The sequence below is a fragment of the Xenopus laevis genome, chromosome 6L (assembly GCF_017654675.1).
Source record: "Xenopus laevis strain J_2021 chromosome 6L, Xenopus_laevis_v10.1, whole genome shotgun sequence".
NCBI classification, from domain to species: Eukaryota; Metazoa; Chordata; class Amphibia; order Anura; family Pipidae; genus Xenopus; species Xenopus laevis.
In genome coordinates this window covers 135,075,703-135,215,778 of record NC_054381.1, presented here as the reverse complement: position 1 = coordinate 135,215,778, position 140,076 = coordinate 135,075,703, and the positions used below count along the sequence as shown (strand labels likewise).

Genomic DNA, 140,076 nt, shown 5'->3' with positions numbered 1-140,076 from the left:
CTCCTCCTCCCCTGTGGATAACACAGCACCCCCAGAACATGATTAAACACCTTAGGGGCCCCTAACAATAATTTTCTAATGCTAACAAACCCCCCCATAACAAATACCAGGCTTATGTTGCACAGGCAGAGCAAAGCACACCCAAGTACCATACAGCATGCAGACTATGACAAACACAGGGAGCATAAGGCAGGCAGAGTATGGGGAGCATAAGGCAGACAGAGTATGACACACACAGGGAGCATATGACAGGCAGAGTATGGCACACACAGGGAGCATAGGGCAGAGTATGGCACACACAGGGAGCATAGGGCAGGCAGAGTATGACACACACAGGGAGCATAGGGCAGGCAGAGTATGGCACACACAGGGAGCATAGTGCAGGCAGAGTATGGCGCACACACAGGGAGCATAGGACAGGCAGAGTATGACACACACAGGGAGCATAGGGCAGGCAGAGTATGACACACACAGGGAGCATAGGGCAGGCAGAGTATGACACACAGGGAGCATAGGGCAGAACAGAGTAGGAGACAATTAGGACCACTCTAATATGAACTACATACAGTGACACAGTGCTAGTGCCCCTCGTATGAGTGTGAACAGGTGAACTATGTGGACACTTTAAATCTGGTCCCAGGTGTGAACAGTACAGGGCTTTAGGGATGAGAACAATAGAGGTGTCACAGGTGTGAACAATACAGGGGATTACAGTGTGAATTTGAGGTTTAAACAATGCAGGGGCCACTTAATCTCTGTAGTGATAACTTTTATAGTTTACACATGGTAAGCAGACACAACAGGCAGACTTCCATGTGGGGCCACACAAGGGGGGGGGGGGTTCGCGAGCCCTGCTCTACATCATACTAAAAATTATTGCATAAAACAGCTCATATGTAAAATCCTGCTTCATGTAAACAAACCATTTTCATAATAATATACTTTTTTAGTAGTAAGTGCCATTGGGTAATCATGAATAGAAAATTGCCATTTTAAAAAATTAAGGGCCGTCCCCTGGGATCCTAGGATTCACTGTGCACACAAACATACCAGCAAACCATACTTGTTAGGTCACATGAGCCAATTAACAGACAGAGTTGTGTCTTTTGCTTCATCATTTCTTCCTGTTACAGTTAGAGTTGAAGTATTTCTGGTCAGGTGATCTCTGAGGCAGCACACAGACTATCACAAAATGGTGGTTCAAAGCAAGAGATGTAAAAGGACAATAGTTACTTAAATATATATTGCAGTTTGGTAAGATTCTTTAGTATGCCACTTAATTTGATATAAACTATCTGTTGCTTAAATATTCATTTTGGGGGTAGAGGAGAACTACACGTTTAGGATGTAGGTCACTTTACAGAAATAAAACAAAGAGAAAGTATTTTTAAAGGAATATAGTATTTATATACAGTGGATATATACAGAAAGCAAGCACAGAATTAGAGTTCAGCTGTGGAATTTACTTTGTGAAGTTTTTATTATAACCTGGTGGTTGTGTAGACAGAGAGAGGTTGGACATGGAATTACAGTTACATGGTAGGATTAGCCCTGTGAAAGTTCCTTTATTTTGCAGCAGGGTCATTGGGTGGTTTAAGCTTGAACGTACTGAAGTAGGAAACAACCTGCTGGGGAACTTCAGCCAACACGCTCTGAGCCAGGGCTTCTTTTGGAGCCTACGGATAACAAGTAAAGAGACAATTATCAGCTTAACCCAAAAGGAGAGAAAGCAAAGAAGTGCTGCACAGTTAGAACCTTTTGTACAGAGATCTAGAAAGGATTCCATGCTGTGCTTCATTTTCACATACGTGCTGGTCTTTTTTTAACCATGTTGCACAGTCACCGGCAGGTCAGTATATCTTGTAACGTACAGCTCAGAGGAGGGTCAGGCTGCTTTTTATTCTACACTGTTCTACCAGGTCAAGGCAAAAGTGTGTGATTTTCCCACCAACTTGCAGTACCCTTGATTACATCAGTCCTAACTAATCTATCTCTGATCCAAATTAAAATGGTGATAAAATCAAATAACCCATAACTATAAACAAACAGTGCCAAGTGCTTAAAGGATAAGTACACCTTTAGGGTAAGGGCACACGGGCACGTTTGGGGAGATTAGTCGCCACGGCGACAAATCGCCTCTTCTATGGGGGGGACAATCTCCACGAATTGCCTTCCGGGCAGCTATATTGAAAGATCGCCAGCGGGATGGCACTCGCTGCGCTTCGCTTTCCAAAGTCGCACAAAGTTGTCTCACGAGGAAACTTCGGAAAACGAAACGCCGCGAGTGCCATCCCGCTGGCGATTTTTTATTATAGCTGCCCGTGTGCCCTTAAAATAAGTTTATGTAAAATCGAAGTACTTTTCTTAGCACTTTTGCAATTTTTTTTTATTAATTCCAAGATATTAAGGGATACCTGTACTGTAAATATAAATGAATCTTGTTACAATAGTGACACCTGCTGGTCATTTTCTGATGACCAAGTTGTCAAGAAAGTTGTCAGGTGAAATAAAGAGGGCTGCTCTGATGTTCTTCTGGTTAGGAAAAACATTAGAAACCTCAGATAACTTTTCTCACAACAGAAGAATATCAGACCAGCCCTCTTTCTCTCTCCTGATAACTTCACAGAATGATGGGAAACTGACCAGCAAGGGTTCATTCATATAAACTGTACATGTATCCCTTACTATCTTAAAATTATAAAAGAAAATAATAATCAATGTAAATTGCAAAAGCACTTAGAATTGCACTCTCATCAATTTTACATTCACTTATTTTAAAGGTTTCTATCCTTTAAAGGAGAAGGAAAGTTGTTAACACTTGGGGGTGCCAAATGTTAGGCACCCCCAAGTGATTGTATTGACTTACCTGAAACCCCGGGCCGGTGCTCCTATCAGCAGAAAACTGCACTGACCCAGAGTTATTCCATTGAGCACCACGGAGCGTTTCACTTCCGGCTTCTTCTTTCTTCTCGCGGCTGTGCATGTACATTAGCGTGAAAAGCCAAACTTTAACTAAAAAGTCTGCTTTTTTTTTTTCTACTGCGCATGCGTCTCCGGAAATTTTGAAGAAAGAAGAAGCCAGAAGAGAAGCGATCCGTGGTGCTCACTCAGGTAAGTAAATACAATCACTTGGGGTGCCTAACATTTGGTACCCCCAAGTGGTAAACGACTTTCCTTCTCCTTTAACAGAAGTGTATACTGTATGCCTAAAGTAAAGGTTCCCAAACTGACTGTGCAGCACCCCCCAGACTGCTAACCATGTTTAGGTGTTTGTGCTTTTTGCTTTCTTAAAGGGATCCTGTTATTGGAAAACGCATCAGTTAATAGTGCTGCTCCAGCAGAATTCTGCACTGAAATCCGTTTCTCAAAAGACCAAACAGGTTTTTTTTATGTTATAGAATGGTCAATTCTAATTGGCCTTCATTATTTATCTTTTATCATTTTTAATTATTTGCTTTTTTTGTGATTCTTTCCAGCTTTCAAATGGGGGTGACCGACCCCATCTAAAAAATAGATGCTCTGTAAGGCTACACATTTATTGTTATTGCTACTTTTCATTGCTAATTGGTAATTTGGACCCTAGCAACCAGATTGCTAAACTTGAATACTGAAGAGCTGCTGAATAAAAAGTGAAATAACTAAAAAAAACACAAATAAGAATAAAAGAAAACCAATTACATATTGTCTCAGAATATCCCTCTCTACATCATACTAAAAATTCATTAAAAGGTGAACAACCCCTTTAAACTTTTGTGGGTCTGCCCAAGATTTGGATAGAGTCAGACTTCAACTTGACTGAAAAGCTTTTGCATGCAGCATCAAATTAAAGGACCAGTAACATCAAATTTTTTTTTTTTTTTTTTTTAAAAATGTTAGTATACCTTGAAAAAAAAAAAACACCAAGACAACTTCAACTTTAAAATCGCAAAGCCTTTATTAAGAAATAACTTACGGGAACTTAGCTTCTCTTCCGAAAAGGCAACATGTCGATGATCCAACATGCGCGTTCGATTTCTCCTCCCTGGCTATCTCCTATAAGGAAGGCAGGGAGGAGAAATCGAGCACTGCACGATGGATCGCCCGAACGCTTTCTAAAGAGGAGCGCAAGCGGAGTTTCGTTAAGTTATTTCTTAATAAAGACTTTGCGATTTTAAAGTTTAATTTATCTTGGTGTTTTGTTTTTTTTTATGTATACTAATGAATTTTTAAAAAAATGTTTTGATGTTACTGGTTCCCAAATCAAAACAGCACATTTATAAAACAACTGCACCTAAACACAAACGTAGGAGAAAAAAGAAAACACTCTGCAGATCCGAGGGCCAGAAAGCAAACACCACTGACCTGTGCAAACTGTCTGAAAGGGACAAACTGTACAATGTCTCTGATAGCTGCCTCCCCAGTGGGAGATCTGAGCGCTCCATTGTCACTATCCAGAAATTCCATGGCGCTGAAGTCGGCCGCCCCCACACCGATGATTATGATGGACATGGGAAGCTTTGCTGCATTGACAATGGCCTGTCTGGTCTGATCAAGATCTGTTATGACTCCGTCAGTGATGATCAGAAGCACAAAGTATTGCTGTGGAACAAGCACAACAACAGAACAAACATATTAGTTGTCTTTGCACAGACAAGGAAACAAAAGTGCATTCTAGAGGGGAGAATGACTGACAATACTTTACTTTCCTGTGTCCCTATTTTGTGGTAACATGTTGTGCTTCAAAATAGTGAATGACAAAACATTATTATTGTTTTAAGGGATACTAATAGCATTTTAATAATTCTGCACAAGACCTGCTGTACTTGAGGCAGCAAATGTCTCACACTATTTACATATTATCCTACCTCTGGGCAGGCCCGGACTGGCAATCTGTGGGTTCTGGCAAATGCCAGAGTGGCTGCTGTAAGGTCCCATAGAAAGTCAGTATTTATTGGGCTGGTGGAGGACTATTATGGCCTCTGTGTACTTGGAATGCCAGGGCCTATTTTGACTCCTAGTCCAGACATGCCTCTGGTGATATTTTAAAATATCCCGACTGCCAAAAGGGAAGCAGTCTGAATAGAACTTAAAATCCAGGTTATGACACAGAAAGCTGATACTTAAAGGGATGCTATCATTATTTTTATGGTGTTGTTTTTTTTGATTCATTTCTAAATTACACTGTTTACACTGCAAATAATTCATTCTACAATAGAAAATTTTATTCCTGAACCAGCAAGTGTATTTTTTTGTTGTTGTAATATTGGTGTGTAGGCCAGGGCCAGAACTAGGGGTAGGCATAAGGGCGCAACGATTGGGGGGCGCTGGGCAGCTACTACTGATGTGTGGGCTTGCCCGATTTTACCTGCAGGTCGGGCGGGCTCGCACTCTCGCCAGCTTCCGACTTCTGGGTTAGTCTTTTATAGACGCTGCGCCTGCTTTCCCAGCCCCTTTTTTGACATCATCGGCAGGGTGGGTCAGCGCGGGTCTATAAAAGCAACGCGGAAGCCGGATAAGGGTCTGGGAAATCCCGACCTGCACTAGCAGCTACCTCTTCTGCCTACCCCTTGACTGGACCGCACTCCTCTACCAGCACTTTTGCGCACACAAGTGTCATGTCAGCAATCTATAGGGGAAGGAGGGAGGCGAGCTGGCTGGCTAGGTTGCCTAGGGTAGCCATCTCAGCTCATTTTGCTTGGTCATGCGTTTTCAGAAAGAGGCAGCACTTTAGGATGGAACTGCTCTCTGGCAGGCTGTTGGTAACTGAATGCGTCGCAATAGGACATGGATTTTACTACTGGGTGCTGTTCTTAGATCTACCAGGCAGTTGTTATCTTGGGTTATGGAGCTTCTATCTGGTTACCTTCCCATTGTTCTGTTGTTAGGCTTCTGGGGGGGGGGATATCACTCCATCTTGCAGTACAGCAGTAAAGAGTGACTGAAGTTTATCAGAGCACAAGTCACATGACTGGGGGCAGCTGGGAAACTGACAATATGTCTACCCCATGTCAGATTTCAAAATTAAATATAACAAAATCTGTTTGCTCTTTAGATAAACGGATTTCAGTGCAGAATTCTGCTGGAGCAGCACTATTAACTGATGTGTTTTGAAAAAAACTATTTTTCTACGAAAGTATCCCTTTAAAAAAAATACAGTTTCCTCTGCTGGAATGATTTCCCTTGGCCATAATTAGCAGATAAAATGCTAAATTAATAACTTTGCTCCTAACTGTAAGTGAAACCAATGGCCTTATAGGGATGCTCTCAGGAATGCTGATGGCAGAAGAGCACAGCAAGGGGACAAATTAGAAGAAGACAGATGGTGGAAAAAGGACAGAGAGGAAAGATGGCACCTTCATGAAGTACAGTATGAGAGTGGGCATGCTGGTGGGGAAGTATCAATGAGGACCAATGTTACTGCAGGAATACTAACAATAATATCAAGAAAGGAAAGGCAGAAAAAAGCAAGAAAGATAAAGAAGGCCACGTGGTTGCAGGATTATCACAAGGCACGTACTGAAGCGGTCTTTTGTTGTGTGGCTGCCGATGCAAATTGAGCAACGTGATGGATTATTGGAGAGAAATTGGTGGGCCCATAAAGTGTAACCTGAGGAAGGCAATTTCTGTAGGCATCAATTATTCCCTGGATTCCTGCAAAGGAAAGCAACGAGAAATGTAAACCCCCCCGCACTGAAAGAGACTATCAGACACCCAATGCTACATGGCATAAAACGGCCATTTATCCAATGCAGTACAGAAAAATCTCAGATTACAGGGAGAGATGTCTGGAACTGCCAAAACGAATGATGAGGTCCCATTAACCATCAGGGATGTCATCAACTGGGTGGCATCACTCATTAACACCAAATTAGATAAGGTTATCAGGTTAAAGCAGAGTCGGACTGGGCCGGCTCTTGTGGGCCCTGCCGGCCCAGACCTGCTCCCTGGATAATCTTCTGCCATCCTGCCGCAACCTCCCTTCTGTGCCGCGGCAAAAAAAACAAAAACTGAGTGTCAAAAACGTGCATTTGCGTTAAAAAACGCACACGGTTGGCCGGACCCTGGGATAGCAGCACCGGTGTGCCCCGGGCCCCCCAGTCCGAACCTGGGTTAAAGAATCAGTAAAAGCAGTGACATCTAGGAAGTGCTGAATGGAAAGTGAAAGTAATTGACTATGCCTAAGGCATAGAGGAGGGGCAGGCAATATTCATTTGACAGCTGAGATTTCTAAATGAGCTTACAACAGCTATGAACGCTTTAATAAAAAAATTATTTGGATTTCATGTTTAATTTGAAAAGGACTTTTTGGTTACAGATTTTTATGTCTGAATGACAGGTCCCCTTTAATCATAATTATCCTGCACTGGTCAAAAAGCTGTTTGTATCAGAAGTTTTATTATACTCACTTCTAAGATACTTTTGGGCTAACAGGGCTACTATTCAAGCTCCACTAGTGCTGTAGGGCTCATATTTGTACACTAGATGATAAATAGGCTATTAAGCATATGCTTTAGCAAGTTGAAAGCAGCCCATTTAGCACCAAGAAATATTCTTTAGGTGTCAAAGCCTAAAAATTTAAAAATAAAATTTGAATGAATACGCTTAGTAACTGCAAATTCTCTGTTTATCTGGCTGCATCACTTACCCGAACATAAAGGATTTGAAGGGTTAAAATTGATTGGGAACTGATGTGAAACCTGAAAAATAGCATTTACGTGAGACAAAGACACATTTCTTGGTGTATTCATTATACAGTTGTCTGCACAAAGGAAAATACAATAGATCAGGCAATCTTGTGAAAATATATACTGTAACATTGTGTGAGCACGATACGCTGTGAAATACAGGAGAAGAGATAAAATGTGCCATTTATTGCTGATATAACTAAACTAACATAACTAAAATGATACGTAGCAACTACAGCAATTTATTGAGACTATTCTGCGAGTTGGGGAATATCTGGTTTTGTCATGGGACCTTAGATTGTGAGCTCCATAGGGCAGGGTAAATGGTGAACAATCTCTGTCAGCACTATGTGACATGCTTGTGACGTATAAATAAAGGATAAAGTTTAACAATGTTCCATAGCCATTAGGCTTTCACATTCCTAGGGGTCAATGTAATAAAAGTTGTACACAACTTAACTTGGCACCAATAAGAAATATATATTATAGGCCAATGCTACTTACTTGTCCTGTGGGGGGAATCTGAGCTCCGAAACCAAATGCAGGAAACATTTTATCGCTAGATGCAAATAAGATACATTAGATTCATTAAAAGCTGCCAAATATACATGGGAACGGTATGCTATAATACAGAAAATAACACATATCAAATAATACACAACACCATACCTTAGTTGGAGAATGGCCGCAGCAGAATTTATTAGTAGATTTTTAAACATACCATGTAATTTCAAAATACATAAACTAGCCAGCCCAATTCCTTCATTGGGTAGCCTATCCCAAATAGTTCTGCCTTTTGATTCTTCCGGCCAGGAAACTACTTATATAACAAAATTAAATTTTTCCTCCAGCTGCGACAATAGTTTTTTTTTTTTTATAAGCTTTATTAACAACATATACTCAATATATTACACAACCGGGTGGGCGGGTGGCTGCAAATCTGGACAGCATGTTGACGATGCTCCTCCTTCACCGATCTTTGCCGACTGACAGGTAAGCTAGCCGCGAACCGGCTTTTATACCCCTTCTTTTAGGTCACGTGATCGCTAACCACCAATCACCTTTCTTTTCTACCCAGCTGTCGTCCGGGACCTTCAATCAAGCCAGGGACTTCGCTGACTGTAATTTTCTACCTCAGGTAAGCATATAAAATTAACCTTTTCTTTACAGCAACCTTCCCATGCCTGCTATTAAGTGTTAGGCACACTTAAGCCTACATACAAAATCACACCCATTCTGCACATGTTAAAATGCCATTTGCAAAGTGGTTTAAAATTTCCATTCACAAATATACAAAGGAGCCCTGTACTTGCACATATTCCATCCACATAATGCCCAGAATAGCTTGACTACAGCTTGCATGCCTTTACAAAAAGGGATTCAGGCAGGTGTGATTCTTGGGGGAAAATGCCACACTGTGGTAAAGCGAGCAGCAGAAATTTATCCCAATGAAAACGGTTTGTAAAATGCTAGAATGGAGCGTAGAACTGGCCCAACCCTTAGGGTAGAACTACATGGACAATTTTAGCTGCGATACCTTCCATTCCGACCTGCTGAGATGAATCGCAGGTGTCACGTCGGATGCGCCAAATCTAAGGTAAGTAATAGGAAGGTCGGACGTTGTCGCTGCGTGCACCAGACATGACACAACTGTCCGATGGGAACGCTGCATGTTGCGTCTTCATCCGACAGTCGTATCGTATGTACGACATTCCTATTACTTACCTTAAATTCGGCGCATCCAACATAACAGCTGTGATTCATCTCAGTGCGTTCCGAACGGAAGGTTTCCCACCTAAAATTGTTCGTTTAGTTCTACCCTTAATTAATTTGATGTAATTGGACACGGTAAAATTATTTGGTACATTTTTACTCCCCATTGTTTACCTGGCATAACCCCCATTCGCTCCAATTGTAGCCAGCTCTCCCTGATCCAATAGGCCTAGCCCTGATCCACCCAATTCCTGACGTTGACCCGTCACCTACACATTCAGGTGGGTAAAAGACTTTAGGAAAGGTGCAAAATCCTAGTTGCAATTTTGTGACAAAGGAGCTGCACACACAAAAAAATGCATTAACTGTATTTAACCAATTTATTCCAGCCACTGATTGTGACAAAATGCAATTAACGTTTTGGGGGACAGGCTTTGTCAGACAAACGGGGGCTTGTCCCCTGAAAATGTCAATTACCTAATTTTACACAAAATTGTGACAAATCTGATGCCCATGCCAGGAATCTATGCACCACTGACCAATCAGGATAGTCGTGCTGGACCTTACTAAATCTCAACTGCAAACCCTAGTTGGCCAGCTGAAATATACAGTGTCGGACTGGCCCGGCGGGAAACCGGGAAAAAACCCGGTGGGCCCCGACCCTTAATGGGCCCCCGCCGGGCCAGACCCCTCTCCCGACCATTTTGTTAAAAAAAAAAAAGATTTCTTTAGGCGCCGCGCTGCGCCATCTGCGCATGCGCGCAGCAACATACAGAGCTCTGAGCGGCGTCTTTCAAGAAGGAGCGTCGAGCCATGCTGTCACGAAGGTGTGCAGTGCGCATCACGGTAGGGGGTCGAGGGGGTCGGGGGGGCCCTGGACAGTAGTCCCGGTGGGCCCCGGGCCCCCCAGTCCGACCCTGGAAATATATTGCAAAACATGAATTAATGTTTGTGCAAAAAATGTCTTACACATGGCAGTTTTTGCCTGCGCTCCTCTGAGTTGCGATTTCTTCAGTTTTGCTGCAGGGGAGCGCAGGAGTAGACGCAGTCAATTATTTAGAAAGGAGCTGTACTCACACAGATGCGTGTAAGCGGGAAACGCAGGTGGGACACAGCATGTTGCATTTCACCTGCGCTCAGTGCATACATGCGTCTGTGCCCCCTTTAGAATAATTGAGTGGGTCTACAAATGTCATTTAAATAAAACAATTGTCTGTTCCAATGGACAGTTATTTCTCTTTGAATTTTAACTATAAATAGCACATTTTTAAGAACTGCTAAAAGGTGCCGTATTGCTAAAATAATGGTGTAGACTGTAACACTCACAAACTTTTTTTTCCTACTGGCAGATTGGCTTGCTAAATGTTTTACAGTTTTGCTAAAGTTAGATTAAATGTTCAGACAAACAAATAAATAATGTATAGCTACTTTATTACCTTCCCCTTACTGTCCTTTAGTATAAGGGTGTGAGTGAGTGCAGAAGATCTATTTTGTTGTCTGTATGTGCTTTGCAGTCGCACTCTCATTGCAACCCCACAATTTAATTATAAAATATTTTGCAGGGAGCACAGCTTTCTCTTTTGCATCGTGGGACAAAAACAAGGCAAACTGGTTGTACATTTATCTGTGCCAGCATTACACATTAATATTCACTTACCTATCATAGTCCTGAATAACACACCCAACAGACCAGATTGCTGTGAGATATTCATTAACGCCGTTGGGGCTAATGTAGTGCAGAGAGTCTGGAGAGCGGGGGTCGCCATTTGATCCCGTAAAGTCAATTCCAACCTGTGAAATGCAGAATGAAATGACTGAAGATTCAGTTTTCCTCTTACATACAAGTGAAGCAAATGGGCTAAATGAGTTACACACAGCAAAAGCCATCACTTTAGGTCAGAATTATTAAAATGTATGTTTAGAGATTAATACATTTAGGGGAAGATTTACTAAAGTGCAAAGTGGCCAACGCTAGCGACTTTTCACCATCGTTGACACCCGCAGGGACATCGCAAATTCACTAACAGGTGCAGGCGCCAATTCGCTAGTGAACCGGGGCTTGCTAGAGTTCATTCGTACTCGATTGCCAGGCGACTTTTCACTCTGGCGAACGATCGTTACTCTGCAAATTCACTAAAGTGTGGATTTTACTGAACTCTTTCGCCAGAGTTGACTTCTCCACCTCAGACCAGGCAAAGTGCTTAAAAGCAGCTAGATCTTCCTCAATCTTCTGTCACTTACATCATATCCCGTGTGCCAAAAATGCATTAAAGTTCCAAAAACGCTGGCGACTTTTCCTTTTTTGAAGCGGAATTGCCTGCAAAAGTCGTGACTTTAACTTTTATTGGTTGACACTTTTTTTGGGTAACCGGTTTTCTCCAGCTATTTCATAACATATGGAACATTCATTTTACAGTGGGCTCATGTGTAGGGCATTATATTAACTCTCTTGTCTTTATTGAGGTTCCCTGGACATGTATTTGAAAAAGTGGCAACTTCAAGCATTTGCACCAACATTTATAATAAAGACGTCCATGCAAGATCACTAGCGAATTTTCGCTAGGCACAAACGAACGAAGTTGTGCAAGGTATGGTGAAGCGGTTGCTGGCGACAATTCGCCCTTTAGTGAATCTACCCCATAAACTCACCCAAGACCTATTCATTCCTATGGTCAGCTCTAACTTTCACCCATTGATAAATATGCTTCAAAAAAATCCCATAGGAATGAATAGAACTTGGGTGAGATTTATCAAAGGGTGAGATTAGAACTCACCACAGAAAAACTCACTCACTTTTTTCATTCTATTCTATGGGATTTTTAGAATCGTATTTATCAATGGAGTTTACTTTTTGATAAATATGCTTTTAAACATCCCATAGAAAGTGAGTGAGTTTTTCTGCGGCGAGTTCCAATCCCACACTTTGATAAATCTGCCCCTTTATGTATTGAGCTCTAAAGTGACATTTTGATAATGTAAAAGTATGCACAGGGAATCCACCAGCTGTTGATAATCTACACCTAGCAGAATCCTATTACTACTGAAGGACATTGGCATTAATTCAGTATTTAGCAGTTTTGCTATCACAGGCTTCCTGTGATAGTGTACCACAAATCAATGAAGCATATTAAGCATGGTTTTAATTTTATTTTTGCATCATTCAAGCAAGGCTGGACAGAGACATTGCAAATAAGGACATACTTACAACAAAGTTCATCTGACACCCTCCCATGATGTAGTCAAGAAAAGAGTATTCCTTTGTGATCTAAAAGCAGAAGCACGCAGAATATGGATCAGATTATTCAGGCCTGTCCAACAAAAGGCCCAAGGGCTGGCTGTGACCCTCCAAAGATTTTATGCCCCTTGGTTTAGCAGGCTCAGTTAGTTCTGTTTGACAGCATAATTGTATACCAATTTTACATCCTCCAGGGCAGGTCTGGACTGAGAATCAAAATAGGCCCTGACATTTCAGGTACCCAGAAGCCCCAACAGGTCACACAGAGGCCCAAACAGCCTCACACCAGCCCACTAAATAGTGTCTATGGCATCTTACAGCAGCCCCTCTGGCATTTGCCAGAACCCACAGATTGCCAGTCCGGGCCTGCGCCAGGGGATGAAATAAAAACAGTGTAATTTCTAGGAAAAGATAAACACAGTTTGCTTGTGTGGGACAGTGAAAAAAACAAAAGTAAAACGTGAAAATCCTGGGATGTAAAATTGTGGTTCTACTGTATTTGGCCCTTGAATGTGCAGTATATTCAATTAGCAGGCCACTGCTCTGGAAAATTGGACAGCATTAAACTAAATACATTGACATATATTCATATCTGCTTTCCTCACACCATAGTAATATGGATGATTGTGGCATTCACACGGTCATTTTCTAATAGTATGTGCCATTGGATAATTCTGTATTGAAACATTCCCTTCCTCTGGGTTCACACACAAGCTTAAGTGCAGAGACACACGGTCAGATGTGGGGAGAATCTCCTCTTCTTTGGGGCGACTAATCTCCCCGAACTGCCTTCCCACCGGCTAGAATGTAAATCGCCAGCAGGATGGCACTCGGAGTGCTTCGTTTCCCGAAGTTTCCTTGTGAGACAACTTCGGGCAACTTCGGAAAACGAAATTGCTCCAAGTGCCATCCCGCCGGTGATTTACATTCTAGCCGGCGGGAAGGCAGAGATAAGTCACCCCAAAGAAGAGTAGATTTGTAGCCGGGTGACTAATCTCCCCGACACTGACTGTGTGTCTCTGCCCTTAGGCACACAAACATGCTAGGTTACGGCAGGCAATGAATAAGCAGAGCTGCGTCTTGTACTCCAACACTTCTTCCTGTTGCTGCATTATTTCCTTGTCAGATGATCTCTGAGGCAGCACACAAAACTGGCGGCTCAAGGCAAAAGATGTAAAATGTAATATATACAGATATTTGTCTATAAATGTACAAACCTCACAGTGCTTCACGCTCACTATGCCGGAATTCTTGTAGCTTTTCTTTTTTTTCTTTTTCTTCTCATTTATGCACTCATACTCCATCTGCAGAAATAAATGAGTGCTGTAATGATTACATGCCCTCCCTGCATGGTGCAGCAGCACTTTATACCCCATTGTCAGAGCCACAATAATCCATCAGTTACCTCATACTTTCCAATAACCTTTGCACTAATCCTTAACTAAAAAGTGGAACTAGGTCTAGTATATAGATATATATATATATATATATAGATATATTTATATATAACCAAAGGAATGGTGCACTCAAAATTAATACCTGGGTGCCAACATGGGAAATAAGCAGTGAAAAAGGATTGCGGCCCGAGGGGAGTTGTGGGTGCAGGATGTTTGTTTGTTTTTGCTCCTGACGAAGATCCCTGTGGGGGGTCGAAACGTTGAGGCTTAATAATAAAAATTTTTTTTGTTTTTTCACTAAAACCCTGTGAGTGCCGCAATCCTTTTTCACTATATATATATATATATATATATATATATACACATACACAAGCACTTTGGAACATGTGTGCATGTTACAGGACAAACCTTTTGTATATTGTGGAACAAGCCACAGGCACAAAAAAAATGGCATGCACAGTTATGGGATCGACAGTAGGGCTTATTTACAATGTCACACAGAGTGTGCAAAGTGCAAAAGAATGGCCACGTCTGGTCATTTTATTGCACTTAGCACATTGCTTGGTGCATTGTACAAATAGCTTGTCACTAATACAGCGCTGGCACATAGGCTTCCCCCCCGCCAACCCCCTAACTTACGTGTCACTCAGAGATGCAAAGTAGCGAGTGGCAGGAGGAACAGCCCATATTGGGGCCCTGATGCTGCTCTCTGTATAGCACCAGATTTTTGATCTGTTCCTCAGTGCAGAGAGCAGCAACCTGGGGGGCACAATTGCTATGTAAGTTCACTAAGGGGCGCACTGTTGCACGGGTTCATAAATCACCCCTAATACCTAGAATTAGATGGAAACTAAGCTGGAATAAATTCACATTGATGGTACTATCCTAGTGGGTTTATTTTAACTTTACCAGTTCATATTAGATCTCAGGGATGGTGCTTTACAGAATGAAAAGACTCCTTATAAGGAAAACCCCTGGTCCCAAGAATTCCAGATAAAAATTCCCATACTGGTAGTGCTTCTATACCAGGGATTGCAAAAACTGCAGCCCCCCATCTCGCGGGTACCTGGCTGGGCATCAGATTGGTAATCAAAATAGGTCCCAGTATTTTAAGCCCAGAGAGGCCCAAACATCCCCCCTCCAACCAAATAAATAGTGTCTGTCTATGGAATCTTACAGCAGCACCTTTGGCACTTGCCATACAGATTGCCAGTCCGGGCCTGCTGAAAGTCAAAAAATTGGAGCGCTCACCTCTCAATCGAACACCATTGAGGTGCCAGGTGCTGAACTACAAGGCCCGATCCTGTCCTCGGGTCACATCAATCCATGTGACCATGTGCTGGGCATACTTGGTCATTACAATACAATCCTAAAATATATTAATATGGTATGCCTATTATACCTAGCCAAACCTCATTGCTGCCAACTGCTCCCACTACATACTTTGCCAAATTACATTGCTTCCAACCCTCCCAATGAAATTGCCTCAACACACAAATCCCAGACCTTGGTTTTTATTCCTGGTGCTTCACAATCAGTCTTCTTTAATCTATTCGACCTATTCATAATAATGACTGAAAATGCTGAAAATTACTTTCATAACTAGCCCCCATTACATCATTTTGATGATCTCTAAAGAGGAGCGGTCACTTACCGGTGAGGAGCGAGAAGCTTGCTGGAGTTTAGACATGGTTGTGTCAAAGATCCCAATGAGGTCATGAGACCCATCATTATCATAGTCGTAACATTCAACCTAAAATACAGGGAATACCTTATCAGTCCAGGCATTAAGAACAGTCAGTGTGTATATGGCAGATTTTTCCCATGCATTAAATGTGTTCTGAAAGGTATGAAAACAGATGGAGAATGTATCCACAAAGCCACTCTGAACAGTAAAACTTCAAACAAATTCAATTCAAATTCAAGAAAAATGTATGAGGCTGGAGTTAAAAGAAGTGCCAAAGATCTTTAACCATCCCAGAAATCCCCCCTGAGGTTGTTCAATTGCGCTCAATGGGCACAATCTGAGGTGGTGTAAATTATGTGGCCTTAGTTTGGCTTTACAGAAAATGCAACGTTTATGGCAATTAGCTGTAATGGATTATATCCACAATCCCCATGCATGGTGTTAACTGGCCTCTACACTGCAGCTTTTTCAAAACATTGTTTATATACTCATATATTATCATATATTAAAAGAAATGTGTTTATACCAGTAAAAAAAAACCAAAACACTGTTTTGCATAATATTACAGTCAGGTAAATACTTTAAATACTTTTAATTTAGACCTTCTACTTCATTAAAGCGAGGGGTCTGGTAATTCTGTGAGAGATTCTGTTCATAAGTTAATCCATTTCTACTACCAACAGTTTATGAGCTACTGAGATATGGCTATGGAACTGTACTTCTGCATCTCTATGGAAATAAATGCACTTAGGCTCGAGGGGTGTTATGCCCATAATGGGGGGTCCAACTAGAAACCACCTGGGATTATATTGGTGGTGAATGTATACTTACTGACCTGGATTTCCCCTAGAACGTTTGCAGGGCGAGTGTTATGCATATAAACTAAAGAGGGCTTGACTCAATGAAGTCTCTACCCAAGGCCATGACTGACTTTTAACTTCCCATAATTCACAGACCCCTAATTTCTATCAGCAGAATGTGCAGTATTAAAACAAAAGGGTATTGTTTTTGGTAATGATGAACGAGATTCTGAAGAATGTAGAGATACATCAAATCCACCATTTTATGGTTTCAGAGGAAAGATTTGGCCCAATACAGAGCCAGATAGATAAGCAACAGCATGAATAAATTGTTGCATTCAGATGTCCAGAGCCTAAGGCTAGGGCTACACATGGCTGAAATCAGCCTGCTGAGATATGCAGGCTGATTTCAGTGGGCAGTAGCCGCCTTCTTCTGTTCGCATTCAGAACCATTGTGTTGGAGTGAAATGCAAAGTCTTGTGTTTCTTCACCAACATCTGCAGACTGCATTCATGCAGGAGCCAACACAATAGTTCCAGATGCGGACAGAAGAAGACAACTAAACCCTAAAAATGAATATGGCTAAAACTGCCATGTTTTATATACCCAACTTATTGCACCAGCCTAAAGTTTCAGCATGTCAATAGCAGCAATGATCCAGGACTTCAAACTTGTCACAGGGGGTCACCATCTTGGAAAGTGCCTGTGACACTCACATGCTCAGTGGGCTCTGAGCAGCTGTTGAGAAGCTAAGCTTAGGGCTCGTCACTAATTATCCAGCAGAAAATGAAGTTGGCCTGAAATACAAGCTGATGCTACAGGGCTGATTATTAAATTCTGATGCTAGTTGCACTGGTTTCTGTGCTGCCATGAAGTAATTATCTGTATTAATTACTAATCAGCCTTATATTATGACAATATATGTTTACTGTATATTGTGAGTGGGTCCCTAAGCTACTGGGGCATCTTTGGAGACACAGATCTTTACTACTAAAGGGCTGTGGTTGCCTTGGGCTGGTACAGAAGCCCAAAAAATAATGTACAACATTTCTAGCTACTTCTTTAGTTTAACTTTCCTTGTCCTTTAAAGTGTTTCCCCAAATTAACTCAATGCCTTTGTTTGGATAATGAACTAAACGCTGGATTTGATGCATCCCAAGAAAAACGTTGAGAGACTGGAAATAAGGAACATAAAAATTGTTCTACTTACATAGACGCTCCCCATTAAGCATGCCACTGAATATATAAATGTAACATTACTTAGCTTTCCTTATCATCATCATATTATTTTAAAGGAATAAAAGAGAGATTATACAGATATCCATGTTATTGGAATCAGAGGGAACAGTAAAAGAGTTGTTTACATTTGCCGTGCAGTGTCCAAAGAACAATTTTTGGATGCAAATTGCCATGTTTTTAACAAATAAGTAATGTTTTTTCACAGCATAATTGCAGCCATGTTCTTGCATCTGCAAAGTTGTGTCTGATGTATCAAAATGAATGCACTTTTTAGTAGACCTCAACATTCCTTTTAATTTCTTTCTGGTCATGTGGATTAAATGATTGTTTGTGTGAGAGGGGGTAAATAAGTGCTACATTGTTTGTTTTCACAGAAAATTCTTTGTGGGCGCCACAATATCTTGTGCACTGGCCTCACGTTTATATACTTTTTAATATGACATCATATCACATTTACTGTTTCTGCTGGTTTATATTATTTGCACTACAGGTTCTGGCTACTAACTGTTCTCTGCTACATTGTTTCAACATTTAAAACCAGAGAACACAAAGGGATAAAAAACCCTTCTTTTGGCTGCAAATTTACAAATAACGTTAATGAGAAAAATTACATGCAAAAACATATTTGGGGTGGAGATCTACTGGTAATGTAGTTAATTTGTTCAATTAAGCTATTAGTTAAGATAAGAAGACATACTTCTGCACAGCAGACATTTCTGTCCTTAGCTGAAGCTGTATAGTAAATGCTTGGCACTCACCCGGATTGGCTTTTCCAAGTCGCCATTGCAGAGAGATTGAAGGGGGATCGTGAATGGTCTCCAGACAGGATTCAGATTTTTTTTAATCACCTTAAAAATAAAACACGTGCATAAGAATAATCAGACAGATTACTCAGTACTTGCGATAATGCATGCATGCCCTAATGGTCTGACTGATTTTGCCTGACCAGCGTACAAATATTGCAGTAGAGCACTCGGATTGGGATCTAATGTTCTGGCTACAAGTTATTTCTATAATTGCCCATGTCAGTGTTGGTTGCACATGGATATGCAAGTCATTTGTGGTGGCATCATTCCAGTATGAATCCAATAATGTTGACATCTTGCAGCCAATCAGACAGACTAATGGACGTAGCTTCTTATAAGATGCTGTCTACACACACACAGCTTGCTGTGATTGAAGTAACAATTACTACTGATTACTGTGTCCCTTCCAGTTGCCTTTATTATCAAAAATAATACGTCCAGTTATTAAGAATATCTATTTAGGTGGATGGTTTTGTAGCACAATGTCTGTGCAAAGGTGTGATATTCTGTATCACACCTAGGAACTGCCCTGTCAGTGGTGGAAATGCAGAAAGACAGGCCATGCTCCTTACTTCTGTTCTATGAACCATCTGCCACCGCCCACCATCCAGCTGCTTGTGGAACTCCAGGTAAGGGTCAGACTTGCCAAAAAAGTCCTGCAAGATTTACATTAAAGCCAATGTTATTATTTCACAGTCACAAGTGTACAAAAGGCATACAATAAAATAGCGCCGTCCGATTCTCCATGTAGTGGGTAACATATATATATGTTATATATGTGTATATACACATATATAAAGAAAGGTCCTAGCAGGGACCAAAACGTTGGATACTGATGCAACAGAAATAAAAGAAAATTGTTTTATATATGGGAGTGCTGGTTCTCTTGAAAATTATGTTATATATGTGTATATATATATATATGTGTATATATATATATATATATATATATATATATATATACGTAAATGCTACATACACACACTAGACTTTAACGTTTAGTGTAAAATATGATGGCGAGTAATTATTAATTATTATTATTAATATAATGGATATCCCTATAACTACAGGAGAGTGACACATCCAACAATGATTTCATATATCTATGACCTTGATATGAGCTGGGGGGCCCCCAAACAAAATATGTGACCAGAAGGGGGACTGAACCGATAAGTATAAAACTGCAGGATAGTCTGTCAAAACTGCCCTGCTGAGGGTATATCAATGCCTAGGCAGCAAAAAAGATTCCTTATTTCCCCTAGGTCTCTCCTGATGGTGGTTGCCTAGTGCTGGCTGGAGGGGTCGGCACCTCTCCCAACAGTATCTGCACAAAAATTTGCCAAACACTGAAGGCTAGTGTAGCGGGGGTATCCCCTGCACGTTTATTTCGTCAAGTGATGTAACGTTTCGGGGGCGTGCCCCTTCATCAGACATGTCTGATCCAGTGTAGTTACACTTGAAGTCTGCATTACAATATTAACCACATCTGCCTGCTAAGAAGGCATTCCAGCAATTCAAATCTCTGTTCAGACTAATCAACTGTGGATCTGCCTCCCAAGAAACCATGCATGCCCTAATGGTCTGACTGATTTTGCCTGACCAAATCTGTGCATATATTGCAGTAGAGCACTAGGATTGTGGACTAATGTTCTGGCTACAAGTTATTTCTATATTTGCCCATGCCAGTGTTGGTTGCACATGGATATACAAGGGAAAAAAAAACAATCACTTGGATACGTTCGAGGACATTTTATATTCATACCTTTTTGTCTAATTTTCTTCCTTGAGCTTCAAACTGAACCACTCTGTTATCCTTCACTTCCTCTGCCAATATCTATATGAAATTAAAAGAGATGAAACAAGTCACTTTGGCCACTTGAAATTGACAAAGTTAATATTATTGTTATCAATACTTATAAATAAATATCACACTTCATTGTCTTGCCTTTCTGAGAGTAACACACTCCACTAAATATCTTTTCTACTACATCTAAGACATTTATGAAAAGTGTGCTTACAGAAACAACAAAAACAGAACGCAGAAACCTGTAAAAAAATTGTCCATTTAAAGAGATCTACGTAACAGCATACCGTGATGGATCCTTTTCCGGCTGGCCTGCCATTTTTCAGTACAAGGGGCTTGGTTAGGTTCTTCGAGGCAACAATCTTTAAAAGATTTGAAAAAAAAATTATTTTGATAAAGTTTACATTCTGTTCTGCAAGAAATTTATTGTAACTTCCCCTTTTAAATGGCATTTAGAGGTTTAGGCCACAACAAAAAGACTACGGTAGGAAATAACGTAGGCTGTGGCCAGCCAGCCTAAGAACAATGGAGGTTTAGATTCAGTCAGTAACAATTTCATAAGAATTAGGGAAAAGGGAAATACTTACACACTTAGGGGCCCATTCACTAAGTTCGAGTGAAGGAATAGAAGAAAAAAAACCTTTGAATTTCAAAGTGTTTTTTTTTTGGCTACTTCGACCTTCGACTACGACTTTGAATAGAACGATTCGAACTAAAAATCATTTGACTATTCGACCATTCGATAGTCGAAGTACTGTCTCTTTAAGAAAAAACTTCGACCCCCTAGTTCGCCACCTAAAAGCTACCGAAGTCAATGTTAGCCTATGGGGAAGGTCCCCATAGGCTTGGCTATCTTTTTTTGGTCGAAGGATAATCCTTCGATCGATGGATTAAAATCCTTCGAATCGTTCAATTCGAAGGATTTAATCCTTCGATCGAACGATTATTCCTTTGATCGTTCGATCAAACGAATTGCGCAAAATCCTTCGACTTCGATATTCGAAGGATTTTAATTTGCCAGTTGAATATCGAGGGTTAATTAACCCTCGATATTCGAACCTTAATACATCTGCCCCTTAACATACAGGCACAAAGAACTGTAAGACCCTATGGGGGTTATTTACTAAACTCTGAGATGCAAAAATCATGAAAAATTAAAAAAAATCACAAATTTTTTGGAATTTATTAAACCCCGAGGATAGAAAAGTCCGAATCAGAAAATCCGGCGTCTCAGACCTGTTGAGGTTGCATATAAGTCAATGGGAGAAGTCCCAATGATGTTTTGATATGCGCTGGGTTTCGAGCAATACCCCCTGAAGTTTTCGGGTGAAAATTCCGAAAAAATCATGAAAATCAGATAAAAAATCTAATTTTTTTCCTGCAAATCTAATTTTCGGGAAAACTTTAATTGGACTTTAATAAATAACCCCCTATGTATCAGTTCCATTAGTACATACAATAGAACTTCTTCTCTCTATGGTTTCCCAACTAATATGAAAGCCATTGCTTAGGAATAAAACCTCAGACCTGGGGAAGGACAACCTAAAAGACCTTTGATTTCTGTATGATTTGTCAGTGGCCTCTACCTACCTGTCCCAATGTACAATCAAATTCTCCCAAGAAATCATCGTCACCCAGGTCAACGGTTTTGTTGTCAATGTCATAAATTCCAAACTTCAGCTTCTGAACCACTTCAAAGTAGTAATCAACTAGGAACTTCTGGGAGAACTTCGGGTTCAGGCAGTTCTTAATCTTTTCAGTCCTGCCAATCTAGCAAACAAACAATGGCACATACAGTAGAATTCTCAGAAGTCCTATATGCAAAGGCAATCCCTCATTAAAACCCAGAAGCATTTTAACATTTCAAGACTTTTATGAGTGAAGGGCATAGCAGCTTTCACAAAAATAAAAATACAATACAAGTTTTATAAAAAAAATCTTCTCTTTTGATAAACATTCAGCACAACATATTGGAAAAAGTTTTGGTATAGAGATCATTCAAGAATAGACTATATCCAAATGTTTTCCAGTACAGGTATGGGATCCTTATCCAGAAACACATTATCCAGAGAGCTCCGAATTACAGGGCAGTCATCTCTCATATATGCAATTTTAAACAATTAATCCACATTTTAAATAATTATTTCCTTTTTCTTTGTAATAATAAAACAGTACCACGTACTTGATCCCAACTAAAATATAATTCATTCTTATTGAAGGCAGAACAATCCTTTTGAGTTTAATTTAAAGTTTACATTTTGTTTTAGTAGATTTAATGTATGGAGATCCAAATTATGGAAAGCCCCCTTATCCAGAAAACACCAGGTTCCAAGCAATCTGGATTACAGGTCCCATACTTGTACAATGTTTCATGTTCCACCCTCTGGATGTCAAACCTGTAGCTAAGAGAGCTTATAGACAGTTCCCAGTCTGGATTTTGTTGGAGGTGTTGTAGTTCAGCTTGAGCGGAGGGTTAGGCTAGTCTTCCCAGTACTGAAAGTAAATAAAACCCTCTGGGGATGGAAATCAGTGTATAGTAATGCTTGATCCAGCAAGATCTCAATAGCTTTAGATATTATCCAAGAAATCTCATAAGCCCTTTAACAGGCATTAACAGACTCAGCCATCACATCTCCACTCAGCAGTGCATTCCACAACCTCACTGTCCTCACTGCGAAGAACCACCTACGTTGCTTCAAATGAAAGTTCGTTTCTTCTAGTCTGAAGGGATGGCCTCTGGTGCAGTGATCCTCTTTATGGGAAAACCCCCAACCATGACAGTCTACCCTCATAATTTAAATCTTCCATCCCCCTTACCAGTTTAGTTGCACTTAGTCTCTGCACTCTCTCCAGCTCATTTATATCCCTCTTAAGGGTTGGAGCCCAAAACTGCACTGCTTACATCCCACAAGTAAATGCCTTTTTTATGCAAGACAGAACTTTTATTTGCTTTAGTGGCCAGAGAATGACACTGGCTGGAATTAGACAACTTGATATATACAAATCCCCCCAGATTCATTTCAATTAAAGGGATCCTGTCATCGGAAAACATGTTTTTTTCAAAACACATCAGTTAATAGTGCTACTCCAGCAGAATTCTGCACTGAAATCCATTTCTCAAAAGAGCAAACAGATTTTTTCATATTCAATTTTGAAATCTGACATGGGGCTAGACATTTTGTCAATTTCCCAGCTGCCCCATGTCATGTGACTTGTGCCTGCACTTTAGGAGAGAAATGCTTTCTGGCAGGCTGCTGTTTTTCCTTCTCAATGTAACTGAATGTGTCTCAGTGGGACATGGGTTTTTACTATTGAGTGTTGTTCTTAGATCTACCAGGCAGCTGTTATCTTGTTTAGAGAGCTGTTATCTGGTTACCTTCCCATTGTTCTTTTGTTTGGCTGCTGGGGGGAAAAAGGGAGGGGGTGAAATCACTCCAACTTGCAGTACAGCAGTAAAGAGTGATTGAAGTTTATCAGAGCACAAATCACATGACTTGGGGCAGCTGGGAAATTGACAATATGTCTAGCCCCATGTCAGATTTCAAAATTGAATATAAAAAAAAATATGTTTGCTCTTTTGAGAAATGGATTTCAGTGCAGAATTCTGCTGGAGCAGCACTATTAACTGATTAATTTTGAAAAAAAATGTTTTTTCCCATGACAGTATCCCTTTAAGGAAGCATGTTCTAATCTCTTGTGTGAATTATGTATCAGTAGTTGTATTAATAGAATTTGGACTATTAAGGAAACCTTCATCAGCTTGTTGGTCATTTGTGCAGACAGACTAAAAAAAAATGCTCAGAATCTCTGCTTTTTCCTAGTTCTCATCCACCAACTGATCCCCCCCAACCTGATATTAAAGGGGATTTTCAACTTTAAGTTAGCTTTTAGTCTGTTATACAATGGCTAATGCCAAGCAACTTTTAAATTGGTCTTCATTATTTATTTTTTATAGTTTTAAAAAATGATTTGCCTTCTTATTCTGACTTTTTCCAGCTTTCAAATGAGGGTCACTGATCCCATATTAAAACAAATGCTCTGTAAGGCTATAAATATATTGTTATTGCTACTTTTTATACTTTCTATGCAGAGCCTCTCTCTCATACATACATATCATATTACAGTCAAAATTAGTGCATGGTTACTAGAGTAATTTGGACCCTAGCAGCCACATTGCTGAAATTGCAAACTGGAGAGCAGCTGAATAAAAACCGAAATAGCTCAAAAACCACAAATAATAAAAAATCAAAACCAATTGCAAATTGTGTCAGATGATCATTCTCTGTGTTATACTAAAAGTGAATTCAAAGGTGGTTCACCCCTTTAACAGTTCCACTCCTTCCTGCTTCATTTTTTTTTTTACTATTAACATAATTAAAAATAATTTTGCATTCATTTTACTCCTCACTGCAATACCCTTTTCTATCTCAATTTTAGCTTGTCTGTTTTTTTGCATGATACAGAATGTCTTGTGAAAGCTACCAAATGGATAATTGATCAGCATTACCTCAAACCATTGGTTGCCACTGGAGTTCAATAGCAGGACACATAGTGGGTCAGACTTGGAGGTGATATCTCGATCTAGAAGATTGGTGCAGGAGATGCTCAGCTCCACTTTGGTGACACATTTTGCAGCCATCTACAGTTCTTAACTAAGGAGAAATAGAAAAGACATTAAAATATTGAAGATGTATTTTCAGCCAGCAAGACATAAGCCAGACCTTCTGGTCCATCCAGTAAACAGACTTGCTGGGCACGTGTCTCTGGAGAATTGATGTCACACCAGGACATACCCAAGGCATCTTCATGTGATTATAATAATGATACATGGACCATAAGAAAACAACATGTAGGGATACTACTAGAAGGGTTTAGCATCAGTAATCTATTGTTTTATAATAATATGCAGCAGATGAGCCGTGTAAAACACTAGTTAGGACTCAGCAATCAACTGTTCCTGTATCACTTACCAACACCTCCTGACTTTAAACATAATGAATCGCTCACAGTGGAAATGAAACGGCTCAATATTTATTGTGACGTTTCAATGATGACAATGCCATGCTTTGAAAGAGATTATTCAGAGGGGCAGGGACTGATGAAAGTGAATAATCTCTTTAAGGGTAAGGCCAGACGAGGAGATTCGGGGAGATTTTGTCGCCTGGCGACTTATCACCACGTCTTTTGCGCGACTATCTCCCTGAACTGCCTCAGCATCTTTTCCCCATTGGTTACAGCGCAAAATTGCCTGCATCACCGCGTGTGCATTAGCGCAGGCGATTTTGTGCTGTAGCCTATGGGGAAAAGATGCTGAGGCAGTTCGGGGAGATAGTCGCGCAAAAGATGTGGAGATAAGTCGCCAGGCGACAAAATCTCCCCGAATCTCCTCGTCTGGCCTTACCCTAAACGTCTGGACTAGTAATAATCTCTTTAAAAACGTGAATAGCAGGAACTGGATTTTGAGCTGGAAGAAACGACAGCAACTTTCCGGCACGTGACTTCCATTTACATAAGAGCCAATGAGAAGGAGTCCATACTGCGGTGAATAATCACTCACTTATTCTATGACTTCAATGCAAAGTCACTTTCTGTGACACTCACAGCTTAGGGAGCCAGAGGCAATAAATACTCACAGATCATTTACATTCAGTCTCTTGGCTGAGCGGAAAGTGCAGCACAGTCATATAAAATAAGTGACTACTGTTTTGTTTTGGCTTGGTACTTACAGTTGGTTGGGGAGGCTGTTATCATAAATATATTCTATATTGCACATATAAACATGGTATTTATTATAGATCTAGCATTTTTCCATGATAAGTTTATTCCTGTGTTGTATTCATCAGCTGCACCTGTTTAGTTGCTTAAAGGAGAAGGAAAGCTACAGAGGCATTTTATTGCCAATAGATTAGCTGCAATAGTGCAAGCTAGAATGCTATATTTATTCTGTAGAATGTTTTACCTGAGTAAAAATCCTGTTTAGGATAGCAGCTGCAGTATTAGCTTGGTGTGTGACATCACTTCCTGCCTGAGTCTCTCCCTGCTCACCTATAGCTCTGGGCTCAGATTACAGCAGAGAAGGGAGGGGGAGGAAGAGGTGCAACTAAGCATGCTCAGACCCAGGGCAGCTGAGGCAGGAAGTCTGATACACAATAGAAGGAAAGAAATGTTGTGTTTCTTTTGACAGAGAACTCAGAGCAGCATTACTTTGAGGTTTTACTGGTGTATTTATATAGACCTTTCTTATAAGGCTTACTTCATTTTAAACTTTCCTTCTCCTTTAAAGACTTACTGTATATAGATGTGTGTCTCTATATATAAATATATATAGAGACACACACTAAAAATAGACCAGCAATAACGAGAAATCTGTGTTGCTGGTCTTTTTTTAGTACATAAGTTTGGAATATTTACCGTGCAACAAGACTAGTGTTGAAGCCCCTGGTTGGTGTGTGTGTGTGTGTGTGTGTGTGTGTATGTATGTATATATATATATGTATTGCTTAAAATGAAAAAATACTTTTTATTTGAAAGTTGTATTGAAAGTTTATTTCAATGGGCTGATCCACTGGCAGTAGGGCCACCTCTCCCTTTTAAGACCAAACACATATGGAATCCACAGCCTGCATGGCTAATTAGCAATTCATTTAGAAGCATGATGCATGGCTGCACATAAATCAGTTCAGTCTGCAGCATGCATGTAAATGAATTGCTTTTCGACAGGAGATTAAAGGGATCCTGTCATCGGAAAACAAGTTTTTTTCCAAAACGCATCAGTTAATAGTGCTGCTCCAGCACAATTCTGCAGTGAAATCCATTTCTCAAAAGAGCAAACAGATTTTTTTTATATTCAATTTTGAAATCTGACATGGGGCTAGACATTTTGTCAGTTTCCCAGCTGCCCCAGTCATGTGACTTGTGCCTGCACTTTAGGATGGAATTACTCTCTGGCAGGCTGTTATTTCTCCTACTTAATGTAACTGAATCAGTCTCAGCAGGACCGCCATTAGAAATCACGGGGCCCCATACAACAAAAATTTCAGGGGACCCTCGCTCCCGCCCACCCCGGAAGGCCCACCCCAGATCCTGCCCACTCCACAGTTAACAGACCACACCGACATCAGAGCTAAAAAAGGTAACCCCCAACACACCCAAGTTATAAAAAGCTATTGATGGTCAAGGCCCCCTTATAATTAAAAAAAAAACTGTGGCACCAGGGCCCCCCATAAAGGTATTTTTTTTAAAAAAAATGGTCAGGGCCCCCCTACAAGTTAAAAAAAAAAAAAAAACATTGGCACCAGGACCCCCATATAAGTTTTTTAAAAAAACATTGGCCCCTCAAGTAAATTGGGGCCCCAAAGAACATTTAAAAAAAAAAAAAAAAAAAAAAACGCTGGCACCAACATTGGCGCCAGGCCCCCCCCCCTTACAATTTAAAAAAAAAAAGGCGCCCCAGAGAATATTTTTTAAAAAAACATTGGTGACAGGGGCCTATAGACTATAGAGTATTAAAATAATACATTGGTGGCCAGGGGATTAAAAAAAAAAAAAACACACATTCAGGTGTTCAGTAGAATTGAACTCATGTCTTCAGGACTTCAACTTCAGCTGTTTTCGTTACTTAAGGTCTTTTCGCCACTTCAGCTTAACGGGACTTCGGGAGGACGGCGCAGCCTCAGCGCTGTCAAGGGGGGCCCGGCTCGGTACAGTTGTCCCCCATATGCCCCCCCTGATGGCTGCCCAGAGTCTCAGTGGGACTTGGCTTTTACTATTAAGTGCTGTTCTTAGACCTTCCAGGGAGCCGTTATCTTGTGTTAGGGAGCTGCTATTTCTTTACCTTCCCATTGTTCTGTTGTTAGGCTGCTGGGGGGGGGGGGAGGGGGTGATATCACTCCAACTTGCAGTACAGCAGTAAGGGCTATTCCACACGGGGAGATAGCCACGCGTTTGCGGTCGCGGCGTCAAAGCGCCGCGCCAGTCGCCGCGACCGGCGCAGGCGACAGTTTTGTATGGGCGCCTATGTAAAAACGCCTGTGCTAACCACACGAGGCGATGCGCTTTTCAACAGTCGCCTGAAAATGCCTCGCCAGGCTTTTTCAGGCGACTGTTGAAAAGCGCATCGCCTCGTGTGGTTAGCACAGGCGTTTTTACATAGGCGCCCATACAAAACTGTCGCCTGCGCCGGTCGCGGCGCTTTGTCGCCGCGACCGCAAACGCGTGGCTATCTCCCCGTGTGGACTAGCCCTAAAGAGTGATTGAAGTTTATCAGCGCACAAGTCACATGACGGGAGGCAGATGGGAAACTGACAATATGTCAGATTTCAAAATTGAATATAACAAAATCTGTTTTCTCTTTTGAGAAATGGATTTCAGTGCAGAATTCTGCTGGAGCAGCACTATTAACTGATTCATTTTGAAAAAAACATGTTTTCCCATGACAGTATCCCTTTAAGCTTACAGGGGTTGTTCACCTTCCAAACATTTTTTTCAATTCAGTTGTTTTCAGATCGTTCACTTATTTTCCATTATTTATTTTTTAAAATTTTTTCCAAAATCTAAGTTTAAAGTTGAATGTTCCTGTCTGTGGTGTTTCAGTCTGGCAGCTCAGTAATTCAGGTGCAGATGCTGAACTGTTACAATTTGCTACATTTAGTTGATACATTTCTCAGCTACATCTGTGGAGTATTAGCAACTATTGTATTAATTCTAACAGCTGCCTGTAATGAAACCCAGAGATTCTGCTAAGCAGGGACAAAGATAAGAAATGTATCAACTAAATGTATCCATTTAGAACAGTTCACAGGGTCGGCAACCCCCCTCCCAGAGCTGCTTCAGAATACACTTCAATATTAGAAAAACGGTCACACATAGAAAGTAGAAAGTCATTGGAAAAAGGTGTTATTTCTGGTGATCTATCTGAAAACAACTAAATTGAAAAAAGTGTTTGGAAGGTGAACCACCACTTTAAAACCTGTACTGTCTCTTCCAGCGTCAATGAACACATCCCCTGTTATTCTCCACATTTGTTCTGTTCCATAGAGCATTCCTGAAGATATATAATTTCCCTTTAAGCTCCCCATAGACGCGACGATTCTTCTTGCCGAACGACTGATTTTAGGGAAGTCCGACCAATCCTTTGAAATTATCGTGCGGTTAGTGGGATTCGAACGATCGTACATCTTACGATTTTTCGGCAGACATCTGTCAGGAAATTGATCGGCCAGGTCGGTCCCAGCGCAATCTATCTATGTCTGCAGGGCCGAGCAGGCAGCTCCCCTTTGTTTTCCTGGCATATTGGTCTTTTTAGTTGATGAATTCGTACGATCGTTCTGAGAAGATCGTGGTCTCACAATCAGGATCTGATCTTTTAAAAATCTCAACATCTATGACCAGCTTTAGTCTTCCCAGCTATTGCGCCACAAAATGTAATATCTAAATCTCTATGAGTGCATTCCATGTAAAGGTGGCCATACACGGCCCGATAAAAGCTGCCAACAGACCGAGTCGGCAGCTTATTGGCCCGTGTATGGGGCCCCCCGAAGGGCTTCCCCGATCGAGATCTCGATTGGATGGGACAAAAAATCCCGTCCGATCGCGGCCGCATCTGTTCGGTGATGCAGTCCCGTGATCCGACGGCCCGTTACCATTCGTTAGGATCCGATCGTTGGGCCCTAGGGCCTGCGATCGGATCAGCCCGATATTGCCCACCTCAAGGTGGGCGTATCGGGGAGAGATTGGCTCGTTTGGCGACATCGCCAAACGAGCGGATCTCTCTGTGTATGGCCACCTTTAGTCATATAATATGGCAGTGGTGCTACATGAACTGTGAATATCCAGAAATAAATGCACTGCTCAATAGTGAGAAAAACATGTAAAAAGATAATGCAGTACAGGTATCGGATCCGTTATCCGGAAACCTGTTATCCAAAAAGATTTGATTTTATACAAATAATACAAATTTTTCAAAATGATTTCCTTTTCCTCTGCAATAATAAAACAGTGCCTTGTAACTTGATCCAAACTAAGATCTAATTAATCCTTATTGGAAGCAAAACCAGCCTATTGGGTTTATATGATTTTCTATGAAGATTGAAATTACGGAAAGATCCAATATCTGGAAAGCCCCAGGTCCCGAGCATTCTGGATAACAGGTCCCATAGCTGTATATGTTTTTGTCTACTATATGTATCTGCATATTACAGGTGTACCCTTTTTACCAAAGTCATGATTAAAAAAAACAAATGGAGCAGAACTTAACCGAATGAAAGATTGGGGGGAATATTTACTTTTAAAATAACAGTACATAAATTTGACAGTATCAAGAGCGGTTCCGTTAAAAAGAAAACTGTATAAAGAATGAGTCAGGACCCATTGTTTGCATGAGTAAAGAAAGTCAATAAACTAAGATAAGATTAAGTAGGAAATTAAACAGTCAGAACTATTTCGATCACTTCTATGCCCAGAACAAGATGCAAAATTTCCTCTGAAATTTCAAAAACTTTGAGGGCTGAAATGCTCCCCCACACCCCCAATAAAAAGTACCAGTATTTGGCATCTTACTGTGGCATTTCCCAGAATATCCAGGATAACAGTCCTAATTGCTAACGAAATGTATAGTAAATGGCATGGTTGACCCTGTAAGGAGATTATTAACCATTTGCAGGGGTAATGGTCTGCTATTGATCTTACTCTAAACTAACAAAATGCTGCCTTACGCACACAGTTTTGTTATCCAATGATGGCAATGGGAATCACTATAAATTGCTCTGTACCTGAGATTCTCACTCAAAAACAAACACCCACATATTTGTAGTTCATAATAAAAACACTTATTTTTATGAGTTTCTACAATGGAAAATGTTTACCCATACTACAATCTGGGAACAGACTATAGTTGCTTCTTCGCAATGGAAAGTAGTCTGTGGCCTTCAAAGTTGAATTGCTATAGTAGTCAAATACATCAAAATATATATTATTATTTGAAATGATCTTGATAATAAATGGCCATTGACAGGGGTTGGTCACTTTTAAATTCACTTTTAGTATGATGTAGAGTCATATTCTGAGAGCAATTTGTTTTCATCTTTTATCATTTGTGTTTTTTGAGTTATTTAGCTTTTTATTCAGCAGCTCTCCAGTTTGCTGTTTCAGCAGTCCAGTTGTTAGGGTTTAAATTACCCTAGCAACCATGCACTGATTTGAATAAGAGACTGGAATATGACTAGGAGAGGGCCTGAAAATAAAGATGTGTAATAAAAATTAGCAATAACAATAAATGTGTAACCTTACAGAGCATTTAGCATTTATATGGGGTCAGTGACCAAAGTTAGAAAGACCCAGAAGTAGGCAAATAATTATAAAGCTATATAAAAGTTGCTACTAATGGTTAACTTAAAGGAGACATAAAGGATAAATGAAAAAACCCTAATTTTGTAGGCAATTATGATTAATATATGGTGTTGCTTTTACATAGTGCTAAAAATGTATATTATCTTTTAAAATAGTCCCTTTATTGGAGCTCCCTATTGATGTTCTCTGGTCCCTGTGTGTGTTTCAAATGAGGGGTGGGCGTGTCCTAACGGTCCCTGCCAGAAGCACAGTGGGAGGGGGACAGCCAATCACAGCCCTGCAGTTACACATGCACAGACAGGCTTCAGTTCCCTATCAGGTCCTGTTAGCTGCTGATTGGTTCCTGTCCTACAATATAGTGAGCTGTGAGCTGCCAGCTCCCCTGCACAGCCTGGGAGTAGGAAGTGGAAGAGAAGGGAGGGATTATTAGGGTTTTTGCAGAAATATTCAATACATCAGCCTGAAACACTACTTTTTTAAGCACAATTCTTCTATATCTAAATAAGTATAACGCACTGGTACATTCTTATTTTTTACACAAAATGTCTCCTTTAACCCTTTAAGTGCCAGCAGAATTTCACATTTTGGTTACGCGAAATATCAGCCGTTTTTGAAACATTTGTGCTCTCTCATTTTAGTGGCGTTTTCTGAGGGGAAACCTATAGTTTACCTAGGAAAACTATACATTGTTTTTTTCGGGAGAAGCTGAGCTTTCTAAATCTGCCTGAGTTGTCATGTATTTCCACCTCTGCAAACAGATTTATAGCTCTAAATACAAAAAAAAAAAATGAAAAAATCCTATTTTTCACAATATATGCATTTATACCAGAAAAATGTTTCATTTTACGCATGAAAATCCAACTGATTTGGAAAGCCTCGTGTTTCTCGAACGTGCCAATACCAGATATGTATAGTTTTAGCCAGATTTACGACATCTGTAGAGCAAAAACTCCCGGCAGTATATTACCGAATTTTGAAAGCAGAAAACGGCATGCTTTAGATTCCAAGGCCACAAAATCCTGAAACTGTAGGTTTACCCCAGAAAACTATATATTTTTAGAAAGTACACATTCTGCGGATTCCAAAATGGGTAACTATGTCTCTCTACTTCTAACTACCAAACATCAAAGCTTGTCTGAACGTAGCGGTTTTTATAAAAATGTATGTAAAAAATTTTGAAAAATCACTTCAAAGGTTTTATTTTGCTGCTCCGCATATCACACACTATATTAGATACCAAGAAAAAGCACCCTGAATATGATTGCCAGGGGTCCACTGAACAGTTTGATCCCCATTGTGCATAGGATTACCAAAGTACCTGGCATTTAGAGACACCAATATGAAGTTAGCACATCCAAATTTCCAGTACTTTACTTCAGCTACTGAAAAATTAACACATTGACTGCATTTTTTGTGGGGTAAAAACACAGAAAAATAGGTTTACCCCCCAAAAACATATATTTTTGGAAAGGACACATTCTACAGAATCTAAAATGGGTACCCATGCCTTTCTGCTCCAAACTACTGAGTCGCAAGGCTTTCCCAAAATTGACGGTTTTGGTGAAATATCTGAAAATTGCCTCAAACCTTCAACTTCTCAGCACCATATCACCCATGTGTCATTAGGTACCAAGAAAAAGCACCCTTAATATGATTGCCAGGGTTCCTCCAAACAGTTTGGTGGCCATTGTTCATAGGTTTACAAAAGCATCTGGCATTTAGAGGCCCCAAAATGAAGTTAGCGCATACAAACAGTCCAGTGGGTGACTTCAGCTGACTGCTACAATACAAGCACCTGGTATGTGCATTATGCACCATAAGACCCCCTAACAGTATGGAGACCCTAGAAAACCATATATTTTTCGAAAGTACACATTCAGACGAATCTAAAGCAGGTAATTACATCTTTCTACTGCAAACTACCAAACCGCAAAGCAATGCTAAACATAACAGTTTTTACGGAATTTCTGAAAAGTCACAAAGCAAGCATTTTACCTCATTATATACTCCACATTTTGTAACGTACCAGCAAAATCATCCTAAATATGAACGCCAGGGGTGTACTGAACAGTTTGATGCCTGATATGAAAAGATTTACCAAACTATTTTGCACACAGAGACCTCCAAATGGTTATATAGCAGACAAGACTTCCATGGTCAAAATGAAGTAACAAAGAACAAAGCGAAATGGTATAAAATCACTAAAATCCAACAAAACCGCAAAAATCAATGCTTTTTTTTTCCCGCCTACTGTAATCAGCAGTCAGAATCAATGGTTGAATATTTTAGCATGGCCAAATAGGTTTTACAGACAGAAATAGGGGAACAACACCTTCGCAAAGCTGAAAATGTAATAAAATGGCTAAACATGCAATAAAATGGCTAAAAATGCACAAAAAGCACCAAAATTGCAGTATGATCACAAAATAACATACAAAAGGTATTGCCCAGGGCAATTAGCGAATACGCTATTCGCAATGACAATAAAACAGTTGTTTCAGGCAAAAAAAAACAGACGATGCGATAAAAACAAAAAAACAAAGACACAACAAAGTGAAAGTGTGTATGTGTGTAGTAGGGTCCAGATCATCCAGAAGAGCTGCAGGCAGAGATGGCACCGTCCTCTTCTGATGATCCGGTAAAAGGGGCGGAGCTTAGCGGCCAGGAAGTGCAGGCAGCAGCATAGCACGTCCATTGCACGTGCTGCTGTTGCCTTTGAGGCCCCTGGGCTATAGAGCCTCAGGGGCCACTCATTCCCTGCCTAGGCTTGTTGCCTGGGGGCTGGGGAATGAGTCTGAACAGAGCGAGCAGCTTTACAAGCCGCTCCTCTGTTCACAGAGTGCAGGCAGCAGCAGAGCACGTAGATTTCACGTCCCTGCTGCTGCCTAGGGGCCCCTGGGCGATCGCGACCCAGGGGCCCCTTGTTCTTCACCTAGGCTCGTTGCCTAGGGGCTGGGGAACCCGAATATAGCACTAAGAAAGGAGCGAGTGACTTTACAAGTCGCTCCTTCGTTCTGAAAGTGCAGGCAGCAGCAGGGCACATATATTGCACGTGCCTGCTGCTGCCTTGGGGCCCCTGGGCAATCGCGCCTCAGGGGCCACTCGTTCCCAGCCCCTGCTTGTTGCTTGGGAGCTGGGGAACGAAAAGGAACGGAGCAATCGGCTTGAGAAGCCGCTCCTCCGTTCCCTAACCCTGAAATGCTGCAGAAGGTAGAATCTACGTTCTGTGGCATTTCAAGTGTCATTCTACGTGGGGTGGCACTTAAAGGGTTAAAGGTGAAACACCCCTTTAATTACCCAAAAAATGGTCACAATAATACTACACACAATTATTGCCACGTGCTCAGTTGGAAATGCATGAACTAGCTGACCTTACTGCAATATGTGTTGCCACTCCAACTAATGATTCGCATGAAGTTTGTTTTTATGCTTAGGTTCTGTTGCTATGGTGACAACCGAGCACACCAAAACTACTTGGAAATCTGGTGCAAAGCGGATGGTAGCCATAAACAGGAAGTAAATGGAATGTACCAAGTCCTTTTATTATTGACCAGGACAATGTAGACCAAGGGGGCTTAGATATACAGATAGGAACACACCATAAATTGTCACTAAATAAAAGTTAATATATAACAAAAGCTAACAGTATTTCCCTCCCAGTGTTGATTGTACTTGCAACAAACTAGTGATATTGTTACATAGGGCTCAGTTGTTATGTTTCACACCAAGTACCCCAGGGATCTGCTCTCTATGGGCTCAGCTGCACATATAGTACAATTGTTAGTAATGTAGACACAGGTGCAAACAAATCAGGTGAGGTGAGCAGACAGGGCACTGAAATCCTTCCACTGCAACAAAATGGAAATTCAGTTTTCTGTATGGCCGGGCACAGTACCAGGCTACAATTTGACTCTAAGTATGTTATAGAATGGCAAATTCTAAACAACTGTTCAATTGGTCTTCATTTCTCTCGGCCAGATATCAATCGGGAAGGGGTAAAAATCCCGTTGCATCTGTTTGATGATGCAGACCAGCGATTCGACTGCCCGTTATGATCCGATTGTTGGGCCCTAGGGCCCATGATCAGATCAGCCCGATACCACCCACCTCAAGGTTGGCATATCGGAGAGAGATCTGCTCATTTGGCAAAATCTCTATGTGTTGGGCCACCTTAAGTCCTAAGGTACAAAGATTTCCAGTATAAAAACACAAAGCCAAAATGTTCCTACAATCCTGTGAAAACACTTTCAGGTAACTGTGACATATAAATGCTCTAGTACATATCTACCAATCAACCCAAAAGCTCCAGTGCAACTGCCACTGAACATAGACAATGATTTTTAGCATTTGAACCCTTATTTTTAGCTGTTGAAAAACCTGTAGAACTATAGAAAAAGCACTGAGCCCCCTACGCCGCCCCTCCAAGTAATGTCAGTTATCATGCAATACCTGCTGTGTCAGAACTTCTCTCCATAATAATAACCCACTAAGCAACACTATTCTAGCCCATACATAATGTGTCTGGGAATATGATGAAAGGAATCAGCAAAATATAATAACACTCATGCCTCTAGCATCTATTATCTGTTAGGAATGCTTGGGGTTTTCCAGATGTTAAGATTTTAATATACGGGGGAGGTGCATGGATTTAGGCCACTAAAAACATTGAAACATAAAACAAAAACAAAGAAGAGGATTGTTTAACAACAAACATGGGTCATGCCTGCTCTATACGCACCAATGTCTTGAAATGTATTAAAAGATCCGAACTGAAAAAGCGTGAAAAAAAAACCGCGACTTTTGTGACTTGTTGCACAAAAGTCAGCGTCAAAAAACCTGATCCAAAAAAGCCACAATTTAATAAATCGGCCCCTTAGTGTTACCTACAGAAGAATGATTCATGTCAACCCTTCTAAGAGGCCAGCAGCCTTACCTTGCTACACAAGTCCCCAGACCAACAGGTTTTAATACTTGGGGGGGAAAACAACAGTATCAACTGCCTCTTACCCCCCCCCCCATCAATTCTGTACAGCCAATCTCTTCTCCCTGCATAGTCAGTGCACTTTCCTACCCCTCCCAATACAGCAATCATTCCATCTCTCTCAGACACACAACAAGATGCCAAAAACATCTGCTGCAGGCTGCATGAGTTGCGCTGCCTTTCAGGCAAGATTTAATTAATTTTGTATTTTTATTCAATAAGGAGTGTATTAGAACCTCCACATATAGCTGTATTTAGCAAGTCAGGCTGTTGTATTGTCACAATTCACAAACACTGTAATATAAGTATGCGTACAACCAGAAGTATGTGACCCACCACCACTACAGCAAAGGGCCCAAAATTCCTGCATTCTCCCAACCACTACTGTAATGTATATGTCTCCCTCTGCTCTGTCTCACCTGTACAGTACCACTCCCACCACTACAGCATGCGTCCCACATTTTGCACCCCTCTGCTTACTCATACATCCAACTGCAATAGGGTGCTTCCGTCACTACCAGTACTGTATTTGTCGCTCTATTACATATTTCACCAGTACAAAGTGGTCTACACTGCTAGAATATGTATCTGGCCACTCCATTATGTGTCACACAGCTACAGTAGGTACCCAACCACTACACTATCCTGTATATCCAATCACTACAGCATTGGCCCCAGTGCTACAGTGTGTGTGACCTGTGCAATATGTATCCCATCACTACAGTTATATATCCAACCATGAAGCAGAAATGACAATTTTCTTTTGGAATTGTAAACCCCAGCGCCAAGCTATCCCTACAAGGCAACATTTATACTGTTCTGTCTCGGATGTTCGATGTTACATTGCTTGGGAAAGTTCCCAGCAGAACCCCAGTTTTGGTTTTTAGTTAAACCACCAACTGCAGATGTTGGGAATTGTGCAAAATCACACGGTTCCAAAACATGGAAAGGCCGTATATACAGAAACCACTGAGAATAAACTATTTAATAAACAGCACCCTTGTAGAAGACAGGTTTACTAAAAAGAGATAAAAGTGGCACTCTGCTACAGCAGGTATGCATCAGTCATGCGATTCATTAACTGGAAACCGGTAATCCAGAAAGCTCCAAATTACATAAAGGTTGTCTCCTATAGACTGCATTTTATCCAAATCTTTAAAAATTGTTTTCTTTTCCTCCGTGATAATAAAACAGTACCTCGTACTTGATCCAAACTAATATAGAATCAATACTTATTGGAAGCAAAATCAGTCTATTGGGTTTACAGTATTTAATGTTTATTATTTTCTAGTAGAGGTATATAATCCAAATTAAGGAAAAATCTGGAAAAGCGAAGGTCCACAGCATACTGAATAGCAGGTCCCATACCTGTTTATGAATTATGAAGCCATGGAATTTAGTGGCCGGGATGGGATCCATTATCTTGAAACTGGATGCATCAAATCCACTGTTTGGGATTTGGCCGAATCCTTGATGAAAGATTTGGCTGAATACCCAACAGAATCTGAATAAGAAAAGGGGCAGGAAAGGAAAAAGTACCTTGCTTTGTGATGAAAAGTCATGTGTTTTCCCTTCATGCCCGAATTTACATAAGCAAATCAGGATTTAGATTCCGTTCTGCCAGGCACAAGGATTAGGCTGAATCATGCTGAAAAAGGCAGAATCCTGGATTCTGTGCATCCCTACCTGAAACCCATTATTCCGAAAGCTCTGAATTACAGGATGGCCATCTCCCAAAGACTTTTTTTTTTCATCCAAATTTTTAAAAAATGATTTCCTTTTTCTCTGTAATAATAAAACAGTAGCTTGTACTTAATCCAAACTAAGATATAATGTATCCTTATTGGAAGCAAAACCAGCCTATTGGGGTTATTTAATGTTTACATGATTTTCTAGTAGACTAAAGGTGGCCATAGACGCAAAGATCCTATCATACGAATCGAGGATTGGTACGATTTTCGGACCGTGTGTGGAGAGTCCCCACATTTTTCGTCCGGCGGAGATCGGTCGTTTGGTCGATCGGACAGGTTTGATTTTGTCCCAACCGATCCCGCCGGAGCCCAATGAGCTCTCATTGTAACCTGATCATTCGGCCGAACGTTCAGATTACCCCCAATATAGCCATGCCCGTTAGTGGCATATCGGGGAAAGATCGGCTCGTTTGGCGATGTCGCCAAACGAGCGGATCTTTTCATCTATGGCCACCTTTAAGGCTATCCAGAAACCCCCAGCTCCTGAGCATTCTGGATAACAGATCCCATACCTGTACATGTACAACAATATCTGGAAGTTCAGACACTAACTGTCCCTTTATCTGCCGCAACTACCGTGTGCTAACCAGAGAAATCGAATTGAGCAACGTATACGGCTCAACACCACGGGACCAGTGCGGAAACAGTGACATTCCATTAGTAGTGAATGAAGCAATGGAACACTGATGTCACTAGTCCTGTTGTCTCACACTCGACTGAAGTGTCGCCACATGTGCAAACTACAAGCACAGTGTTAAATGAGTGTAGGTACATTAGCAGAATGGAAGCATCACTAGTGTGTGACCAGCTGGCCATCCATCATCCCCCATTACTCTCAGTAGTCACGTCATCTCAGTGTTTCTGGGCTGTTGTCTTGTGACCAGTTCAGCCCCATGTCATCACAAGAAGAAATGTGACGTTATTTAAGGGATTAGGGAGATCCCACCCTTAGCAAATACAAATATCTGCTGTAGGAGAAACGCCTCATGCGCCCCCATTGCAGCATATGTAGTAGTTTGGGCGAAGCCATTCTATGCGGGGGGCGCGTGTGGTGCGGACTGGGCATAGTTCCCAGTGTCAGGCCCATACCAGGGCAGCAGCAGGGTTGTACCTAGCGGGAACATACAGTACAACAGTCTATCCGTGTAAATTCCACGGCTCCTGATCCCGGAACACTATGTCCCCCTACTACCCGTGATTCACTCCCCCACTTACCTCTGCGCTCCCGGACCGACTGAATCTCCCCGTGTGTGAGTGAGTGAGTGAGCCCCTCCACTGCTGCTTGTGTTGCTAAACTGGCCGGGTCCCTCCCTCTGCCCCTCCCGCATTCTTTGCTTGACAAACCAGCCGGGGTTTCCTGAGTGGGAGTTTGTGAGAGTTGTACAGTAGGCGTGGCACTTGGGGTTACCGCTTACGTCTCACATAATATGGGGAATTGCACAACAAGCCTCAGTACAGCGCATATATTGCAATACTGACGTTCAACTCCAGTCTATGAAGACGTATAGGCCAACAAGATTCTTATACAGTTCGGACCCCGCCTGAAGATCCTAACACACACGTGACTCGCCATAAAGGGGCTGGTCACCTTTAAATTCACTTTCACTATGATATATAGAGAGAGATATTCTGAGGCAATTTGCCATTGGCTTTCACTTTTTTGAGTTATCTTTTTATCAGCAGCTCTCCACTTTGTAATTTCAGCAATCTGGTTGCTATAGCCCAAAATACCCCAGCAACCAGGCACTGATTGGAATAAGAGACTGGAATACCAACAGGAGAGGCTGTGAATAGAAGGAGGAGTAATAAAAATGGAGCAGTAACAATAAATGCCTTACGGAGCATTTGTTTTCTAGATGAGGTCAGTGACCCCCATTTGAAAAGCTGGAAAGAGTCAGAAGAAGAAGGCAGATCATTCAAAAACTATAGAAAAGAAAAAATAAAGGCCAATTGAAAAGATGCTTAGAATTAGCCACTCTATAACAAACTAAAATGAACATAAAGGTAAAGCACCTTCACATGCACTTATCTATTCTTATCTATCTCCCCCCACCTTCCCCTTATACACAAACTGCCAATGGCCATGGTATAGACTGACAAGGCGGCATGGTGGGCAAATGACACAACTGTCAGTTTCCAGGGGTTATCTAGCTTTGCACTCCCGTCACTCAGTGCCTAGGCAGGCCCGGCAGTCGCGGCGCCTGCCTGAATTCAAGCGCAAAGAAGCGAGAAAGAAATGCAGAGTCAGGCAGAGAAGGGAACCGGACTTGGGGTAGGCGACAGAGGAGGTACGTGCCTGGCACCCTCCCAGCTTTGGGACGTATATATGCAATTCTCCCCCATTTTTACACTCTTGCCATCTGAGTTAGATTTGCCCATGTGCAGTATACATTCAATAATATCAGAAGGGCCCTTCTAATAGGCCACACCCACATTTACAGCAGCACTGATTGGCCGCAATACCGCTCCTGTAAGCTGGCATCTCTGTTAGCAGGCAAACCCGGCCACCAATGGACCCACCAGGAGTTTTCCTGGTACCTTGGAGGGCCAGTCCAACATTATGCTTGTAAGTAGGGATGGCTGAATTTTACCCATTTCGCCCAAAAATTCGCGGCCGGCGAAATGTCGGCGACGCCCATTAAAGTTTATGGGCGTCAAAAAAAAATTGTTGCGCAGTGAAATTTTATTGACGCGCGTCTTTTTATTTTGACGCACATAGCCATACAAGTCTATGGGCATCATTTTTTTGGCGAAACAAGGCGAAAAAATTCGCCCATCCCTACTTGTAAGATACAACTTAAACTAGTCATGTACTGATAAAACTGCATCACCATCATTGTCATCATTTCTTTATATAGTGCCAGAAAATTAGTGAATCTAGAAAACACTGATCAATAAAAGGTGCCAGCTTAGCCTGGGTTCTACTCCTTCTGACTGTTGGCACAGCCTGTGCATGGGGAGGAGGAAGAGGAGGGAGATGAATAAGCTGACAGCTGAATATACTGACACTTTGCCAGGAATCTAGGGAACAGTTTAGCACCACCACAATACAATAAGGTATACAAATGTAACAAAGACCTGCCAAATACTGCCCTGGACAAACCTCTACAGATAAGCTCCATCCTATATAATTATGGATTGCTGTGTAGAGACAGACATTCCTGTTAAACCGCCTCCCATAATACATGGTTTAGGCTGGATATGCCTTCTGGCTATTTAGAATTGATCTCATAAGTTAGGGAGTTTCTCAGTGATGAATGTTTCTCAGTCCCTGCCTCGGTGCCTCCCTTATTCACAAATCTCCTTCTGCAGTGGTGAGAGACTGGAGACTTAAAGGAGACATATAGGATAAGTTAAATACCCATTAATATTAAAGGGATACTGTCATGGGAAAAACTTTTTTTTTCCAAAATGAATCAGTTAATAGTGCTGCTCCAGCAGAATTCTGTGCTGAAATCCATTTCTCAAAAGAGCAAACAGATTTTTTTTATATTCAATTTTGAAATCTGACATGGCGCTAGACATATTGTCAATTTCCCAGCTGCCCCAAGTCATGTGATTTGTGCTCTGATAAACTTCAATCACTCTTTACTGCTGTACTGCAAGTTGGAGTGATATCACCCCCTCCCTTTTCCCCCCCAGCAGCCAAACAAAAGAACAATGGGAAGGTCACCAGATAGCAGCTCCCTAACACACGATAACAGCTGCCTGGTAGATCTAAGAACAGCACTCAATAGTAAAGACCCAGGTCCCACTGAGACACATTCAGTTACATTGAGAAGGAAAAACAGAAGCCTGTCAGAAAGCATTTCTCTCCTAAAGTGCAGGCACAAGTCACATGACCAGGGGCAGCTGGGAAATTGACAATATGTCTAGCCCCATGTCAGATTTCAAAATAGAATATAAAAAAATCTGTTTGCTCTTTTGAGAAATGGATTTCAGTGCAGAAACAGATTCATTTTGAAAATTTTTTTTTCCCATGACAGTATCTCTTTAAATTCAATAATGAATAGTACGATGCTGATTTTACTTTGTTCTAAAAAAAATATTATCTTTAAAAATTGCCCCTTTGTTAAAGCTACAGTGGCTGTCCATGTTTCAAGTGAGGGGTGGGCATGTCTTAACAGTCCCTGTCAGAAGCACAGTACAAGGGGGTTATCCAATCACAGCCCTGCAGTCACACACACTTCAGTTCCCTATCAGGTCAGCCTAGCTGCTGATTGCTTCCTATCCTACAGTGCAGTGTGCTGAGCAGCACTTCAGTTTGCAATTTTGGCTGGTTGCTAAGGTCCAAAGTACCCTAGCAACCATGCATTTATTTGAATAAGAGACTGGAATATGAATAAGAGATGACTGGAATAGAGAGATGTGTAATAAAATGTAGCAATAACAATAAATGTGTAGCCTTACAGAGCTTTTGGGGTTAGTGACCCCCATTTGAAAGCTGGAACCGTCTGAAAAAAAAGGCAAATAATTGAAATACTATAAAGAAGAAAAAATAAAGGCCAATTGAAAAAATCCTAGCAACCATGCATTGATTTAAATGAGAGACTGAATTATGTATAGGAGAGGCCTGAATAGAAAGATGAGTAATAAAAAGTAGCACTAACAGTATATTTGTAGCCTTTCAGAGCATTTGTTGTTTAAATGGGGTCATTTTAAGCTGGAGAGAGTCAGCAGATTAATTATACAGAAATGAATAATGAAGACCAATAGAAAAATTACTTAGAATTGGCCATTCTACAACATACTATAAGTTAACTTGGAGGTGAACCACCACTTTAAGTGATTAAAGGCCCACATTAGTCCAGTTTGGTTACAGCCCTGCTGCTAGTATGTGAATTAAGTTGTAGTTCAGCATTTGCTGGAAGGCTTCAGTTTGCACACTCGGGAGAAGCAGCTGTGACAATAGGAAGATATAATGCTGCTAAACCTGACAGAGGGGGTTCGGTCAGGAAGAACCAAACCTGCACCCGACCCTAACCCACAAATTGTTGCCATTGAAGGACCTTCAGCCAGTCTGTACCCGTATGTTCTCTCTCTGTACACTACTTCTGTGCAGCTCTGGTTCCAAGACAAGAGGAGTGTGAACTGCAACCAACCATAACCAATGATAGATTCAGTGGATGACAGACTGGAGGGAATATATGATGGAGAAATGACAGATTCAGGAGATGACAGACTGGGAGGAATATGTGATGGAGAAATGAAAGATTCAGGGGATGACAGACTGACAGGAATATAATATATGATGGAGAAATGATAGATTATGGGGATGACAGACTGGGGAATGATATGAAGTTGAAATGAGAGATTCAGGGGATGACAGACTGGGAGGAATATAAAATGGAGAAATGATAGATTCAGTTTCAGGAAAGGGGAGGTTATGTATTGCAGGAGGATGATACACAAGGGTTTATAGTCTGTGGCTTCCCAGCTGTAGCTGAATTATAACTCTCAACTAGTAAATTGGAGAGGTTTTATATGGGGGTTCCCTTTCATCTGACTGAGGGTAGAGAACCTGCGACTTCTAGGCTACGTCACGTCGAGTCAGGTCAGCTCAGCCTCACACAGGGTGTAGCGGAAAATCTCAGCCCCCAGGACGGAAGTACTGATAAAGTGGCGGAAGTGGGATCTTGGCCGCTTTACTAGGGGAGGCGCAATTTACAGCCTGACATGTAGACGTCTGCCTTCTCATCAGTAATAGAGTGGGGGGCTGGTAAAGCAGAAGCAATGTTCGCTCGCTGGCTTCAGAGAATCCTTCGTAGCCCCCTCTTACGGCCGGGGACGAGAAGCGTCCCCCGAACTTAAGGCAAGATCGTCTCTGCTACTACTGTAAATACGGTAAGTACAAGGGCTTCACCTGAGATGTCTCCAGTTTATGCACCAGAAACATTTAATATAGAGTCATCCACATACTTCCCACAATTCTATTGTCCTGGGCTGTGAGACTTGTAGTTTAACACCAACTGTAGGGTTGCATGCAAAGGTCTTTATAAGGACTACAGCTTAAGGAAGGTTCATCTTTGTTATTTTCTAATATTTTAATATAATGGACACATTATTTTCAATTGGTCTTCATTATTTATCTTTTTTATATTTTTTTTTTTATTTTCCTGATTCTTTCCAACTTTAAAATAGGGGTCACTGACCCCATCTAAAAAAACAAATGCTCTGTAAGGCAACAAATGTATTGTTATTTCTTTTTCTTACTGATCCTGATTCAGGCCTCTCCTATTCATATTCCAGTCTCTTATTTAAATCAGTGCATGGTTGCTAGGGGAATGTGAATCATAACAACCAGTTTGCTTATAATGTAAATAATAGAGCTGCTGAATAAAAAGCTAAATAACTCAAAAACCACAAATGCTAGAAAATGAAAACCAATTGTCTCAGAATGTCACTCTCTACATCATACTAAATTCAAAGGTGAACAACCCCATTTTAGCATGACACCCCCAGCCCAAGATTTGCTTTTCCTATTTCTAGAAAAGGAGCTAAGTTCTCCTTTACTTATTAGTATGAATAAAATGTGACCCACAGAAGCAAATGGAAAGTGTTGCTGGTGAACAAATAGCCATGATTTTGGTTATGCCGAGCAGTAATTGTAAACTAAGCAGCTCTGAGCTCCGGATCAGAATGAAAAGGCTACTGGTTCTATAGAATGTGTGCATGGCAATGTAATGTAAAGGGCAAGTAAAGCCAGAACAAAATGGTTAGTTTTATTAGCCTTACATGCACATGCTTCATGATGATGGCAGGGTGCTAAATGCAGATGGGGACCCTTGTACCCACGGTGCTGTGCTGTGTATGAATAACGTCAGTAGGAGGAGGGGGTTGCAACAGGGGCTTTAATTATCAGCAGCACATTCATATCAATAGCAAGAGTTATAAAAAGGAAACATACTTCTTCCAAAAAAGTGGCAGCAGGTGTCGACAGCCAGTGATTTTACTGCTTTTTTTTTTTGGTTTCATACACACGGACCTGTGAAGGAGACTTGTCCAGCTAAGATCACATTTGGCTTTTTTTCTGGCACCAAATAGTTAAAGGGGAACCATCACAAAAATGAAAATTTAATATAAGCTTCCTCACACTTTCTAAATACAATCAATTAAAAATTCTGAAAAAATCAAGTTTATCTTCACTATCCCTCTCTCAGCATCTGTTTCACCTCATTCTGTCTTCATTCAGCAGTTTTGTGACAGTATAGCAGAGCCATTCATTATCTCTGTTCCTGTTGCCATAGGCTTGTAGGAAGATCACCCTGCTGGAGAGAGGAGTTATCCTTTCATCACATGGAAAAGAGGGCAAATAGCTGTACATGCCAGAATTAAAGGTTTAGCCTGCCCTATCCGGATACCCCGGCACACTTAGTAAGGTCTATCTCTTTTACATTTGCTTATTTTTAGTTGATGATATCGTAGAACAGGCGGATTACTTATATGGCAGAGGAGAGACAGCAAAGTACTTCTTAGCCAGTACAGAGACAGGTAAGTACTACCCTTCCATGAGCGCGAAACATGGCGCTCGTTTCTACGACCCCTCGGGATGAGAAGAAGAGGTTTATGAATCCTTCGACTGTGCTTAGAAAGCTCTAGAACTTGATGAGCTGTACTGGGCAGAACACAAGGTTGGCTTCTGAGTTCTCTCTTGTGGGTATTTGAGCAGGAATAGCACATATTCAGGACATCCGGTAACTCCATGATACAAAGGGGATAATGATCCAGGCCTAGCAATTCATTTATTTATTTAAACCTAATTCCTCTTCTGTCTCCAATGGTATATGCAGGATAATAGTAATTCTTTGAGGTTCATGCTGCACAATGCCCTGGTTTCTGTAGACATTGCATGCCAGTAAATAGCTTATGTGTGCAGGACAATTTTACATTAAGGTAGGACTACACGAACGACGCACTGCGACAAAACGCATGCAACAAATCTCATGCGATGGAAATAAGGTAAGAGATAGAAATGTTAGATGAAGTCGCCATCAGACAGTCGTTTGTTGTCGGATCAACGCTGCGACTTCATCCGACATTTCTGTCTCTAACCTTATTCCCGTCGCATGCGTCTTGTCGTATCGTGTCAGAACGCGCTGCAAACGTCCGTGTAGTCCTACCCGTAGGGATGCACCAAATCCAGGATTCGGTTCGGCATTCTGCCGGGAGCTCCCAGTGCAAGCAGCACTAGAAGTTGCTGCTTGCACCGGGAGCTCCCGGCAGCTGCACCCGACATTTCTATGTCTTACCTTATTTCCGTTGCATGCAATTTTTTGCAGCGTGTCGGATTGCGCTGAAAACGTCCATGAAGTCCTACCCGTAGGGATGCACCAAATCCAGGATTCAGTTCGGGATTTTGCCGGGAGCTCCCGGTGCAAGCAGCACCAAGAGTTTCTGCTTGCATTGCACCGGGAGCTCCTGGCAGCTGAACGCTGCGTCTGCATCCGACAGTCATGTCGTGTCGGATCAATGCTGCGACTTCATACGACATTTCTATCTCTTACCTTATTTCCGTTGCATGCGTTTTGTCGCAGCATGTCGGATCGCGCTGAAACCGTCTGTGTGGTCCTACCCTTAGGGATGCAGCAAATCCAGGATTCGGTTGTGGATTCTCCCGAGAGCTCCCAGTGCGAGCAGCCATGTCCGATCACTCGCATGCGCATAATGAAAGTGTGTCAGGAATTGCTCGTTATGTGCATGCGCGTGACGTCACATGCGTGTTATGCGCATGTGAGTGACCAGATGTGGCTGCTCGCATCTAGAGCTCCCTCCCGGTGTGTGTAGCTCAGCGCTGGTGGGGGGCATTTTAAAAAAAAAAAAGACTACTGTTATCCCCAACCAGAATGCAGGCTCTACACCTTTGGTTTGGGATAATATTTTCACCCAACAGGTGCCCTTTAAAGGGATCCTATAGACAAATACAAGAGTCCCCTGCACTCAACCCATTATCAATATATTTAAGAACTCTTGTATTTGTCTATATGTATTTTGTGGTCACAGCCTCATTGCACCCCCGCCTAATGGTTTTAAATATTAGTGGTGAGCACAACTTTCCCTTGTTTGTTATACTTTAAAAGGATCCTGTCATCAGAAAAAATGTTTTTATCAAAACACATCAGTTAATAGTGCTACTCCAGCAGAATTCTGCACTGAAATCCATTTCTCAAAAGATCAGGCAGCTGTTATCTTGTGTTAGGGAGCTGCTATCTGGTTACCTTCCCATTGTTTTTTTGTTTGGCTGCTGGGGGTGAAAGGGAGGGGGTGATATCACTCCAACTTGCAGTACAGCAGTAAAGTGTGACTGAAGTTTATCAGAGCACAAGTCACATGACTTGGGGCAGCTGGGAAATTAACAATATGTCTAGCCCCAGGTCAGATTTCAAAATTGAATATAAAAATATTTGTTTGCTCTTTTGAGAAATGGATTTCAGTGCAGAATTCTGCTGGAGCAGCACTATTAACTGATTCATTTTGAAAAAAAAAAAACATTTTTCCCCATGACAGTATCCCTTTAATGAGAACTTTCTCCTGTACAGCAGCAGCTTGCAATAAACTTGTTACCCTACCAAATAAAGCTTGCTTGTACCATAGTAGGGTAGCAGAGTAGTGAGAAAGTCAGCATGGAGATTGTGGGGAAGATATCCATAAATCAGATTTCCCAAGTACAGGGACATACTGTAATTCCTGTTTTTATAGTTTAAATAGTTCTTTAGCCTTAACATTTCTGTCTTGTGTCTTGTTCAAAAGTCGAGCCACACTTTTACAGTAAAAATCTTCTGTTTTGAGGGAAAACGTATTTGAAGTAAAAGAACAAGAAGTCACTGGCATTAGACCGGCTTAACCAAGGCCAAGGATTTCCCTGCATGGTCAGAAAAAGACATTGAGGTAAGTTAACGTTTTGTAGCCTTTTTGGTCCACAAAAGGGATACTGTCATGGGAAAAGATGTTTTTTTTCCCAAAATGCATCCGTTAATAGTGCTGCTCCAGCAGACTTCTGCACTGAAATCTTTTTTTCAGAAGAGCAAACTGATTTTTTTTTATATTTAATTTTGAAATCTGACATGGGGCTAGACATTTTGTCAGTTTTCCAGGTGTCCCCAGTCATGTGACATGTGCTCTGATAAACTTCAGTCACTCTTTACTGCTGTACTGCAAAATTGAGTGATATCACCCCTCTTCCCCCAGCAGCCCATCGGCAGAACAATAGAAAGGTAACCAGATAACAGCTGCCTGGTAGATCTAAGAACAGCACTCTATAGTAAAATCCAGGTCCCACTGCGACACATTTAGTTACATTGAGTAGGAGAAACAACAACCTGCCAAAAAGCAGTTCCATCCATGTGCTGGCTCTTTCTGAAAGCACATGACCAGGCAAAATAACCTGAGATGGAACCTACACACCACTATTATAACTAAAAAAAATACACTTGTTGGTTCAGGAATGAAAATTTATATTGTAGAATTATTTGCAGTGTAAACTAATGTAATTTAAAAAATAAATCATGGCAGAATCCCTTTAAATATCACAACTCCACCTCAGACCTGATGGGGACATATTTATCAATGGGTGATACGGATGAGAGGTCCCCTGAGAACCCAAAAACCCCTTTGCAGGTGAACAGAGGTGGCGTTGTCATCAGTTGTATTGTCTTCATATATATATATGGCCCAAAATAAACTGTCCACTCAATTCCAGGTCTATGATATACTGCTTTGTGCAGAGCTAATACATCTCCTTTTCACTGACTGCATTAGGCATGACATTTTCAAGTCCTTGAGCCATTCAGCTACAGGGAATATATACGTATACAGTAATCATCTATTTCTCCTTCATTCTTCTAGGTTCAAAAGGACGCTATTGATCTACTAAAGAGCTTGGGTGAAACAATCTGATTAAGATAGCATTCATTTAAATGGATCGGTGTATCTTCTGGATCTTAAACTGCAGTCTCTGCTTCACTGAAAGTAGATAATGACTGATAGTGACTGTGGCATTTTACAGGCATTTGCCAGAATGTACAGATTATCAGTCTGGCCCTGTACAAGTTGGTATATGTTAGGGATGCACCGAATCCAGGGGCATTTTTTCAGCAGGATTCGGCCGAATCCTTCTGTACGGCCGAACCGAATCCTAATTTGCATATGCAAATTAGGGGCAGAGAGGGAAATCACATGACTTTTTGTCACAAAACAAGGAAGTAAAAATTTTTCCCCTTTCCGTCCCTAATTTTCATATGCGGGGGTTTATTTGGACAACTTAGTCCAGAGCTGCACCGTTATAAATTAATGTAAAATTTAAATTTACATATGCAAATTAGGATTCGGTTCGGTGCATCCCAAGTGTATGTCCCCTATAAACATCTGGACACCCCATTATCCCAAGATGCACTGCTCATGCAAATCGCAGAAAAGACTCTGAAACAAGATCTAACAAAAAAAAAAAAATTTATTCATCATCTTATTTTCAAAATTATTCCAGGTAATCCTTGTTGAAACGGCCAGACCGTCATTCACACTGTCTAATGTAAAAGCTAGAGTGGCCCTACAGAGCCCGTCCTCTCCCCACCCTCGTCTATACCGAGCAATAACGGCAACACGCAGAGGAGCGAAGTACTGCTATTATACAGGGCCAGGAAGCAGCGTCTGCAAGTAGGGACCACGCTCGTAGCTTCAGCTACAACATTCAATAGAATCAGCCTATCACACTGAATAAATGAAAGGAACAGAACTGTGCATATTCTGCCATTCACAAAAGCCAGCAGCAATAGTTCTCGCATAATTAACCAAGGTTTTTGGCAGTAGCTCTCAACACCTCTGTTGGCAGCCATGCAATAAACGTCTGTGATAAGGATGTTCTGTGTAAGAACACGACTGTTTGCAAATTATCATTTCATTGAATAAAGCGACCCCCAAGCCTCCTCAAATGGCTGATGTTCTATATACTTACAACTCTATAAAACTAGAGTTCCCAAGTATATACACATTAGATATATATATATATATATATATATATATAAAAATTTTAAAATAAAGTCTTCAGTCAGCATTTAAAATTAAAGTTATTTTTTTTTTCTAACTATTTAGTCATCTGAAGGGGAAATAAATAAAAATAGAAAAGGTTAAAGTATTTTGCATATCTATGTGGAAGAACAAATATCTACGTTTGGGACAGACACCCTTTGCCAAAGATCACTGTACAGACTAAACAGAATATATATATATATATATATATATATATATATATATATATATATATATATATATATATATATATATATATATATATATATATATATATATATATATATATATATATATATATATATATACAATAATTGTGTGCAATTTTACTTGGCTGGACATACAATTCATGTCCATAATAATAATCAGCTGCCGATCATTCTTGGCCAAATCCTTCTGTTTCTTCAATTGCAAAAAGCAGCTTCTCCTTCAGTTGTTCGTAGCTTTTATAGGGCGGCAGATCCAGTCGATTAAAACTGAAAACGAAAAAGGCAGTTGAAGGAAAACTATACCCCCCAAACAATGTAGGTCTCTGTAAAAAGATATTGCATACAACAGCTCATATTTAAAATCCTGCTTCATGTAAATAAACCATTTTCTTAATATACTTTTCTAGTAGTATGTGCCATTGGGTAATCATAAATAGAAAATTGGCATTTTAAAAAATAAGGGCCGCCCCCTGGAATTGTACGATTCACTGTGCACACATACAAACCACATGTAAGGTCACATGAGCCAATTAACAGACAGAGTTCTGTCTTTTTCTTCCACACTTCTTGGTTTTCATGTTTTATTATTTGTACTTTATTTAGCTTTTTATTCAGCAGCTCCCACGTTTGCAATTTGAGCAATCTGCTAGGGTTCAAATTACCCTAGTAACCATGCATTGATATGAATAAGAGACTGGAATATGAACAGGAGAGGCCTGAATAGAAAGATGAGTAATAAAAATTAACAACAGTAAATGTGTAGCCTTAATTACAAAGCACTTGTTTTTTTTAGATGGGGTCAGTGGCCCCCATTTAAAAGCTGGAAAGAGTCAGAAGAAAAAGGCAAATCATTTTAAACAACTATAAAAAAATAAACATTGAAGAACAATTGAAAAGTTGCTTAGAACTAGCCATTCTATAACATACTAAAAGTTAACAAAGGAATTGTTCAGTATAAAAATAAAAACTTGGTAAATAACTAGCCTGTGCAAAATAAAAAATGTTTATAATATGGTAAGCCAAAAATTGAATATATAAAGGCTGGAGTGACTGGATGTCTAACATAATAGCCAGAACACTACTTCCTGCTTTTCAGCTCTCTTTATTTCTACTGTTTGGTTACCAGGTAGTAACCAATCAGTGACTTGAGAGGGGGCACATGGGTCATAACTGTTGCTTTTGAATCTGCCTGCATGATCAATTGCAATAACTCACTGAACAGTTATGTCCCATGTGCCCCCCCCCCTTTAAGTCACTGACTAACTCGGAGTTAGAGAGCTGAAAAGCAGGAAGTTCTCTTCTGTTACTGCCTGGTAACCAATCAGTGGAAACCAAGAGAGCTGTAAAGCAGGACGTAGTGTTCTGGCTATTATGTTAGACATCCAGTCACTCCAGCCTTTATACATTACATTTTTGGCTAACTAACTATATTAAAAACATTTTTTATTTTGCACAGCCTATTTACCTAATTTTTATTTTTACAGGGAACTGTTCCTGTAAAGTTGAAGCACCCCTTTAATAAGAGATGCATACTGTGCATGCTTCGGTGGTGGGATTTTGAAGAAAGAAGGGAGGAAGAGGATTACTCTCTTGCAAGTACTCCAGGCGGTGCAGATCAGGTAAGTGAATATAATCCTTGGGGGTGCCCTAATATTTGGCACCTCCCATCGACTGGATCTTTCTTTCTCCGTTAAAATACTCCCCCCCCGACAATTAAAAAGTTGCATAAAACCTATTAAGAATAATTAAAAAGGTGCATAAAAAGTAAAACCTGAAGATGGAGATATCAAGATATTCTACATGGAGTGATGATGGATGTCTATTTTCCACCAGATGGCAGAAGAGGACAAAAGAGCCCTTGTGCAATCACATTACTTGCCCAACAGCCCTACCTTACTCCAAGTGAAGTCCCACAATCCACTTACAGGCTCTGGGTAATTCTAAAGTGTATAAAAAACACGTGAAATGTGTGCGACTGCAAAGCTACACCCAAATATTGTTTTCTCAGTGTCACCCTATCACTTGAGAGTAGAATTGGCTTCATATGGAACAGATGCCCTTGGACCAAGGAGGAAAAAAAAGCTCAAAATGAAGTGACCTCTGCAAGGCAGGTGCAAACATGGACACACAGCAAGCTAAACATTAGGGTAATGGCACACTGGTAATTCAGGACTGCTTAAAGGAACAGTTCAGTCTAAAAATAAAAACTGGGTAAATAAATAAGCTGTGCAAAATAACAAATGTTTCGAATAAAGTAGTTAGCCAAAAATGTAATGTATAAAGGCTGAAGTGACTGTGGAGGTGTAACATAGCATAACACTACTCCCTGCTTTGCAGCTCTCTAACTCGGAGTTAGTCAGTCACTTGAAGGGGGGCTACATGGGACATAACTGTTCAATGAGTTTGCAATTGATTCTTAGCATTCAGCTCAGATTAAAAAACAACAGTTATGACCCATGTGCCACCCCCCCACTCAAGCCTTAATAAATTACATTTTTGGCTAACTGGGTATATTAGAAACATTTTTTTTATTTTGCACAGCCTATCTATTTACCCAGTTTTTATTTTTATACTGAACAATTCCTTTAACATCATTCATCTTACCATGTATGACTTCGAGGGAGCCATGTTTCTTTCCCAACCTTCTCAATGCAGAATTTCTGGGGACCGTTGCTTCCTGCAATATAAGACAGCAGGATTAGCCTTCATCCAGGACTAGAAAATTAGAGGTCCTATATATTGTGACACTTACCCATGAGCTCTGCAAATCCTCCCAGCGGCAGCCTGCAGGTACCAGTGACAAACTGCATCAACCGCAACCGAACTTCATTGTCCATCTCCTTCACAAACTGAAAAGAGAATAAGATAAAGCCAGACAATTATTTAAGCCCAGCTTAATTCAGCAATACGGCTGGATATTGTATAAAAGCAGGGTTGTCATTTTTCCCTGTAAAATGGATTACCTACTATACCTCATGTTCTGGAATGGATTCTATTAACGTAATGATGTCATACAGTCTATGGAGCCCTGTAAGGTCCATAAACATCTCTTAGAGGGCCGCATCTATTTTGTGGCTTTCTAGCTGAATAGCCCCTTTTTAAGGTATATATATGGGCCTGTTATCTAGTATGCTTGTGACCTGGGGTTTTCTGGATAACAGGTCTTTCAGTAATTTGGATCTCCATACCTTAAGGGGCCGATTCACAAAGGGTCGAATATCGAGGGATAATTAACCCTCGATATTCGACTGGGAATTAAAATCCTTCGACTTCGAATATCGAAGTCGAAGGATTTTAGCGCAAATAGTGCGATCGAAGGATTATTCCTTCGATCGAACGATACAATCCTTCGAATCGAAGGATTTTAATCCAACGATCGAAGGAATATCCTTCAATCAAAAAAAACTTAGGAAAGCCTATGGGGACCTTCCCCATAGGCCAACATTGAGTTTGGTAGCTTTTAGATGGCGAACTAGGGGGTCGAAGTTTTTTCTTAAAGAAACAGTACTTCGACGATCGAATGGTCGAATAGTCGAACGATTTTTAGTTCGAATAGTTCGATTCGAAGTCGAAGGTCGTAGTAGCCCATTCGATGGTCGAAGTAGCCCAAAAAACACTTCGAAATTCGACGTTTTTTTACTTCGAATCCTTCACTCGAAGTTAGTGAATCGGCCCCTAAGCCTACTAAAAATCATTTTAACATTAATAAACCCAAATAAAATTGTTTTGCATCCATTAAGGATTAATTAAATCTTAGTTTGGATCTAGTACATGGTACTGTCTTTTTTTATTACAGACAAAAAGTAAAGAAAACGTTGAATTATTTGATTAAAATGGAGTCTATGGGAGATGGCCTTCCTGTAATTTCAGAGCTTTCTGGATAACAGGTCCCATAGTGTATGAGATGCAAGCCAATGCATATCAAACACGCTACTTTGCATAGCTCCAAAGGGGTTACTTTTATTAAAATGTACTGCACTAAGGCCATCCATTGGGTGACCTTATTTCCATGGATTTTAATTTGTGTGTTAGAATATTCTATTTCTTTGGGGCCCCTTGCAGCTGCAGGGTCTGCTGTCCATTGCTCGGCCCAAGGAAATTTAATGTTTTCACACATGCACATGCAGCAAGCCACAAAATAATCACCTGCCAGAACCAAATGATCTGCTTGCTATTTCTTGTGTAATGCCGATAGACGGTGTTCCGCTGCCAGTCTGATAAATCTACTTCTTGCATGCCACACAGCATAACCTGCAAAGTACAATTTAATAAGTCATTAATATGGAAGCTATTTTCCCAGAGTGTATGAGCTTGAACCTGTCCAAATCGCTATGAAGATGGTGTGATTACAGTGAACCTGACTATCAAGATATTCTTCATTATTATGAAAGACTCCACAAGCTGACTACATGGGGTGATCTTTATATCTGTGGGTGTCTTCAGGTAACCATTTACACCCCTGTAATGAAATCTAACAAAATGATGCTTATATACGAGTGGAAGTGTAGTAAACCATAACTTGGAAGGGTCTAGTGTGTTTAAAGGAGAAGGAAAGGATAAAACTAAGTAAGCTTTATCAGAAAGGTCTATATAAATACACCGGTAAACCCTCAAAGTAACACTGATCTGATTCCTCTGTCAAAAGAAACACCACATTTCTTTCCTTCTATTTTGTACACATGGGCTTCTGTATCAGACTTCAGCTTAAACCTCCTGGGCTTGGGCTTGATCATGCTCAGTTTGCTGCTCTCCCCCTCCCTCCTGTAATCTGAGCTCAGAGCTATGAGCGAGCAGGCAGAGACAGACAGGAAGTGACGTCACAGCAAGCGAATATGGCAGCTGCTACCCTAAACAAACAACAGTTTCTAAAGCTGTTTACTCAGGTATGGAAAAGCATTCTAAAGAATAAAAATGCAATAGCTTGTACTTATCTATTGGCAATAAACTGCCTTGGTAGCTTTCCTTTTACTTTAAAAGCAAGTATTTATAATAGGTTACAGTTCTGGTGGATGTTTGATGCTGTTCAGCCATGCTACTTTTGTGGATTGCTATGCACATACTATAATATGTAACTGTAAATATTACAGTTCCTATGGCAGAATCAGTCAGCAACAGAATACTGAAAAATAAAACAAAAGAAAATAGGGAATGGAAGGTGCGCTGGGGGTACCTGTAGAGAAAGGGAGACAAGCCTATCTAGTGTAGTATCCTTTGTACACTTTAGCGGATATTGAATAATCAGATCTACTCACATTCGTGAAATAATCATATCGCAAAAATGGGATCTGGTCGCATATGTCTTCAGTGTGAGGTTGGTTTGTAGTTGGCGTGTCTGATCGATTCTTTCGCCTGTTAAGCGAGGATGCCGGATAGTGTAGTACAGCTAGCAGAGAGGTGGTTTTAAGCCGATAATGCGCTTACCTTAAGTGTATGTACAAACGGCTTAATCGAACGCTGTCTGGATCGTGTTCAGATCGACCTCCGCAAGGGTTGGATGGACGGCACTTGCTGGGGTTTTCATCCGATCGCGTCCCGATGTCTAAATTCTGGCGATGGTGTGTTCTCCTCCAGTAGACGCTGCTCTGATGTTTTCCGCAGTTGCACAAGTCGGCGTTCTGCTCCACGCGGTCTTCAGTCTCACCTGGGGATACTGTCGGCGCTGCTTTCCACTTCTCTACTGGATATTTTAGCTCAAAGGGGTTTGTTGAAAAATAAGTTTACGGCAATGTCTTTTGCCTTTAAAGAATTTATTATAGTCAAGTGTTTATAACAGTACAATGCCCAACGCGTTTCGTATACAATTATACTTCCTCAGGGGCTGATTGTATACGAAACGCGTTGGGCATTGTACTTATTTTTCAACAAACCCCTTTGAGCTAAAATATCCAGTAGAGAAGTGGAAAGCAGCGCCGACAGTATCCCCAGGTGAGACTGAAGACCGCGTGGAGAAGAACGCCGACTTGTGCAACTGCGGAAAACATCAGAGCAGCGTCTACTGGAGAACACACCATCGCCAGAATTTAGACATCGGGACGCGATCGGATGAAAACCCCAGCAAGTGCCGTCCATCCAACCCTTGCGGAGGTCGATCTGAACACGATCCAGACAGCGTTCGATTAAGCCGTTTGTACATACACTTAAGGTAAGCGCATTATCGGCTTAAAACCACCTCTCTGCTAGCTGTACTACACTATCCGGCATCCTCACTTAACAGGCGAAAGAATCGATCAGACACGCCAACTACAAACCAACCTCACACTGAAGACATATGCGACCAGATCCCATTTTTGCGATATGATTATTTCACGAATGTGAGTAGATCTGATTATTCAATATCCGCTAAAGTGTACAAAGGATACTACACTAGATAGGCTTGTCTCCCTTTCTCTACAGGTACCCCCAGCGCACCTTCCATTCCCTATTTTCTTTTGAATTGTATGTGGACAAGTGGATCCATAGATTGAACTTTGGTGCAGCTCTCTTCCCCACCGTTCTGGACAGAGCGCAGTCTTTACCCCATTGAAAAATAAAACAAACTGGAATGAAGGAAACATGGGCCCTATGCCTCATCTTTCCTTGGACAGTAATTAATTATGGGTGGTGTTAAGGTAGATCAGAACTTTCATCCATGGATATACTAGTACGTATGTTCTGCTTCGCAACCAAATTACCTGTGTGAGAATGTATCTTAGAGACAAAGTGCACAGTTTCGCATTCTTGCCGGCGGGAAGGCTTTGGGGAGATTACTCGCCCGCAGTAGATCTTCGCTACTGCGAGCCATACGTATGCCATCCCGCCAGCGATTTGCATTCTTGACAGCGGGAAAGCATTTCGGGGAGATAAGTCGCCCACAGTAGCCAAGCTTTGTCGCTTGGCAACTAATCTTCCCGTGTGCGCCCACCCTAAAGAGTGACTGAAGTTAACAGAGCACAAGTCACATGACTGGGGGCTTCTGGGAAAATGACAATATGTCTCGCCCCATGACAGATTTCAAAATTAAATATAAAAAAATCAGTTTGCTCGTTTGAAAAAACAGATTTCAGAGCAGAAGTCTGCTGGAGGAGCTCTATTAATGGATGTGTTATATTTAAAAAAAGAAACACGTTTTCTCATGAAAGTTTCCTTTTAACATATGCTGATCACAAAACCCTGCACTATACTGAAAAGCCCTAAGCAACAAGTCTGTAGTTATGACCTGATCAGCAAATGCCCTGGCTCTGCTGTACAAATTACTGAATGAGATTCAGTATTTTAAGAAAATTTTAATTTGAGGAGTAAAACAGTGCTTCCCTTGGCATTGCATACAAATGAGGAAAAGGTTCTCCTCGCTCCAAATATACTTTAAATTTGGCATGACCAACGACATCTATATACTGAGTGTTCTATCCCCAATAAAACAAATATATATATATATTTTTATGTACATTTGTATATGTCGAACCTCTAACTCTTTTTCATCAAAGTACTGAAGCCACTGAAGTGGAACCACTGCATTAAAGCCATCAAGAAACGCTTTGGTTTGTTCCTCAACTCCACGTGAGAATCTCCATTCTGCCATGAGACTAAAAGAAAAAGAATTAAATGGAGATTTGTTATTTTCATCCAGTTATTCAGTTTGAAGCAAAAGCAGCAGCTTGGGACTTTATTACAGCCCACACACAATCTAAGTCATAGATCAACAACTCGGGACTTAAAACGGTTTTATTGCCTTGAACAGCTACAATCATTGACACTATAGTGAAAATTGAGTTTACATCTAGGATGCTAGTCGCCAGCAAAGGGTTGCATTCTACTGAGAACCTACCCAGCATCTCCATGAGATCCCTGCTTAAACAACTTGTAAACATGTTAGTTCCTGCTCATGCCTAAACCCTAAATAAATGAGTGGTGCCGCTATTCAAAAAGGGATCCCGTTCTCAGCCTCAAAACTATAGCCCAGTTAGTCTGACGTCAGTAGTAGGAAAGCTTTTCGCAGGGTTAATAAAGGAAAAGATACTGGACTTCATAGAAAATCATAATACTTTGAGTTTTTGCCAGCATGGTTTTATGCGTAATAGATCTTGCCAGACTAACTTAATTTCTTTTTATGAGAAGGTAAGCAGGGATCTTGATTCTGGGATGGCAGTAGATGTGATTTAGTGAGACTTTGCTAAAGCATTTGTTACAGTGCCACACAGAAGGTTACTGGTTAAATTAAGGAATGTTGGCCTGGAACATAGTATTTGTACCTGGATAGAGAACTGGCTAAAAGACAGACTACAAAGAGTGGTGGTAAATGGAACATTTTCTAATTGGACCAGTGTTGTTAGTGGAGTACCGCAGGGCTCTGTACTAGGTCCCTTGCCTTTCAACTTGTTTATTAATGACCTGGAGGTGGGCATTGAAGTACTATTTCTATTTTTGCAGATGATACTAAATTGTGCAGAACTATAGGGCAACAAACTGGAAAATGAGGTTCAATGTTGATAAATACAAGGTTATGCACTTTGGCAAACATATTATAAATGCAAGTTATACACTAACTATGTTAGGAGTTTCCTTGAATGAGAAGGACCTAGGGGGTTTTGTAGATAAATTGTCTAATTCTGGGCAGTGTCATTCTGTGGCTACTAAAGCAAATAAAGTTCTGTCTTGCATAAAAAAGAGCATTAACTCAAGGGATGAAAACATAATTATGTCTCTTTATAGGTCCCTGGTGAGGGGTCATCTGGAGTATACAGTGCAGTTTTGGACTCCAGTCCTTAAGAGGGATATAAATGAGCTGGAGAGAGTGCAGAGACTAAGTGCAACTAAACTGGTTAGAGGGACGGAAGACTTAAATTATGAGGGTAGACTGTCAAGGTTGGGGTTGTTTTCTGTGGAAAAAAGGCGCTTGCGAGGGGACATGATTACACTTTACAAGTACATTAGAGGACATTATAGACAAATAGCAGGGGACCTTTTTACCCATAAAGTAGATCACCGTACCAGAGGCCTCCCCTTCAGACTAGAAGAAAAGAACTTTCATTTGAAGCAACGTAGGGGGTTCTTCACAGTCAGGACAGTGAGGTTGTGAAATGCACTGCCGGGTGATGTTGTGATGGCTGATTCAGTTAATGCCTTTAAGAATGGCTTGGATGATTTCTAAAATAGACATAATATCAAAGGCTATTGTGATACTAAACTCTATAGTTAGTATAGGTATGGGTATATATCATTTGTGTGGAAGTAGGGAGGGGTGTGTGTATGGATGCTGGGTTTCATGTGGAGGGGTTGAACATGATGGACTTTGTCTTTTTTCAAACCCGATTTAACTATGTGACTATGTAACTATGACTGGAGGCACAAGCAATCCAATTTTGTCTTCTGGACATAGCTAAAGTTGAGAGCCCTTGAAATAATAATCTCATGCCGCCTTGTTTTTGAGGAACAAAACGTATATGGACCGATGGGAAGGACAGAAACAAATTTCCTACCCGATATATTCTTCCTTGTTCTCCTCAGTCACAAGGATGTTGGAACCTTCGGGTTTGAGATCATGTGAGGTGATTTTCCCCAATATTTCCATGTCCACAGAAAAGTACATTTCCAGGTTACATTCTTCAATGTTGTTGTCCCTGCAACATGCAATGGAGAAGAGCATGGTAAGTCACGAAGCAGTTATGCCTCCATATATGTGTCATTGTCTCAGTATTCCTCATACCTATTGGAGGGATTTTAAGTAGTTCAAGGTCAACATCTGGCAAAACTGCAGGCTGCCCAACACTGGTGGAAAGCAAGCTGCAAGCACCAGAAGCCTGTCTTTGTACTAACCGTATCCATATCAGGGAGTTGTAGAATTCAGGATCAATTGATTCCAGGTCTTTAATGGTAAGCTTCTTGCTGAGCATTCGCTTGTAGAATGGAAGAGAGAAGCCGGTGTCAATGAACTTCCCATGGAACAGTGCCTAAAGAGAAGGCATTTTGTTAAGTATGGATATCCCCTGCTCTGTTATACGTGTTCCACCTTCTGCCTTATGTCACAAATGAAATACACTCTCAGTGTTAAATGATGTTTCTCCCCTAAAATGTTATAGTTTCTCCTTTATAGCACACTATAATCTGGGAATGACCCCTCTCAAGAGGCAGGTCGCCTTCCAAAGAATTGAAATGAAGTTTGTATGATGCAGACAGACATTCTAAGAGACAATTACCAATATTTAAAAGCAGTTTGAAATTTAAATATTTATTTTGTTGCTGGAGTCTCACTGTCCAAAGCATCCATGCAAGGGTTTTAAATGATAGGCTATCAGATAGAAAATGAGGAGAGCTGAAATATCAAAGTCTGTCTGATACTAAAAGAAAATATGAACAAGAACTTCCCATTTAAATAGACAGAACACATATGGTGCTGTACTGTCTAGTTTTTCACTGTAGTTGGGGTAACATATTTTCATTCATATTCAGCAAAACTGCTCCAAAACATTCCCAAGAAACTCCTATGAAAGTTACATATAACCTGTAAAATATATAGTGGATACTGTACCCCCCTATTGTAATTTAGATATAATGCTCCAAGGAGTTACGTGACATTGAACATAAAGAAAATACTGTATATTAAGGCATGAGGCCTTAAGAGGTCGATACAGGGTTGGGGCACCAGAAGAGAAGCTTGGCAGATGTTGGATGTCTCTTATATGTAATAAACCATGCATTCTATTGTAGGAATGCACCATTTATAGGTTACAGTTTTGTGCCACAGGGAAATTACCAAATTGTAGATAATATAGCAAATAAAATACCCCCTATTGTAAATTATAAGGATATTATAAGTTACCGAGGAGTTCCATGACCATGAATTTTATACAGGTCATGGAATTCCAAGGTGACTTTTTATATCCTCTTGCAACATGGGGTCATTTATTTATTATAATAAACAAGTTTCAGTGAATCATGTGCACTGAATCCAGGATTTGGGTAGGGATTCTGCCAGGATTTGGCCGAATCCTTGAACCCGGCTGAACCGAATCTGAATCCTAATTTGCATATGCAAATTAGGGGTAGTGAGGAAAGTCGCGTGACTTTTTGTCACAAAATAAGTAAAAAATATTTCCCTCCTCACCCCTAATTTGCATTTGCAAATTAGGATTCGGATTTGGCTGAATCTTTGGCGAAGGATTCAGGGGCTCATCTGAATCCAAAATAGTGGATTTGGTGCATCCCTACATGTGACAGAAATAACATCACTAAGCTCAGATTATAACAGATGACATCACAAAGAAACATTTATAATGATATAATTTACAGTATTTTGTATATTATATCCTTATAATACACAAAAGCCATGAATATCCTGTAAATTATATCCTTATAAACGGGGAGTTCTGATGTCATCAGTTATAAACGGTGTCATGAAACTCCTTGGAAATTATAATATCCTTATAATACACAAGAGCCATGAATATCCTGTAAATTTTATCCTTATAAACGGGGAGTTCTGATGTCATCAGATATAAACGGTGAGTTCTGATGTCATTTCTGTCACATGAATCACTGAAACGTGTGTATTATAATAAATAAAATACCCCCAGTTGCAAAATATGAGGATATTAGAAATTACCTCGGAGTTCCATGACCTGTATAAAAACACTCGGCCTTCGGCCTCGTGTTTTTATATGGTCATGAAACTCCTCGGTAACTTATAATATCCTTATAATTTACAAGAGAGAGTACTTTATTCACTAAATATTTTACAAGAGGGGATACTTTATTCACTATATAAATGGTTCTTAAAAAAAAAATCCGTTACATGACTTGTACTGTAATGAGGATATAAGAGACACATGTATGTATATTATTATTTATCTAATGCTACTTTTGTACACATAAGTTTACTGTTCTCCATACTACATTTCTGACATATGCCTATTTTAAAAAAAAAAAAAAAAATCTTACCATTGCAATAAAGCGCCCAATAAAGCAGAAGTAGGAGAGGTGGTCAGGATTGATGGTGGACGCAGGGTTGATCTGCAAGCAGTAATTGCTCTTGCCCGCATACTCAAACAGGCAGTACATGGGGTTCAGCACCTCATGGGAAAGCAAGAAGAACCACTCTCTGAAAAATAGACAATATTTGAGATTAGCAGCTATTAAGTCAGTAGGCAACTCTAGGGCAAGTCTAGACTGGCAGGGGTGGGTCTATACAAAGCTCATGGCAATGCAACTGTATTAAATTAGAGGAGTTGCCAAACTAGAATAGTTTTGTTATATAATGTTAGACTGGCTAGGGGCCAACAGTTATTCCTGCTGCATAAATACTTTCTTCTGCTATTAACGTTATTATGTTGCAGTCATATACTGAGGCACCCTGTGTTCTGCAATGCTGGTGTCACATTTTCGCAGCATACTCTCATAAACCACAAGTTAGCTGAAATGGCACGAATAGCCAAGTGCATATTTTTCAGCTAATCTTATCGGCCTTATCAAATCCTATAGTGCAAGGCTTTTGCAAGAGATAAGACGGGTCAAAAAACAAAAGTTAAAAAGGTCACTGAGAGAACTCAACAGATATCTGTATTTTAACATTACAATTTACTCATGTAACAGGTTCAGAAATAATTCAGAAAATCCCCCTGATGAGTAAATTGCAAATGTGAAACATTAAAGAGGTTATTCACCGGTGAATTACCTTGTGATATTCTGAGAAAATTTGCAATTGGCTTTAATTTTTTTATTGTTTGTGGTTTTTGAGTTATGTGGCTTTTTATTCAGCAGCTCTCCAGTTTGCAATTTCAGCAATCTGGTTGCTAGGGTCTGAATTACCCTAGCAACCATGCGCTGATTTGAATAAGACACTGGAATATGAATAGGAAAGGCTTGAATAGTAACAAAATGTGGCAATAACAATACAGTCACAAAGAGCATTTGTTTTTAGATGGGATCAGTGACCCCCATTTGAAATCTGGAAGTCAGAAGAAGTATAATTAAAAAAAACTATAAAAAAATAATAATAATGAAGACCAATTGAAAAATTGCATTCTACGACATACTAAAAGTTAACTTGAAGGTGATTAACCCCTTTAACGGAGTGGTTCACCTTTAAGTTAGTTTCTAGTATGTTATAGAATTGCCAAATTTAAGCATATTTTCAATTGTTCTTCCTTATTTTATTTTTTTTTATAGTTTTTGAATTTTTGCCTTATTCTACTGACTTTCCAGCTTTCAATTAAGGGTCATTGACTATATTTAAAAAACAAATGCTCTGTAAGGCAACATGTGTATTGCTATTGCTAAGCTTTATTAGTCATATATTTATTTAGGCCCTCTCCAGTCTCTTATTCAAATCAATGCATGGTTACTAATTTAGTTTGGTCCCTAGCAATCAGATTGCTGAAATTGCAAACTGGAAAGGTGCTGAATAAAAAGCTAAATAACTCAAAAATCACATATAATAAAAAATGAAAACCAATTGCACAGTCTCGGAATACCACTATTTACATCATATGAAATTAACTCAAAAGTTAACAACCTCTTTAAAGGACACTTTTAGGCTATAGAAATGGCTTAAAACATCCACAAGGAATTAGTCCTGATGAGTATTTTTTATTACCTGGCTAAGCCTCCGTAGTCTAAACCTTCTTCCCCTCTGAACATGACATACAATCGCCTTCTCAGATCATATGGTTTTAATGCCATAATCTATATGTTAAAGGGAAATAAAGAAGAAAAGCCTATTTACAATGAAGCTCTATGTTCAACATTTCATTTTCTACAAACCATGTAAAGGAAGATTCTGATAGTACCCCCACAGCAGTGTCATAAACTGGGGCATTTCTGGGTTATTCTATCATAAAATTCGTAATGACCAATACGAACTTAGTAAGCTTTATGCATAAAATACAGTGGGGAAAACAGCATGACACAAAACTGTCTGAAATAATCAGAATCCCATACAAATGCACCAGCATACCTGACCCTCAGAGCTTACCTGTTGGAAAGAGTCTTCAAAGAGCGTCTGCCTGGATACAGTTATCTTCACGTGGCTGGGAAGTGCATTGGACTGCAAACACATTCACACGTCATTTATTATTATAGAGAATTTACCATCACCCAAAATTGTTTTTATTTACTGTTCAGATGCACCAAATTCAGCCAATGAGTGCTTGGATGAACCAAATCCCAACCAATTATGTTACTTTAGCACAAGTTTACATTTATTTTGTTGTTGGTGTTTTTTCTGTGACTTTGCTGGTTTGCATATGTAAATGAAGGTTTGGATTCTGACATCTTTTCCATCTAGTTCGGTACCTGGCGGAATCTTAAAATAGTGGATTTGGTGCATTAAAGGGGAACTATTGCGAAAATGAAAATTTAATGTAAGCTTCATCATGCTGAAAGATGAAATACAATCAATAAAAAAATTCTGAATTGTTTCTGAAATAATCAAGTTTATGTTCATTATGATCCAATATATCATATAGGGGGGCTCCCTTTCCTTGCAGATGAATTAGAGCTCACTCAAATATACGATTCCAGTATAAACAAAATCTAACAAAAAATGCCTTTTGCACAAATCCTGCATGTAGAGAGACATGATGTCCGGTGATTTTAATAGAGTGAGCTCTAATACATCTAGGCAAAAGGAAGCCCCCTTATAAGATAAAATGAATCTAACGGTCAATAAATATCCGACACCCAACTGCTGCATGAAGACAGAACGAAGAGAAACAGATGCCGAAAGAGGAATAGTGAAGATAAACTAGATTATTTCAGAAATGGTACAGAATGTTTAATTGATTATATTTAGAAAACTTCTTATGTCAGTATGATGCTTATATGAAATAGCTCCCCTTTAAAATACTTAGGGGGATATTTATCATGCTGTGTGTAAAACCCATCACCAGTGATGTCATCCATAATAGCCAATCAGCAATTAGATTTCAACAGTTGCCTACAAGTTAGACAACAAAAGCAAATGTGATTGATTGCAACCAGCAATAACTCTGGTGATGTTTGTCTCCAATGTTTTACACAGCATGATAAATAGGCCCCTCAATCTTTTAAATACATAATTCATTCAGAAATTGCTTTGACGGAGTCCAAGTTGCATGAGTTGACAATGGTGCAGTGTTTGAGGAAAATGGGGCCCTTTATACAGTATTTTGGTACCGGGTAACTGGCTTCACTAGGGTAATAATATTACCTGACATAAGTAACGAAAATGAGCAAGCTTCCACCGGAAACTACGTTCATAGGCAATCTGTGGCCCTTTGCTTCTGCGGAGAAATATAAAGACACCATCAGGATCATACAATGCATAAATGATTTATAAAGGGTATGAAACATTTTTATTCTCTAATAATAAGAGGAGGATACAAATTCTCATAAGACCATTCCACAAACCTACTACACCTTATGTTTATATTGGTCACAAGGTTGCAATCCATTCCAAATGAAATGCATGCTGGGTATCACTTACACCACTGACTTCCCCGTTCTTGGGTCACTGAAAGTAGTTGTCTTTGTATTGTGATCTACAAAGTACTTTACTCCTTCCCTTGTGTAACGGATTTCCCAGCCCTCTGGCAATGGATCCTCGTTCTGTAAACTGCAACGAGGCAAGAACAGACTCTATAAATACCACTTTACTGTTTATCCACCATGTTATACATCCATATTCCTCAAGGTCTGGTATGGTAGATTATGAAATAGTTTGTGCCCATCTGGCCCCTTTTATGTTACACAAACGTTCAACCTCTATAATCACATCCTTGAGCAGAGGTCAGTTTACCCACGTGCTACAAAGTGCAATGATATGAAGGCACATGTAATGCCTTCTACTGCCTGCATGTCTATGATATTAGTTTAAAGGGAATCTGTCGTCATTTTAAACTTTTTTTTTTTTTTGCATTTTTATAAAAAACACACATCCATAAACACTGTCTGGCAAATAAAATGTTAATCCACAAATCCATGCATAAGTTATTTTAGTTTGTATTTTGTCATGGGGGCTTCCATTTGTGCTCATTACACATTCATCCTGTGCTGCTCTAACAGCAGGCACAGCATTACCTGTGTGCTTGGAGGCAGCCACTCTGTAATGAAAAGCCAAGTCGCACTACGACATGAGAATCCAGCTGTACACTCCCCCTCCCCTCTCTGCCCATGCGTGTGATGTTTGGAGGAGAGCGGTCACATGGTTTGCAGGGAACCAATTACTTTCACTTTCCTACGTCCTGCTCTACAGCTGCACTGTAAGTTTGTTCTTTGCTTTCCTTTGGAGGGGGGAACTTTCTCTCCTTGCTGCCTTCCTAGTTAGTTTTACTGGTTACTAGATGTGGTAAAGGAGCTGTGAGTTCCCTCTGCTATCCACCTCACACACACTGCGCTCCTTTCCTGCCTGCAATACTTCTTTTTTCATTAACTACTTACTGCCTCCTTTCTCCTGAGCTACTTTAACCCTTCCTAGACTTCCTCCTAAGTTTTCCTGGTTTTCAAGTATTTATCCTTTTTTTCTATTCCCTGTCATCAGTCCTGGGAGTGTACTCCTGTGTTTCTGCCATTCATTTTTGTGTAAACAAATATAATAAACTATCTATATAAAATATTTTTTCCAGTGCCCAAAATGAATTGTGTGTGTGTATATATAATTATTTATTTTTGAAACGTAAGTGGGGGCAGTGATCACAGGACTATCTTATTATTTATATGTTTGTATGTCAGTCCTTCTGAAGCGGTGTCAGTGGGAGCTTATCTTGATTCCTGCCTATTGTTCAATTGACAGGCTCAGCAGACAAGGCTCTATTTACATTACAGCAGCTTGTAGGAGGGAGGGGTAATGACATCACTCCAACTTGCAGTGCAGCAGTAAAGTGTGACTGAAGTTTATCAGAGCACAAGTCACATGACCTGAGGGCAGCTGGGAAATGTCAAAATGTCTAGCCCCATAGCAAATTTTAAAATTAGATCTAAAAAAATCCATTTCTTGTTTTGAAAAACGGATTTCAATGCAGGATTCTGCTGTAGTAGCACTATTACCTGATACATTTTGTAAAAAAAAAATTTTTCCACGACAGAATCCCTTTAAACTCATTCAGAAGTGGCACATTTATGGGAACTAGAAACAGCCTTCTGAATCCTTGCAGGCCCTGTGATACATAGCCTTTAATTCCTATTCATACCCTTGAGTTCGAGGGTCTTCCCACTGTGTTGTTTTTGTATTGTGGTTCACAAAATAGACTCGATCGGTGGAATCCACTCTTCTCTCTAGAAACCAAACGTGACATATTAAGATGCATTATAAATTTGAAGCACACATATATGGCTCCAGCAGCGCTGGAATTCTTACCCCATCCTGGAGGAAGAGGTCCCAAGGGGTCATTTTCAGCGGATAACATTGATGCCTAAAGTAGTTCAAAGAAAAGCAAGTACAAAGAGGCATTAATGATTTTAGGGAAGCTGGTAAACTGGATCTGGTATTCAATGACGTTTCCCTTAAGAGTGATTAGCTGGTGCTACTGAGCCAGGAAGCAGCAGAACACCAAAAAAAGAAAGTTTTAAAGTAATGAAAATATCATGTAGTGTTACCCTGCACTGGTAAAACTGATGTGTTTGCTTCAGAAACACTACTATAGTTCATATAAACAAGCTGCTGTGTAACAATGGCGGAAATTGAAAAAAAAAAGACTATATGGCACAGGTTAAATAGTGGATAACAGATAACACCATTATGTTCTACAGAGCTTATCTGCTGAGTAACCTGAGCCTTTTCTCCTTTGAATGGCTGTCCCCATTGCTACACAGCAGCTTATTTATATAAACAATAGTAGTGTTTCTAAAGCAAACATATCAGTTTTACCAGTACAGGGCAACACTATTATATGTTTATTACTTTAAAACACTAGATGTTACTGTTCCTTTAAAGTATCAACATATAAAAAAATGGATGGAACAGCTCTGGCTAAATGCTGTCAGTTTTTGTTTGCTACATAGTGATTAATCAGCTCTTTGCTCATTATTAAATAGAGGTTAATTGATCATCAGATTTTTGCCCTAGCTGACCAAGTCGATAACTAATTATTCTTAAAACATATAACAAACAGAACAGCAGAGAGCAGAAAATATAAGCAAAGGAATAGTGACACTAACAAGAGTACACTCTAAGTGAAAAAATAATGACAGACGAGGACAGAAGGGAATGAGAACATTTGGGTTTAAAGCTGTAAAAAGGTCTCCCTTAAATTGTGTGCTTAAAGAGACTCCTGGTCTGCGTCTGTTCTATTGCAATGGTCTTCCCGCAACTGACAATCCTTTTGGCAACTTAAGGCTCTGCCCTGAAAATATGCATTTCCATTATTTAGAATTATGGAAACACTGCTTTCAGTATATACAGGAGGAGTGGCATGTTGGGAAAAAAAAAATCAAGAGATACAGGTATATAGGATATACCTGAAGAATGTACCAGCCAATGTCAGGTCTGCAATGGGAATTAATGGGGGGGGGGTGCGTGCATTAAAAAGCACAAGAGGTACAACACATCCCTTATTAAATCTCATTTACAACAGCCAAACCTGGAATATTTGTCTAAATGTCAGGTCAATGGCACAAACTGCATTTTCTCTCCAGTGTCTATTGCCATTGACTACAATAGTATCTTTTTGTGTCGTTTACAAAAGGGGGCATTTCTTGGTCTGAAAACGTACAAATGTGCATTTTCAGGCAGAAAATATTAGGCACAAGCAGGCTGGAGTAGTGTTTCCACCACCATTGAAGAAACCACCGCTCTAACATGAAAGAGGTTACAGAGACGGCCACATATAGAGGGGATATATAGAGTGCAAATGTAAACAAACCATAACTAAACACTGACTGTTCCATCCATGATTTGGCAACACTTGTTACAAAATTATAATTTAATAACATTTATGTGATGATGTTAAAAGTACAAAAAAAAGCGTCACCATTTGCAGTAGTAAAGTTTCTGATTAGCCCTGGTTCTTTATCATATTAAAGGAAAACTATACCCCCAAAATGAATAGTTGAGCAACAGATATCAAATCAAGTGTCATATTAAAGAATCTTACTAAACTGGTATATATGTATATATTTAAGTAAATATTGCCCTTTTACATCTCTTGCCTTGAGCCACCATTTCGTGATGGTCTGTGTGCTGCCTCAGAGATCACCTGACCAGAAATACTTCAACTATAACAGGAAGAAGTGTGAAAGCAAAAGAAAGAACTCTGTCTTTTAATTGGCTCATGTTACCTAACAAGTATGGTTTGTTTGGTTGTGTGTGTGCACCGTGAATCACAGGATCCCAGGGGGTGGCCCTCATTTTTCAAAATGGCAATTTTCTATTTGTGATTACCAATGATACATACTACTAAAAAGTATATTATTATGAAAATGATTTATTTACATGAAGCAGGGTTTTACACATGAGCTGTTTTATGCATTATATTTTTATAGAGACCTACATTGTTTGGGGGGGGGGGGTATAGTTTTCCTTGAAGAAGTCCCCCCTAACAGGAAATCATAATTCGTACCGAATAGAGGTATCGCTGGTTGAACTGCTGCATAGCTCCCTGGAGTTGATTGCGCTGAGACTGCCACTGTTCAAAGTTTCTTACGGACTCCATAGTAGGCCTCTGCCATGTTGTGGTTCTTGTGTTATGGTCAACATAATACACTCTCCCTCGATCATCCACCCTCCTCTCCCAGCTGCAAGTCACATTCCTAGAGGTTAGTCTTGTTACAATAGGCACATAGAAACAGACAATATTTAGCTCCTACTGATAATGGGCACATTATGATTTTACAGTTGTGATTTCATCCAGTTGGCCCATGGTAATAAATAGGGATGCACCAAATACACTATTTTGGATTCGGCCGAACCCCTGAAGATTCGGCCACATCACGAACCTGAATTTGCATATTCAAATCCTGAATTCGGTGCATCCCTAGTAATAATGTGGAAATTTGATATTGTGCAGGTACTGTTTATGCACGTTTTCTACATAAGCCCAACTGAATGAGCTCATGTCTTTCATGAAGGATTCGGCCATATCCTAATCTGAATCCAAACCCTGCAAATTAGGGTAAGGAGGGGTTACAAAAATACATTATTTCAGATAGTATACAGTACATGCATCTTTTCTACATAACCTCAACTTAATGAGCTCATGCCAAAATCGAAGGTATATTTTAACATTTCTAAGTATTTTTTTTTCTGCACCACAAGAGGTCAGTGTTTAGCCACAAGTTCTCCCACTCTGGGAAGTTGGATTCAGTCACTACATACATTTAATTAAAAATCAATTACTTTATCACTCCCCAAAATCTCCTGTGGCATAATCAGTGTAATTGTTTCTCTCATTCTCTAAATCATTTATTTGCCTGACAAGCATTCATCACATGTATGCCAACTATTAATCAAAAAGAAAGGAAAATAATAGTACATACATTTTAAATTTGCTTGATGCAAATGGTAATACAGTCGACAAATGGAATTCATACATGCATCTATGTTAAAACTTTCAAATTGCTTTCCTTAAAGGGATTCTGTCATCGGAAAATATGTTTTTTTCAAAACGCACCAGTTAATGGTGCTACTCCAGCAGACTTCTGCACTGAAATCCATTTCTCAAAAGATTTACAGATTTTTTTATATTCAATTATGAAATCTGACATGGGGCTAGACATTTTGTCAATTTCCCAGCTGCCCCTGGGCATGTGACTTGTGCCTGCACTTCAGGAGAGAAATGCTTTCTGGCAGGCTGCTGTTTTTCCTTCTCAATGTAACTGAATGTGTCTCAGTGGGACATGGGTTTTTACTATTGAGTGTTGTTCTTAGATCTACCAGGCAGTTGTTATCTTGTGTTAGGGAGCTGCTATCTGGTTACCTTCCCATTGTTCTTTTGTTTGGCTGCTGGGGGGGGGGGAGGGGGGTGATATCACTCCAAATTGCAGTACAGCAGTAAAGAGTGATTGAAGTTTATCAGAGCACAAGTCACATGACTTGGGGCAGCTGGGAAATTGACGATATGTCTAGCCCCATGTCAGATTTCAAAACTGAATATAAAAAAATCTGTTTGCTCTTTTGAGAAATGGATTTCAGTGCAGAATTCTGCTGGATTAGCACTATTAACTGATTCATTTTGGAAACAAAATTTTTTCCCATGACCGTATGCCTTTCAAGGGATTCTGTAATGATTTTATGATGTCGTTTTTATTTCTAAATTACAGTTTACTCTGCAAATAATTCACTCTACAATATAAAATTTCATTCCTGAACCAGCAAGTGTATTTTTTTTTTAGTTGTAATGTTGGTGTTTAGGCGCCATTTCAGGTCATTTTTCCTGGTCATGTGCTTTCAGAGAGAGCCAGCACTTTAGGATGGAACTGCTTTCTCTGGCAGGCTGTTGTTTCTCCTACTCAATGTAACTGAATGTGTCTCAGTGGGACCTGGATTTTACTATTGAGTGCTGTACTTATATCCCAGGCAGCAGTTATCTTGTGTTAGGGAGTGGCTATCTGCTACCTTCCCATTGTTCTTTTGTTAGATCTGCTGTGGGGGGGGGGGGGGGGTAATATCACTCCCAATTTGCAGTACAGCAGTAAAGAGTGACTGAAATTTATCAAAGCACAAGTCACATGACTGGGGGCAGCTGGGAAACTGACAATATGTCTAGCCCCATGTCAGATTTCAAAATTAAATATAAAAAAATGGTTTGCTCTTTTGAGAAACGGATTTCAGTGCAGAATTCTGATAGAGCAGCACTATTAACTGATGCGTTTTGGAAAAAAAAAATAGTGTTGCAATAAAGACTTTGGTGGATGAACCTTTGCAAGGGAAATTTGCTGCCTATAGCAGATGCTGCAGTTATCCAATGGGGACCACTTGGGGAGACTCAAGTGACCCCCCATCTGACAGCTCCAGCAGCTGCCATAAGGCGATAACTGGGAATCCACTCCAAGTAGGGAACAGTGTTTTGACCACTGTGATTCTCCCAAGAGAGAACAGAGGTGGTCAAACACTAAAGATGGCCATACACGGATAGATCCGCTCGTTTGGCGATGTCGCCAAACGAGCGGATCTCCCTCCGATATGCCCACCTTGAGGTGGGCAATATCGGGCTGATCCGATCGTGGGCCCTAGGGCCCAACGATCGGATCCTTCACATTCGCAAACGGGCGGTTGGATCGCGGGACCGCATCAACGAACAGATGCGGCCGCGATCCGACGGGATTTTTAACCCCATCCGATCGAGATCTGGCCGACTTTCGGCCAGATCTCGATCGGGGAAGCCCGTCGGGGGCCCCCATACACGGGCCAATAAGCTGCCGACTTGGTCTGTCGGCAGCTTTTATCGGCCCGTGTATGGCCACCTTAAAGGTGGCCATACACGGATAGATCCGCTCGTTTGGCGATGTCGCCAAACGAGCGGATCTCCCTCCGATATGCCCACCTTGAGGTGGGCAATATCGGGCTGATCCGATCGTGGGCCCTAGGGCCCAACGATCGGATCCTTCACATTCGCAAACGGGCGGTCGGATCGCGGGACCGCATCAACGAACAGATGCGGCCGCGATCCGACTTTCGGCCAGATCTCGATCGGGGAAGCCCGTCGGGGGCCCCCATACACGGGCCAATAAGCTGCCGACTCGGTCTGTCGGCAGCTTTTATCGGCCCGTGTATGGCCACCTTAAGTTGGATCCACAGGGACACATTTCCCATTCGGCAATGTATGGCATTTAATGTGCAGTGAGTCCACGAAGGTTCACGTTTAACCTTTGCTGCATTAGCAAAATGTAAAAAAAAAAAACCCACACACTACTTTTTCACTCATAACTGTGGGAGAATACAATCATACTTAAAAAGTACACACATACCCACCCATATAACAATACAAAATTGCTTTCTCAATGTGCAGATATCAGCAGTTAATTTACTGATGCAGGAAACTACTTCTCACAGGAGATGCTACCGGTACATTGTATCAGTACATTAAGCTTTAGTTTAGTCATTCTGTCCAGCCCCAGCACACACAGAATGTTAAAAGGGTGCTCCTGTTGCACATACATGATATTAGCAGTGAACAAGTGCTGCGAATATAAAAAAATAAATAAAAGTATAATTCATAGATATGGCGCAAGTTCTCAGAAGGGCAGGCTGTGCAAGGTTACATTAGGTTATATGGGGAATATACACAGGTAGTGTAGATGATACAGCGTCAGACCTGGAGCGGGTCTGGAATATTGGGATTAAAGGTTCAGTTTACTGACCCATTTCTGCTCTGACATCAGTGTTCATTTGGAAACCTCCAGGATTAAAGTTCTTTGATCCAGCTTGCTATATAAACTGCCTAATGAGTCTGTATATTCCTGGGATCCACTAAAAATAACAGTGAATTATATTGAACAACTACAGATTGTGGAAATATATAGGGCAAATGGTACAGACTGTACTAAATCTACAATGACAAGACTCGACGTAGACAGCACTTAGGTTACCTATGATTAAGGGATTTGATCCCGAAACGCGTTAGGTTTTGTCCAGCAACCTGCTATATTAAACTTTGTCCAGAAGTGCCGTCTATGTCGAGTCTTGTTATTGGATACAGTGGGGACACTGGAGACTGAGGCAAAGGGAGTATTGAGCGGTGAGCTTGAGTCTCTCTTTTTTGATTTTTACTTTTAGTACTTAAATCTACAATTGTACAGGAACCATACTTTGTTACCAGAACAAGGGTGCTGTCTTGTTACTGTCATATGCAAAATTAACAATTTACCTTACCCAGGAGGCAAAGGCTGTGGGCGTTCCCATGTTGTAGTCCTTGTGTTGTGATCAACGTAGTAGGTTCTACCATGGGGATCTTTCCTTTGTTCCCACCTACATCAATATGCAAAACAATAGAGGTGACAGCATGCATATAATTGTAGCCATCATAAGTATCTTATTTAACAGCTTCCAATTTAGAAAGGTTTCATAAGGGCAATGGCACACAGGGTGAGCAATCTGTACTCCAACTTGACATTTCCCCCTCCCCCATTCACTTTGAAAGGCAATGATCTAAAAGGGCAGGTACTCTTTCTAGACTGGTGAATATTGCTTGAAAATGCATTTGTCAGTTACAAACTGCTTAAAATTGCCCTAATTCTGATGAATACAAACAGGAAATGACATTGGTGCAATATGGTGGCGCTCTCCTGTAGAGACAACACTTACCTAACCAGAGTTAAAAGGAAAATACTCGAATAATACTCTAACACTACTCTAATGAACCATTTCCCAACATCTCTAAGGTGTTAAGTGTAATGCAACCTCACCTTGTTTTGCTATGAAGTGATGACATCTGGGGCTTGAAGTCCATCTGCTCTTCAAAAAAAAAAAAAATCTGCGCATCACCCTCTGTGGAAAGCAGAGGGACTCCGAGTCCCACGATCCATCACTTCACAATGGATGAAGGTAAATGAGGGGTTGAGTAACAGTGTGAGCCTAAGGTGAGTTGGCAAATGGTTCATATACAGTAAGTATCATGGTTACCTTTAACCTATGGAATCAGATAGTGTTTATGCACCTTTATTTACATAAGCTCAGCTGAATGTGCTCATGTCGAAAAGAGGTATATTTTCCCTTTAAATTACCATGGCATCTTACAGTTTGCTCAAGATCTTAAAGGAGTCAGCTTCAATGTGGCTGAATATAGGCAGCAGATCAATCACCTTACACCATACACTTATCAGGATTTCCAGGAAATTCTGTAAGCCAAAACAGTAAAGGGTGGCAGGAAGACTTGTTTTATACATTGTATAATATTTTATACAAAACTCATTGTATCTAATTTCAGCCTAATAATAGGGGAGGTAGCAAAACAGTTCTTTACTTTTTAAGTAAAAAATAATCTGGAGGGTGTCTCACTGTTATAGCAGGGACTATGTAATATGCATGTATTTGTTGGGAGTCTTAACTAATCAATTTACCTCTACCATTTGTTATCCTTGCACTGAGAATAATTGTCAATTTCTTTAATGTGTTATTTGACCTTTACTCAACATTCATATTTTTTTAGTTTATTAGTAAAAGACGAAGTGGGCATCGCTAATCCTGATAACAGTGTATGGTGTAACACTCATGATTAATAGTCCTGCATGTACAACGGTATTATTATGATTGCTGTGCTGACTATTTTGAGCTACATTGAAGCCGACTCCTTTAAAGGGGAAGGAAACCTAGTTGGCGCAAAAACCCTCCCCCTATCGTGTGTTGCCCACCCTCCCTCCTCCCCCCTGGCCTACCCGTCCCGCTGGGCAAATGCCCCATACTTGTTACTTACCCTTCTGCGCAGGTCCAGTCCAGGGAGTTCACAGACGACATCTTCTTCCACGCGATCTTCTTCCTGCTTTGAACGGCGTTTTGGCGCATGCGCAGTAGGAGCATTTCGCTGGTATGATCTACTGCGCATGTGCCAAAAGTACATCGTGACTTTTGGCGCATGCGCAGTAGATCCGTACAGGTGAAATGCTCCTACTGCGCATGTTCAAAGCAGGAAGAAGATCGCGTGGAAGAATATGTCGTCTGTGAACTTCCTGGACTGGACCTGCGCAGAAGGGTAAGTAACAAGTTAGGGGCATTTGCCCAGTGGGACGGGTAGGCCAAGGGGGATGAGGGAGGGTGAGCAACACACGGGAGGGGGGAGGGTTTTTGCGCCAACTAGGTTTCCTTCCCTTTAAGATCTTGAGCAAAATGACATGTGCAGAAGCGTTTGACAAATCTTTAATAAACAATTAAAGACACACTCACAAACGTTTGTGAAACCACGATTCTGCACCTCCGTCACCAGTGGCACGTTTCGCCAGTTGGCTTCTTCTTACTGGCGAAACGCGTCAGCGGTGAAGGAGGTGCAGAATCGTGGTACACGGAAGTAGAGACATGCGCAGTATGTTCTAAGAGACGCTAAGCAGAAACTCTAGCTGCATCACGGAGATTGTTTATTGGATTTTATATGAGCCTTTTCCACAAACGTTTGTGATGGATCATTGCTGCTAATGACAAGCTGAAACTTTAGGCTGGTGCAATAAGTTCAGTATATAAAACATGGCGTTTTTAGCCCTATTCATTTTTAGGTTTTAGTTCTCCTTTAAAGGGGTGGTTCACCTTTAGGTTAACTTCTAGTATGTGATAGAATAGCCAATTTTAAGCAACTTTTCAGTTGGTTTTTATATTTTCTTATGATTTTTTTTAATTATTTGCCTTCTTCTTCTGACTATCCAATTTTCAAATGGGGTCACCGACCCCATTTAAAGAACAAATGCCCTATAAAGCTATAAATTTATCATTATACCTACTTTTTATTGCTCCTCTTTATATTCAGGCCCTCTCCTATTCATATTTTAGTCTCTTTTTCAAATCAATGCTTAGTTGCTAGGGTAATTTGGACCCCAGCATCAACATTGCTGAAATTGCAAACTGGAGAGATGCTGTATAAAAAGTTAAATAACTGAAAAACCACAAATAATAAGAAATGAAAAACAATTCATATGCTACAGCATACTAAATGTTAATTTAAATGTGAACAACCCCTTAAGACATCCTCTATTGCCATTATCACAATCAAGCTGGTGAATGGATGCCAGAAAGAGTGATATAACTGCACTGAGGCCTGTTGGACATGTGGCAGCTCTTGGCTCAATGATCATTGCTAAAACACAATACTTCTCTACATACCCCGGTGGTAAAGGCTCAGCAGCGGAGCTGGGCTGCTGTCTGACAGGATCCCCTGAACCTGTAGATGACTCCTGCCTTGGTTTTCCAGCATTAGGGCTATTGCTGCCAGCAGCAGGTGATGCCCCAGAGTCTGTAGCCCCAGAGTCTGTAGCCCTTACTGGTTCAGCTGTAGCCCCAGCAGAACTGCTTTCTGCAGACACGCTGCTCTCTGAAGTTATTGATACCGGCACATCAGATGTACTGTCCATCATGTCTATGCAATCGGACGAGAGGGCTCTGGCAGGAGATGGTAAAGCTTCATGAGAAGGTGTGCTATTTGCTTCAGGTGTAGCACTTGTGCCATTAACTGAGAAGGCAAAAGAACATTAGAAATTGAGCAAAGTACTGTATGTATATTACATAGGAGTCCAATATACATTTTTAACTTTTCTGAAAAAAGACACAATTTAGTTACGTTACATTACATTTAGTAATGTATGTTGTATCTAAAATCAAAAGCTACCCATTAATCCCTGATTTGACCTGTGTCTATCTGCCTGAACCCATTATATTCTACACTTTACCTGTTGTGTAAATGTGTGTCGTACTGTTATTATTTTAACACAAATGGCACATACACTAAAGCTGGCCATAAATACAGAGATCCGCTCATTTGCGAGGTCGCCAAACGAGAGAATCTCTCCCTGATATGCCCACCATGAGGTTGATCCAGCCATCCAATCACAATGAGGAGTATAGGGGCGGTTGGACAGAGGTCAGCATCAACGAACCGATGCTCGCCTCGATCCTACGGGAGTTTTAAAACCGCCCAATTGACATCTTCCCGACTTTTGCCAAGATATTTATCAGGGAATCCCGTCTGAGGGTCCCATACACTGCCCAATAAGCTGCTGACTTAATCTGTTGGCATCTTATATCTGTTTGTGTATGGGGGCCTTAACTTAACGGGCATATTTATTTATGGTCACAATTTGACTAGGGAATTATCCAAACTCAATTAAAGTTTTTTTTTAAAAAAAATTTGAATTTCGAGATTTATTATACTCTGGCCCTTTAAGAATTCGAATTTGACACCTAAAACCTGCTGAATTACTGTATAAGTCAATGGGAGAGGTGCAGTGACCAATTTGGAGTTGTTTGTAGCCTTCCTGACATTCGATTTGAGTTTTCGAGTCTGTAAAATTAGTCCGAGTTTAACATATTTGATTTTATTAATAAATAGTCCAATATTCAAATTTCGAGTAAAATTGAATTCATGTGAGTTAAAAAAAAACCAACTCACATGAATTCGAAATTTGACCCTTGATAAATGTGCCTCCCCATGTGAGCCTGGACTATCAGATTTTAGTCTAGTTCACCCAATGCATTTTTTGGCAGCTCTAAGCTTTCACAGTTTGGACCTATAGCCAGATGACATTAGGGCCTCTTTAATGCAGTTGACGGCAGACTGGATACACATCATCCTTCCAGCGATCAATCACGGAGGCCCAATAAGAGACCAGTACAGTATCAGTTCAGTAACTGAAGACCCTAAAGTCTGCATCATTCAATTTTATGGGATAAGCACCAGTTTTAGCTTTGTAAAGTTATGGTTTTGTTTTTCTCTATATTTTGCACACAAAGTACAAACATGGGAGCTGACATATTTCCTGCCTTTCTCTTGAGAAAACCTCAGCTTATGGCCCCTCACACTCATGTCCACAAATGTTATTAGGCTAAAAACCAGTGTTTTTCTGTAGATGAAATAAACTTATGGCCTTTAGTCACACATCCTCAAGTCCTACCCGCAACATGCAGGTTACATGCTTCTCTATGGTTAATACACAGGCACCCAGCCGAATGCAGGACTGTATCTTTAAAGGGATAGTGTCATGGGAAAACATGTTCTTTTCAAAACACAAAAGTTAATAGTACTGCTCCAGCAGAATTCTGCACTGAAATCAGATTTTTTTTTATATTTAAATTTGAAATCTGACATGGGGCTAGACATATTGTCAGTTTCCCCCAGTCATGTGACTTGTGCTCTGATAAACTTCAGTCACTCTTTACTGCAAGTTAGAGTGATATTACCCCCCTCCTTCCCCCTCCCCCCCAGCAGCCTAACAACAGAACAATGAGAAGGTAACCAGATAGCATCTCCCTAACACAAGATAACAGCTCCCTGGTAGATCTAAGAACAGCACTCAATAGTAAAATCCAGGTCCCACTGCAACACATTCAGTTACATTGAGTAGAAGTAACAACAGCCTGTTCCATCCTAAAGTGATGGCTCTTTCTAAAAGCACATGACCAGGCAAAATGACCTGAGATGGCTGCCTCCACACCAATATTACAACTAAAAAAAAATACACGTTGGTTTTATATTGTAGAGTGAATTATTTGCAGAGTAAACAGAGTAATTTAGAAATAAAAATGACATCATAAAAATCATGACAGAATCCCTTTAAGGTCACAGATCTTAACTACTAAAGGGATGTGATCACCTTGACCTTCAGCCTAACTCACTGAAGAGATCATGTCTCTGACTGAGCCTGTGGGGGTTAACAAGGTCCTCACACAAAGCCTATGTTGTAAGATTAGAACCTCAGAATTTTGGTCTCATGACAGAGGCTCGTATGCAAGCCAGCATGCTTTCCCTACAGAATATCCACATGAAGAGCAACAGAGCCAAAATCAGGGTATGGACTAGAATTCCTGTCTGAGCGGTTTACGAAAACCTTAATTTTTTTGACAAAGACTTGTAACAGATTTTAAGAGGCTTGTTTCTCCATCAAAACATACTCGAAAACAACAATTCATTGCCTACCAGTTCTATTGCCAGTCATTGGATTTGGTGCTGGTGTATTTTTGGGTCTGGCTGCAACATGAGAAGGGGAACGAGTGGCATCTATATTTGCTATTTGTGTATTAAAGGCATTCTGCTCGGATGCTGTTTCAATAGCCGTCCCATTGGGCACATCACAATTAGCTCTACAAAGGGAAAAGGGAAGAATGTTATCAATATGAATCCATCACATGTCAACAAACAGCAAGGGGAAACGGATATAGTGTGTCTATGTTCTTTAACCACCTGTACATATTACTAAGCAGGGCCGGAACTAGGGGTAGGCAGAGTAGGCACGTGCCTAGGGCGCAAAGCTGAGGGGGCGCCAGGCACGTACCTGCTCTGTCGCCTACCCCGTGTCTCCCTGACTGGTGCCGGCAAATGCGATTGCACGCATGAGCGTAGTTTCGCGCATGCGTGCTTGCGCGTAGTTTTGTGCATGCGCGCCGGTGCGTAGTATCGCGCATGCGCGCCGGCGCCGTGCTCGGCCAGGTTGCCTGGGGCGCCTGGCCGGGTTGGCCCGGCTCTGTTACTAAGCACATTAAAGGGGTTGTTCACCTTTAAATTAACTTTTAATATGATGTATAGAGTGATGTGAGACAATTTGCAATTGGTTTTCATTTATTATTATTTGTAGTTCTTGAGTTACTTAGCTTTTTAAGCAGCTCTCCAGTATGCAGTTTCAGCAGTCTGGTTGCTAGGGTCCAAATTACCCTAGCAACCATACATTGATTTGAATAAGAGACTGGAATATGAATAGGAGAGGCCTGAATAGAAAGATGATTAATAAAAAGTAGCAATAATATATTTGTAGCCTTACAGTGCATTTGTTTGTAGATGTGGTCGGATGACCCCCATGTGAAAGCTGGAAATAGTCAGAAGACGAAGGCAAACACTATAGAAAACTATATAAATTAAATAATGAAGCCCAAATTGAAAAGTTGCTTAGAACGAGCCATTTTATAACATACCAAAAGTTAACTTAAAGGTGAACCATCCCTTTAAGTCTAAATTTTAGAAGGTTTATTGGCAATCATTTAAAGCAACTTAAAATCTATCTTCGTTTTTTTTGTTTTTAGTTTAAATAGATACTGTTGGTACTGTTATCTGATTGCTGAAGGCATAAATACTAGCCAGTTGGCCAAATAAAAAAAAATCTTGCAACTCAAGAAATTCAAAACTGAAAAGAGAAATCAGAATGTTATAACCTAGTCCCACGTTCAGTCTAATTTCTGGGCGTTCAGGACAGTGATCCAGTAGCTTCCATTTGGAACACATAACTGTGTGCAGAGTTGTTTTTACATTACACATTGACGTGACCTTGCATTTCTAAAAATCCTACCAGTGGAAATGATCAAACCAGTTAATGAATGATACAGCCTGAGAAGAAGGCTTAGTTATACATGCTGAATAGATACAAAGTACATGAGCAGCTGCATAATAAACAGGGCTTGACTGTCTTTACAAGTAGAGTTCCTCTGCTCATATAGACCTTTATATCAGGCACCCAACCCATTATCCATATAATGACTACTTTATGAACAAATGATTGAGGGCAGTAGTGTTCAATATCATGCCAGCATATTTATGTAGTGTGTGTGTGTGTGTGTGTGTGTGTGTGTGTGTGTGTGTGTGTGTGTGTGTGTGTGTGTGTGTGTGTGTGTGTGTGTGTGTGTGTGTGTGTGTGTGTGTGTGTGTGTGTGTGTGTGTGTGTGTGTATATACACACATACATATATATATATATACACACATACATATACATATACATATACATATACATATACATATACATATACATATATATATATATATATATATATATATACACACACACACTCGCATTAATGCAGAAAAAGAGGAAAAACATACCCAAGTCTTGTATCCAAAGACGTTTCACCTCCATTCTCATGGACAGCATCCCCATTTTGCTGGATTTCTCCTAAATGCAAAATTATTTTTTTTAAAAAAAAAAAGGCACGTCCCTATTCCTCTTGTTTTTCTTATCGTTCTTTTTTTCTATCTAACTATCTCTCTACCTTTCTTTCTCTTCTAAGGGCAGAGACACATGGTCAGAGCCCGGCAATAAATCTCCTGTTCTTCGAGACGACTACTCTCCCCGAACAGCCTTCCCCTGCCTTCCCGCTGGCTAGAATGTAAATCACCGGTGGAATGACACTCGGAGCTCTTCGTTTTCCAAAGTCACCCAAAGTTGTCTCACAAGGAAACATCGGGGTGACTTCGGAAAACGAAGCACTCAGAGTTCCATCCCACCAGCGATTTACATTCTAGCCGGCGGGAAGGCAGGGGAAGGCTGTTCGAGGAGATTTGTTGCCGGACGACTAATCTCCCCAAATCCTGACACTGTGTCTCTGTACTTACTGTTCTATCCTAACTATCCCACTTTAACGTGGTACACAGTTTAGTTTCTATTTGGAGTTACTTATGTATGAATAATCAGTAGCACAATGTATGGGAACTGCTATACACTGAGAAATGCCAAGACTGATATCATATACACTTTCCCATGTATTTCGATGGCTTTACCATGTTTATTGCTCAAAAATGTACCTCACTGTGTTCGAAATAAAAAAAGTTTGAAAAAAAAAAAGGCATTGTTTTTTTTACGACAAATAGAAATGAGTCAAAATCATTAGTCTTAAACTTCCAATTCCCAGTCTTCAAGGAGGATTACTGTTGCAAACAGTGGACATGCAACTTACTGGCTGGAGTGGCTGCTGAGTTAAATGTAGCAAGTGACTCGGGCTGCACGGTTAATCCATCTAAAATGACTGTCAGCTCTCCGGTCTGCACTGTTCCGTGTTTGCCATCCAATGAAAGTTTCAGTTGTTCTTTCACGCTTTCCACTGGAATAAAAAAATAAATAAATAACATATGGATCTAAAAAAAAAGGCACTAACACAGTTAAAGGAGAAGTAAAGGTTAAAAGTAAGTAAGTAAGCTTTATCAGAAAGGTCTATATAAATATACCAGTAAACCCTCAAAGTAAAGCTGCTCTGAGTCCTCTGTCAAAAGAAACACAACATTTCTTTCCTTTTATTGTGTACACATGGGCTTCTGTATCAGACTTCCTGTTTTCAGCATAAACCTCCAGGGCAGGGCTTGAGCATGCTCAGTTTGCTCCTCTCCCCCTCCCTCCTCCCATCCCTGCTATAATCTGAGCTCAGAGCTGTATGTGAGCAGGGAGAGACTCAGGCAGGAAGTGATGTCACATCAAGCTTATATGGCAGCTTCTAGCCTAAACAAACCGAGACAGTGTCTAGAGCTGTTTACTCGGGTATGGTAAAGCATTTTGCAGAATAAAAAGTGTTCTAACTTGCACTATTGTGGCTAATCTGTTGGCAATAAACTGGCTTGGACCTTTCCTTCTCCTTTAAATACCTATTAAAGTTCAATAAATAAGCCAATGACTTTAGTAATGTTATACTGCATTGCTCATCTCCCCAATGAAGAAGATTAATGTAGCTAGCTTCTAACCACATTTATCTGCATCACATAAGGACACACTAAGAAACCAATAAACATTCGATTTCTGAAAAGAAAAATAAGCCAAACGCAGAGTCTGCATCTTAACATAAGTGTCCAGCAGTAAAATAAAAGCAAAACTAAATCCAGGTATGGGACCTGTTATCCAGAATGCTTTGGACCTGGGGTTTTGTGGATAACTGATCTTTTTGTAATTTGGATCGTCATACCTCAAGTCTACTAGAAAATCATGTAAAATAAACCCAATAGGCTGGGTTTGCTTCCAATTAGGATTAATTCTATCCTAGTTTGGATCAAGCACAAGCTCCCGTTTTATTATTACAGAGAAAAAGGAAAATTCTGATTAGATAAAATGGAGTCTATGGGAGACTGCCTTTCCATGATTTGGAGCATTCTAGAAAACAGGTTTCCAAATAAAGGATCCCATACCTGTATATGGTTAATTGCAAGCCTTTAGGGCCATATTATGACTCAAATGCCTCATCTGCATTTATGAAAAATTTGCCACTTACACTTCCGGTTGTGGGTCTCCAGAGCTTGATTTAAGTCAACAACAGTTTTGCCAAGAAGCGCATCAGCTTTCCATGAATGGTGGCTCCATACCTTAAATTCAAGTGTAGTTTGTGGGGTTACGCTCCTAAAAGGCAGACAGAAAACAATGACAGATTAAATCCTACTGTACGGTTACATCAAGGAGAAATCACAGCCCAGAGCAAATACATATTCCAATACCAAGTATATTGCTGAAACATGTAACCATTTTTTAGCATCATGCGCAAGAATAAATGAGTTTCCACTTATTGGTACTCTTGAACATTTAGAATAATGGGCTTGTAAAGCTTAATTATCGGTTGATTATGCACAAGAAGTGCATAAAAGTTTTAATAATACAGGTATGGGATCAGTTATCTGGAAACCCATTACCCAGAAAGCTCTGAATTATGGAAAGGCCCTCTCACATAAACTCAATTTTATCCAAATAATTCAACTTTTTTTAAAAATAATTTCCTTTTTCTCTGTAATAATAAAGCAGTATCTTGTACTTGATCCAAACGAAGATATAATTAATCCTTTATGTTTATATTGTTTTCTAGGAGACTTAAGGTATGAAGATCCAAATAACGAAAAGATCCATTATCCGGAAAGCCCCAGGTCTCGAGCATTCAGGATAACATGTCACATTCCTGTATACAAGCCCTATTTAATGAGCTAACATAATAATGTACTACCCTATAGCTGTGTATTGCACCTTGAATTCCACTGCTTTATACAGACGACTACACTTTTAAAATGTGCAACTTATCCCCCATGAATACAAGAACCAAAGATGAGGGGGAAAAAAAGAAATCCTACTTACACGGTTAACCGTTCCTCCCATTTTGGGTTGCTTGAGCTGCTTGATTTTGCAGTCTTCTTTGTTTCACCATCGACGGCTAATTCTGTATATACGGTCGTCCCAAACCAATTCTTCTTCCGCTTCAGTTTGGCACAGGACACTAGAAAACAACACAGGGATATAGAAATGGCGAACAGATCTGAGAGAGAATGCCAGAGCATCTACATGGGAAGTAGTGAAAGACTGACATGAATGGGTGCTGGGTCCTTCAGACAGACTGGCATGTGTCACTGTCATGTAGCATGACTGTGCTTTAAAGGAGAACTAAAGCCTAAATAAAGAAGTAGCTAGAAATGTTCTACATTATGTTTTCTGTACCAGCCCAAGGCAACCACATCCCTTTAGCAGTAAAGATCTGTGTCTCCAAAGATGCCCCAGTAGCTCCTCATCTTCCTTTCTGCTGATTCATTGCACATGCTCTGTGCTGCTGTCACTTACTGAGCTTAGGGACCCACTCACAATATACAGTACACATAGAACATAAATGTCACAATATGAGGCTGATAAGTAATTAATACAGATAATTACTACATGGCAGCACAGAAAACAGTGCAATTAGCATCAGAATTTATTATTCAGCCCTGTAACATCAGCTTATATTACAGACTCATTTTCTGCTGGATAATTAGTGACGACCCATAAGCTTAGCTTCTCAACAGCTGCTCAGAGCCCACTGAGCATGTGAGTGTCACAGACACTTTCCAAGATGGTGACCCCCTGTGACAAGTTTGAAGTCCTGGATCATTGCTGCTATTGACAAGCTGAAACTTTAGGCTGGTGCAATAAGTTCAGTATATAAAATATGGCATTTTTAGCCATATTCATTTTTAGGGTTTAGTTCTCCTTTAAAGGGGCTGTTCATCTTTAAATTAACTTTTAGGGGCACATTTTATCAAGGTCCGAGTTGTTTTTTCCACAAAAATTCAAGTTTTCGAGTTTATTTTTTTGGTCAAAATTCACATTTTCAGGTAAAAAAAACCACAAACAACTTTTTTGTTTTTTCTAAAAACTTTAAGAGATTTATTATACCACAACCCTGGAAATAGCTTGAATCTGAAAATACACCAGCTAAAACCTGTCAAGGTCATGTAGGAGTCAATGGCAGAGGTCCCTTGAACCATTTGAAGACATTAATTGCTTTCATGATGTTCCAGTTTTTATCAGAGGGTTTTGCCCGAAAACTCGATCAATTCGAGTTTTTTCCTGCCGAGAACTCAATCAATTCGAGTTTTTGGGGTTTTAACCCCAAATTCACTGATTCAAGTTTTTCACATTTCAGTTTTTTTTATAAGAAACCTTAAATTCAACCTTTCATAAATAACCCCCTTAGCATGATGTAGACATTAATATTCTAAAACAACTTGACTTCCATTTTTTTCTTTATGGTTTTTTAGTTATTTAGCTTTTTGTTCAGCAGCTTCCTAATCTGGTATTTCAGCAGCTATCTGGTTGCTAGGGTCTTATTAGGAACCAGACAGTGGATTGAACAAGAGACTGGAATATGAACAGGAGAGGGCCTGAATAGAAAGTAATAAAAAGTAGCAATCACAATAAAATTGTTGCCTCACAGAGCATTTGTCTGGCTGCCGGGTCAGTAACTCCCATTTGAAAGCTGGAACGAGTCATAAGAAGGCAAAGGCAAAAAATTAAAAAAGTATAAAAAATAAATAATGAAAACCAATTACAAAAGTTGCTAGGAATAGGACATTCTATACTAAAAGTTAACTTCAAGGTGAACCCTTTAAGTGACCATACTTCAGTTCAAATCTTTTTCTCATTGAATTGAATCTGCCGGACTGAAGTCAGTCGTTGAATTTTTTGCCATAGCTGATAAAAAAAAAAAAAGAAAAAAAAAAAAGGTTGAAATACCAAAGCACTGCCTTACCAACTCATCTGAATAAAAGTAAAAGGAAACGGGTTAGAACTCAGAGCTTTACAACTACTACTACATGTATGTTTGGGACCTGGGGTTTTCCAGATAACAGCTATTGTTGGATCTTACATACCTTTAGTCTACTAGTAAATCATGTAAAACATTAAATAAACCAAAGGATTAATTATATCTTAGTTGGGATCAAATACAAGCTACTGTTTTATTATTACAGAGAAAAAGGAAATTGTTTTTAAAAATATGGATTATTTGAATAAAATAGAGTCTATGGGATATGGCCTTTCTGTCATTCGGAGCTTTCTGCATAACGGGTTTGTGGTTTAACAAACACTGCTTTCAACTTTATGGTGAAAGAGGGAAAAATTTGGATTATTTGGATAAAATGGAGTCTATGGGAGACGGTGATTCCGTAATTCAGAGCTTTCTGGATAACGCGTTTCCGGATAACGGATCCCGTAGACTAGGGAGCTGCTAGCCAATTACTAACAAATTGCCAAGGGCAACTTGTGTGTGTGGAAGTGTGAGGCAGCGTATACTACTGTCATTATGAAATGATTTATAATTATTTATACAGCAGCAACATAGTTAGTAGAGATGTACAAGAAAGAGGAAAAGCATACAAAACAAGTGGGGGTTGGGCAAATGCCTCGACTTTGGAAAAGCAGATGATCGTCACATGTTCTGGACTTACTCATTTTTAGGAATGAAACACTCAGCACTTTTTTTCCAGATATACATATATATATATATATATATATAAATTGCTTTCTTCCTGAATTCCTTTACAGCTCATACCCAAGGCTCTGACAAGGGCTCACCAGATTGCGTGTGTGCTCATGTGAGAACAAAGTAAAGCCACAAATAGAAACGGTGGATTTAGAACAATGTCACACCATCTTTACAATACAGATATGTTGATTATCCAAACACTTGGGGGGGTTATTTATTAAAGTCTGACTGACAAAAACCTCAAAAAAATTAAAGTTTTGTTTACTATAAAATATTTAGTGGAAAAAAAAACTAGAATTTTTCGTGATTTATTATACCTCGAGGTTGAGTCCTGCAGCGGGTCGGGTAGCCGCGGGTTATCCGGAAAAACCTGCGGTGCCCTGCGGGTTGCAGGTAGAAGTTTCGGGAGCAGGTATAGCCACGGGTCGGCGGTTCTCCGGGTTTGCGGGTCGTGGGTCTTCTCAATAGCGAGTTTTACTTTTTTTCTGAACACTTCCTGTTTTACTCCTTTTTTCCTGATCACGTCTGCTTCTAATGATGTCACTTCCGGTTTACAATGACAGCACTTTCGGTTTCTTGATGGTCAGCGGGTTGCGGATAAGGTACTTGTGGGTTGGGTAGTGGGGAAGTATGCGGGTCCGGGTTCGGGTTCCGCACAGGACTCTACCTTGAGGACGGAAAAAGTCCAAGTCTGAAAATCCAGCATCTCAGACATGCCGAGGTTGTATATAAATCAATGGGAGAAGTCCCGAAGATATCTTGATCTGCGATGGGTTTTGTGCAATAATCCGAAAAAAGTGAGATTTTGGGTGGAAAATCTGAAAATTTGTACTATTTGAATTTTCGTACAATTTTCACAATTTTTTCGCCACACTGGAATTTTTTGGGTAAATGTATTGATAAATAAGGGGAAATAACCCATGCGGATTTGGTCAGAGTATATTTCAGCAAATAATGAGATAAATTTCGATTTTGATAAATAATCCCATTAAAGTTTAATGAATTTTCAGGCTGAGGGCCAGAGGCTCAGCACAGCATATAACAGATGAGGGCCTGAATATAAAGAAAAGCCATGAGAAGTAACTAAATTGTAGCCTCACAAAGCAATATGTTTTTTGGATGAGAAAACAAGAATAATGTGTAAAGCTACATTTGTATTGTTACTAAGATAAGCATAACTCCTATCTGAAGCAGAACTATCAGTATTATTATTATGATGGAAAAAGGTGGAGAAAAGCCCTCCCCCCATGGTTGTCTCTGCTTCCTATATTAAATGTACTGGAAAACCACGCTAGAAGCAAACATAGCGGACACATTTTCAGTTTTTATTTTTTATTTTTATTATTATTAACCTTCTTCACTGACCCCATCTAGAAAAACAAATGCTCTGTAAGGCTACACATTTATTGTTTTTGCGGCCTCTCCTATTCACATTCCAGTCCCTTATTCTAATCAGTGTCTGGTTGCTAGGGTCATTTGGACCCTAGCTACCAAATTGCTGAAATTGCAAACTAGAGAGCTGGTGAATAAAAAGCAACAATAAAACCAAAAACCACAAATAAAAAAAAATGAAAACCAATTGCAAATTGTCTCAGAATATAACAATCTACATCATAGTAAAAGTTTATTTAAAGCCATCACAAGTGTTAAAAAAAAAAAAAATGAAAGCTAGCTGCAAATTTTCTTTGAATACCACAAGGCATATTAAACATTATTTTTCAGGTGAGCTACCCCTTTAACATACAAACTACAATTTGGATTTGATATTATTCCAAATCATTAGTCGGGGATTAATTTAATTACACTCCACCATATCCCCAATTAGCCCAGTCTTACCAAGTCACAAAATATATTATTATTATTACTGGCACAGATTTCAGCACAAAAATAAGGATTGACCACCTTAAAGGGTTTAAATTGCCCCACTGGCTTCACATGGGGGAATCACATAGGTGTTAATACAGTCCCAATTCACACCCTCACTAGTGTTCTCTTTACTCACGCTTTGCTTAGCCCCCACTGGCTTTCAGCGGACCACAAGTCCCAGAATCCTCTCTGGGCACACTTGAGACACTCTTGTCAAGCATGAGAAAGGGGCATGACCCCGAAACGTTGCACTTCGCAATAAACACGCAAGGCAGCTTGCTTGCATTTATCCTGTGTGCCTTGGGATTGTTTTTGCTAGACTGTTTGTGAGGCGGCTGATCCTCTACCTTTGTGCACCAGGTATCGTTTCATTAATTAGCAAAGGGTGTGCGGGAGCCAAAGTTGAAACTTTAGGTGGTTTCACTAAGTTCAGTATATAAAATATGGCCTTTCTAGTCAAATATTTATTTTTCAGGTTTAGTTCTTTAGGGCTCTTACTCACTTGCGTTCTGACCTGCGCTCCCCTGCGTTCCGTTTTTTGGCGTTCAGCCGCAGGGGAGCGCAGGAATAGACGCATGTCATTATTTCAAATGGGGCTGTACTCACTCAGGCGCGTGTAGGTGCCGAACGCAGGTTCAGACGCAACATGCTGCATTTTACCTGCGTTCGGCGCCTACACGCGCCTGAGTGAGTACAGCCCCATTTGAAATAATGACATGCGTCTATTCCTGCGCTCCCCTGCGGCTGAACGCCAAAAAACGGAACGCAGGGGAGCGCAGGTCAGAACGCAAGTGAGTAAGAGCCCTAAACATGCAGTGCATGTACATAGAAGGTATAGCAAACTATTCCATTGTTCTGCAGCCACAGGCTATAACCAAGCACAGCATAAATCAGTAACATTACTCACTGCTGCCAAATAAAATAAGGGTGTCGACTATATCACAAGACTAAACAAATACTTTAGACTGGAGATCCAAGAGAAACAAAAGGATTTGTTATTGTGGTTTCATTTCAATCAGGCCATTTATATGTTGTTTCAGATTCTTTTACATTAGCTACGTGGGCCTGTGTCGCATCATCTGCTCATGGTTGTACAGGTATGGGACCGGTTATGAAGAATGCTTGGGACAAGGGGTTTTCCAGACAACCGATCTTTCCGTAATATGGATCTTCATACCTTAAGGGGCAGATATATCGAGGGTCGAATTTAAAATTCAAAATTAAAATTTTCAAGTTTTTTTTTATGGTCAAAACTGTAAAATTAGACTAGGGAGTTATTCAAATTAGTTTTGAGTTTTTAAAAAATATTTAAAATTAGATTTTCAAGAATTTATATTCTGGCCCTTTAAGAACTCAAATTCGACTATTTGCCACCAAAAACCTGCCGAATTGCCGTTTAAATGAACGGGAGACGTCCAGGGATCAATTTGGAGAAGTTTGCAGCCTTCCTGACATTCAAGGCTTTTTTTTGAGAAAAAACTTGAATCAAGTTTTTAAAATTCGAATTCAATTTGATTAGAATTCAATTCAAGTTTTCAGGTCGACTTCGACCATTCGCCATCTAAAACTGGACGAATTGCTGTTTTAGCCTACGGGGGACCTCCTAGAAACTATTTGGAGTCAATTGGTGGACTTAAAAATAAAAAGGTTTTTTTTTTGGAAAAACTTTGAATTGAATTCGATCGAATGCAATATTACTTTGTTTCGTATGATTCGATTGAGACACTAACACAGCGGAGAAAGAAAGCACGCTGGGAACTGGACTGACTGAAAAGAACTTTTTATCATATTTATGCGAGTGCAATTTTAAATCTAAATTAGAAAATAGATTTCTCTTGCCGAACGACCGATTTTAGCGAAGTCCGACTTATCCTTTGAAATTATTGCGTGGTTAGTGGGATTCGAACGATCGAACATCTTACGATTTTTCAGCCGACATCTGTCAGGAAATTGATCGGCCAGGTTAAAAAATCTTTGTCGGTCCCAGTGCAATCTATCTATGTTTGCAGGGCCAAGCAGGCAGCTCCCCTTTGTTTTCCTGGCAAATTGGTCTTTTTAGTTGATGGACAATTCGTACGATCGTTCCGAGAAAATCGTGGTCTCACCATGATGATCTGATCTTTTAAAAATCTCAACATCTATGGCCAGCTTTACACTATATATAGCACATTTGTTCCTAGAGACTACAGAGGAAAAACTACAGGAGAGAGATGTTCTTATTGAAAGCAAAATATTTATCTAAACGTTTGTGAGTACCCATCTTGTCTTGGTGTACGAGTGTTTTTGAAAGTTAAGGTATTACAGAGAAAGTAAAAAAAAAAACTGCACGGTGTGTGTGTGTGTGTGTGTGTGTGTGTGTGTGTGTGTGTGTGTGTGTGTGTGTGTGTGTGTGTGTGTGTGTGTGTGTGTGTGTGTGTGTGTGTGTGTGTGTGTGTGTGTGTGTGTGTGTGTGTGTGTGTGTGTGTGTGTGTGTGTGTGTGTGTGTGTGTGTGTGTGTGTGTGTGTGTGTGTGTGTGTGTGTGTGTGTGTGTTTTCTTGCTGTCTTTCCTTGAGCTTCTTAGGGAGCACTGTTCCATCACTTTGGAAATTTGTACTGTCAGATTATGTTTGATGGCTAAAAGCATGACATATTTCAAATGGAAATGTCATTAAGCCATTCTTAAAACAAAGAACAATGTGTTTGAGTCAGAACAGTTTAACCCAAAATGTTGTACGGTGCATACTTTAGCAAAACAATCACCCTACACATACAAAAACACAATGAACCACTTGTCTGTGTGGCCCCTTATTTCACCAGTGTATGAACTATGCCAAATGTAGGTGACAGACTTCAGATAATGGGGTCAACTACCCAGTTACAGTGCACAGCAATTTAAAGGAGTTGCTCGCCTTTTATAGTATGGTGTAAAGAGTGATAATAATCTAAGACAATTTGCAACTGATCTTCATTTTTTTTACAATTTGTTATTTAGCTTTTTATTCAGCAGCTCTCCAGTTTCCAATTTCAGCAATACGGTTGCTAGGGCCAAAACTACTCTAGCAACCATGCATTGAATTGAATGAGAGACTGGAATATGAATAGGAGAGGCCTGAATGGAAAGATGAGTAGCAAAAGTAGCAAAAACAATACATTTGTAGCCTTTTGTTTTTAGATGGGTTCAGTGACCCTGATTTAAAAGCTGGAAAGAGTCAAAAGAAGAAGGCAAATAATTAAAAAAAATACTATAAAAAAAGAAAAAAAAACAAAGACCAATGGAAAAGTCCCTTTAATTAGCCATTCTGTAACATAGAAAAAGTTCAGTAACTGTAACTGATCACCATCACTGTGGATGCTCCCAATTTAAATCCAAAAAGCTGGCAAAAACTGCCAATGTTTAAATAAACTAGAAAGTTGTTTTCGTTATATGGATTTAGCTAAAATATACAATATCCTGACCAACAATCAAACTTAGCTATTGCTGAAGCATGTTTCACACAGCATAAATTATTATGACCATGTTGTTATATTGAATATAGATCTATTTTAGCATTAGTGTCTCCAAAATGTCTCTCTCATATATCAATTCCTTAAATGGGGTTATACGCCTTTAAATTAACTTTTAGTATGATGTAGAGAGTGATATAATGAGAAAATTTGCAATTATTATTATTATTTATGTTTTTTTTATTTATTTAGCAGCTCTCCAGTCTGCAATTTCAGCCATCTGGTTGCTAGGGTCCAAATTACCCTAGCAACCATGCACTGATTTGAATAAGAGACTGGAATTTGAACAGGAGAGGCCTGAATAGAAAGATGAATAATTAACAGTAGCAATAACAATACATTTATAGCCTTACAGAGCACTGTTTTTAGATGGGGTCAGTGACCCCCATTTGAAAGCGGAAATGAGTCAGAAGAAGAAGGCAAATAATTCATTAAAAAGAAACAATGAAGACCAATTGAAAAGTTTATTAAAATTGGCCATTCTATAACATGCTAAAACTTAACTTAAAGGTGAACTACCCCAAACACCTATCACCACTGCCATACAACAACATTGTATTAAAGATACATGCAACATGTAACTCATTATCCCAATAAAGAACTTTGCAGACAAGTTGCTGCCCTGGATTTGTTCCACAACTACTGAATGCATTGACCTATTGGGTATTACACACAGAATACCTGTGGAAGAAGCCAACAAAGAAATTCGGTGAGCTTTCTCTGAATATTATAGAGGCACAAGCAGTAGTTAGTAGCCTCAACCCAAACCACTATAGGTGCACAGTTATAATTTATGTATATCCACGAGTATCAAAAACCGGCACATCCATGTTAAAAATATTCACCTCTTTGATATGATGTACTAAAAATTAGGGATGCACCGAATCCACTATTTGGGATTTGGCCGAATCCCTGAATCCTTGGTGAAAGATTCAGCCAAATACCGAACCGAATCCGAATCCTAATTTGCATATGCAAATTTGAGGCAGGAAAGGAAAAAATTGAAAAAAATTCTTCTTTTGTGACGAAAAATCACGTGATTTCCCTACCCGCCCCTAATTTACATACGCAAATTAGGATTTGGATTCAGCCGAATCCTGCTGAAAAAGGCTGAATCCTGGATTCGGTGCATCCCTACTAAAAATAGTCCAACGTTTTCGGAATATGTATAGACAATATCAATAGTTTTCCAAGGGAGAATGAGTGCACACTGGGAACCTTTAAATAGGTTATTTTAAAATCATAATTTTATTTAAAAACAGACCAACGTTTCGGTTCACTTCTAGGACCTTTTTCAAGACACAGGTCAGAAACGTCGGCCTGTTTTTAATTAACAAATAAAATTATGATTTTAAAATAATCTATTTAAAGGTTCCCAGTGTGCACTCATTCTCCCTTGGAAGACCTATGTGTGCGGAAGTTTTTTTTGTTTTATAGATATGAATTTTTGTCCAGCACCTAGGCATTAACATGGCTGAGTGCACCTATCTAGTTTATATATATATATATATATATATATATATATATATATATATATATATATATATATATATATATATATATATATATATATATATATATATATATATATATATATATATATATATCTATCTCAGAGGCATTCAGTAATGCTAAAAGCTAGTACCAAAGAGAAATGGGCAACTTATACATTTTTAATTTGTTTAACACAAGTCATTTGATAATCCCCCCCCCCACCCCAAAAAAATAAAAAAAAGTCTTCTTAACCCACTAGAGGCAAGGCTAAATGCTCTGGGGAGGATCCTTATGAGTACCCTGGTTTGGTTGCTATTGCACAAGAAAGGGACCATCATTCACGAGTCAGATCTGTGAGCATTGCAGGTGTTAATGGGAAATATCTGCACCTGGTCTCCCCAAAGTAGATGGAACAATCACACACCCTTCCCCAGATCAGTCCGGTGCACAATCCCACAGGATCCGGCAGCCTCACGTATACTATAGAACAGAAGAGGATCGGCACACAGGCATTCAAGTTGCAGTGTTACCTGCTCGTTTATTGTGCCGAATGCAACGTTTCTGGGTCACGCCCCTTTGTGACCCCAAAACGTTGCATTCCGCACAATAAACGAGCAGGTAACACTACAACTTGAATGCCTGTGTGCCAAACCTCTTCTGTTCTAAAATATCTGCACCTACCTCATGGTATAGTTCAGGGGTCCCCAAAATTTTTACCTGTGAGCCACATTTAAATGTAAAAAGAGTTGGGGAGCAACACAGGCAATAAAAAGTCTATGAGGATGTCAAATAAGGGCTGTGGTTGGCTGTTTGGTAGCTCCTATATGGACTACAAACCCATAGGAGGCTCTGTTTGTCAGTACATGTGTTTTTTTATGCAATCAAAGCCTGGAATTAAAAAATAAGCACCTGCTTTGAGGCAATGGAGAGCAAAATCCAAGGTTGGTGAGTAACATGTTGCTCGCAGGCTACTGGTTGGAGACCACTGGTATAGACAAACACAGAATACAGTTAACACAGGAGTAATGGAAGTGAGTGGGAGGCCCTGGAGGATCCCTGTAGCTACTATAATACACTGCAGAAGCAGCATTGTTTCACTCAATAAAATCTAATTTGGAAGCAGTTAGGCAGATGTATCCCGCTACAGACAGTAGTACTAGAGATACTGCTACGCTAAGCAGAAAAACAATACGGATGCCTTGAAGGCAGCTGATAAAACAGACTCTGCCTTACTATTGTCCGGCACACCATGATACAGCAGCTGGAAACAGCAGGGAAAGGTAAGCTTGGCTCCTCATGCAAACAGCATTTGTTTGGATCTTAGCGGAGAGAAATAACATTTGTAGCCAAGAGAAAATAATGACTTTACTCGTTTTTGCCCAGCCCTTCAGAAACAAAAAGAGCGCATGCTCTTGCAGAATATTTAAATATGTAACCCTGTCTTGCATATAGCTTCTAACTCACAGCTGTCACAATAAAAAATGAAAAAAAACATAAAAAATAATAATATCAGCAAAATAAGATGAACAGAAAAAAAGCAGGACTCCTTTTTTAGATCCAGGATCTCAGAACAGTCATTTATATCTGATGCTTGGGCTCAGTAAGTTACTGCACAAAAATACATAAGAAATAAAAGCAGCTGCCTGACACTGTGTCAAAGAAATTAGATAAGAATATAAAACATTTGGACTGGCGTCAATAAGAGAAAGACAGCAATGAATGAGCTGCACTACGTAGGAAAATAGGTTTATTAAAGGAAGTGAGGCTGCAACATTGATTATTGCAAGGAAATGATGTCATTATGAATTCCTGAAATGCTTCATGCACACACAGGTTTGATTTCAAAGTGGAATATTCTGAAAAAGAGCATTTTACTTCATTACCAGTGACCTCTTTACACTTTATCTCGCGCACAAACCCTCTAAGAGGACTGCCATTCTTTCACCTTTACTTCTTACCTTTCTGCTCTTCACATATGGATATTTTTATTAAGGCTTGCCCTTTATTTGGGCTCTGTTGTCCTTTAATAGCAGAAGGAGCTGTACTAAACATTGCTGAGGCTCCTGAACTTGGGGTTCAGTGCTATCATAGATGTGAGTGGACCCAGTTGTGGGCATCCCTGCCCTATCTGGAGCAAAGTTAGGCAGCACTCCCGAAATTCTTTAAATGTCTTATTAAAGAGATTCTGGCATGATTTTTATGGTGTCATTTTTATTTCTAAATTACACGGTTTACAATGCAAATAATTCACTCTACTATATAAAATGTAATTCCTGAACCAATAAGTGTATTTTCTTTTTAGTTGTAATATTGGTGTGTAGGCTCCATCTCAGGTCATTTTGCCTGGTCATGTGCTTTCAGAAAGAGTCAGCACTTTAGGATGGAACTGCTTTCTGGCAGGCTATTGTTTCTCCTGTAACTGAATGTGTCACAGTGGAACCTGGATTTTACTATTGAGTGCTGTTCTTAAGCTGGCCATAGACGCAAAGATCCGATCGTACGAATCAACGTACGATCGGACTTTCCCATCTCCCGACCCTCCACTAACCATTCAGATCAAAGTCTTTACCATTCTGATCAAATAAGAACAGATCACCCAATGTTCTGCCCCTGACAGCAATCGTACGATACTTATCTCTGACAACACTAGTGACAGTCTCCCACTGAAAATCGTACGATCGGCAATACACGCAGAGATATTATCGGCAGGCGACAGAAATTTTCTAACCTGTCTGATCGACCAAACGACCGATCTCCGACGGACGAAAAATGTCGGGACTCTCCACACATGGTCCGAAAATCGTACGAATCCACGATTCGTACGATCGGATCTTTGCGTCTATGGCCAGCTTTAGATCTACCAGGCAGCTGTTATCTTGTGTTAGGGAGCTGCTATCTGGTTACCTTCCCATTGTTCTTCTGTTAGGCTGCTGGGGGGGGGGGGATTATATCACTCCAACTTCCAGTACAGGAGTAAAGAGTGACTGAAGTTTATCAAAGCACAAGTCACATGACTGGGGTCTCCTGGGAAACTGACAATATGTCTAGCCCCATGTCAGATTTAAAAAAAAAAATGGATTTCAGCGCAGAATTCTGCTGGAGCAGCACTATTAACTGATGCATTTGGGAAAAAAACATATTTACCCATGACATTATCCCTTGAAAGCAATGGGGAAAAGTTTTAACCACCCAGATGGCTCTTTATCGAACAAACAAAGCCTTTTGCACATTGTTATTGCCCCACTGCTTTACAAACAAGTTCTGCCCAACTTTGTTCCTCACGCCAATAACTATGCGGATACTGATATGCACCCATATTAGCTATGCTTATATAAAGCAGCATCTCCCCAGCTCTACATAGATTATCCTAAATTAATTATGGGGGGAGGGTTATGTTAAAGAGATACTGTCATGGGGAAAAAAAATTTCATGAATCAGTTAATAGTGCTGCTCCAGCAGACTTCTGCACTGAAATCCAAATCTCAAAAGAGCAAACAGATTTTTTTATATTCAATTTTGAAATCTGACATGGGGCTAGACATTTTCTCAATTTCCCAGCTGCCCCTGGTCATGTGACTTGTGCCTGCACTTTAGGAGAGAAATACTTTCTGGCAGGCTGCTGTTTTTCCTTCTCAATGTAACTTAATGTGTCTCAGTGGGACCTGGGTTTTTACTATTGAGTGCTGTTCTTAAGGTGGCCATAGACAAAGATCCGCTCGTTTGGCGACATCGCCAAACGAGCGGATCTTTCCCCGATGTGCCACTAACGGCATGGCTATATCGGGGGTAATTCGAACGTTCGGCCGTATGGCCGAACGATCGAATAATGATGCGCCAAGGGGCTCCGACAGGTCGGTCGGTTAAAAATCCAACCTTCCCGATCTATATCGTGGCCAGATATCGATCGGGAAGACCTGTCGGAAGCCCCCATACACGGGCAGATAAGCTGTCAAATCGGTCCAAACGACCGATATCGGCAGCTTTATCTGCCCGTGTATGGCCACCTTTAGATCTACCAGGCAGCTGTTATCTTGTGTTAGGGAGCTGTTATCTGGTTACCTTCCCATTGTTCTTTTGTTTGGCTGCTGGGGGAGAAAAGGGAGGGGGGTGATATCACTCCAACTTGCAGTACAGCAGTAAAGAGTGATTGAAGTTTATCAGAGCACAAGTCACATGACTTGGGGCAGCTGGGAAATTGACAATATGTCTAGCTCCATAGCTCCATGTCAGATTTCAAAATTGAATATAAAAAAATCTGTTTGCTCTTTTGAGAAATGGATTTCAGTGTAGAATTCTGCTGGAACAGCACTATTAACTGATTCATTTTGAAAAAAAAAGTTTCCCATGACAGTATCCCTTTAACACTGTTTCAAAAAAATAATATAAACAGCTAACCACACATTTATGCAACATCTAAATAAAAATAGGGATTTGATTGCCATGAATATGGTTTAAAAGTACAGGAATGGCTTTGAAAGGGGAAGATGTTTTTACATAGGAAACATGCCCTGTTCTGTTCAGGTCCTCCAATATCTAATAGAGACCAAATATGGCCCTCCGCCTCGAACACACTGGACAGCACAGCTATATATATTATATACATACATATGTGTGGGTGCTGTTCATTTGCATTCCTTGGCAGCAGGTTTAATCATAGACACCAAAAGAGCAGAACACATTGAAGCCAAAAATAACTCTGATCATATTATGTTTTACCATGACTGCACTGTGCTAAGGTATATGTTTAAATGTTTAGAACTAGATGATGCTATTACAACTCTTTAAAGAATGGAGCACCTCTAATCTGCATAATAAGAATATTAAAGAAAAAGTAATGGTTATCACTGGTGGTTAGTAAAATAGCTAACCATATGCTTTGTCCTGAGGCAAAGGCAATTTCTTGAAAAGTGCAATTAGCCCAAAAATCCCCAGCAAACAATGGGCAGGTACATGCAGACTATAGTACTTTGCCATGTTTTCTATACTGTTACTGCACTTACCAGGGGCTGGGGAGGCATAGGCAATTGGACACATCACAGCAAAGCAGTTTTTTTCAAGAAAAGTACCAGATACAGTTTTTTGCTACACCCACTGTCCCAGACCACAAAGTTAGCGATCTCATTCTCTGGAGTTTACACAACATAATACCCCTACCACCTATGTGTTTTGACTTTTACTTTTAAAGGGATACTGTCATGGGAAAAAAAAAATTTTTCAAAATGAATCAGTTAATAGTGCTGCTCCAGCAGAATTCTGCACTGAAATTAATTTCTCAAAAGAGTAAACAGATTTTTTTTATATTCAATTTTGAAATCTGACATGGGGCTAGACATATTGTCAATTTCCCAGCTGCCCCAAGTCATGTGACTTGTGCCATGATAAACTTCAATCACTCTTTACTGCAAGTTAGAGTGATATCAACCCCCTCCCTTTTCCCCCCAGCAGCCAAACAAAAAAACAATGGGAAGGTAACCAGATAACAGCTCCCTAACACAATATAACAGCTGCCTGGTAGATCTAAGAACAACACTCAATAGTAAAAACCATTGTCCCACTGAGACACATTCAGTTACATTGAGAAGGAAAAACAGCAGCCTGCCAGAAAGCATTTCTCTCCTAAAGTGCAGGCACAAGTCACATGACCAGGGGCAGCTGGGAAATTGACAAATTGTCTAGCCCCATGTCAGATTTCAAAATGGAATATAAAAAAATCTGTTTGCTCCTTTGAGAAATGGATTTCAGTGCAGAATTCTGCTGGAGCAGCACTATTAACTGATTCATTTTGAAAAAAAGTTTTTCCTATGACAGTATCCCTTTAAAGAGATACTGACACCTGAAATTAAACTTTTTTTTACATCTATTATAATATTGGCTTTGCAAGCTACTTCTAACTTTGCCATAAAATATTTGCATGCTGCTTTTACATTACCTGTCTGATCCCCCATGTTCCTGTATGAGGGGGCTGCCATATTTGTGCAGCAGGAGTCCGTTAGCATTAGAAACTGTAACCAACAGGCTGAGATGGGACAGTCAGGTTGGCAAAGTCAGAGTGTCAGGCTTAGGAACTTCAACTAACAATTATATACAAAAACAAACCTCTCAGCAAAAAATGATCAACATGACCTATAGGTAACATTTAATGTACATTCATATGCTAAAATTCATTTTTTAGTGTCAGTATCACTTTAAGGAGAAGGAAAGGCTAAAATTAAGTAAGCTTTATCTATCGGTCTTTATAAATACACCAGTAAACCCTCAACGCAATGCTGCTCTGAGTCATCTGTCTAAAGAAACACAGCATTTCTTTCTTGGCGAAATATATTTTGGTGAAAAGGGTAAGGGTAGATTTGGCGAAAGGCAGCAAAAGTTTTCCAGCGACCAGTATTCCGCTAACGAAGTATGTTACTCCACTTTTAGCAAATAGGCGATGTTACTGCAAATTGTCTTTTTACCGAAAATTCATCAAAAAAACACAATTCGCTCTTTAGTAAATGTGCCCCATAAAATGATGAAGCTGCATCCTAAGTAAATATGATGTGTGTGTGGTCATGTACATATACACATTGCAGTTTGATTTGCATAAAAATCAGTTCCCTAAATTGCACAAACCCAGCTTCACATGTGAGCGCACATACAAATTACCTGTCACGTGCAGCTGTAAACCTTCATGACTGTTTCGATTCCCAGGCCGTGGTGAGGCTGTGGCCATGTCAGGTTACAGGTCAGGCCTAGGAAAAATGAGAGTCACAGTTATTATGTGAGCACAGCACAGGCACGTTAGTGTTTATCTGCCATTCTTGCTCCACTGCAAGCCGTCATGGGTGACTTCACTGTACATTTCAAAGTACAAAAGTAATTTTAAAGTTACCGTAAAAGGGGGCAGACAAATTGTTAATCTGTTGCAAAGTCAGGGAGAATTTTTATACAAGAATCATTTGTATTTTTTATACAGGAAGGGATATGGAATTGTGTCTCTGTTTCGGTTAGGGATGCACCAAATCCACTATTTGGGATTCGGCAGAATGCCAAACCAAATCCTAATTTGCGGCAGGAAGGGGAAATTTTTTTTTACTTTTTTGTTTTGTGACAAAAAGTTATGTAATTTCCTTCCCACCTCTTATTTGCATATGCAAATTAGGATTTGGATTCGGTTTGGCCAGGCACAAGGTTGCAGCCGAATCCCAACCCTGCTGAAAAAGGCCTAATCCAGGCCATATCCCAAACCAAATCCTGGATTGAGTGCATTCCTAGTTTAGGTACATTATAAAACCTAAAGCAGAATACTCCTATTATAAACAATATTCTGCTTTACTGTGCTTAGAATAAAATGTGTTCTACCAGTTGCTTTTATTAAAATGTAAAGTGTTTGCAAACCACGGTTAGGAAGCAAAATGATGATTGGGATCTTACAGCTATAAATCTTTTATCTATAATTAAAAAAAATGCTTTGCTGGCAACGGACACTACATACTGTTGTGGAGTCTGTTCATCATAATAGTGCAAAATCCGTGTTAAGTAGTTCACCTTCAGACAACTAGTTTTCAGATATTTCACCAGAAATAACTACTTTTTCCAATTACTTTCTATTTTCTATGTGTCCCTTTTTTCTAATATTTAAGTGTAAAGTGTCATTTTTCACCTTCTAAAGCAGGTGGGATGGGGGGGGGGAGTTGCTGACCCTGTAAACTGATCTAAATTGATACACTTATTTGATACATTTCTTATCTTTGTCCCTGCTGAGCAGAATCTCTGGGTTTCATTATAGGCAGCTGTTAGAATTGATACAATAGTTGCTAATACTCCAGAGATGCTGCTGATAAATGTATCAACTAATGTTGCAAAATTGTAACTGTTTAGAGTCTGCACCTGAATTACTGAGCTGCCAGACAGGAACATTCAACTTTAAATTTAGATTTTGGAAAAACAGTACAAAATAAATAATGGAAAGTAATTGAAAAAAGTCTTTATTTCTGGGGAACAATCTGAAAATAACAACTGAAAAAAGTGTTTGGAAGGTGAACCTTTAAGCTGGCCATACACTATAAGATCTGCTGTTGTCACTTGAGGAAGGGCATTTGTTTGTCCCGAAACGTTTGAACATGACTCACATGTCAAGAGCACTACAATAAATTTGGGATCACCCCGCATCTGAACAAGGTATTGGTTATTTCATTTTTTGCATTATATTATTGCTGGCGGTGGAAGAGGCCAGTACCAATACCTTCCCCAATTTTTTCTATTTTTCTGAACCTTTAAGCTGGCCATACACTATAAGATCTGCTCGTTTGGCGCCAAACGAGCAGATCTTTCCCTGATATGCCCACCAAGGCAGGGCTATATTCCGAACGTTTGGCCCTAGGGTCAAACGATCGCATAATAAAGAGGAGCAATGTGCTCCAACGGATCGATCGATTGAAAAATTAAACCTTCCTGATCAATATAGTGGCCAGATATCGATTGGGAAGACCCGTCGGAAGCCCCCATACACCGGCAGATAAGATGCAGAATTGCTCTAAAGGACCGATATCGGCAGCTTTAAAGGGGGTTTACCTTTGTGTTAACAGTATGATGTAGGGAGTCATATTCTGAGACAATTTGCAATTGGTTTTCATTTTTTATTATTTGTGGTTTTTGAGTTATTGAGCTTTTTATTCAGCAGCTCTTCAGTTTGCAATTTCAGCAGTCTGGTTGCTAGGGTCCAAATTACCCTAGCAACCATGTATTGATTTGAATAAGAGACTGGAACATGAATAGGAGAGGCCTGAATAGAAAAATTAATAATAAAAAGTAGCAATAACAATACATTTGTAGCCTTAAGGAGCATTTGTTTTTTAGATGGTGTCAGTGAAAGCTGGGCACATTCAAAAGAACTATTAAATATAAATAATGAAGGCCTATTGAAAAGTTGTTTAGAATTGGCCATTCTATAACATACTAAAAGTTAGCTTTATGGTGAACCCCCCCTTTAATCTGCCCGTGCATGGCCACCATGAGGTTAATATATTATGGGCTGATTATCTGGAATGCGTGAAGCCTGAGGTTTTAGATAAGAGATCTTTCTGTAAAGTGCAGCATCATGCCAATAGGCTACTACTAAGAACCAATAAGATTAGCCAGGACCCCCTACAGCCTGGGCCACCAGAAGGTATTTTGTAAGGCCAGTGTGACCCGGATTAGGGATGGTTAAATTGATATAATTCTTGCAAAGCTTCACAATTACCGTAGCTCTTTTTTAAGGTAACAAATGTATGTCTGTTGGTCTGGCGTGCATCATAGGCCCCCATGACTGTTAACAATAAGGGAGTTATTTATTAAGGATTGAGTTGCGTTTTCCACGAAAAATCGAGTTTTCAAGATGATTTTTTTTGGTTGAAATTCACATTTTTGGGTTAAAAAATGTTTTAATTTTTTTTTTCGAGATTTATTACACCCCAACCATGCTCAAATCGAAAAATAAACCATCTAAAACCTTTTAAAGGTCAAGTAGAGGTCAATGGCAGAGGTCCCTTGAACCATTTGAAGATGTTAATAGCCTTCGAGGTTTTTTTTGGTGGGTTTAGCTGGAAAACTCGATCAATTCAAGCGATTCAAGTTTTTTCCTGACAAAAACGCGATCAATTCACACTTTTGGGTCATTAAAGGGGACCTGTCACCCAAAAAAAATATTCAAAATCCTATTTTATCACATTAGTCAAGCAAAATTAACTTTAATTAGACTCTATAAATTATTTGAATCTTGTTTCCTTCCGTCGGGAATAAATAATTATAGCAAACAGGCAGGAGCCATTTTGTGGACACTGTTATTAAGACAAGCCTTGTATCATCTCAGAATCTTGTTTGTGCACCAGAATGGGGGACCCGATGTCCATCCCCATGCCCTGGTTACACAATTAAATCGTGAAGAGAACGGGGGGGGGAATGTTTGAGAGCAATAACATCTAGGAAGAGCTGAATGGAAAGTGAAAGTAATTGTCTGCCCCACCTCTTTGCCCATGGCACAGAGGAGGGGCAGACAATATTTGATTGACAGCTGAGATTTTTAAATGAGCTTACAACAGCTATGAATGCTTTGATAAAAAATTTAAATTGGATTTCATGTTTAATTTGAAAAGGACTTTTATTATACAGATTTTTGTGTCTGGGTGACAGGTCCACTTTAACCCCAAACTTGCTGGTTCGAGTTTTTTTTTGTTTTTTTTTAAATTAGAAACCATTCGCATTGTGAGTTCATTCGAGGTATAAAAAAAACTCTAAAATTCGACCTTTCATTAATAACCCCCTAATAGTCACCTAGTCTTTTATGGAGCCATGCTAAATTCAACAACAAACATCAGACAGCAGTGATCTTTTGGTTTGCAAGCTTAGTTGAACACAACTGTCACAGGCCAATGTGTAAATGAACGGCCAAATTTATACCCAGACAGTAAATCTGCATTCCTGAACTGGCCAACTATATTTTATATGTATGATTAGAGGTCAGCAGAGACAAGCTCCACTAAAGGTTAAACCCTGAGTTGAGAGTAAAGCCGGTAAAGATCATAATGTGCGGGTCAGGATTTTCCTGCACATCCCTATTAGTGATGTGCGGGTCTGGCTTTTCCCACGGGTCCCGCGGGTATCATCACTATGTCCTATATAAACACTTCACTTACAAAGAAGTGAAGAGCTTTGTCTGTAGTTTACGTATAGGTGGTGGTATAGGGGTTTGCTCAGCCAACAGGTAGCAAGTGGTACTGCAAGTCACAAAGGAATCTGCACAGAGCCTTTATTTTTAGTTCATTGATGGAACATACCAACGTATGTCCTTGGATAACTGACACTTTCACCAATTAGAGCTGTGAGGTCAGAAGGCTCTGCCAGAGAGAGCTTACAAACATCATTAGGGTAATTACAGGATTACAAGTCTTTATGGACATTCCTGCTCAGCAAGTTTAGATGCTATCACAAAGCAAAAAAAAAAAAAGTACCCAGAACTTTAAGAGGCACATTTATCAAAGGTCGAATTTCAAATTCGTGTGAGTATTTTTTTTTTTTTTTTTTTTTTTTTAAACTCCCATAAACGCGAAACTCGACCAACCAAAATTAATTATAAAAATCAAATTTTTAAAACTTGGGTGAATAGGATCGAAAACTAATCGAATTTGATTCGAATTTTAAAAACTCAATTCCCTGGATGTCTCCATTGACTTAAACAGTAATTCAGTTAATAGTGCTGCTCCAGCAGAATTCTGCACTGAAATCCATTTTTAAAATGGCAAACAGATTTTTTTTATATTCAATTTTGAAATCTGACATGGGGCTAGACATATTGTCAATTTCTCAGCTGCCCCGAGTCATGTGACTTGTGCTCTGATAAACTTCAATCACTCTTTACTGCTGTACTGCAAGTTGGAGTGATATTACCCCCCTCGCTCCCCCCCCAGCAGCCTAGCAACAGAACAAAGGTAACCAGATAGCAGCTCCCTGACACAAGATAACATCTGCCTGGTAGATCTAAGAACAATACTCAATAGTAAAAGCCGAGTCCCACTGAGACTGATTCAGCAAAAAAATAAATAAATAAATAAATACCCAGAGGCACATTTATCAAATGTCAAATTCATGTGAGTTTTTTTTAAAACTCCCATAAACTCGAAAATCGACCAATCAAAATTACTTTTAAAATATGAATTTTTAAAACTTGGGTGAATTGGATCGACCCAAAAACTCAAACCAATTTCTAATCCAATTTAATTCAAAATGTAAAAACTCGATTCCCTGGATGTCTCCCATTGACTTAAACAGCAATTCGGCAGCTTTAGTTGGGCGAATAATCAAATTTGAGTTCTTAAAGGGCCAGACGAAAAACAAATTAGAATTTATTGAAAAACTCGATTCGAATTTTAATAACGTAGTCGAATTTGACAGTTTTGACCATAAAAAAAATTGAAATTGGGGGGCATGGGCACAGAATAAAATAAAGAAACCTGAAAGTTCCATATATCTAGTCACTGTGATTCTTGAAGGGGTTGTTCACCTTGATTTATGATGTAGATGGTGATATTCTGAGACAAACTGCAATTGGTCATTTTTTTTTTTTTAAATATTTGTGTTTTTTTGAGTTATTTAGCTTTTCATTCGGCAGCTCTCCAGTTTGCATTTTCAGCAATCTGATTGGTAGGGTCCAAATTACCCTAGCAACCATGCATTGATATGAATAAGAGAGGCCCTGAATAGAAGATGAGCAATGTCAAGTAGCAATAACAATACATCTGTAGCTTTACAGAGAATTTTTTAGAAGGGGTCAGTGAATCACCCCCATTTGAAAGCTGGAAAGAGTCAGAAGAAAAAAGGCAATTAATTACAAAAACTATAAAATATAATTAATGAAGACCAATTGAAAGGTTGTTTAGAAATGACCATTCTATAGTAAAAGTTAATGTAAAGGTGATCCACCTCTTGAGACCAAAGATACCGCATATTTCTTTACAGTACACTTGTAGTCTATTGATAAACAGCTCTAATGTTTCCCAGCAGACTAGGGCTGCTGGGGGTTGTAGTTCATATAATGATTTAAATTATTGTCATTTGCACAACAGGCACGCATACATTGCACCAATATATTAATATTCCATGCCGCTTTAATGAAAAGAATGTCCTGTTAATGAGTGGATTATGGATAGAAAAGGTAGAATCAAGCTGTGGGCTGGGAATGAGCAAACACGCAGAACACAAATGAACGGAGCCACTTACTACTGGCAGTTCTAGTCAAGTTGAAGGCATCTCCTATAAACACTTCCACAAGAAACTGCACTCCCCCTCCTTGAGCACTGCTACTGATTCTAGTCTGTGCCAGTCATGTGACTGATGTCACCACCTACAGGGAGAAAGCTGGGACAAACCCTTCCCTACCTCTGCTGCTGCTGCAGTGCTTATCTATACACTCGTCACAAGGTTGTTACAAGACCAATAGGCAATTTGGCGGCTCAAAAAGCCGACGGAAAGAAACTGTATCGGGGTACTGCGGTTCTTGCTGAACTATAACTCCCTACCCCCTCGACAGCTCTACAGCCTGCTACCAAAATTGGCTTTAGTGCATTACAAAAATAATTCATTTCTATTCTATATCTGGGGGATTATTCATCACTAAGCCCTTTGAACCGAAGCACATCCATTCAAGTAACTGTATAATTCTTAAAACTGGCATCATAATGATGAGTGTTTTCTCTACAACAGACATCTACCAAGACTGTTAGTGCATGTACAAGTAAGAGTTAAGTCTAAATGCACACAATCATCAGAGCTAGAGTCCATTTAAGATGCCCCTTTTGCCAAAAAAGCTTAAAGCCTAATTATAGATAGATAGATCTGAACATTAACAGTGCAAACTGGTCATCCAAAAACCACATAAACTATAACGGATAGATATATATATATATATATATATATATATATATATATATATATATATATATATATATATATATATATATATATATATATATATATATATATATATATATATATATATATATATATAGTAGAAGGAGAACCAGCACACACTGTAATCATTTAAAGTGAAGTCTTACATGTTACATGTAACACGTTGTGCAAATAAAGACTTCACTTTAAATGATTACAATCTTGATCGTGCACCACTGGCCTCGAACTAGTAATGCGTGCTGGTACTGTGGACTATCTATATATATATATATATATAAAAAGCAGCAGGTAAGGGCCGCACACCCTGAAGGAAGGACGAGACCTGGGTGCCCATGCGTCAGAGATTCGTATAGGATATAAGGTGATGGCCTTGAAAAAGGTCCTTGTGTGGGACCGAAACGTTGGATCAATAAACTTTTTTCTTTTTTTATCCAGTTGTTGTCTAATCAAATCCTGTGAGTGCCATCACCTTATATCCTATATATATATATATATATATATATACATATATATATACATATATATATACATATATATACACATATATATATACATATATATATATACATATATATATATACATATATATATATACATATATATATATACATATATATATACATATATATATATACATACACATATATACATATATATATATACATACACATATATATATATATATATATATACATACACATATATATATATATATATACATACACATATATATATATATATATATACATACACATATATATACATACACATATATATATATATATATATATATATATATATATATATATATATATATATATATATATATATATATATATATATATATATATACATATATATATATATATATACATACAGACACACACACACAGCTGGATGTCGGCACAACTTGTATAAGAGTGAACAATGCCTGGGTGCATGTAGCCTGAAACAATAAATGCAGGACCGAAAAAGGCTTGCACTCACAGGTCTTATGAAAAAACAAAAGGGTTTATTTAGCAAAATACAACTAACGTTTCGGCTAGCACTCTAGGCTTTCTCACTTTGAGAAAGGCTAGCGTGCTAGCCGAAACGTTAGTGTGTATATAGATATATATATATAGATATATATATATATATATATATACACACACACACACATTTGATCGTGCACCACTGGATCACATTGGTCTGAGTGCGGGTACTGTGGGACAGACCGCACACCAAGGACTTTCTGAGCTAAACAAATAAATGGTTTATTTCAACGTTTCAGCGCTACTACTTAGGCTGTACTTAGGCCAAACATACTTGCATGACGTCATCAGTTAGTGACCAAACATCGCTGAACATACCCCTAGTGTAAATAACAATAGCACAATAAATGATTGTTGCTTATATACAAATTGCCGTGTGCTGTATTCATATACAGCAGTGGTCCCCAACCAGTAGCTCGTGAGCAACATGTTGCTCCCCAACCCCTTGGATGTTGCTCTCAGCAGCTTCAAAGCAGGAGCTTATTTTTGAATTCCTGGCTTGGAGGCAAGTTTTGGTTGCATGAAAACCAGGTGTACTGCCAAACAGAGCCTCCTGTAGGCTGCCAGTCCACATAGGGGCTACCAAATAGCCAATCTCAGCCCTTCATTGGCATCCTCGGGAACTATATTCATGCTTATGTTGCTCCCCAACCCTTTTTACATTTGAATGTGGCTCAAGGGTGAAAAAGGTTGGGGATCCCTGATATACAGTAATCCCATCCAAATGAATAAACTAAAGTACCTAAGTGATCCGGTAACCCGTACTTTAGTTTATTCATTTGGAAGGGATTACTGTATACGAATACGGCACACATACATACATACACATATATATATATATGTATATATATTTATATATTTTTTATTTATTTTTTTCTTCTGAGCTCATACACAGGTACACAGACGATTTCCCATGGCAAGCAAAATAAAATGCTTATTCCAAGCAAGATTTCTAAAATGATTCATAACAAATTGTCCACCTGAGGCCACTGTTTCCCTCTGGATGAAATTCCAAACTTGCTTATCAAAACAAACAGCGACATGAATAAACTGAATGAAAACATAATAAACAAGGATCACTGGACAAAGTAACAGATGAAGAATTTAAGGAAAGATCACACACACACATATATATATCGGTATATACACATAGAAATTTTTTTGCCATTTTGTTCTTTTTGTATATGAAATTGGTTCCATGCACAGGGACAGCTATAACCTAGCTGTTGGGAGAGAATGCACACTGGGATTTAAATAAAATCTTCTTTATTTATTCCAACATTAAAAGAAACAGGTCCTGTTTCTTTTAATGTTGGAATAAATAAAGAAGATTTTATTTAAATCCCAGTGTGCATTCCTATATTCAAACAATTCTATACAACTGGCGAGGAATAGCACCTGGGTCTGATGGATATTCGCATGAGAGTGCTTAAACCTAAGGAATATGTATATTTATATATATAAATAAATGATGATGATAGAGAGAGATAGATAGATAGATAGATAGATAGATAGATAGATAGATATATAACCTGAATCAGACGCTTGCACTCTAAACCAGTCTTCCATGAACGTGGGTGCTGGGTCAAAGTATTTATGTAGAGTTCAAGAGGACCCGCACACCTTGGTTAGTGAACCAAAAATTTCTTTATTTTTCAAACTTGTGCATCCAACGTTTCGACCCACATTAGGGCCTTTATCAAGGACCTTGATAAAGGCCCTAATGTGGGTCGAAACGTTGGATGCACAAGTTTGAAAAATAAAGAAATTTTTGGTTCACTAACCAAGGTGTGCGGGTCCTCTTGAACTCATATATATATATATATATATATATATATATATATAGATATAGATATACACACACACATTTATTTTCACATGATTGGCAGTGAACACCGATTTGAAGCTCCAATGATACATCTCCCATGTCTGATCCTAAAAACTAGATATAAGAATAATATATATTACACATTAGTTTGCATGAAAGAGAGTGTCTGCTATGGGCTGCAGTATGGGCTCTCAAGTAATCGTCTATACTTTATATAGCAGATGCCACTGGAGAGCAATGGTAGTGCATCTTAACCCATACTGTGCTGGACACTGCTAGAAAGTTGCACAGCACTTGCTCTCCAGTTTATACAGTACAAACTACCCTGTTAAAATTATGTTTTCTTAAAGGGGAACTATCGCGAAAATGAAAATTTTATATAAGCTTCAGCATACTGAAATAAAAAAGTTTTCTAAATACAATCAATTAAATATTCTGCATTGGGTCTGAAATAATCAAGTTTATCTTTACTATCCTCTCAGCATCTGTTTCTCTTCATTCTCTCTTCATGCAGGAGTTGGGTGTCAAATATTCATCAACAGTTATATTCAATATAATACACAAAAGCCATGAATATCTTGTAAATTATTTCCTTATAAACGGTGAGTTCTGATGTCATCAGTTATAAACGGTGAGTAGTGATGTCATTTCTGTCACATGACTCACTGAAACTTGTGTATTATAATAAATAAAGTACCCCCTGTTGCAAAATATGAGGATATTAGAAGTAACCTCGTAGTTTCATGCCCTGTATAAAAACACTCGGCCTTAGGCCTCGTGTTTTTATATGGTCATGAAACTCCTCGGTAACTTATAATATCCTTATATTTTACAAAAGGGGGTACTTTATTCACTATATATCTTATAGAGGGGCTCCTTTTGCCTAGAACAGAAGTGTCCAAAAGGTAGATCGGGATCTACAATAGACATTTAGCAGGTGATCAGTAGATTTCAAGACACATTCAACAAACAGTTTGTCTAAATCACGCTGCTATTTCATGCTTTTCATTCAGATATGTATTAAGTAACATAAGAAATAGCTGTTTGTTAAATATAGCAATATACATTTTCTCAATCAATATGTAAGTAACATTTTCCATGTAACTGAATCCTAATAATGTTTTATGGATGTAGATCATAATGGGACAACATCACTAAAAGTACACCTTGCATTATTAAAGTAAGGACACGCCTGGAAGATATATATCCTTAGCGTGGCTGCCTGTTAAAGGATAGCATATAAAACCCTTCTACTAACATTCAAAGCCCTTCACTATTCTGCTCCTCATTACATTCCTTCTCTTGTCTCACTTTACGTTCTTGGTCGTCTTCTCCGCTCTTCTCAGAGCCACCTTCTCTTCACACCATCCACATCCACTGCCATCTCTCTTCTCAAACCCTTCTATCTTGCTGCTCCTTACCTCTGGAATACCATCCCTGAATTCCTCCGTAAGGAATCCTCTCTTAATCTCTTCAAGAAAAAACTGAGAGTCTACCTTTTGGACCACTAGAACATTAGCCTAACCCTGTCCCTACTTACTATGCCTTACCTTGTGCACTTTTTTTATCTCCAATTTGTACCTGTATGTTAGCCTCCCATCCACTTAGACTGTAAGCCCTACGGGGCAGGGACCTCCTTTCCACGATGCACTTAAAGGGGACCTGTCACCCTAAGAAATAATTTCAAATTCTTTTCTATCGTGTTAGTTCAGCAAAATAAACTTTACTTACACTGTATTTATTATTTACATTTTGTTTCCTTCTGTCTTGGAATTATACAATCACAGCAAGCAGGCAGCAGCCATTTTGTGTACACGGTTATAAAGGGAAATTGTGTATCACCCCAAAATCTTGTGTATGCAACAGAATGGGGGACCTAATGTCCATGTGCAGTGCCGTACACAATTATAGAGCCTGAGGAGGGAAGGGGGAATGTGAGGAGAGCAGTGACATGTAGGAAGTGCTGAATGGAAAGTGAAAGTAATTGACTGCCCCTCCTCTATGCCACGGGCATAGAGGCGGGGCAGATAATATTTGATTGACAGTTTAGATATTTAAACACCTTTATAACAGGTATGGATGTTTTAATGAAAACATTTTTGGGGGTTTCATATTTAATTTGCAAAGGACTTTCATTATGCAGCTTTTAATGTGTAGGTGACAGGTCCACTTTAAGCTCTTTGTCCCACGATTCTGCATATATTAATTTATTATCAACATTTCGGCTCTATGTCTCGAGCCGTCTTCAGGATCCTGAAGACGGCTCGAGACAGAGCCGAAACGTTGATAATACATTTTTCACTTTATTGAACATTGAAAGTCCTGGATGGTGCGGTTCTTTGAGTTGAAGTTAATGTTTTTTTTTGATCTTGCACACAGGCACAAATGCAGTTTACTGTGTGCACCAGCAACTAGTTTTTATATATATATATATATATATATATATATATATATATATATATATATATATATATATATATATATATATATATAATAATTTCTTGGAGTGCCCGCACCTCTGACAGTAATTGATTGGAGGTGCTTGATCAATAATTGTAGTATAAATGATGAAGGATCCGCACTCTCATTTTCAAAGTATAACAACTTTTATTTATCACATTACAATCCGACGTTTCGGTCCCTCCTGGGGACCTTTCTCATCCTTGAGAAAGGTCCCCAGGAGGGACCGAAACGTCGGATTGTAATGTGATAAATAAAAGTTGTTATACTTTGAAAATGAGAGTGCGGATCCTTCATCATTTATATATATATATATATATATATATATATATATATATATATATATATATATATATATATATATATATATATATATATATATATATTGTACTTGTATGCACTGTACAGCGCTGTGGCTCCTTAATAGCGCTTTACAATTAAAGTTATACATACATACATACATACATACATGTATTAGAGCTCACTCTATTAAAATAACCAGACATCATGTCTCTCTACATGCAGGGTTTATGCAAAAGGTAGTTATTTTGTTAGATTGTGTTAGTACTGGAATCAGTTATTTGAGTGAGATCTAATTCATCTGCTAGGAAAGGAAGTAGCCCCTATAAGATATATTAGATCTAACTGTCAATGAATATCTGACACCCAACTGCTGCATGAAGACAGAATGAACAGAAACAGATGCTGAGAGAGGGATAGTAAACATAAACATGATTATTTCAGCAACAATGCAGAATATTTAATTGATTATTAGGGATGCACTGAATCCAGGATTCGGCCTTTTTCAGCAGGATTCGGATTCGGCCGAATCCTTGTTCCTAGCCAAACCGAATCTGAATCCTAATTTGCATATGTTAATTAGGGGCATGTAGGGAAATAATGTGACTTTTCATCACAAAAGAAGATTTTTTTCCACTTTTTCCTTTCCTATCCCTAATTTGCATATGCAAATTAGGATTTGGTTCAGTATTCGGCCGAATCTTTCACCTAGGATTCGGCCGAATCCGAAATAGTGGATTCGGTGCATCCCTATTGATTATATTTAGAAAGAGTCTTATTTCATTATAGTGAAGCTTACATTAAATTTTCATTTTCACAATAGCCCCTCTATAAAGGCTCTGAAACGCCAGTCACCCTCTCGTCACTATGTGAATTTAGCAGCCCAAATAAGCACATCATTTGGCCCTAAACTAAATCCTGGGGAGCCTAAGTTGAAATGATAGGGCGTGTAGCCCCAAAGAACAAGTATCACATTCAGTGCACAGAACAGTATCATTCCAGCCAGTACTCGCTACAAGGCAAACACAAAACAGAGAGACTGGGCCAGAACAATTGTTCTTTTGACACGTAAGCAGGCAGTCCTGAGTGGTGCAGAACATGTCTCTATGCTGCAGTGAGTCTCTCCTCTGCAGTACTAAGATCCTTTTAAGTCCAGCTTGGCACATTTGCAGCTGCTAAACGCTGCCTGCTTGTAAATGAGATGCTTGCACCCTATGTCCTCCAGTGTGATGACTGTCTGTTTTATGGAGCTGCTGAAAACTTAAAGCATCGATCGCTTAAGTTAAACGGCTTCCCTTCTCCCTAGCCCAGCACCGCAATTCCTGAAGTACCGCATTATTCATATATGCGGAGCACAGAGAGGGTGAAAAACAAGCAGCTGTCAGACGTCCGTCATACCCAGGCCCCACCGACTAATGTGCAAAGTCAAGAACACGGGTTATAAACAGGTTAGGCATTACACAAAGAGCACGTCGGTGACATTTAACCCAGATATCTGCAATGGAGGGGGATTAAACGAGCGCATGGCGACAGATGCATCACACGGGGAGCTAGATATGCGTATAATGCAAGGACTAACCATTTTGTGACTTTCCTCTGTAATCCTCCAAGCCTGCGTCTCAGGAACGGAGCTTTACTCTGGGAGAGTAACTAATACACAAGCTTGTTTTCCTTGTGCTTTTGCTGCTTCAGCATTTCTCCCTACAGAACACACACACACTCCCTCGCTGCAAAGGGAACATATGCCACAAATCAGGGAAACAAGGCAACAGGCACACTTCCAGGCTTGGAATAGGACAGAGAAATGTACAAATCCGTTTTCTAAGGGGTATTAAAAAAAAAAATTCCTAGTAAAAGAAAACAGTCTAAGCAACTTTGCAACATACATTCATTACAATGTTTTCATGTTTTTTTAAGTTATTTGCACAAGTATTGCTACTGATTGACCCTTTCTTTTCTCTGCCCTGGTGGAGAAGACTTTTGACACAATGCAGGATTAAAGTAGAAGGAAAGTCGTTTACCCTAACATTTGGCACCCTCAAGTGGTAGAGGCAGACGTGCAGATTCGGGTAGATTTAGTCGACTGGCGACTAATCGCCTCTGCTTTGGGGTGACAATCTCCCCGAACTGCCTTCCGCCTGCTTGAATGCGAAAACGGCAGTGCAATGCACTCGCAACCCGAAATCGCCCGGTTTCCTCGTGAGGCAACTTCAGGCAATTTCGGAAATTGGAGCGACGCGAGTGCATTGCGCTGGCGTTTTTCATTCAAGCAGGTGAAGGCAGGAAGAAAGCAGTTCAGTGAGATTGTCGCCTCGCAGAAGAGGCGATTAGTCGCCAGGCGACTAAATCTCCCCGAATCTGCCCGTCAGCCCTTAGCCTTAGGCACACCCAAGTGAATGTATTTACTTATCTAAAACCCCGGGCTGGTGTTCCTATCAGCAGAAAACTACACCGGCCCAGGGTTATACCAGTGAGTTCCACAGATCGCTTCTCTTCCAGCTTCTTCTTTCTTACAATTTGCCGGGGCAAACACATGCACAGTAGAATGAAAAAGACGACTTTTTCGTTTAAGTTTGGCTTTTCACTCTAATGCGCATGCGCAGCCGCGAGAAGAAAGAAGAAACCAGATGAGGATCGATCCGTGGTGCTTGTTGGAATAACTCCGGCCCGGTACAGTTTTCTGCTGATAGGCATTTTCAGGTACATAAATACATTCACTTGGGGGTGCCTTACATTTGGCACCCCCAAGTGGTAAACAACTTTCCTTCTTCTTTAAAGTCAGTATTATAATAGAAAGCAGGACAGATCCAAGGCAGTAGCTATGACTGCAAAGTGCTTTTATTGGGGAGCATTTTTTCCCCAATAAAAGCACTTTGCAGTCATAGCTACTGCCTTGGATCTGTCCTGCTTTCTATTATAATACTGACTGTATCAATTTGGGTGTGGATACAGGACACCTTGCAGGAGAATCCACCTATATGTACTAAAGGTGAGCTACAGCCTATTTATAATTGATTTACCTTCTCCTTTAAAGGGGTTGTTTACTTTCCAAACACTTTTTTTCAGTGGAGTTGTTTTTATTAGGCAAATTTTTATTTTGGTGTTGACTTACCCTTTGAATAGTAAATGACTACACCCTTTAAATAGTAAATGAATACACTTATATAACACATGCTTGTATGTGGTTTTTACTCTCTTTATACATCTATTCCCACATAACTTTACTAAGTATAGTAGTGCTTCTGCAGAGAGTTTTCTCAAGTACATGCCTACTGCACAGGCCTTCTGTCAAAATTTTGGAGCTAGTGATGCAGAACTTTGCCAAGCATCAAGGAAATGAAGGAAGAGTTTTTACTGGTCTTAAACTTGGGACTCCCAAGAGTCAGAAGGGCCTGCTAAACTAAGCTTTTTCTCAGCAGCCTGTAGTAGTCCAAAACCCCAGCTCAGGCGGGCTTTACAAAGTACAGCTCAGTTCCAATTCCTTGCTAGCACGGATGTCAATACATGGGCTGTCGCTTTAAAAAGTAATATACAAGGCCTAACCAGCTCACTATATATATATATATATATATATATATATATATATATATATATATATATATATATACATACATACACACACACATATACATATATATATATATATATATATATATATATATATATATATATATATATATATACACACCCTATCTTACATAGAGGGAACTTCAGCACTTGGTACCTACAGAATTTGGCTGCATTAAAGGGGTGTTTCCCCTTTAACCATTTAGTATGTTATAGAATGTCCAATTCCTAGCAAATTTGCAGTTGGTCTTCATTGTTTATATTTTATAGTTTCAGTTATTTGCCTTTTTCCTTCTGACTCTTTCTAGCTATCAAACGAAAACAAATGCTCTGTAATGCTACAGATGCATTGTTATTCCTACTTTTTAATACTCATCCCTCTCCTATTCATATACCATTCTCATATTTAAATGAATGCACGGTTGCTTAGGTAATTTGAACCCTGGCAACTAGATTGCCTAAATTACAAACTGGAGAGCTGCTGAATAAAAAACTAAGAAAAGAGGAAAGGCTTTGGGTTCAAGAGAAATACTGCACCCCTAACCCATTTAGAGTGAAGTGCTCCTGGCCCTAGGGTTGTAACTATTGAGGAAGCAGACTCTGTGGCTGCAGGGGGGCCCAGGAGACATATGGGGCCCCATGAAGCCCAAATAATGAGCAATTTCAATAAACGGTAATTTCTGGATATGTTGGGGGTCCTAAAATGAATATGCTGTGGGGCTCAGTAACATCTAGTCACGCCACTGGCTCCTGCACTTGTTCTTTTTAGTACTTATTACAAAAGAAAATGCTATATAACTTTCCAGCATACATTGATACAACTCTTCAATGGTTTTAAAATTTACGTGTAAACGTATCTGCTATTGAAAGCAGGATCTGTCTATTTACATAAAAACCATACAGTAGAACAGACAGTCATACACTGTGCCACTGTTTATTTGTTAAAATTCCCACAACAGCCTGTGCACTCTTCTTCCTGCATCTGCATTGTTTGTATCAGCCACCAAGCAAAGTTCCAATCTACATTACAAAGTTTCAATGGCTATTTGCAAACATTATAGCGAATTAAAACAGTCAGTGCAGTTTTATTTTCTACCCTGGTGGCTCTGACTTTTAAACTGCGTACAAGAAGTCAACTGATTAAAGGGGTGGTTCACCTTTCAAAGCAATTGTTAAGTGTAAAAATAAAAACTGGGTAAATAGATAGGCTGTGCAAAATAAAAAATGTTTCTAATATAGTTAGTTAGCCAAAAATGTAATGTATAAAGACTGGAGTGACTGGATGTGTAATATAATCTAAAAACTCTTGCTCTGTAAAGCTACACATGTATTGTTATTGCTACTTTTTATCACTCGTCTTTCTATTCAGGCCTATACTATTCATATTCCAGTATTCAAATCAGTGTGTGGTTTCTAGGGTAATTTGGACTCTAGCAACCAGATTGCTGAAATTACAACCTGGAGAGCTGCTGAATAAAAAGCTAAATAACTCAAAAACCACAAATAATAAAAAATTAAAACCAATTGCAAATTGTCTCAGAATACGGCTCTCTGCATCATACTAAGGGGGTTATTTACTAAACTCTGAATGCTAGAATCACGAAAGATTTTTTTTGATAAAATCTGACTTTTAAAAAAAATTGCGAATTTTTCAGGATTTATTAAACCCCGAGGATTCGAAAAGTCAGAATCTGAAAATCCGGCATCTCAGACCTGTCGAGGTTGCATATAAGTCAATGGGAGAAGTCGTAATGATTTTTTTATGTGCGCCGGGTTTTTGGCAATACCCTGAAGTTTTCTGAGTTTTCTGGAGAAAAATCCGAAAAAATCGTGAAAATCTGCACAAACAAAATCTCCGCAAACAAAATTTTCGGGAAAGCCCAAAAAAAACGTGCAGATTTGAGTTTTTTTTCTTTTAAAAATAACCCACTAAAAGTTAAGGTGAACAACCCCTTTAACATAACTGTGAACAAACATGCAAGGCAGATATGCTACATACTTTCAACAGACAGAACCAGCAGTTCAAAAAAAGGGTAATAAAATACTTTCAGTTACATGTACCAAATTATCACTGAACATTTTTAATGAATTTATATTGGAAAGATTCTTAGAAACTAATTTCCTTTATTAGGTAAATTTGTGTTTTTGGGTTTATATTACAACAAACAAACAAAAAAGTATGGTAACTATCAAATATTTACGCAAAGAAGTTAGACAAAAACCTTAGAGGAACAGTTACACAAAAAAAATCAAAGCATTTTAAAATAATTAAAATATAATGTACTGTTGCCCTGCATTGGTAAAAGTGATGTTTTTGCTCTAGAAAGCTTACTATAGTTTATATACAACAAGCTGCTTTGTAGCCATGGGGGCAGCCATTTAAGCTGAAAAAGGAGAAACGGTAGTGGTTACTTAAAGGAACAGTAACACCAAAAAATGTTATTTACTTAAAGTAATGAAAATATTATGTACTGTTTCCGCGCACTGGTAAAACTGATCAAACACAGCAGTTTTACCAGTGCAGTGCAACACTGCATTATATTTGTATTACTTGCAGACACTTATTTTTTGATTCTCCTTTAACAGATGACTGATAAGCTCTGCAATAGAATACAATGGTATTTTACAGAGTAGTATCTATTATCTTCTATGTAGGCTGGGCCTTAAAAGGCTGCCAGCAGTGCGGGGATCAGTACATTATATTTTCATTACTTTGGAACACTTTAATTTTTTGGTTTTACTGTTCCTTTAATTACTGTTTAAGACATACAAGGCACTCCCAGGGATCTTAAAGAGGTTTGAGCTACCTTTTTGGGATTAACGAAGAAATGGACAGCTGATGGCAAGCAGAATGGCCGAAATAACTCAGATGTATAAATGCGTGGAATGTTCCGTGCACACAATAAGCTACAGTATGTCCGGATATGTCCTGATATGTTACTCAGAAACAGGATGTGTTTTTCCTTTAACCACTTCAGTGCAAATGACAAACAGGAATAGCCAAGATCACCATAAACAGCTATGAAAGAACATGTATTTTCAACCCACAGTACATAGAAACTCCAATGAACGCAGTATAATATAAAGAAGCTTTAATCAGTCATCTATGGAGAACTTTCCATTGGTAGGGGAAACCTGACTAAAACACAGTTCAGCCTGTAGTGTATTTCTAGGAATTCCTGGAGCACGGCCATCTAACTATCTTTAACTATATCTCCAGGCTGTGCCCTTGCACACTTTTACTGGAAGAGGGACAGAGTATTCCCTCATTAAAGGCAACTTGTACCCGTTCAGAATATAATTTATGAGCCACAAATTCCATCACACCCTTGTGTTTACTTTAAAATAAGTTATAAAAGATTTACAAGAGGCCGAAAAGAATAAACACGAAATTAAAGAAAAAAATGTCTACAAAAGATGTGAATGCTTAATATTTGCTATGGGAAAACTCTGTAAATTTTTCCCACGTTAAATTAAGGGGCCTTGACTTTGCACATGAGCTTTTCTCCCTTTTATTATTGTATAAGCAATTAAAGTAACACAGTTTATAATGTAACACATACTAGTACAGGTATGGGACCTGTTATCCAGAATGCTCAGGACCTGGGGTTTTCCAGATAACAGATCTCTGTAATTTCATAACTTGAGTTTACTAGAAAATCATGTAATCATTAAGGGGCAGATTTATCAAGGGTCGAATTGAAAATCCAAATTAGAATTTTTGGTTTTTATGGTCAAAACTCTCAAATTCTAATTCTGAATTATCCAAACTCGATTTGAATTTTAATTCAAATTTGAGGATTTATCAAACTCTGGCCCTTTAAAAATTAGATTTTGACTATTCGCCACCTAAAACCTGCCAAGTTCATGTATAAGTCAATGGGAGAGTTCCAGGGATCAATTAAGACATGTTACTAGCCTTCCTGACATTCAAGTTTTTTTGGAGAAGAAACTCTAATCGAGTTTAGTCGAATTCAATTCAAATTCAGTTTGAGTTTTAGATATTCAATTTTTTATTACAACCAAATTGAATTTCGAGTATATTCAAATTTATAAGAGTTAAAAAACCACAAATGAATTTGAAATTCGACCTTTGATAGATATGCCTCCCAATAAACCCAATAAGTTGGTTTTGCCTCCAATTAATTATATGTTAGCTTGGATCAAGTACAAGGTACTGTTTATTATTACAGAGAAATGCTTTTTGAAAATTTGGATTAATTGGATAAAAAGGAGTCTATGGGAGACAGCCTTTCCATAATTCAGAGCTTTCTGGATAACAGGTTTCCGGATCCCAAACCTGTATAGTTAAACATCTGATTGGCTGCTACAGGTTACAAACTTGCTTCAAACTTTATAATTTTTTTAAATACATTGCGTGAAAAAGTCCTCAAATGCAGAAAATCCATCCCATTCACAAAGCATCTACTAAAGTATTCATTTGAATTATAAGTAACAGAAAGAAAAAATTTTTTTAAAGGGGTTGTTCACCTTCCAACCCTTTTTTGAATTCAGTTATTTTCAGATTGTTCGCCAGAAATAAAGACTTTTTCCAATTATTTTCTATTTGCGATCGTTCACTTCCTCCTTCTGTCTTTGGAAAGCAGCTGGGGGGACTCTGGAAACTGATCTAAATTGATACATTTAGTTAATACATTTCTTATCTTTGGAAACATTTCGTTAAAGGAGGCTGTTAGAATGGATACAATAGTAGTGGCTAACATTCCACAGACACTGCTGAAAAATGTATCAACTAACGAAGACAATAGTAACAGTTCAGCATCTGCTCCTGGATCACTGAGCCGCCAGACAAACATTCAACTTTAAACTTAAATTTTGGAAAAATGGTAAAAATTAAAAATGGAAAGCAATTGAAAAAAGTATTTATTCCGGTGAACTATCAGAAAGCAACTCAATTTGAAAAAGTGTTTGGAAGGTGAACAGCCTAGCTTTATTATTTTGGGCCAGCTGCATATATTCCATCAGTCTACATATGGCTAATGGCATGTGCAAAGTTTTTACCACCTGCAGAAAAACAACATTGAAAAAAGTGATAGTGATAATAAAAAAATAAACGACTTCTGCTTGCAGCAAAGGTTACACCAGTTTCTCCACAAAAGAGAGATGCATAAACAGATAAAGGGCAATGGCACAGATGAAGCTTTGGTCGCTGCCAAATTTTCAGGTAACCACAAGAAGAATAGGAATAGAAGTATCTTTGGTCTTTACCAAATGTACTTGCTAAATCAATAAGACATCGCCAAAATGATAGAATAGCTATACAAACAAGTATCTGAGCTTCTACATTATTGTAATTCAGAAAACTACAATTCCTAAATAGTGAGCCAAGTATTCATTAGCTCAAGACTTCAGGGGTTGTATTATTACAAAATAATGGTCAGATTAGAAGAAGTAAGTGACACCCTTGGGCATGCTGGGAACTATTAAATAGTTGCCGGGTCAACTGCAGCCCCTGGGCATCCAATTGGAGAGATATACTTTTTTTTAAAGCAATGTTTTTTTTTTCTTCCTTATTGTTTGTTTTAGCAATGGTTCTGCTTCTTAATTTAAACTATACCCGTGCTTACCACTGGGCCCCCTACACTCCCGGCCCCCCACCACCACCGTTTTGTCTCTAGTTCACTTTGAATTTCATAGAATGTTTTACACTATTCTGATTTTACATTTAACCCTTTCATAAATATACCCCTTTAAAGTGATATGGACGGCTACCTTTGATAATCAGATTGATGCAGTAGTGTCATAGCCATAAAATCAGCTTCGAGGATGGCACTTTGTTTTACCAGCAAACAGCCTTGACACTACATTAGTAAAGAGTTGTAATTTGAGCATTTCTGGCTCCAAAAAAAACCCACTGATTTCAGAAAGTTCCATCCATGGAGACGGCACTACAGCATCAGTGCATTTTTTTTAAGCTAGCTGTCAGTATTGCTTTAAGTTACAGCTGCTGGCAAACAATACAGGTACATAAATTATGATATTGCCTCCACAGAATTAAGCGATAGCTAGTGATATGCAAAGCTTTTCACTATAAATAAACTTCTAGCTCAGCAAGTTAGCATAAAATCTCAAGAGAAGTTCTATTACAGGAATTAGGCTTTAAAAAAAATAAATAAATAAAAAACTACTGTCTTGGGGAGACATAGTCACCAGTTTTGCAAGCTAGCCTACTGAAACAATGATTCGACACAGCGTCTCAGCAATACAGTAGGAAATAGTGATGTGCGGGTTGAGAAAAGCTCGACCCGGACCAGGCCGACCCGTGCCAGTCTTCCCCCCCTCCATTTATAGACCTGACCTGCCGATGACATCACAAAAGGGGTGGGCGGAGCAGGCGCGAGTCTATAAAACATTAAGCCGTCAGTTTAAGGTCACGGGCAGGGAGAGAAGGCAGAAGAGCACAACCCAAACCCGCAAGAGGAGCAGCGTGGTCAGCCCGAACCCATGAGTCCCACGGGTATTGAGCCACCCCGCACATCACTGGTAGGAAGTTCTGCAATAACACGAGTTTCACACTAGATTATTGAACAATATTAACATTTCACATTGCAGCATTGCAACATTATCAACATTGCAAACAAAATAAAAAAATCAATGATAGATTTAAAGAGCACAGGCAGAACATTTAATGCCTGAGTTATAGGTAGCAGAACAGTATCATAATCAGTAAAGCTGCAGACAATGAAGACATCATTCATATAATACTGACAGCACAGGAAACCAGTCAATTGCTCATTAACATATTGTAAGATACACTATGTCATTAAGAGGAGGCTCGAGACTGAAGTGCAGACATATTTGCCATTTCATAACCTGTGGTTTATTACATAACCGAATGAAAGAGCTGCCAAAGCAAAGACTGCAGTAAAGGTGCAGCACTGTAATACGCCATCATTCAGGTATAAGGAATACTGATGAGACACAGCATGAACAGCAGAACTGGAACGAACAGACTACGGATTAAATATGCATTTCTGTATTGTCCTGAAAACCAGATCTTACTACAGCTAACACACCCAGCGTGTAAAGCTTGTCCTTTGAATAAAAAGATATCCTAGAACAGGTGTCGGATATAGTGGGCATCTTACGAAGATTGTACTATAATAATATTGCAGTGACTACATTGCATTCAGCCACATGACAAGGGAAGTGGGTGTTGGATTTGTAAAAGCCCTAAGTAACACTCATGTGACTGGCTGGCATGCAGGTCACGACGTTGGAACAGCACAGAGCATCAATGAACTTAAAGGTCCTAAACTTTCCATTAAAAGTGGCAATTAAAGGAACAGTAACACCAAAAAATAAAAGCAATTTTTAAGTAATTACAATATAATATAATGTTGCTATGCACTTGTAAAAATTATGTTATTGCTACAGAAAGACAACTATAGTTTATATTAATAGACTATTGTGTAGCCGTGGGGGCAGCCATTCAAAGCTGAAAAAGGAGAAAAGGCACAGGATACACAGCAGATAATCGATAAGCTCTTTACTCTACAATGGCATTCTACAGAATGTATCTGTTATCTACTGTGTATCCTGTGCTTAAATGGCTGCCCCAATGGCTACACAGCAACTTGTTTATATAGACCAGTGCTGTCCAATTTATATGGTACAGAGGGCCGGAATTTTTCTAATCTACATGGTGGAGGGCCGATAATGGAAACCAGTGTTAGCCACTCCCTGTTTTTAGACCACGCCCACTTTAAACCACACCCATGTTACCACAAGACCATGTCCACATTAATAGCACATCAAAAAACCAGATGGTTAGTGCTCAGTGATCAGGGCTGGAACTAGGGGTAGGCACAGTAGGCAGCTGTCTAGCATGCCATCATTGAGGGGCGCACAATTAATGGGGTTTTTTTCTTTTTTTTTTCCAAGCAGGCTGTGCAAAATAAAAAATGTTTCTAATAAATGTTTTAGGCAAAAATGTAATGTATAAAGGCTGGAGTGACTGGATGTGTAACATAATAGCCAGAACACTACTTCCTGCTTTTCAGCTCTATAACTCCGAGTTAGTCAGCAACTTGAAGGGGGGGGGGACACATGATATATATCTGTTCAGTGAGTTTGCAATTGATCCTCAGCATTCAAAAGCAACAGATATGACCCATATGCCCCCCCTCAAGTCACTGATCGGTTACTGCCTGGGTTACCAGTGAGTGTAAACCAAGAGAGCTGAAAAGTAGGAAGTAGTGTTCTGGCTATTATGTGAGACATCCAGTCACTCCAGCCTTTATACATTACATTTTTGCCTAACTAACTATATTAGAAACATTTTTTATTTTGCACAGCCAACCATTTACCCAGTTTTTACTTTTACACTGAACAATTCCTTTAAGGAGTCCAAACACTCCCACATTATGATGATCCCCGTCAGTGTTACCTGATATTCTGATAAGGCGAGAATAATATATGTTAGTCCTGGGGTGTTAGGTATGAAATTGAATTCTTTTCATAGAGACCAGATATCAGTTGTTCATAATTTTGCTATACAAACAAATAGCTGGTTGAAAAATCTATGTCTCCAGAACAACCTGTTGTAAATCTATGACCCCGCCCTCACCTTTCTCATTGAAACTGGGAAAATATATGCTTTTGGGGAACAAGCTGCTTTTGGAGGTTATGTCGTTATTTCTTCCGTTCCCCCGGAACAGGACTCATATAAGATCCTTCTGTAGGGGATATACGTAGGTTTCTGTATTTTTATCTCTTTTTATTTTATAACTGTTTGCCGCCTTGTATGTTATTTGTAATTGTATCTGGTCTTTTTATATTTTATGCACTGTCCACTTTGGAATATTAAAACTACAATTTAATGAGTTTGTCTTTGCTGCTCTAAACGAACCTTTACCTGAAGAGAAGTGTGTATGTCAAATGTATGCTAACCCCTCTTGCTAGATAGAAGGAAAGTTGTGTTTGTATGATCCTTTGTCTGCTGGTGGAGGGATTTTGTGTTGTCTGTTGATTGACTTGACCGGTCTGCTGGAGTAAATGTCACAGTGCTTAGCTAGAAAGCATAGTGGGATAAATGTCAAGAGTCGGGTGCTTGCAGCCCTTAAAGTAGAAACAAACCCTTAGTTAAAAAAAACCCTACCCCACATAGACCCCCCTACCTACTCCCCCCCAGCCTAGCTGCTACCCCAGGTAAATGCCCCTAACTATTTACTTACCCCTCCGTGCAGATTTAGGGATCGGAGTTCAGGGCAGCCATCATGTGCAGTTGGAGCAATTTCCCGGTTTGCGACAACTGCGCATGAGCCAAAATTGACGGACCAGAAGCAGAAGAAGACCCGAAATATTGCTGCCGTGAACTCCGATCCCTGAGTCTGCACTGAGGGTTTGCCTGGGGTAACTGCCATAAAAAATGGTCAGTAAAGAGGATTATGGTAGCCATACAAGGGCTGATAAAAGCTGCTAGATCAGGCCTCCCAGACCAAGTCAGCATCTTATTAGCAATTGTATGGGGCCTGCCGACGAATATCCAAAAATTGGCACAATATCCATCAGGTAGAGTCCTGCGCGGGTCCATTTTTTGGGACCTGCAATCCGAAACCTGCAATCTGCAACCTAGACCCGCATTCTTACCTGCTTGGACCCGCAAGTACCTTATGCGCAACCCGGATCCGCTGACAATAAAGAATCAGGAAGTGCTGTCATTGTGACCAGAAAAAGGGAGTACATATTGCTATTGAGAAGACCCACGGCCCGACCCACAAACCCACAGAACCACGTCTATACCCGCACCCGGAACTTCTATCTGCAACCCACAGGGTACCGCAGGTTTTTGTGGGTAACCCGCGGGTTTTGATTTTCCTGTAGGAGCAAGGACTGCATTGGCTGGTTGATGCAGCATTCTCTGGAGGGCCTGCATTAATCTTAGCTATGATTCAATCTTTGGCTCCAGGTGGGCATATTGGGGAATGATCTGCTTCTTTGGTTAGCTGTATACACTAATAAGAGATAATTTATCTAGTTATCTGAACAGCTCAGGTCTTGCTAATTTACATATTTTATTCAAGTCAGTGTTGTAATCCTGTTGTTTCTTTCTCCAGTGGTTATTAGAATTTTAAAGCCATTTAAAGGGGTTGTTCACCTTCCAAACTTTTTTTCTTAGTTCAGTTGTTTTCAGATAGTTCATCACCAGAAACAAAAACTGCTTTCAATTGCTTTCCATGTTTTGTTTTTGACCTTTTTTCCCTAAAATTTAAGTTTAATGTTCTTGTTTCTGGAGTTTCAGTCTGGCAGCTCAGTAATCCAGGTGCAGATTCTGAATGGTTACAATTTGCTACATTGGTTGATACATTGCTCATCTGTGTAGGAATATTAGCAACTATTGTATCAATTGTAACAGCTGCCTTGAAACCCAGGGACTCTGCTCAGCAGGGCAATAGACAGGAAATTTATAAATATATGTATCAATTTAAAACAGTTTAGTACAGTCTGTGACCCCCCCCCCCTCGAGCTGCTTCAAATAGACACAAGAAGGTAAAAAACAGTCACAAACAGAAAGTAACTGGAAAAAGTCTTTCTTTCTGGCAAACTATCTGAAAAGAACTGAACCAAAAATAAGTGTTGAAAGGTGAACAACCCCTTTGAATAGAGACCTTGTTCTCATCCAGGATACAACAATCCGGTAGGTCTGACTAATAAAGTAGGAAGTAGCTAGAATGCATAATATACATGATATTTTAAAGTAGGGTTGCCCCTTTAAAAACATTTAGATGCATGCTGCAGACTGACTGGATCTATGTGCAGCCATGCATCATGCATCTAAATGAATTGCTAATTAGCCATGCAGGCTGTTGCTTCCATATGTATCTGGTTTTAAAGGGGTGAAGTGGCAACCCTTTATTAAAGCGATGGCACACAGAATATAAACTCTACCTTTTCAGCTAACAAAGAAGTCAGCAAATCTGACAATGCAGTGCCCGATTCATTTGAATAAAAAAACAGTTGACAATGCGATTACTTAGGGTTGTTACAGACATTATTTACATGGATATATTTGCATTTTGCTAAAACAATATGAAAAATTAAGTTTCCTGATGTATGCCTATGGCACACATGGCTGTAATAAACTGTAAAATGTTCATCTATACATTCTGGAAGAGGCTTTTGTAGGTATGTAGCAACAGGGGAAAAGTTTACCCTGGTGTAGCAACCACAGATGTTTGCTTTCAACACTCTAAACGCAATTGAGCAGCAAAAGATAACTTGCAGTTAGTTGGTAAGGGTTACTGGCCCAAGACAAAATGTTTCTCTTGCGACAGCAAAAATAAAAAAGATAAAGATGACATCCGCAGTAGGAGGTAAAGGTTGGATATTGGCCATGTTAACAATATACACTGTTATACTGGCTGCAGAATGGTTCTACTCCTGATCAATGCAGTGTAACAGACACAAACACTTTATAATTATCAATACAGTAAATACCATCAGACCCTATCAATAACTAGGAGGTGGCATGGCAATTAGCAGAAGTGATATCACTTCCTAACCAACAAAGGTGTACCAATATGGCACTCAAAATAAAGAAAAGGGTGACACTGTTAACCATAAAAAATCCTGGATAGTGATTGGTGCTTTTCAATAATTGATGTGTTACAATTGGTTCTTCTGTTTAATTGATGTTGTTTTTTGATTGGTGCACGTTTGTTTAAATACTTCGAAAAGTCTCTGTATAGTCAGCCTATGATTAAGTGTTTGTTAACACTTTGAATACTATGAAATTTCCACTAACAAATGAAAGTAGTCACTAAAATGAGGTTCATAAATGGTTCTAAAGCAATATTTGAGTCGCACATGAGATTTCCCAACTCAATTTGGGTCTCCTGAGAAAAAAGTCTAAGAGCCACTGCTAGAAAAGTAAAAAGTGCATAGATTTCAGGAAAAGCAAATTAAAATAGATTTCATGGAAACGTGACATTGTCCTTGTTTGGGTAAGTGTATTTCATGGTACAAATATGATTACACAGTAAAACTGCAGGGTCAGCGTTAATAAAAAAAAAAAAAAAATGTTATCAAGGTCAGCCCTTCCAAAATATTCAGCAAACTATTACAGACTATTTCAGTCCTATTATTGGCAATATAAAGCAAATGTTAAAGACCCCCACATCATATTCCAGTCTCTAATTTAAGTCAATGCATAGTTGCTAGGGAATTTTGAACCCAAGCAACCAGGCTGCTGAAAATTGCAAACTGAAGAGCTGCTGAATAAAAAGTGAAATAACTCGAAAACCATAAATAATAAAAACCAATTGCAAATAGTCTCATAATATCACTCTCTACATCATACTAAAAGTTATTGCATTGTTATTTGCTACTTTTTATTACTCATCTTTCTATTCAGGCCCTCTCCTATTCTTATCCCGGTCTCTAATTTAAGTCAATGCATGGTTGCTAGGGTGATTTGGAACCAACAACCAGACTGCTGACATTGCAGTTATAGAATGGAAAAGTCTGAGAAACTTTTCAATTGGTCTTCAATTATTATTATGTATAGGTTTTTTTAAATTATTTGCCTTCTTTTTCTGACTCTTTCCAGCTTTCAAATGGGGGTCATTGACCCCCCCCCCCCATCAAAAAAAACAAGTGCTCTGTAAGGCTACAAATTGTTATTGCTTTGTATTACTCATCTTTCTATTCAGGCCCCCTGCTATTCATATCCCAGTCTCTAATTTAAGTCAATGCATAGTTGCTAGGGAATTTTAAACCAGAGCAACCAGGCTGCTGAAATTACAAACTGGAGAGCTGATGAATAAAAAGCTAAATAACTCGAAAACCATAAATAATAAAAAATGAAAACCGATTGCAATTTGTCTCATAAGATCACTCTACATCATACTAAAAGTTCATTCAAAGGGGAACACTGCCTCAACTAAGCCTCCTTATCTCTGTCACAAATAGCATATTCTCTGCCAACAGGAAAATGCCAATCCCCTCCAGTCTGCATTTTTGCTCAAACAATGCATAATTGTATTTTCTGCTGTAATCAATGATGTGTGAGCATTGACAAGCCATGTCCTCATATCTGTGCTTGATGAACATGGCAGACTGGAATGGAGCAAACCACAATATGTGACATCAGCCTCATTCCAACCAAAAGTGTAATAGATGTTTATGTGTAATTCACTATTTTATTCTTTCTTGTGGGACAGTGTCTCTGTACTGAAAGAATATGTTTTAGGTGTGTTCTGCAAAAGCATAAACCATCTATTGCAAAAACTTAGTGCTTTCACGGCATAACATTGGCTGAATGTATCAATTACCTCAAATGAGCCAGATAGGAAAGTCATGCCATAAACTACATGATAAGAACTTGTACACCAACTTGGGGTTTGGGCCTTTGTTAGAATGCAGTAATATAACCAGTTTCAGACAGAGAGTATTGGTAAGCAGTCCTTGAGGGAGTATGTGGGGATAGACTGTTCAGGATAAAAATCCAAAAGCTTACCTAAAGTTTGCCAAATCAGGGAGTCCTAGAGTTACATACACCCAATTTACATACAACTCACACTTACAAACAGAGGCTATTACATTAATATACTGTGGTTTGCTTGACTTTTAGCTTTAATAAACCACCTACCCCTATGCCCTCTGGTGTGTGTGGTCTACTGCAGAGCACAGAAAGGTAAAAATAAATACTAGGTTAAGGGTAGTCCACACGAGGAGATTCGGGGAGATTTTGTCGCCTTGCGACTAATCGCCTTGTCTTTTGAGCAACTATCTCCCCAAACTGTCTCAGCGGTTTTCCCCATAGGCTACAATGAAAAGTAGCCTGCGCTAATGCACACACACATGCTCACTGAGTATTATTTGCCTTTTATTCTGACTCTTTACAGCTTTCAAATGGGGGGCACCGATCTATCTAAAAACAATGCTCTGTAAGGCTACAAATGTATTGTTATCGCTACTTTTTATTACTCATCTATTCGGGCCTCTTCTTTTCATATTCCAGTCTCTTATTCAAATATATGCATGGTTGCTTGGGGAATTTGAACCCTAGCAACCAGACTGCTGACATTGCAAACTGGAGAGCTGCTGAGTAAAAAGCGAAAGAACTCAAAAAACACAAATAATAAAAAAGTATAACCAACTGCAAACTGTCTCAAAATATCACTTTCTACCATACTAAAAGTGAACAACCCCTTTAATGTTGCCAGAAATTAATGTAGACTTAGCAGAGGTAATGGTGCACAGACACACAGCAAGATACCACTGAAGTTAAAAGGGCAGAACAACACCAGTTTAACAAATAGGGCTTGTGCTAAACATAATTTTTGCCTATTGTTTTAATCATGACAAATCTATGTTTTTTTTGTGATTTCTTGAGTTAAACAATTAGATTGAAGCTACACCATGTCAGTTATATTACCAGTGCACATATAATAATAGGAGGCTGCGTACCGATAATCGAATGATCTATCTGGCAAAGACCAGACATGAAGTAGCTTCAATCTCCATGTTGAGCAATAGCAAAATCCATTGTTTTTTGTGATTAAAACAATAGGCAAAATATATGTTCTGCACAAGCCCTATTTATTGGATTCACACTAAACAAGGTGGTTTACTGTTCCGTTAAAGGTTGATATATGGAAAGAAAGCAGATACCATAGAGGTGGCATGAAAATGGATACAATGCAGACATAAAGAGGACACCATAAAGGTGGCATATGTATGGCAAGGAGGGTGAAGTTAAATATGGACAGTGAACATGAAATACAAAGAAGACACTATAGAGGTGGCACATGTATGGGTACACTTGGCAAGGAGGATGAAGCTAAATGTGAACATTGTAAAGTCACAAAGAAGACGCCATAGAGATGGCACACATATGGGTACACTTGGCAAGCTAAACGTGGGACTAAATAGTATGGCCCGTTCGCACACCCTGGCCTTCAGAAAGTAATTGCCTGGTGAACAGGTTCCAAGTATACACTGGCGCTCACGGCAGGTTCAAGCAGGGATAGACCCTTGCGTGTTTATTTGCAAATGTGTTGCACATTTGCAAATAAACACGCAAGGGTCTATCCCTGCTTGAACCTTGGCCGTGAGTGCCAGTGTATACTTGGAAGCTAAATGTGGGCACAGCACAAAATTACATGTACACAAAGAAGACACTATAGAGGTGGCACATGTATAGGTACACTTGGCAAGGAGGGTGAAGCTAAATGTAAACTCATAAAGAAGACGCCATGGCGATGGCACAAATAAGGGTACACTTGGCAAGAGGGTGAAGCTGAATTTGGACATGGATACAAAGAAGACACTATAGAACTATAGAGGTGGCACAAATATGGGTAAACTGGTAAGGAGGGTGAAGCTAAATGGTGGGCATTGCACAATCACAAAGAGGATTGACCATAGAGGTGGCACATGTAGGGGTACAGTTGGCAGGAAGGGCAAATCTAAATGTGGGCACATCACATAGTCACAGAGAAGACACTATAGAACTATAGAGGTGGCACATGTATGGGTAAATAAGCAAAGAGGGTGTAGCTAAAAGTGGACACTGAACATGGATACAAAGAAGACACTATAGAGGAGGCACAGGTATGGTACACTGGCAGGGAGATTGCAGCACTTGGATATGGGCAGACTTGGCAGTGGGCACAGGTTATCTGGGGGTTACACGATTAAAGTCACATCAGGGATGAATTCAGGGTAACAAAGACCCTCCCGTGAACCATCAGCCGATACTGAACTACAATACCCAGAAGCCCCTGATGAAAGGAAACAGCTATGGAGACATCCGGCGGCCCCTCAGGCCACAGATACGTGAGTGAGAAGCGAGGACTGGGGATAGCGTCTCGGAGGAAGCCACAACAATGGATGTCCGGTGGGGATGGCACAAGGTGCGGAAGGTGATAAACGAGGCGCCACAAACTAGCGCTAGTGGAAGTGGCCGCACTTAATACCAGGCGGAGACCAAAAAGAGTAGCCTTAGGGAAAGAGCAGGAGCAGCTCAGTGTTACAACTCACACACTACTGGGGCACCTATCGACTTCACCAACGCGGTGACACAGCTGCCAACATACCGGGGCGGATGTCCCGTCCTCGGCCTCCCCTACCCGGGCCGCCTCTTCCTCCTCCCGAGCTCCCGTCCGATTCACACGCTGCCAGCTCCGGGCACCACTGCGGCCGTCTCACAGAGCTTCCCCGGACTCCGCCCCCTCGCGTCATAAACCTACCGCCCAGGAAACGTCACGTGTCACTCTCCTGCCAGCAATAACACTTGGGCGTGGCCGTGTGAACGGGATTGGAACACATTTTGCGTGACGTCACCGCTATAATTCTCTGGGTAAAAGCACTTTAATCTGTGTGAGTGCAGTTTGGGTTTGTAGTTGCTGGTTCTTTGGGAGGTAAATGCTGTTCTGGTTATAGAGTCTGTATAAATGGGTTTTTAAAGCGAATTTAGTTTTATAGAGTAGGAAAGAACATACAGGGGGGGCATTTTGGAAATTAAAAGAGGGACAAAAAAGTCGGCGCGTATAGCGTGTAATTTTTTGGCCACGCCCATTTCTGTGGCCACACCCACTGATAACCATGTTCATTTTACAAAATATTAAGATATAATAGTTTGAACATATTTCTGTGTTTTTTTTTCAGTTATTACAGTTTTGCCAGTCCTGAACTGGGCCGCCAAACAATTAATGCGGCAGTTCGCCCAAATTGGATGGCGACCCCCCTCAAACCCCCTCTGACCCCTCCCAACCCCCCCCCCTGGGCCTTGAAAAAAAATTGGCTCTTTTTTGGTCCCCTGGCCAAAAAAGTTTGGGGACCCCTGCTTTAAGCTGTGCATCTTACTTTTCCCAAGGGACTTGTTATCTTCTATTGTTACAATTACTTATTTGCTTCTCTAGATTGGTTATCTAGATACATATGAATTGTTAGAAATGTATCTTATCTTCTGTTGTTGTTGTTCTGGGCCAAAAGCCAATTAAGTTAGAAACTTTGTTTCTTTTTCTGGAGGTTCAGTGCAGAGAAAAACTGGACTTTCCAGTACAAATGAGTGCAGGTTGAGCTGTCAAAAGAGGGACTGTCCCTCTAAAAACGGGACAGTTGGGAGGTATGATTGGGTGCCATGCACTAAAAGACTCAGTGGGAGGGATAGAACCCTGGTGCTGGTCTGGTACCTGCTAATTATTCAGGTGGAACAGACCAAGTGTCCTGACTGTATGGGGGGGGGCATGGCTAACAGGAGAGTTCACTGGGAATAATAACCTTGAGCTCCTTGTTGTTCTTGAGAATTTGTGACATCTTTTCTGGTTCCCGAGTCTGTCATGCCTAGAAATACCGTAGACACAGGACACACCGGCACAACATGGGTAAGTCTAGCAGGATTAACCTTGCTCGTTTATTGCGGATGCAACGTTTCGGGGCGTGACCCCTTTCTCAAGCATCATCTCATGCTTGAGAAAGGGGTCACGCCCCGAAACGTTGCATCCGCAATAAACGAGCAAGGTTAATCCTGCTAGACTTACCCATGTTGTGCCGGTGTGTCCTGTGTCTACGCTGTTTTTGAGGTTGTCCAATTCCTCTAACATCGAGCACCTGGGATTCGTTTGCCTTTGGACGGCCAGGGTGTGCGAGTGTAAGTTTTTCTGTTATGCCTAGAAATACCGACACTAGGGTAGCCACCTTTTCTGAAAAAAAATACCAGCCTTCCTATATATTTATCTTTTTCCCTATTAATAACATTGGGATCAACCATAATTTTTACCAGCCAGGCCGGTAAAATACGGGTCAGGTGGCAACCCTAACTGACACCAATTCCAGTTTACATATGCATTTGGAAGGCTGTGGGGCGGGTTCTGCTAGGGGGAGACACCAGAAGCAACGGGGATGTGTGGGTCTGGGTCCAGGTCCGGATTGAAAATTAAAATAGGCCCTGGCATTTCAGGTACACAGAGGCCCAATCAGCCCACTCAGAGGCCCAAACAGCCCCCACCAGCCCACTAAATACTGACTTTCTATGGCACCTTATAGCAGCCCCTCAGGCATTTACCAGAGCCCACAGATTGCCAGTCCGGGCCTATCTGGGTCAGTAGTTCCGTAAAAACAGACTATGCAGGACCCTAGAAGGAGGTCCCTTCCCCCTGCAGAGCTTACAGTCTAAACAGAATGGAAAACAAAGACTCAGATTGAAGGGAAAAGTGTACAGAAGTTTGGCCATTGACCCTTAAAGGAAGTGTACAGTGTAAGAATAAAAAGTGGGTAAATAGATAGGCTGTGCAAGATAAAAAAATGTTCAGCTTTCTTGGTTTCCACTAATTGGTTATAAAGCAGAATTTTTTTTTTACTTTGTACAGCCTATCTATTTACCCAGTTTTTATTTTTACACTGAACTGTTCCTTTAAGTGCCATGACTGGACCACACAAGATATGTTCTTTGGCTCCAAAACATAGGATCTTCAAAATAAAAAAAGGTTGACTGAGCTTTCCCAACAGAGCAGTGGCGCAACAAAAGAAGCCCGGGCCCTGACCTTAGAAGTGCTCCAGCCAGTTTTTTTGCACAGCTGCACAAAGTTCACCATGTTACTCTTCTGAGTACATCAGGGCACTTGTAGGGTCTTGTATTTCACCAGACACCAGCATAGCTAGTAAAACAATTACCAAGGCTGCATTGGCATGTGCATTGCTGGTAAATGTGTAATACATATTTTTTGCTGTGGCTTTAGCTCTTCATCTTCCCCAATGGTCTGGAAATTGCTTACAACCTCCCCAGTACACCAGAATGCTTTTGAACTGGGATTTTCTGGATAAGAGTTCTTTCTGTAATTTGGATCATCATACTTTAAAGGGGTTGTTCACCTTCCAACACTTTTTCAGTTCAGTTGTTTTCAGATAGTTCACCATTTTTAAGTTACTCTCCATTTGTGATCATTATTCTAATGTTGAAGTTAAAATTTTAAAGTTGTATTTTTCATTTTCTTATGTCTTTCTAAAGCAGCTGACTCTCTGTAAACTGTTCTAACTTGATACATTAGCTCAGTGCTGTCCAAAGCTTGCTCCCCCCCATTATGTGACACCCCCCACATGAAAGTTGGGGTACTGTAACTGTTTACCTTGTGTAAGCGTTAAAAAATTACTTTAATTTTTGACACTTTATATTCTGACTGTAATCACACCTGTAAGACTCTTTATTGCTCACACCTCAGACTGAGGATCTGCCTTATTCACACCTCATATTCAGGCTGTAAGGGGCCTATTTATCATGTTGTATAAAACATTGGAGAAAAACGTAACCATTGTTGTTGTCCATAGCAACCAATCAGCAATTAAACTTTACATTTCAATTTTGAAAAAAAAAATTAAATGGAAAGCAATTTAAAAAATTCTTTTATTTCTTTTGAACAATCTGAAAACAACTGAACTTGAAAAAAAGTGTGGAAGTTGAACAACCCCTTTAAGTCTGCTAAACTCATTTAAACACATAGGGGCAGATTTACAAAATTCGAGTGAAGAATTCGAATGTAAAAAAATTCGAATTTCGAAGTATTTTTTGGGTACTTCAACCATCGAATTGGTTAAATTCGATCGAATTCGAACGATTCGAACGATTCGAAGTAAAAATCGTTCGACTATTCGACCATTCGATAATCGAAGTACTGTCTCTTTAAAAAATACTTCGACCACCTAATTCGGTAGATAAAACCTACCGAAGTCAATGTTAGCCTATGGGGAAGGTCCCCATAGGCTTGCCTGTGATTTTTTGATCGAACGAAAAATCCTTCGATCGATCGATCGCAGGATTTGCGCAAAATCGTTCGACTTCGATATTCGAAGTCGAACGATTTTAGTTCCCAGTCGAATATCGAGGGTTAATTAACCCTCGATATTCGACTATTGATGAATCGGCCCCATATTAAACCCAATAGGATTCATGCTGCTTAGTTACCATCAAGTGCAAGTTACTGTTTTATTATTACAGAGAAAAAGTAATTGCAGGTAAAGTTTATGTACCATGTTAGCCAGTAAAAATGTTACGGGGCAACACTCTTGAAATAAAAAAATAATAAAAGTGGTATAAAGGTGATACCTTTATTGGTTAACTAATATAATCATAGCAAGCTAGTATGTTCTGAAAGCTTGCTATGATTATATTAGTTAGCCAATAAAGGTATCACCTTTATACCACTTTTGTTCTCTGTAACAGAGACAAAGTAAATAATCTTTGAAAATTAGAATTATTTGCTCTCTGTGAGATGGCCTTCCTGCAGTTCAGAGATTTCTGGACAACATATATATTTATATAAAGGATCTCATTCTTGTGTATATCATTTTAAAAATGCTTTTAAATTAGGTGAAATGAGCATCAAGAATACTTTATCTCAACACTATTAATGACAAAGAACGTGCACTGACAGGGTGCAATTACGAACCAACTCCTGCTATGTTAAAAGCCTTTGTTATAGTTAAAGGGTATACAGCAAGCCTCATTTATTAACAAGCACATAAACTTGTATGTGCAAGATGAGACAAGGAATGCAAGTAAATTATTTATAAGAATACTTGGCTCCTTGTGTTTTCATCTATTTGCCTCTCTCTTAGGGGCACATTTACAAGGATTCGAATTAAAAAAACTTTGAATTTCAAAGTATTTTTTTGGGTACTTCGACCATCGAATAGGCTACTACGACCTTCGACTTCGATTTGAATGATTCGAAGTAAAAATCATTCGAATATTTGATAGACGAAGTATTGTCTCTTTAAAAAAAAACTTTGACTACATACTTCGGCAGTTTAAACCTACCGAGGTACAATGTTAGCCAATGGGGACGTTCCCCATCACTTTTCTAAGCTTTTTTTGATCGAAGAAAAATCCTTCGATTGATCGCTTAAAATCATTCGATTCGAAGGATTTTATCGTTCGATTCGAAGGATTTTATCGTTCGATTCGAAGGATTTTATCGTTCGATTCGAAGGATTTTATCGTTCGATTCGAACGATTTTTACTTCCATCGATCGTAGGGTCTAATTCGAGGGTTTATTAACCCTCGATATTCGACCCTTAGTAAATGTGCCTCTTAGTGTTGCTGCAAAACACAGAAACTGGTGAATGCTGGTAATGTCCATGTATTAACAGAATTTATGAAGAAACTCAGACAAAGTTCATAAAAGCTAAACACGTCTGCTTCTATATTGTACTCAGGGCTGCCATCAGAATCTTGGGTCCCTATACAACTAATGCTTGTGCCCCTCCATGACCAACATAATTTAGATGTAACTGAATAAAAATCACTGAACACCCTGCAACAGTCCTATTTGAATTTTGATGCCAGGCTTGGTTATAAATATACATGTAATTCCTTAAAGGGGTGGTTCACCTTTAAGTTAACTTTCCGTATGTTATAGAAAGGCCAATTCTAAGCAACTTTTCATTTGGTCTTCATTATTTATGTTTTATAGTTTTTTTAATTACTTTCCCTTTTTTCTGACTCTTTACAGCTTTCAAATGGGGGTCACTGACCCCATCTAAAAACGAAATGCTCTTTAAGGCTACAAATGTATTGTTATTGCTACTTTTTATTACTCATATTTCTATTTAGGCCTCTCCTATACCTATCCCAGTCTCTTATTCAAATCAATGTATGGTTGCTAGGTAATTTGGATTGCTGAAATTTTAAACTGTAGAGCTGCTGAATAAAAAGCTAAATAACTCAAAAACCACAAATTTCCAAAAAATGTAAACCAATTACATATTGTCTCAGAATATCACTACCGTACCGTTATTATCACATTCAGACAGTGGCGGAACTACCGGGGGAGCAGGAGGTGCGAGCGGGCCAGGGCCCGCACCCCCTCAGGGCCCCCCGGCAGTCCGCGCACCTCTGTTGCGGCGCATATTCCCGGCCAGTTTCCGGGTGTAGAGAGGGGGGCGGGGCCCGGCTGCGTGTCTTGCGCCAGGGCCCGCCCCAATCTAGTTATGCTCCTGCATTCAGATGTGTTGTGCTTACATGGGGTAATTTCCTAAAGGTGACAAAACCAACACCCCCTTATGCTTTGACCTAAAAGCCCAACCTGAAGGTCATTTAGAGTCAGGTTTAAGCCTAGCAAATAATTACAGTCCCATATTTTTGGAACACCGATATTGTTATAGATCTGTAACCCGGATGTGAACTACGGGGACCCTGATAGCATGTTGGAACTTGAAGGGCAGCTTGAACCAGAAATATAGTATATAAGTATGAAAACCACAAATCTATGATGCCACGGAGCAACTATTTGTAGAGAAGCAAATTACACATACCCGTGGAAGTGACACACAATTTGATGCACAATCACACAATGACAATCACATTCAAACATGCACAGTGCAAAATAAGTTGCCTAGTAATTATATCACCTCACCTCTCATTTCCTTGGTTATGTAAGAGCAATGATGAAAAAGGCATATTTTTAAAAAAAGAAGCTTGAAGCTCCAGCTAAACTGGTCCGATTTGGTAATCTGGTCCTAAAATGATCCCCACCACCCAGCTGTTCTGGCATATTCAGTGATCAACATGGATTTTGTTTAGATTCCCAAGTGATCTTAGTATCCTCTATATGTAGCACATTTCCTTTTGATATGAATTAGGGCAAAAAGCAACTGTGGCATTTTGCTTCAAAAACCCTTTGCTTCTTAAAGGAGCAGTATGTACCTATATACACTGTTGCGTAACAAAAGCACAATAATTAGAACATGTATTGAAAATACATTCTGCCTATTTTTTAATTTTAAACATTTCTAGCACTAATGGAAAACTGTTTTGTTTTTCTCTGAACTCCTCCCCCTCCATTTGTTTAGAATGAGACAATGAGATTTGTGTGTTTGTGTGCACAGTGAATCGTATGATCCCAGGGGGTAGCCCTTATTTTTTAAAATGGCTATTTACTATTTAGGATTACCCATACTACTAAAAAAGTA

General features: G+C 39.7%; 2 protein-coding genes across 6 annotated transcripts; both read right to left on the bottom strand.

Annotated features, from left to right (window-relative positions):
- Positions 1–1,461: 1,461 nt before the first annotated feature.
- On the bottom strand, positions 1,462–39,660 carry cpne3.L (copine III L homeolog). The gene is made up of 16 exons (NM_001095142.1): positions 39,639–39,660; positions 24,853–24,997; positions 21,936–22,115; positions 20,633–20,707; positions 20,304–20,375; positions 19,114–19,197; positions 18,494–18,583; positions 15,664–15,762; positions 13,830–13,916; positions 12,583–12,642; positions 11,035–11,168; positions 8,169–8,223; positions 7,625–7,676; positions 6,497–6,630; positions 4,342–4,578; positions 1,462–1,676 (listed from the first exon to the last, which is right to left on the bottom strand). The coding sequence occupies exons 2-16, from the start codon at positions 24,982–24,984 to the stop codon at positions 1,566–1,568; spliced, it is 1,602 nt and encodes a 533-aa protein (NP_001088611.1). The 5' UTR covers positions 24,985–24,997; positions 39,639–39,660; the 3' UTR covers positions 1,462–1,565.
- A 10,191-nt stretch (positions 39,661–49,851) lies between these two features.
- On the bottom strand, positions 49,852–133,366 carry wwp1.L (WW domain containing E3 ubiquitin protein ligase 1 L homeolog). Of its 5 annotated transcripts, XM_041566538.1 has the most exons (25): positions 133,205–133,365; positions 121,632–121,770; positions 101,172–101,257; positions 85,027–85,165; positions 84,182–84,306; positions 82,886–83,029; positions 82,035–82,104; positions 80,146–80,309; positions 77,340–77,685; positions 74,409–74,504; positions 70,159–70,333; positions 67,959–68,013; positions 67,792–67,876; positions 66,090–66,218; positions 65,814–65,886; positions 64,599–64,670; positions 64,221–64,309; positions 62,567–62,726; positions 60,446–60,579; positions 60,109–60,249; positions 58,095–58,215; positions 54,800–54,904; positions 53,406–53,502; positions 53,258–53,330; positions 49,852–50,920 (listed from the first exon to the last, which is right to left on the bottom strand). In XM_041566538.1, the coding sequence occupies exons 3-25, from the start codon at positions 101,236–101,238 to the stop codon at positions 50,821–50,823; spliced, it is 2,760 nt and encodes a 919-aa protein (XP_041422472.1). In that variant the 5' UTR covers positions 101,239–101,257; positions 121,632–121,770; positions 133,205–133,365; the 3' UTR covers positions 49,852–50,820. The 5 variants fall into 5 exon arrangements, 4 of the variants coding, with proteins under 4 accessions (XP_041422472.1, XP_041422474.1, XP_018123598.1 ...); XM_041566540.1 differs by lacking the exon at positions 121,632–121,770 and having other exon boundaries at positions 65,814–65,883; XM_018268109.2 differs by lacking the exon at positions 121,632–121,770 and having other exon boundaries at positions 133,205–133,364.
- Positions 133,367–140,076: the final 6,710 nt, after the last annotated feature.

Coding starts and splice junctions, on each gene's coding strand:
- wwp1.L (XM_041566538.1), bottom strand. CDS start 101,238: ATGGCCACAGCCTCACCACGGCCTGGGAATCGAAACAGTCATGAAGGT. Junction 68,014..70,158: donor ACCAGCGATACCTCTATTCG/GTACGAATTATG, acceptor GAACTACTTTAG/GCATCAATGTTATCCGCTGA. Junction 65,887..66,089: donor AGAACGGGGAAGTCAGTGGT/GTAAGTGATACC, acceptor ATTTCTCCGCAG/AAGCAAAGGGCCACAGATTG.
- cpne3.L (NM_001095142.1), bottom strand. CDS start 24,984: ATGGCTGCAAAATGTGTCACCAAAGTGGAGCTGAGCATCTCCTGCACC. Junction 20,708..21,935: donor TTGATTGTACATTGGGACAG/GTAGGTAGAGGC, acceptor AATCTTTTAAAG/ATTGTTGCCTCGAAGAACCT. Junction 6,631..7,624: donor TTCAAATCCTTTATGTTCGG/GTAAGTGATGCA, acceptor TTTCCTTTGCAG/GAATCCAGGGAATAATTGAT.